The sequence below is a fragment of the Saccopteryx bilineata genome, chromosome 2, assembly GCF_036850765.1.
Source record: "Saccopteryx bilineata isolate mSacBil1 chromosome 2, mSacBil1_pri_phased_curated, whole genome shotgun sequence".
Classification (NCBI taxonomy): Eukaryota; Metazoa; Chordata; class Mammalia; order Chiroptera; family Emballonuridae; genus Saccopteryx; species Saccopteryx bilineata.
Genome location: NC_089491.1, coordinates 346,758,742 through 346,902,920, shown reverse-complemented (window position 1 = coordinate 346,902,920; position 144,179 = coordinate 346,758,742). Strand labels below are relative to the sequence as shown.

General features: G+C 44.7%; 1 protein-coding gene across 8 annotated transcripts; it reads left to right on the top strand.

Moving 5' to 3' along the window:
• The first annotated feature begins 73,403 nt into the window (after positions 1 to 73,403).
• Positions 73,404 to 143,463, top strand: EZH2 (enhancer of zeste 2 polycomb repressive complex 2 subunit). Of its 8 annotated transcripts, none has more exons than XM_066262534.1 (20): positions 73,404 to 73,516; positions 108,807 to 108,930; positions 109,484 to 109,585; positions 122,850 to 122,966; positions 127,253 to 127,373; positions 128,667 to 128,804; positions 129,677 to 129,779; positions 130,275 to 130,438; positions 133,154 to 133,245; positions 134,513 to 134,750; positions 135,492 to 135,661; positions 136,082 to 136,176; positions 137,956 to 137,996; positions 138,392 to 138,517; positions 138,925 to 139,103; positions 140,823 to 140,918; positions 141,501 to 141,582; positions 142,322 to 142,402; positions 142,504 to 142,588; positions 143,150 to 143,463. In XM_066262534.1, exons 2-20 carry the CDS (start codon positions 108,814 to 108,816, stop codon positions 143,208 to 143,210), a joined length of 2,208 nt encoding a protein of 735 aa, XP_066118631.1. In that variant the 5' UTR covers positions 73,404 to 73,516; positions 108,807 to 108,813; the 3' UTR covers positions 143,211 to 143,463. The 8 variants fall into 8 exon arrangements, with proteins under 8 accessions (XP_066118631.1, XP_066118626.1, XP_066118633.1 ...); XM_066262529.1 differs by having other exon boundaries at positions 109,484 to 109,612; XM_066262530.1 differs by lacking the exon at positions 73,404 to 73,516 and adding an exon at positions 73,547 to 73,667 and having other exon boundaries at positions 109,484 to 109,612.
• The last annotated feature ends 716 nt before the right edge of the window (positions 143,464 to 144,179 follow it).

The window sequence follows — 144,179 nt, the reverse complement described above, 5'->3', positions numbered from 1 at the left end:
ACAGAGTAGTTTCATGGCCCTAAAAATCTGTGCTCCATCTGTCCCTCCCTCCCACTGACCCTTTTACTGGCTCCATGATATCACCTCTTCCAGAAATATACTGTAGTTGGAGTCATTCAGAGTTTTGTTTTTTTTTACAGAGTCAGAGAGAGGGATAGATAGGGACAGACAGACAGAAATGGAGAGAGATGAGAAGCACCAATCATTAGTTTTTTGCTGCGACACCTTAGTTGTTCATTGATTGCTTTCTCATATGTGCCTTGACCATGGGGCTACAGCAGACCAATTAATCCCTTGCTTGGGCAACCTTGGGTCCAAGCTGGTGAGCTTTTTGCTCAAACCAGGTGAGCTCACGCTCAAGCTGGTGACTTCGGGGTCTCGAACCTGGGTCTTCCGCTTCCCAGTCCGACGCTCTATCCACTGCGCCACCGCCTGGTCAGGCTCATTCAGAGTTTTATATTGGCTCCTTTCACTTAGTAATCTACCTTTAAGTGTCCTCCATCTCTTTGCAAGGCTTGATAGCTCATTTCTTTTTAGTGCTGAGTAATATTCCATTGTCTGAAGGTACCACAGTTTATTTATTCATTGACCTATTAAGGGACATTTCCCAAATTTTGGCAATTATAAATAAAGCTGCTATAAATAGGCTTATATGCATATTTCTGTGTGAACGTAAGTTTTAACTCCTTTGGGTAAATACCAAGGAGCATGATGATGTTGGATCATATGGCAAGAGCAGGTTTAGTTTTGTAAGAAGCTGCCCGACTGTCTTCCAAAGTGGCTGCAACCATGTTGCATCCCCACCAGGAATGTGTGGGAGTTCCGGTTGCTCCACTTCCTTCTCAGCATTTGGTGGTGTCAGTGTTTTGGATTTAGGTCATCCTAATAGGTGTGTAGTGGTATCTCCTTTTAATTTGCAATTCCCTAATGACACATGTTAAACATCTTTTTAATATGCTTATTTGTCACGTGTATATCTTCTCTGGTGAGGTGCCTGTTCAGGTCTTTTGCCCATTTTTAAATTGAATTGTTTTCTTACTGTTGACTTTTAAGAGTTCTTTGGATAGCAGTCCTTTATAAAATGTGTCCTTTGCAAATATTTTCTCCTAGTCCATGGCTTGTCTTCTCATTTTGTTGACAGTGTCTTTCCCAAAGCAGAAGTTTTTAAATGTTAACCAAGTCCAACTTATCAATGATTTCTTTCACAGATCATGCCTTTGATATTGTATCTCAAAAAGTCATCACCATAACCCAGGCTACCTTGTTTTTTTTCCTACGTTATCTTCTAAGAGTTTTATTTATTTATTTATTTTTTTACAGAGACAGAGAGAGAGTCAGAGGGATAGACAGGAACGGAGACAGATGAGAAGCATCAATCATTAGTTTTTCCTTGCGCGTTGCGACTTCTTAGTTGTTCATTGATTGCTTTCTCATATGTGCCCTGACTGCGGGCCTTCAGCAGACCGAGGAACCCCTCGCTGGAGCCAGTGACCCTGGGTCCAAGCTGGTGAGCTTTTGCTCAAGCCAGATGAGCCCACGCTCAAGCTGGTGACCTCAGGGGTCTCAAACCTGGGTCCTTTCACATCCCAGTCCAACGCTCTATCCACTGCGCCACCGCCTGGTCAGGCTCTTCTAAGAGTTTTATGGTTTTGCATTTTACATTTAATTCTATGACCCATTTTGGGCTAATTTTTGTGAGGGTTATAAAGTCTCTGTCTAGATTGATTCATTTTTTTGCATAGGGATGTGCAGTTGTCTCAGGTACCATTTGTTGAAAAGACTATTTTCCCTCTATTATAGTGCCTCTGCTCCATTGTCAAAAGTCAGTTGACTAAATTTTTGTGGATCTATTTCTGGGCTCTCTTTTCTGTTTTATTGATCTATTTATCTATTCTTTCATGAACACCACACTGTCATGATTACTGTAGCTTTATAAGTCTTAAAGTTATATACTATCAGTCCTGACTTCTCTTTTAATATTGTTTGGCTATTATGCCTCTGTTGCCTCTTCATATAAATTGTCGAGTTAATTTGTTGGTATCCATAAAATAACTTGCTACAGTTTTCATTGGGATTGTGTTGAACCTATAGATCAAATTATAAAGACAGCCATCTTAGCAATACTGAGTCTTCCAATCCACGAACATAGATATCTTCCCATTCCTTTAGTTCTTTGATTTCTTTTGTCAGAGTTGTGTAGTTTTTCTCGTGTAGATTTTATACATATTTTGTTATATTTATGCCTAACTATTTCATTTTGGGGGGTGCTAATGTAAATGGTACTATGTTTTTAATTTCAAATTCCACTTATTCATTCATTGCTGGTGTAGAGGAAAGTGACTGACTTTTGTGTATGGCTTTGTCGCCTGCGACCTTTCTATAAGTGCTCACAAAGAAAGACTTGTCGACTTCTCCTCATGGCCCCACAATTTAGCCCTCCTCTCTAAAGTCTTCTGAACAAAGTGGTGAGGCCCCAGAGGCTGACAGGTGCTTATAGAGATTGGTAACGGATAAGTATTTGCAGCTTGACTTGAGATAACTGTGACCTCACAGAGACCCTTGATCTTCAAAAGAGACAATCCAGTGAGACTGTACCTGGTCCCTTGAAAACTGCTCCTGTCTTCTGAGCAAGCAGTCTCCCTGGTCAGCCCTCCCTTTTCCCAGGCTGTCACCTTGAGGCTTCACCCTTGACAGTGGCACTGTGCTGGCCACATCTCAGAGGGCTGCCACAGGGGAGGTGTGTCCCAATCCAGGTGCCAAAGGGAAACTGGCATTTTGGCTAAGTCCAGATGAAAAGGATCAAATCTTCAAAAGCCCATTTCTGGTAAAACAGAAAACATCCCAGAAAGATTATGTGGTTGTTGTTGTTTTTTAAATTGATTTCAGAGAGAGAGAGAGAGAGAGAGAGAGAGAGAGAGAGAGAGAGAGAGAGAAGAGAGAAGAGAGAGAGAAAGAGACAAATATCAATCTGTTCCTATATGTGCCCTGAAGGGGACCGAACTCACAACTTCCGCATATCAAGACCGTGCTCCAGCCTGACCTGTGGTGGCGCAGTGGATCAAGCGTCGACCTGGAATGCTGTGCTCGCGGGTTCGAAACCCTGGTCAAGGCACATATGGGAGTTGATGCTTCCTGCTCCTCCCCCCCTCCTCTCTCTCTTTATCTGTCTCTCTTCTCTAAAATGAAAAAATAAATAATTTAAAAAACCAAAAAGAGCCTGACCAGGCGGTTGCACAGTGGATAGAGCGTCGGACTGGGATGCAGAGAACGCAGGTTCGAGACTCCGAGGTCGCCAGCTTGAATTTGAAGGTCGCTGGTTCCAGCAAGGGGTTACTCGGTCTGCTGAAGGCCGCAGTCAAGGCACACATGAGAAAGCAATCCATGAACAATTAAGGTGTTGCAATGCGCAATGAAAAACTAATGATTGTTGCTTTTCATCTCTCTCCGTTCCTGTCTGTCCCTATCTATCCCTCTCTCTCTCTGTCTGTGTAAAAAAAAAAAAAAAAAAAATTAAAAAGTATTTCCTCGAGTGAATGTTTTGCAAACTTACCTTTTTAACTGCATACAAGATAAAGAGTAAAAAGCCAGTCAAATTTAGCAGTGGGGGGTTGTATACCAACTTTAGTGACACTAAGTTAATAAGTTCTGATAACCCACTACCATCGGACCAGCCATAGTTGATGTTCTTACTTTGAATATATAAATCTCCTAACTAGCTACTCTAAATAACTTAGGATGAGTTATCTTAATCATTTTCAAAAAAGACTTAATGTTATACATACCACAGAATATATAATGCTTACAAAAAGCATTACATTTCCTGGTTATTTTTCTTGGATTTTTAAACAGCTTAACACAAACAGATATTCAAAATAAACATAGTTGCATGATGGGAAATAGAAACAAATTGCCAGATGGAAGCATCTTGTCCTCCACAAATACCACAAGGGATTCAGGGATCACAGAAGAAAAAAAAATGGACATACTTGGGCCAAATGTTTAGCAATAAAAATATAAGATATTTCATGTCAACAAAACAAGCTTTGATTTTAAAAAAATAAAATAAATCGTCTATGATTTGCAAAATGCCTTCCTGATCCAAAGCAGCAGAGGGCAGTAACACATAAGATTCCTTCCCATCCAAGTTGTACACAGAGTTTTGGCTTAGGGAGTTCTCAGCAAAGAATAAACTTGGTGCCTTCACTCATCTTTGTTATTTTCTAGACTTTCCCCTTTCCTCTTTTTTTTTTTTTTTTTTTTTTTTTGTATTTTTCTGAAGTTGGAAACGGAGAGGCAGTCAGACAGACTCCCGCATGCACAACCAGAGCCATTCTAGCACCTGAGGCAGAGGCCATGGAGCCATCCTCAGCACCCCGGCCAACTTTGCTCCAATGGAGCCTTGGCTGGAGGAGGGGAAGAGAGACTTAGAGGAAGGAGAGGGGGAGGGGTGGAGAAGCAGATGGGCGCCTCTCCTGTGTGCCCTGGCCGGGAATCCTACCCAGGACTCCTGCACGCCAGGCCAGGCCGATACTCTACCACTGAGCCAACTGGCCAGGGCCACCCCTCTTTTCTTAATAATACGTAAGAGTTATAATCAATCGAGCAGTTATACCAAATGAAATACGACTGTATCTTTCCCCTTTAAGAAAGACTGCTGCTGCTTTGTAGAAGTTACCCTAAAGTGCTGAAAACAGCCTTTCACCAACGATTTTGTTGTTAGAGGTCAAAAGCCCACCCAGGGACTAGACATTAGCACCTTCACCAAGTTCCAGGTCAGAAGTCCCACTTGAACCAGAAGAAAAGGAATGAGAAAAATTAGAAAATGATCGATAAAAAAAGTTATGATCTTTGCTTGTCATATCTTCCTTTCCCCCGTTTTAAAATAGTTGTAATCCCTAAGATCTGTGTCAGCAAGAAAGGAAGCACCCCAGCGGGGGCGAGCCTCGTGGGGCCCCAACATCCTTCTTCCTCTTTATTGCACATCCCACTGTACAAACCACACCTCACACGTGTCCCGGGAAGCATCCTTGAAGAGTTAATTTCTCCTAGCAAGCCTGCCTCCCTTTTCCCTTTCCCCTCCTCCAGAGACACCTCTTCTCCTCTGAACCCTGACATAGTTTTACTCGCATACCCCACTCATGGCACTTTGCAGTTCCTTAGATGGGTCATAATGATGGGGAGGTAGAAGTTCAGCCCTCACAGCACATACCAGTGTGACATCCCTAAAGGCCCTCCTTCTGGTGCATTTTTTGGGGGAGGCTGGTGGCAGAAGATTAGGGACAACAGGGGCTTGACCCTTTGCAGTTTTCCTCTCAAAACCAGTAGTTCCTAAAATTTGTTAAGAATTGTTACATCATCCGGGACTCTGTTGTAAGTTATGCATCTATCTCTGCCAAATTGCCCACATTCTGAGATGGCACACATTCTGTGTACAATGTCGGAGTGTTCATAAACCCTAAGCCTGGACAGGGATCCAGGCTAAGAAAATCAGATATAAATCCAAGGAAGACAGAGAGCCCACTGCAAAAATAGGACATGGGTGTCACTTCCTCCATCCTTTTCTTCACCCTCCTGTCTGTCCCCCTGTTGCACCGGATATCTAACGATTGGAAACGTGTTTTGTTTTTTTTTTGTATTTTTCTGAAGTTGGAAATGGGGAGGCAGTCAGACAGACTCCCACGTGCGCCAGACCGGGATCCACCCAGCATGCCCACCAGGGGGCGATGCTCTGCCCATCTGGGGCTCCGCTCTGTTGCATCCAGAGCCATTCTAGCACCTGAGGCAGAGGCCATAGAGTCATCCCCAGCGCCCGGGCCAACTTTGCTCCAATGGAGTCTTGGCTGCGGGAGGGGAAGAGAGAGACAGAGAGGAAGGAGAGGGAGAGGGATGGAGAAGCAGATGGGCAGTTCTCCTATGTGCCCTGGCCGGGACTCCTGCATACCAGGCCGATGCTCTACCACTGAGCCAACCGACCAGGGCTGGAAACGTTTTAAGTATATTTTATACATCTATGTGACAGATGATGTAAGCAGATTTAACATGGAGAATTATTAAGACCAGATGGTACAAAGAAAGATGCTTACCTGTTAAGGTCAGTGGGAAAACAAAATACACCTGTGTAAATGAATTATGTGAGCAGAAAAGTGAAGGAAACTGGAAATCAAAGATATAACATATTGGGCCAAGGCTTATTCCTCGGTTACACATACACCAGCTAGTGTTACAGAGTCCTCTATAAAGATGGCAAGAAACCTCTTTTCTTTGTGGCAGCCACTCAGGGGGTTAGAATAAAACCACCATCTGGTGTGAATAACCCCATACACAGACCTATATCTGGCTTAAATGAAATTCCCCAAACCCAAAATGAACCTGAAAAGGGACTTTAAGCAACTAGCATGTCATGGGCCTCCTGCAAAGTTGAACTGTGGGCTTCTTAGCACGGCTTTGACTTGAAAAAGGAAAACGTCAGAGGGGGCTCTTTTCCCGGCATTCCTTCCACGTGTTAGCCTTCTCCTGGGGAAGCCTGGGTTTTGAAGACAGGCTTGTTACTCAGAGGGAAGGATTTTGGAAGATGTGGGCACTGGGACAGCAGCCTGTGGCTGAGGTGGGTTGTGGGACAGGCAGTGTCAGGCTGGTACGATGACAACCTGTGGTGCTGACCCTCCCCCACCCCGCCATCCCGGGAGGATCAAGGTCTCAGCATTCAGAAGTTTCTCTCTCAATAGGTTCCACCTGGAACCTGTCTTGCAGCTGCGGCCTGAGGGCTGGGGCGTGAGGAGCCCAGAGCTATATACCGCAGGGAACAGACAGCCTCTGTCCTCAGTCTGTCCTCTGCCTCCTCCTGGGAAGGTGAGCAGTTTTGCCGAATCTTCTGATGTCAGGTGAGGCGGCTGCACAGCCTCACCAGCCCCAAAGAGGGACACTTTCTGTGTTCTAGTTTGGGCAGGTGGACCGTGGCACATTGCTTTTCTCTGTTTTTAAATCGTTATGTCTTTCTCCTCTGCATTGCCTGCTTTGTTTCTGCCCAAACTTGTTGCCCCCTTCTGTGGACACAACCCCCTATGACAAGTCCCTGTCCCTGCTTCCAGGCAATTGGGTGGGGTGGGAAGGGCGCCGACCAGCTTTGGGTCTGTGTTTGTCCCCAGCCTGCCACTCCTTGCTGTGTGCAAGCATTTCGTCTCTTTGGGTCTTGCTCGCCTTCTTTGTACAATGGGAATGACAGCAAAGTCGGGCCCCAAGTGATTGAAAGTGTGAGGGACCATGGGGGACCTTGTTAGCACCGCTGTTGTGCTGGCCCTCCTGACTCGTAGTGTCCCCCGGACTGGTGTTTTTCCTTTAAGCTTTGAAGCCAATTCAGAAATGGCCTTGTTTAAGACTGTCAGTGAGTACTGCATTCGTAAGTCACCGTGGAGGTTTCCTTGCCTTTGTTTTCATTTTGTCCATGTAGAAACTGCGTTCCCAGGACAACTCTTTATTGCACCCCTCTGAGCTCCTGTGGGCATTCACCAGGCAGAGGCCTCAGGTCTAGATGGTGGAACCATGAGGTCTCTTAGGGCCGAGGCCCAGGCCAGGTAGGGGTTGGTGTATGAGCCACCAAGGTGGCCAGGGGCAGAGGAACTGAGATGTATATAAGCTTGAGAAACAGGGAGCAGGTCACAGGGAGGCAGGCCTAGGTGAGGCGACCACACTTGGCATCTGGGCTCTCAGAGGAGGTCCAGGTTCCTTTTCTGCTCCTAGAATCAGCACAGAGCCAAATCATATTGCTTCTACCAGAACAGTGTTCACCTGTGCAATAGAGCATTATATCATGTCTCTGAAATAAAGAGCCAGTGATGATCATTGTTGTTACAGTAGTTAAGTAGCATTAATTGAGCTCTTGCTGATCACTGTGGTTTTGATCTGCGTTTTCTGATGATTAGTGATGTTGAACATCTTTTTTTTTTAACAGAGTAGGATTTTTTTTTTAAATTTTTTAAAATTTAATTTATTCATTTTAATTTTTTTTATTTATTTTTATTTATTCATTTTAGAGAGGAGAGAGAGAGGGAGAGAGAGACAGAGACGGGGGAGGAGCTGGAAGCATCAACTCCCGTATGTGCCTTGACCAGGCAAGCCCAGGGTTTCGAACCGGCGACCTTAGCATTTCCAGGTCGACGCTTTATCCACTGCGCCACCACAGGTCAGGCTAATTTATTCATTTTAGAAAGGAGAGAGAGAGAGAGAGAGAGAGAAGGGGGGAGGAGCAGGAAGCATCAACTCCCATATGTGCCTTGACCAGGCAAGCCCAGGGTTTCGAACTGGCGACCTCAGCATTTCCAGGTCAACGCTTTATCCACTGCGCCACCACAGGTCAGGCCTGAGCATCTTTTCATGTACCTGTTGGCCATCTCTATCTTCTTTGGAAAAATGTCTGTTCAGATCCTCTGCCCATTTTTAATCAAAATGTTTTTGTTGCTATTGAGTTGTATGAGTTCTTTATGTATATTGGATACTGTCCCCTTATTGAATCTGTGATTTGAAAGTATTTTCTCCCATATAGCAGGTTGCCTTTTCATTTTGCTGTGCAGAAGCTTTTTAGTTTGATGTAGTCCCATGTGTTTATTTTTGCTTTCATTACCTTTGCTTTGGTGTTATTTGTTTTATTATTATTATTATTATTTGTATTTTTCTGAAGTTAGAAGTGGAGAGGCAGACTCCCATATGCGCCCAACCAGGATCCACCCGGCATGCCCACCAGGAGGTGATGTTCTGCCCATCTGGGGCTTTGCTCAGTTGCTACTGGAGCCATTCTAGCACCTGAGGCAGAGGCCATGGAGCCATCCTCAGTGCCCGGGCCAACTTTGCTCCAGTGGAGCCTTGACTGCGGGAAGGGAAGGAAGAGATAGAGAGAAAGGAGAGTGAGAAGGGTGGAGAAGCAGATGGGCACTTCTCCCTTGTGCTCTGGCTGGGAATTGAACCCGGGTACTTCCACATGCTGGGCCGATGCTCTACTGCTGAGCCCACTGGCCAGGGCCTGGTATTAAATTTTTAAAAAATCGTAGCTCAGACCAATTTCAAGAAGCTGACCATCTATGTTTTATTATACCAGTTCTGATAATGAGAAAGCTGAGACTCAAAATACTAACTTGTGCATAATCACGCTGCTAGCAAGTGGCAGAAGTGGAATCTGAAGAGGTGTGTCTTAGCTCAGGCTGCAGTGACAAACTACCATAGACTGGCTTAAACCAGTGGTCCCCAACCCCCAGGCCACAGACTGGTACCAGTCCATGGGCCATTTGGTACCGGTCCACAGAGAAAGAATAAATAACTTACATTATTTCCGTTTTATTTATATTTAAGTCTGAACAATGTTTTATTTTTTTTAAATGACCAGATTCCCTCTGTTACATCCGTCTAAGACTCACTCTTGACGCTTGTCTCGGTCATGTGATACATTTATCCGTCACCCTAAAGGTCGGTCTGTGAAAATATTTTCTGACATTAAACCGGTCTGTGGCCCAAAAAAGGTTGGGGACCACTGGCTTAGACAACACACATTTCTTTCTCACGGTTTGGGCAGTTGCAAGTCCATGATCAGAGTGTTAGCAAATTTGATTCCTGGTGAGGGATCTCTTTGTGGTTTGCAGTCTCTTTTTGCTGCATCCTCACATAGTGGGTGGGTGGGGGGACTAGGGATGGGGGTGGGGTGGGACAGAAAGAGAGAGAGGGAAGGAGAGGAGAGAACCCTAGTAGATTTAATAGTCTTTGTTCAACCTAATTTTGGAGGTGATACCCCATTACTTTTTTTTTTTTGGTTTTTGATAGGAATGTATCTATATCTATTGATATAATCATTATAAGCAAAAAGCATCAATTATCTTCAATATAGAATATATGATGTCATTGATGCTTTTTGTTCAATTTTCAAACACAAGGTAACAGCTGAGTAATAGACATAGTGGTAGGGGGGAAAGGAGATTGATAGATAAAATGTACAATGGACACCCCATTGCTTTTGCCTTATTCTCCTTAGAAATGAGTTGTTAAGTTCAGGCCTCATTCAAAGTCATGAATACTAGGAGGCAGGTTTGTTGCATAATTCTTTGCATAATTTTTGTGGAAAAAAATTGTCTGACATTAAGAAGATGTTCTCAGTCATTGTCATCTCGGGCCTGGGTCATGGGTTAAAATTACAGAAGCAAAAGCTTAGTTCTATGCCTTTCCTTCCCTGTGGGCCTCATCTCTGATAGATTTTGTAGTCATCAGAAATGGATTATTGACGTGCCTATTATGTTTATAATGTTGAACAAGATTCTGGTGTTCTAGCATTTCTAGATTTTGGGGACTTGATATCGTAATGCTTTTTAATTCTGGATTTAAGTTAAATATTAAGTTCAAAGAGGCTGATTGACACAAAGCACCTGTTTTCCACAAGCTCTCATAAGCCTGTGACCGGGACTCTCCATCTAGGTATGTTCCTTATTAACAAATGATGCCCCTTTTCATCTATCAAAATGTACTATTCAGAGCCTTCCCTCCAATTTCTTTTTGAGCACATTTACGATAGATGGCACATATTTCTCAATAAAGCAATTAAGTTTATTTGCTAATGAAGAAGCCAGTGTGTTGGAACATATAGGTTGAGCCTTAGTTGATTGCATCTAACAGATCACAGCAATTAACTAAAGAGCTGACAGCCCTTGGCTGACTCCACAGACAGAAAAGATGAATGAAAGTAGTCAGGAAGTATTGCCCCAGAGCTGATTTACACTTCCTTTACTACCTGGTTTTAAATTGGATATTGATTCGGGTCGGTGTACTTACGGTACTTTCTATATGTGAAACAAATAAGCTAATGCAAAAAACCCCCAAAACTCACAAAAACCATTATCTGCTCATTCACAGACACATAAAAATTTATTAAATTCATAGCAACACCCCTGGTGGGATAGCTCGGTTTGTTAGAGTGTTGTGAGAAGTGTAGAGGTTGCGTGTTTGGTCCCGGGTCAGGGCACATACAAGAACAGATAGATGTTTCTGTCTCTCTCTGTTTCCCTTTCTCTCTCACTAAAAAACAAATAATGAATAAATGTCTAGCAATAAACATTCTATGCCTTCTGAAAGTTTCTTTAAATGTCCTCATCTGAAATCCCACTCCCTAGAGTTATGTAGACACTGTTAATAATTTGGTGTAATCTTCCAGACTTTTCTATCCATCTACAAACACATACATGTATTTATATATACACAGACAGGTATATGAGATTGTAATTTATGTATCTTTAAAAAGAGTTTGTTTTTTCCCTCCTGGTTTATAATGAAAAGTATTTGCTGTTTAACCATGAGTTAACAATCTTTGTTATACAATTTCTAAAAATCTAATACAGTCTTTAGTATGTTTAGAGCTAATTATTCTTTTTGTATAAGGTTTCCTGCCCCAGGCACTTTGAAGTTTAATGTGTAACAGCTGCTGTAAAGTAAATTATAACCGAGTAGGATATTTTAAACGTCTTTTCCTTTCAAATCATAAACTAAGAGTTACTTTTGTAGGCACTTTGGTTAGTTTATGTTAATATTCCAAATGATTACCCTTGATTAGGGCAAAAACACATAGTCAGTCAAACGTGGGGGTGGGGGGAGACAATGTTAATCAGCTTAACAATAACCCACCACCTTCGGACCAACTGAGAAACATACCTGGCCTCTGGCTATTTAAAGTCCAGAATCAAATACTCTTTTTAATTAGGCTGTTTTTATGATCTATGACAAAATTATAAAAAATAAGGTGTGTCCAAATTTTCAATCGATAACAATGTAAAAAAAACTCAAAAAAGCTCTTTTTAAAACCAGTCTTTGTAAGAGTTAGAGTAACCACGAGCCTATTTTGCATTTTATTTTTACAAGTGCATTATGGGTAGTGCCTAGCGTAATGTGAAAGTAAACTGGGAGGGGTGACTGGCAGCTGCGAGGGCTCGGACAATTAGTGGGGCGGAAGCGGGGAGGGCAGCCGGCTGGTGGTGCTGGCAGTGTCCTCGGCGGGCCAGCCGGGACAGGGCTAAAGAATCCAGCAAATGAAGTCGCGGTGCGTGACTACCGCCCCGAAGCGGGCACGGCGATCTGCGTCGGATTCGTGTCACTTTCACGAGCGTGTGGCCGAGCGAGGAGAGGGCGCTCTGCGGCTCGTCCCTGTCCCGTCCATCTCCCGGGCTGGCAGGGACCACCTCTGGGACTCGTTTCATCAGTGAGAGCCCCTTGGGGCCACCTCTGGGACTCGTTTCATCAGTGCGAGCCCCTTCCTCGGAAGTCCCCGAGGATGCTCTCCACTCCCTTATCTGCTGGTTGGGACTTAATAGGGACTTAACAGTGAGTCAGCCAGAGTCGAACAGGTGGTTCCAGCAAGACTTCCTCTTCCCCTCCGGGAACTGTAGCTACCACCCAGGAAACCCCTGGTGTGCTAAAAAGGAATTCAGTGTAAATCACTCATAAGTTACTCATCAGTTCTTTTCTTTCTTTCAACTCACTGCAGGGGGGCTGATATTTCTTTATTATTATCATTATTATTTTAATAATTTTTTAGAGGGGAGAGAGAGAGTGAGAAAGAGAGAAGGGGGAAGGAGCAGGAAGCATCAACTCCCATATGTGCCCTGACCAGGCAAGTCTAGGGTTTTGAACCGGGGACCTCAGAGTTCCAGGTCAACGCTTTATCCACTGCTCCACCACAGGTGGAGCCCCTGGTGTTTCTTTTCTTTTTTTTTTTTTGTATTTTTCTGAAGTTGGAAATGGGGAGGCAGTCAGACTCCTGCATGTGCTCCACTGGGATCCACCTGGCATGCCCACCAGGGGGCGATGCTCTGCCCATCTGGGGCTCCGCTCTGTTGCAACCAGAGCCATTCTAGCGCCTGAGGCAGAGGCCACAGAGCCATCCTCAGCACCTGGGCCACCTTTGCTCCAAGCCTTGGCTGCGGGAGGGGAAGAGAGAGACAGAAAGGAAGGAGAGGGGGAGGGGTGGAGAAGCAGATGGGCGCTTCTCCTGTGTGCCCTGGCTGGGAATTGAACCCTGGACTCCCGCATGCCAGGCGGATGCTCTACCACTGAGCCAACCAGCCAGGGCCTGTTTCTTTTTAAGAACTGGGGAAATGCAAACTGTTGGTCATCCTTTTGAAACTTTCAACATTTATTATGAAAGTCTAAGGACAAACAGAGGTTATCCACATTTAGGTATTTTCACATTAAAAAAAACAGTGCCAACAAAACATGAAGTTATTTCCTTTTAAGGGACAGGGTTTATGGTTGAGGACGTGGGCTGGACCTCGGTTGTATATGTCAGACAGGAATTACACCCCCAAAACTAGTTAAAATATGAAGCAGATTTTTGGAATATTGGAATGAGCTAATTTTTTTCTAACGATAGCTTTGCTTTATTATTTTTTTTTAATAAAATTTTTCTTTTGGAGAAACTTTGATAGATTTCCTGCACTTCCTCAAGCAAAAGCTCTTATTCAATATTTTATAGGGTTTTTTTTTTTTAGTAATTTGCTGTTCTTTCTTCCTGTAAAAACAAAACCAGGAAAAAGGCCTAAGTTGACTTCCTAATTACCTAATTGTGATTAACAAGAAAACTTTGGAAATTGGAAATTTCTAGTTGTGATTAGCAAGAAAAACTTTGGAGACTGGGAATATTAAAGCTGGATTGATAATTTCAGAAGAAGAAAAAAAAAGAAAACCTCAAATTTAATAAAATATATTAATAATTGTCCAAGAGAAAACAGTAGCACAAAAAGTATAATGATTTCTAAAGTCTAAGCTATCTGACTCCAGATTAAAAAAAAATAAAAAATATATATATATAATCTAAGAAAGGCAATATATTAAGAAAGATATTAAGAATGATGTCAAATGCTGTATTTTAAAGGTAGCTAATTGCTCTAGTGACATCCTTATACATTTTGAGATTTTGTCTTTTGACTAAGGTAGGAATTTATATATTAAATAATCACTGTAGTTTGTATAATCATTTGCACTTTATATTATCTCATTTATATTACATTGCTGGTATCTTTATCTTTAGGAGTTGGTAGAACATATCAGCTTCCCCCCCCCATCCCTTTGTAATGCTTATTGGACTGAAGGGAATCAGGATATACCACCCCAAAATATGCCCCTTTGGCATAAAATTATTTTGAGCTGAAGTCAATTGAAAATTGTCAGCTTAATTGAAAATAGTCAGCTATTGACAAAAAAAACACATGGTTTTTGGAGTTTCCCTTATCTGACCCAAAGCAGCAACTTCTGGGAAGTAAGGCTGCCATAAATTCCCTCTTTGGGTGGATCTCCTCATAAATGCTCTTTCTCTGGGGAACTTTTATGGCTCCGAAGAAGACGGGAAAGACCACTCAAACCTGTAGAGGCAAACATCACAAGCTTTCTCATCTCTGTTGTGAAAATCCATTTGTCTTTCCTAAAGATGCCTTTAGTTCTTCCCACCTTGGCATTTTTTTCTTCCTTTCTGCACTAAGTTAGGTGTATCAGCTCCCTGTTCTAACTGCCCCTTTGAACACTCCAACATGTATGAGCTCTACATACATAAATAAATGCAGCCTTCCCCCCTTCCCCAGCTTAATTCACAGGCCCCCAGACACTGAACAGGAGAGCGTAGAGGAAAAGTTTTTTTCCCTTCCCCTACAAATCTAAAGAAACTAACGTGAAATATCAGAACAAGTACTGATTGTAGAGGTTACATAGGGGGAGATCTTTGTAGAAATGGTCTTTTCGCTTCTCTGATTCTCTGGGTCTCCTGAGAAATGAGCGACTTGGCTTGGATTTGCTCTCCCCTGAGGATTTGGAGAAGCCAAGTCTGGTGGGCTAAATGAGAAAACCATTATGTAAACAACTTTGTTTGGGAAATTATGAGTTACATAAAAGTATAAAGGGGTTTTTCTTTTTATTTTACCTTTTCTATTATTATTCATTCATGTGTACTTGTTGAATGCCTTCTAAGCCAGGCCTCGGGAGAAGTACTGCCTCCCCCTCCCTGCCCCCAAGCCAAGACACATTCTCTGCCCAGTAGAGTTCATTCCATGCAGAAGAAGACCAACGTTGAGCAATGAATGGCCAGTTTCAAGGGAGTTCTGGAGGGGAATCAGGAACGGACAGCAGGGGGCGCCCTCAAAGAGGCCTTGGGGGCAGATAGGAGCTGCCCAAGTTAAGGGAGGGGTGGCAGAGGCAAGAGCCTGGAATTTCAAAGAAACTGGTCAAAGTCCAGGCAGATGTCAGATCACAGTGCAATTTAGATACCTTTTGGGGGATTTTGGACCTCTGTCTCAAGGGAGATAAAAAGCTATTGACGATTTTAATCAGGGGGAAAGGGGTTGATCTTGACATGCTTACTGAGACTTTTTAGGCTACTCTGTAGAGAACAGGTTGATGAAGCCAGAGCTGTTGGGAGGCAGGTCGTGTTTTCCAGGAGAGATGCTGGTGATGCTGAATGACAGCAGTGGAAAATGGGGCAAAGCTGGACAGATTTGATGGAAAAAAAAATGGAGATGTAATTGCAGGAGGTCAAGGAAAGGGAGGAGTCAGAAAGAACACTCCGGTTCCTGGCTTGTGCCCTTTGGTGGATGGGTCCTGATACCCGTGCCTGGGATGCGGAACAAGTGATATTGATCTGGAGAATATTGGTGACGCCGCGGTGACAGGGATGGGTTGAGGCTGATGAGCTCTGTCTGGAGCTGACATTGCGGAGCGCTAAAATAAATAGTGGGCATCATTTGTCAAGTCGGCTTGTGCTGTAATATGTTTCTTCTGGGCAGAGCATGTCTGGGGTCGGGGTTCTGTGGGACACACTTGAGTCAGTGCTGGACTAACTGCTCTCCGAGGTCCCTTCCATCCAGCTCTGAGCTCTATGCTGCTCGTGATAACCAGAGAGCAAACTGCATTGCTTGATGTTTAGATAAACCTGTAAGTTCAAGTGGAAGACAGACACAGAGAGTGCACAGTGGGTGCATTTTTACAGTGAGCATGCCATGTGTCCACTGCCCAGACCAGCGATTTTTCAACCTTTTTCATCTCATGGTGCACATAAACTAATTACGGAAATTCGGCAGCACACCAAAATATATATATTTTTTGCCAATCTGACAAAAAAAAAAAGGTATGATTTTGATTCATTCATACTAGCCAGCTATGGCTGTGTTGGCTGTTGTCATTTATTATATGACAAGCTAAGGGGAAATAGGATAGTGCCCCTGACTAAAGAGTCAGGTATTGCATGTTTTAAAAATCCTTGGCAGCACATAGGTTGAAAATTGCTGGCTTAGAACAACTGAACACGTTATCACAGAAGCCTTCCCTGTGGTCTGATTTGTAAGTGTGTAAGTCAGACACTGGGCGGTCACAGGGAGGATGGAGGGGCAGGCTTTTGGGCTGAACTGTCACTTCCCTCTGTCCCTCTGTCCCCTGCCACAGCTTTCTCCCCAGGGCTCAGTGGTGCAGAGCGCCTCGGACCTCAGCTCACTCATTGCTCTGCATTCTGAGGACACCAGAGGCCACTGGGCCCCTTTTCTTACAGAGAGTGTTAGTGACCAGTAAATCGAGGGAAGGACCTTCATCCAGACTTGGCGCCTCACCTGTCAAATGTCCTCATGTGACCATCTCAGGAAGAAAGGGAAGGGTTCCCGTCCATTTGCCAAAAGGTCCTCAGCAGCTCTTGGCTCCCTAGGTAGACATGGACTCTCCTGGGTGCAAGTCTCTTCCATCTACTGCTCGCAAGCTTTGTGACCTTGGGCAAATTCCTTCTCTGTTCCTCCGTCTCTTTATCATCACAAACCAACATCGGAATCACAATGTGAAGATAAGAAGAGAGGACATCTTGGAAAGTACTTAGGGCAGCGGAGTCCAAAAGCACAGGCTGGATACATGAACAATGAATGCATGTGTCTGGCTGTTCTGACTGACTGGTAGTAGAAGTTTCGAAGAGGTCTGAATGTCCTAGAAGTGAGAGGGAAAAGCAAGCATTAGGGGAGGAAGGGGAGATTGGTGGCAATAAAGGTGACACTGGGACTTGACCTGCCTTGACCCTGTTTAAAAAGAAAATAATGCTTCTTAGCATTTTGCCCAAGTTAGAATGAGTCTGGCCTTGGTAATAGGAAGTCATTGTTTTGATATACATGTCACAAATTCTGTCTCTTCTTTCAGCTAGCTTCTGTCATGGAGACTTGAGTGGAGTCAACTCTGTTGACTACCTTTGGCTCCTGGGTGACTTTTCTGTCTGATGACCTGGGGACGAGAGGAGTAGAGGCGGTTCGGCTGGCCTTGGCGTCCACACGTGACTCCGCCAGATGTGCACAGCAAGGCAAGTTATCGTGGACCCAGGCGCTGGAAGGTTCTTCCCCAGTTCCCTTTTAAAATTTAAATGTTTATGGATATGTTCTCGTTCTACATGAAAATATTTTTACGGCCTAGGGAGGTGGAAGCGGAAAGGAATTTTGAAACAAATACATTTTGGTCTTTCTTTTTTCTTTTTTTTTTTCTGGCCTAGTTCAGATGTGGTTTGAGGACGACGGGGAATCTGTCAGTCCTCAAGATCACTTCCAGTCCTGTAATTCTGTGATCTAATAGAATTTATAACATTATGTATTCCAGTAGTGACTTGCAAAGATTGCTTTGAAGGGGTTACAGATGGTTCTGTAAGTCTATACTTTTAGAAGAACATAATGCAATTTGCTTTCTAGCCCAAAGCCCTAAAAATAATTAGGTAGGAGTACAGACGCGTGTTAAAAGGCAGTTACTTCTGGTGAATCCAAACGGTTTTGAAAAATCAATTTCATTTATCATTGGAGGAGGGCTTGCATTTTAGATTTCTTACAGTTTATTGAAGAGGAAAGCACAACGATCATGCTAGTGTTAGAAAAGTGAGCAGTGAGAAAAATCAGTACACTGTTCCAAACTCAAATTAAGAATAATAGAGTGAAGGGAAGGCATTCCAGAGTTTGGGAATGAGTAATGTAACCAAGACCTGGAGTGTTTGCCTTTGGGGATTCTTACTTGGTCGGATTTATGACTGTAACATATGTCTTCCATCTGACCACGTCTGTAGCCCCTCGTGCCTTGGAGTAGCCAAGCCCATCTGGTTTCCTTTCATGGGGTCCAAGGGAGACTTTCTCGCTGAAGTGAGGTCGGGGGTTCACCTTGGTCTGTGCGGAGGGCTGGAGCCCGTTCAGAGGGGAGGCAGGGAGAGCTCAGGACATCAGACAGTGGGGGCCACACTGCGCATGGAGGGCTGTCATGTAGACAAGAGGGAACCATCTGGGAGTTTTAGCTTCAATAACTTATTCTACTAAGAAGAGTATACCTTTGACACAGAAGAATCAGCGTGCACAGCAAGTTGTGAAGAGGAGGATGGACGTCACTCACAATCTCGTCTTTCAGAGCCATTGTGGTCCCCCCCCCTATTTTTTTGGTTAAGGAGAGATAGTACCAAAGTGCTATTTTTAGGAACATTACCACGACTGTGGCAATTTAGAATTTAGGCTACTGAGGGAAGACCCAAGGCATTACTTAGACCATTTAGGAAATTTAAGTCATGGGTCGCTGAACAAAATGGTGGTGGCAGCAGTGACCAAACAGAGGAGGGGATAGATTTGAGGCCATCAGACATGAAGAATTAGTAAGTCTGGATGCAATTAGATGCAGAGCCTGAGACTTGAGACAGAGGAGTTAAAGGTGACATAGAGAGTTCCACTGGATGAACGTCATCAGCTCATTCATCCAACAGAAATGTATCCAGTACTTACTGCCCTCATGATACTTACAGTCTGTTGGGTGAGGGTAGAGGGACACAGAAAGTAAAATAAAAAACTACAAGGCATGGCATGTTAGATGGTAGTAAGTGTTATGGGGGGGAATTAAGCAAGGAGGCAGCTAGGGAGCATGGCAGGTGCAGTTTGAAACTGTGGTCAGGGAAGATCTCAGGGGGCTTTTAAATAAACAGCTGGAGGGGGTGAGGAAATGAGCCATCTGGTTACCTGGTGGGGGGGCGCACCCCATTAAGGGGGAGGGATGGAAAGGGACTGTGCTCAGCAGAGGAGGGGAGTCACTGGGGGTATTGAGCAGAAGAAAGACTGATTTTGCCTGTTGTGTTGAGGACAGACTGAAGAGGCCGGGAGCAGAAGCAGCAGACCACGGTGCCTCCACAGAAATAAGGGGTGCGCTCCCTTCCTAGGACCGCTGTCATAAGTCACCACCAATTGGGTGGCTGATGAGAACAGAAATGCATTCTCACTGTCTGGAGGCTACAAGTCTGAAATCGAGCTGTTGGCAGGAACGCAGGGCTGGTTCCTTCCAGAGGCTCTGGGGGAGAATCCATTTCACGTCTCCCTCCCAGCACCTGGCGGCTGCCAGCAATCCCTGGTGTCTCTTGGCTGGTAGACACGTCTCTGCCTGTGTCCTCATGTTGCCTCTTTTCTCCTGTAAGGATACTTATCACTGGGTGTAGGGCTCATCCTAAGGGAGATCTCAAGATTCTTTTTTTGTGATGGGGGTGGTGGTGGGGGACAGATAGGGACACAGACAGACAGGAAGGGAGAGAGATAAGAAGCAGCTCCTTAGTTGTTCACTGACTGCTTTCTCTTATGTGCCTTGACTGGGGGGGCTATAGCAGAGCTAGTGACCCCTTGCTCAAGCCAGCGACCTTGGGCTCAAACCAGCCACCTTGGGGTCATGTCTATGATCCTATGCTCAAGCCAGTGACCCTGCGCTCAACCTAGTGAGCCGGTGCTCAAGCCAGCAAACTTGGGGTTTTCAGCCTGGATCCTCCTCATCCCAGTCTGACGCTCTATCCACTGCGCCACTGCCTGGTCAGGCTCATATCAAAATTCTTAATTACATCTCTAAACACCCTTTGTCCAAATAAGGTACATTCACAGGTTCAGAAGGAAAAGTCTTTTGAGATCTCAGAGGAGGTTTTTATATAAAGAGCTGAAGAAGGTGAGGAAATGAGCCATCTGGTTACCTGGTGTGGGGAGCATGCCCATTAAGGAGGAGGGAGGAACAAGGGTCCTACGCTCCCTCCTGCTCTGTGGATCCAATGTCTATGATCCTATACTCAAGCCGGCAGTATTCAAATATGGGTCCTCAGCATCTCAGGCCAATGCTCTATTCATTGCGCCACCGCCTGGTCAGGCTGAATCTTTTGTTTTCTCTTTTGTTTCTCTTATTTTTTGCTGTTTAAACTATTTTGAGAGAGAGGAAGGGGGGCAGAGAGAGAAGCATCAATTTGTTGTTCTGTTTAGTGGTACACTCACTGATTGCTTCTCGTAAATGTGGCGATTAAACCCGTGACTTAGTGCGCTGAGAGGAAGCTCTGTTCACTTAGCCACCAAGCCAGGGTCAAGTATATTTATTCTTAAAGAGAAAAACCATCTCCTAAGGAATCTCTGCCAGGGCAGTGGCTACATCTTAACCATTTTCAGATCCCCCATAACACACAGCTCAGATCACAGAATATAAATGCTCAAAACATCTTCTTTCAAGGAATGTTTGGTTTGAGTATCCACATCTGAAAATGTCGTTTCTTTACCAGTAATTGTCAATGGTGGGCTTTTCTCCCCCCTAGATCAGATGAGATCAGGCATGTTCAGGGTGGTATAGCTGTAGACTTTTTATTTTTACTGATCTTAAAGAGAAAGAGAAGGAGAGAGTGACAGAAATATCTATCTGTTCCTGTATGTGCCCTGACCAGGAATTGAACCCTCAACCTTTGTGTATGGGGACAACACTTTAACCATCTGAGTTTTCCAGCCTGGGCGTGTGGGGTATGTTTTTTTTTTGTTTGTTTGTTTGTTTTAATGACGTTTTCCCTGCTTTCGGTGATAATTAATGTTGAGTTCAGACTGCAGGGTTTGAATGAAGAAATCTGAACAATAGCTAGACAAGACAAAGTCTGTTACATTTATGCAGGCTTCTCTGTCTACTAATGTGGTTTAGAATGATATGTTAGGAGCATTGTATACCCGAAGAATATTGATTGCATTTCACATAATGCAATTTACAGTTAAGATGGTCAGGCTGGCCCAGGGAAATATTTGTTTTGTTCAATAATGTTAGACAGAAAACATACATTTTAATAAATACTGCATGAGAACAATCCTTTTGGGTGAACTTCAAGGAAATAAATACACTGCCACATGGCTACACATTGGTGGGTGTTCACATTTCTAAAATCTGAGGAGACAGGTGTGGAGAAAGTCTTTGCTTTACAAATAGAGTCTTCTGAACTGGTCATGTTTTAATATTAGACACTTTTGTCTGGCATTTTACATGTAACCTTTAACACCTAAGGATAATAGTTATAGGACAGAATATATACAGCATGATCTCATTTGTTAAAAAAACATATCCATGGCCTGACCAGGTGGTGGCACAGTGGATAGAGCGTCGGACTGGGATGCAGAAGGACCCAGGTTCGAGACCCCGAGGTCGCCAGCTTGAGTGCGGGCTCACCTGGCTTGAGCAAAGAGCTCACCAGCTTGGACCCAAGGCCCCTGGCTCCAGCAGGGGGTTACTCGGTCTGCTGAAGGCCCACGGTCAAGGCACATGTGAGAAAGCAATCAATGAACAACTAAGAAGTCGCAATGCGCAACGAGAAACTGATGATTGATGCTTCTCATCTCTCTCCGTTCCTGTCTGTCTGTCCCTGTCTATCTCTGCCTCTGTAAAAAAAACAAACAAACAAACAAACAAAAAACATATCCATGGAAGTCCCAGGTTCAATTCTCAGTCAGGGCACACAGAAGAAGTGACCATCTGCTTCTCCACTCCCCCCTTCTATCTCTCTCTAGCTCTCTCTCTTGCCCTCCCGCAGCCATGGCTCTAAATGGTTTGAGCAAGTTGGCCCCAGGCACTGAGGATGGCTCCATGGCCTCCGTCTCAGGCACTGAAATAGCTTGGTTGCCGAGCAATGTATAGTAGCGGCCCCAGCTGGGCAGAGCATCGCCCTGTAATGGGCTTGTTGGTGGATTCCAGGTGGGGCACATGCAGGAGTCTATCTCTTGGCCTCCCTGCTTCTCACTCAATAAAAAAAAAAAACCCAACCCCCCCCCAAAAAAAACAAACAGCCCAAAAAACATATCCATATATATTTATAGGTACTCTGGAAGACTAAGTTCCCAGTGGTTATGATGAGAAGCAGGGCAGAGTGAGGTTATAAGGTATTTCCTCCGCAGGTAGTCACATATTTCAGTGATAAATGAATTGTTAGAATAAGCATGTATTGCTTTTGTAATCAGAGAAAAATTAATAATGTAGAAGCTGATAACATAGTAAAAGTAATATTGCAAAGAGCCCAAAAGTTCTCCAGCTGGCTGTACCCCACGTTAAGAAATTAAAATATTAAAAAGCTGGCCCTGGCCGGATAGCTCAGTTGGTGAGAGCATTGTCCCGAATCAGAGAGGCTGTTGGGTTCCATTCCCGGTCAGGGCACATACAGGAACAGATCAATGCTCCCGTCACTCTCCCCCTTCCCCTGTCTCTAAAACCAATAAAATAAACATTAAAGAAAATGTAAAGGCTGAAAAAAAAAATTTAAAGGCCGTAGTTAGGGTCACATGCCACTGGTCAAGACAGGTCAGGAACTGACAGGATTTGGGGTGTGTGACTGTATTCTTCCCCCAAACTAGGCTTCTCGAACCTCTGTTGGCGAAAGGGAAGTGTTGTTTTGCCTTTTATTTCCCCAACGCCTTGCAGAGCGATACTTTAATAAAATCAATAAAAACAAATTACTGGGAAAATGAAATTAACAAACAGTGAAGACTTCAGGGCTCAATATTTTTATTATTAGATCGAACAGACATAAAATTCCTCTGTCAAATTGCTTTTAAACAGTGGTTCTCAGCTGGGGCGGGGAGCTGTGACTTGGCCCCGCCGGGGACACTTGGCAACGTCTGGAAATTCTTGGCTGTCATGACTGGGGAGGGGAGCATGGTGTTTACTGGCATCTCATAGGTAGAGGCCAGGGATGCTGCTCAGTGTCCTCCAGAGGCCCAGACGGCCCCCCGCACACTAAGGAATTGTCGGGCTCAAGATTCCATTGGTGCCGATGTTGAAAAACACTGCCTTCACGTTTTTAAGTGGTTAATCTCCAGTTTTGTTATTGATCTCTTGGCAGCCTGGTAACATTTTTGGACCCTGGTCCACAGACCGCAGTCTGAGACCACGGCTCTAACATACTTACTTTGAACTCTGACCCAGTGAGGTTGCCAGGCCAATCACAACCAGAATTCTCAGTCCATTTCTTGAAATCTGGGGAGCCATCTGTGTAAACAACACACCAGTACCAGCACAGGAAAATGGGGTTTAGCGGTAGAATCAAAGGAAACATTAGATTAGATTGTTCTCTGCAGACGGGAAGACCAGGTCTTGCAGCTCATCTTGTCACTTCCTCCCTGAGTGAGCCTGGGGAAGAGAAGGAATATCTCTGGGCCTCTATCTTCCCTTCTGTGAAATGGGAAGAGTGCCCTGTCCATAAATAATTGGTTTCAAAAGCAGTGGCACCTCACCCACAGTGGCACCCAATACTACACCCCTTGGAGGGTTCTCTCTTGAACTGCTCTGCTGAAGGACTCCACACCAGGTCGCTGAGAACCCAGAGCGCTGTCTCAAGTTTTCTAAATTCTGTGGTGGGACTTAAGGCAACACACACCTTGCCGTTTTCTCCTCCCCCTCTTTGGAGAAGAGTGGGGCTCACCAGACACTTGCAGCTGCCAGAGCTGTGAATGAGTGAGGGCGGGCCCGCCTCCCTGAGGAGAGTAAATGAAACTGCTCTCTAAAATGGAAAGTGCCATGCAAATGTGACAGTCACCATGATTGATGGGGCCCTAACTAGATGCCCTGAATATCAAACACTGGGAAAGGAAACTAGAAGGAAAAAAAAGAGGCCCCCAGAAAACGTTGCCACGTGGTCGTAGTGTGCGTTTTGTGAGTCCCAGAGCTGTTTGCAAAGCAGAACCAGGCTCCGGTTCGTTCACAGGCAACCGTGAATACGGAGGGGGAGGGGGAGGAGGGGGAAGGGGGAAGGGAGGGAGGGGACAGACCATGTGTGAAGAAGCTTCCAGTACCTCTGCTGAGGCAGCTACACCGCAGCCAGCTCAGCCTTGGCAGGCTCTGTTGGGAAGGATCTCGCCCAACAAATTCCAGCTGCACCTTAAAAAAAGTAACTGTCCAGCTGGCTCTTGGCCTCCTGTCCTAATCTGGAGCCCAAGGCCACACACCTGGCCCCTGGCACCGCTGAACTGACCTGGCTCGAAAGGGGAACTGGAACACAGACCCTCACGTGTTCCTGTTCTGGGAACCAGGGAAGTGTGGTGGGTGGCTGTGGGCCCAGTGTCCTGGGACCGGTGGGTCAGGAAAATTGCAGCTGTTACAGGAGACATAGTAAAAGACTCAGGGGCAGAGCTAGGGGTGGCCCCTCCCATCAGGGCCAAAAGGCCCCTGGCAGGTGACACCTGAGGTCTGTGGGGACAGAGTCTCTATAGAATCTCTGCTTCTGAAACAAACTCGTTTTCTCAAGAACACTTCCCTCTCTTTCACAAGCGCTGTGGGGGATTCGTGTCCTGGATTTTGCAGAAGCTGTGAGGACCGGTCCCAGGCGCTGTCCCTTTGCGTTCTGAGTAAGTGACAGCTGCGCTCCAGGCTGCTGCAGGGAGGCCCCCCGGGACAAACTCACCAAACAATGCAGCCTGGCAGTTCCCACGCCTGAGACAGGGATGGATGGGGGCAGGATGAATGAGTAGTAAACTTGTTAAGTCCCCCGAGCTGCCTGGGAGGCAGAGACCTGTTGTGTTCCCAGTCCACATTATTTCAGCTGAGTCCTCGTGGTTGCGGCCCCCTCAGCATCTGGCTGCTGTGCTGGAAGGGACTGGAGAGAGACGGTTCACTGGTCACCTTCTGCACCCAAGGCGCCAGCAGACTCAGCTGAGACATCTCTCTTCCTTAGGCTCTCAGCAGCCCTGCCAGGAACATGGGCTGGAAACTTAGTAATGACCTTACAAGTGCTATAAAAACACGTTTAACGAGGATTTGGGAACGGAGAGGGAGACGGCGATGAGTGTCCAGGAATGAAGAAATGGTCCCTTCTGTCTCTCCCTGCGAGCCCCTGGCCCAGACTTGCAAAATTTGAAGCCGATGGTGGTTGATACCATGCCTTGGCTACTTGGAAACATTTATGATATTTTCATTTTAATTCATATAATCAGGTTTTTTTTTAAGGTTTTATTTTTATTTTATTTTATTTATTCATTTTTAGAGAGGACAGAGAGAGGGAGAGAGAGAGACAGAGAGGGAGAGAGAGACAGAAAGAGAGAAGGGGGGAGGAGCTGGAAGCATCAACTCCCATATGTGCCTTGACCAGGCAAGCCCACATATAATCAGGTTTTGTGACCATAGTCGAATATCTTTTTTTTTTTTTTTTTTTTTACTTACTGATTTTAGAGAGAGAGAGGAAGAGAGAAAGAAACAGAAATATCAACCTATTCCTGTATATGCTGTGTCCAAGGATTGAACCTGCAACCTTTGTGTAACAGTACAACGCTCTAACCAGCTCTCTGGGCCAGGGTGGAACACACAGTGTTAAATTGTGCAATATTACTCACCAAGGTCGCTCCTGATACATTATAAAAGTATCTTTTCACCCAGCACATACTTTGTGTTACTATCTGACTTAGCTCTTTCTTATGGGATGTGCCTTTCAAGTCCAAAAGCAATTCACTGATACAAACGTTCCTGCAGACCATGAAGTCCATACACTCTGGTACCAGGCATAATTGGAGGATGATCCCACAGGTCACCCTCACGCATATCTACACAGTTGAGATTTCTGCCTGTTTTCAAAGAAATCATATAGGAGTGTACTCATACTTACTTTTTTTTTGTCCACATTAGTCTCCTGTTGTTATTTTTTTCTCTCAGGCAGAGAGTGTACTTTCTAAGGTTCAGCTCTTTGTACATGAACCCCGTGACTCAACTTTGCCATGATGAGGTATTTTGGGGGCTTTTTAAAAAAAGTTTGGAGATATTCATAAGATTAGTAAAGACAGGATCGTCAAAGTCATGCAAACTGAAAGTAGGAAAAGAAATCATTTTAGCTTCTGATGCTTAGATGAAACTTTCTATTCACTGGCTTCATAATTCATAAGCATCAAAGTCAAGGAAATTGTGGTGACACAATTTTGCTGCCACGATTTCTGAGTCTCAGAAATGTGGTCGGCTGAATCAAATGCGTTCTTTTTTTTTTTTAAATGTAAAACAGGTAACACATAGATTTATGGTTTTAGAGTCCATTTAATGACTAGAAAGAGCCTTTGAGAAAATTTGTTCCAAACCCATCATTTTGCAGATGAATAGTATCAGCATACAGTTAGTTGGTGACTGGCGGTTCCCTGGCAGTTCCGCCCAGGGTTAGGCTTTCTGCTCTGTAAAACCAGAGGCTGGACTGTACGGACTCTCAATCCCCTTCCACCAACATAGTTTGGGATCCTAATAAATGGTTGTTGATGAATGACACGAATGCCCAGAGAGGCTAGCTGACATGCCTGAAATCACACAGCCAGTCAGGGACAGACACAGATCTTCTGGCTCCCAGCCATTACTCCCCATATAGAATAGGCAGGCTTAGCTCTGGCTGGATAGCTCAATTGGTTGGATTGTTGTTTCAAAGTGCAGAGGATGCTGGTTTGATCCCTGGTAAGGGCACATACAGGAACAGATGTTCCTGTCTCTTTTCTGCTCTTTTCCTTCCTCTCTCAAAGATCAATAAAGTAAACATTAAAAAAACAAATATGTATAGAATAGGGTTAGAATAAAGACCTTGAATTTTGTAAAAGTACATAGAGATTAATGAAGAAAACACTCTAAGGGGAGAAAAATAATAATAAAACAACTTAACTCTGTACTAAAACCATGCCAAACAAGCATCTCTTTATTTCAATTATCTGCATGTCCACCTTTTAACTACAGACTGGCTTCCCTTAGACATCAGCTTATGCATCAGGGATGCACCGAAGAAATGTCAGCCAGCTTTCTGGTTTCTCTCTGCTAGAACCAACTTCTTCAAAACAGAGAGGCTTATGACAATTGATTATTACCTCTTGTCATGGGTTAAATTGAGCCCCCCTGAGAGACATGTCCTAACTACCAGTGCCTACGAATATAACATATTTGAAAATAGGACCTTTGCAGACGTCCTCAAGTTATAATGCAGTCATTAGGGTGGACCTAAATCCAATACAACTGGTGTCCTTATCAGAAGAGAGAAATTTGGACACAGAGACACTCAGAGGGAAGAAGGCCCCGTGAAGATGGAGGCAGAGATTGGAGGGATGCTGCCACGAGCCAGGAATACCTGAGGCCACCAGAAGCTGGAGGAGACAGGAGGAGCCTCCCCTGGAGGTCTCAGAGGGGCAGGGCCCTGCAGACATTTTGATTTTGGACTTCTGGCCTCTAGACCTGTGGGAGAATTTTTGTTGTCTTAAGCCACACAGTTTGGGGTGGTGGGGTGAGGTGCCCCCCGGAAGTGAACACACGTCTCTCCTTTCTGTGGGTTGACTGGCTCGGTGGGTCCTTCTCTCTCCAGCTCTCTCAGATGATGACTGGGACTGGAATCACGTGAAGGCTCAGCTGGGCTGGATGTCTATGATGGCATACTCACGTGGCCACAGTTAATGCTATTGTTGGCCGGGGGCTCAGCTGGGGCTGTGGACCTGAGCTGCCTACATGTGGCCTTTCCCCGTGGTGTGGATTTCTGACAGCATGGCAGTATCTTGAGATCAGTAGTTCCAAAGAGAAGGAAATGCGCACTGCTGGCCCAACAAGGCCCTGGGCAGAAACTGGTGTGCCCTCTGTTCCCTGTAGTCTGCTACTCACACCCATCCAGGGAGGGTACCTCCCTTTAAAGCCAAATGTTAGTAATTGGGGGGCAGTTCTTTGAGATGTCTGAGCCGTTGCCCCTGCACCCCCCACCCCACACTGATAATACTGAGGAACAAGATTAAGTTTTAGAAAATATTATTTCTCAGGGTAGCAAATGCTACCTTGGGACCCAGAAGAGCTAATGAGACCTCGGGGTTCCAAATGACCAGGTGAGCATCTTTAATCAGTTAGTTCCCTTCAGAACCCTTCTCCCCACTGGGTTACTGTTCAAGAGATACTTCCTTTCTCCTTGCTTTGGAGTCACTTATTGTAACGGTTCCAGACATTCAGCATCTTCCTAGCTGATGAGAAAACTGTCCCTGAAGGCCTCACAATTCTTTATTCAGCCTTTGTTAAATGCTTCCTAGGGTTCTGCATTGTGTTGGCTGATGAGCCAAAGAAATTAGGAATTTTAGAAGTTTAAAAGAAGTGCCTGCAGTCTACGGAGATGGAGTCCAGAAGATGGCCTTATTCCTGCTCTTCCTCTTTCCTTTCCGAGCACGGAAGGTGTACTCTGAGTCTCGGAGCCATCCTGGCCACGTGTGCCTCTGGACACTCTTTACCCACGGGTGGCGGCATGAGACACTGTTGGACCCGAAAAGCCCCCCTCCACCCCCACCCCCGAGGCTACAGCATCTGGGAGAAACACATTCCAGTGATGGGAGCTCTTTATGACCTGGGAGATGTCAGGTATGTCAGGCCCAGAGGGGTCACCCTCTGGGAGATAGATTCCTGCTCTCCATGGGGGGAGGAGAGCCAGGAACAAAATGCAGAGGGGTTGGAGGAAAGAGTTGCACCCAAAATCTAGTGTAGACAGCAAAGGGTGCTTTGGGGTTACTCACAAAAGGGTTTGTTTTCTTATGGGGACCAATGGCTTCTATTCAGCTTGTGGGGGAGCCCTTGAAGGATCTTTGGTGGCGTCAGGGACCTCCAAAGGGAGAAGTGAGTTGGGGGGGGATGACTCCAGGTCCCGCATCCTTTTTTTTTTTTTAAATAGACTATATATATTTTTAGAGCAGCTCTAGATTCACAGCAAAATTGAGCAAAAGGTACGGAGATCCACCAAGCTCTCTATAACTCTTGCTGGCAGTAACCTCTCAAGATGCAGTGTAACAAAAACCACCACATCCCCAGGCTTCACCTGGCTGCTTTCTGGACTGTGTCTCCTTATGTATTGATCTTTCGGCATCTTCTGAATAAGACCCTCAAAATACCCGGTTGCATCACCTCTCCCCTGGGCTGCTTCCTCGTTGGCCCTGCTGGCTCCACCACCTCCCAGAGGGGCAGAAACTGGTGACTGATTAGAAGCTGGATGGAGGAACCCCAAGTCCCAGAACTGGTGATAGTGTCACCGAGTAGAACAGAGAACACAGGAAGACAAGCCCACAGAGGATTTAGCTTTTTTTTTTTTTTTTTAAATATTTTTTTTTAACTTTATTTATTCATTTTTAGAGAGGAGAGAGAGAGAGAGAGAGACAGAGAGAAAGGAGGGGGGGAGGAGCAGGAAGCATCAACTCCCATATGTGCCTTGACCAGGCAAGCCCAGGGTTTTGAACTGGCAACCTCAGCATTTCCAGGTCGACACCTTATCCACTGTGCCACCACAGGTCAGGCCAGGATTTAGCTTTGTAGGACGTAGGCCACTTCAGGTTGTGGCACCGTGGGACCCCCTGTTGTGGACATCGAGCAGGCCGCTGGCCACGTCCAGCTAAGTTTCAGTGAGTCCTAAAAGGGAGGCTTGTTTTGACCCATCCCCAAACTGATTTTTCCATCTACCTCTTAGGGAGGCATCTGTTTCCTCTTATTTGCTCTATCTTGGGTGGGAGTAATTCATTCTCACTCACGTCCTGTTGACAGTACAGTTCTTGTATGACTTGCCATCTAGTGTAATATTTCACTGTGGAAATGTCACATATTTGTATCTGAACTATCAGCTTAGCATTTGGATGAATTGATTATTAGTGTTTTGAAACTGTATGGATACATATTACAGACATTATAAAAGATTTTACTTTATATACAAGTGATAAGAGCATAGATTCTTTGTATATATATTAAGTGAGAAGCAGAGAGACAGACTCCTGCATGTGCCCTGAGCAGGATCCACCTGGCAAGCCTACCAGGGGGGCGATGCTCTGTTGCTTGGCAACCAAGCCATTTTAGCGCCTGAAGCCAGGCTATGGAGCCATCCTCAGCACCTGGGGCAAACTTGCTTGACCCATTTGAGTCATGGCTGCGAGGGGGGAACAGAGAGATAGAGAGAGAAAGAGAGAGGGAGAGGAAGGGGTGGAGAAGCAGATGGGCACTTCTCCTGTGTGCACTGACTAGGAATCGAACCTGGGACTTCTACACTCCGGGCCGATGTTCTACCACTGAGCCAACTGGCCAGGGCCCTGTCTAAAAATTTTCGAAAATAAAAAGTAAAAACATTCATTGAACATATGTACTAGCTAGCACTTTAAGGGCCAAGAAGAATGATGGTGGTTGTTGGGCAAACAAGTTTGTAAAGTGTGTTTAGGTTTGTTTGCTTGTATTTTGCATTGGCAACGGGCAGCGCCGTGTGTGTGTGTGTGTGTGTGTGTGTGTGTGTGTGTGTGTGTGTGTGTAGTCTGTGGAAGGCTGAGGTGCTTGCCCTCATGGTGGCAGATTGCTGATTGCCTGCCTTGATTGTTTGCTATTGTTTGCCAAGAAGGGGTATTTTGGGCCCGGCCTGTTTGGTTGGGGAGTGCTGAGGCTGGTGGAGGCCTGTGAGTCTGAGGAGTCTGTAATGCTGAAGGGCTTGGGAATCCTGAATGAGAGGGAAGCTGTCTTCCCTGCCTGTTTGCTCGTCAGTTGTTACAAGACTTTAATAAACGGAATGGCCCACCATTTTCTGATCCACAGTTCCTTTACCATCAGTCCGAATTCAATGCAAATCTGCATGGCCGTGGTGGCAGCCCCTGGCTGTACAGTGGTGGCGTGTTGCATGTGGGTAGGAAGCAATAAAAACTCAATAGTGTTAACAAGAAATTGGTAACCATGCAACTTGATCCTGCATAATCATCTCAACCTTTCTAATTTTGTGTGTGTGTGTGTTTGTTTTTTTTTTGTTTGTTTGTTTTTTGTGACAGAGTCAGGCAGAGGGACAGATAGGGGTAGACAGACAAGAAACGGAGAGAGATGAGAAGCATTAATTCTTTGTTGTGGCACCTTAGTTGTTCATTGATTATTTTCTCATATGTTCCTTGACGGGGGGGGGGGGGGGGCAGGCTACAGCAGACTGAGTGACCCCTTGCTCAAGTCAGCGAACTTGGTCTCAAGCTGGTAAACCTTGCTCAAGCCAGATGAGCCTGTGCTCAAGCTGGTGAGCTCAGGGTCTCGAACCTGGGTCTTCCGCGTCCCAGTCTGATGCTCTATCCACTGTGCTCTATCCACTGCACCACCCGCCTGGTCAGGCTGAACCTTTCCAAGGTTTTGAGAAACAATCTTTCAGCCTTTTCTAGATGCAAAAAAAAAGATGTAATTGAGTAAATCAGAACAGAAAATGAAAAGATCCTTTGCTTGCTATTTAGTGCCAGTGAAGTACGCATAAATCTTAGCCCAGAAGGAACTAATGTGACTATAACGTAGATGTAAGCTCAAAATGAATAGGACTACAATCTCTTGGGCCATCTGGACTTGTTCTGAAAGCTCTGATCAAATGCTCCTGGGGACATAGGAAACGATATTATTGTTAGGATACCTGGAGGCGGCGATGTAAGTTGGATGGAGGAAAGATACTAGAGGTCACATGTTCGCCTTGCTTGGAGAAACCCGATAGAGAAAGCTTGGGATACCAGCTGCAGGGCTCGAGCTGTGGAACTGGGAACCCGACCCCGGGAGCCTCTGACAAATGTGGGTACCTGGCTGAGGCACAGATGGGGCCAGGTGGTCCTGATTGATATCAGGCACCTGGGGGTTTATGGATAATCCCCTGCCTCAAAAGAAACAGAGAGTACCCTAACATAAGGTCTTATTTAAGTTCACCAGGGAGACAGTCAGAAAAGGGCTATTTATTTAATTTAATTTTTTTTTTTTAAGCAAGAGGAGGGAGATATGGAAGGACAGGGACTGACAGACAGGAAGGGAGGGAGATGAGAAGCACCTGAGTTGTTCATTGATTGCTTTCTCATATGTGCCCTGACTGGTGGAGGGGGCTGCAGTTGAGCCAGTGACCCCTTACTCAAACCAGCGACCTTGGGCTCCAGCCAGCGACCTTGGGCTTCAAGCCAGGGACCATCGGGTCATGTCTATGATCCCATGCTCACGCTGGCAACCTCGCAGTCAAGCTGGTGATCCTGTGCTCAAGCTGGTGACCTCAGGGTTTTGAACCTGGATCCTCGGTGTCCCAGGTCGATACTCTATCCACTGCACCACCGCCTGATCAGGCAAGGGCTGTTTATTTAAGTATTGAATAAGTACCTTCAAACAGAAATCAGAGGCATTTTTATACAACAACAATGAACTGTCAGAAAGAGAAATTAAGGAAACAATCCCCTTCACTATTGCAACAAAAAAAGAATAAGTGCCTTTGATAGATGAGGCACAGTGTGAAGGATGGAAAAGTGCAGAATAAGATAAATTCAGTGTCTATGCCACCAAGTGACTCAGTTTCCTCATCTGTAAAGGGAAACCTCCCTCCCTCCTATGGACCCACGAAGATGAGATGAACTGACATAAGTGAAGTGAGAGCATCAATGCTCGTCGGGTATCAGGCACTCACTCAATAGTTGCTGGGTTGCCCCTCTTGCCCCGCCCCTTTCTCTGATGCAAGAACCTGCCACTGTCCTGTTTCTTTTGAATCTCACCCCCTCTGGTCTGTCCTTAGGATAGTTTCGTGGCCTCAGCACGAGACCTTGTGCTGTTGTCTTAACCCAGAGGTCCCGTGGACCTGAACTTGGCCTTATAGTGCACGCCACCCCTACGCCAAGGCTGCTCACTGCAGGGCCGGCATTTACTCGGCTAGGAAAGCCTCTTAGTTTTAAAATGTGAATATATTTGGGCTGCAACAGTCATTTCAATTTGTGGCTTTCACCACAGTCATGCTATCAAGCAGAGTTCAGGGTTATTAATTTTATATGCATTGGAGTCTTTGAAATTGTTAGTTCATACGTATGGAAATAAATTTCCATGAAATGAACTACAAGCCCTGTTATATGGGACATCTTGAATACCAGAGTAAAATAGCTTTTAAATGACTAGGATGGCAGGCTTCTGCCATAAATTGGTGTAGAAAAGGGGGGGGGAGGGAGAAAGCAGAGATGGAACAAAAAAACAAACAAACCAAAAAAACAACAAGAAGAAAAGAAAGTCACCCTACTTTTGGTTATGTATGCTCAGGGAGAAATTTGATCCCGTTATCCCTGGAACCAAGACCCGCATGATGCCCTGTAAAGATTGGGGTCATTTATCTCAATGCCACTAGCGCTCAGGGGCCACTAGGGACAGGGGTGGCGTGGCGCTCAGGCTGAGCTAGCAGGAATGATAAGGGGGCTGTGTAAGGTTGGAGTCACAGGCAGCCTTGAGCAGGCATCTCCTTCATTCATATCCCGGAGCCCCACGGGAAGAAATAGGATCTCAGACCCTCCCTGGACGGACCCAGGGGGCTGTCCGGCCAGCTGACTTGTGGACCACGGGGCGGGACTGAGGTCTCTGCTCAGGAGTTCTCACCCAGCCCACTGTCTGCTGAAAACCAGGCTCAGACTGCTCTCCTCCCCTTTGAGTTAATTCTTCCCTCTGCCCTGGGAGAGATTTCACAGCTGCTTCCACACTGATTCCCATCTCTACCAAATCAAACCCAGCACGCAGTACAGACCCCTACGGAGACAGAGCAGAGGAGCTGGGAGAGGGTCTGTTGTTAGGGGGAAATGTGTAAGTTGCCCCAAAGCTTAGATCTTTTTAAAAGAAGCATCAAGTTGCACACGATTTCGCTTCATTGGCCTGACGAGGAAGGAAAAGAAAATTGAAAAACAAACTTCAAATGTCATCAGGAAAAAGAGAAAAACTTTATTTACATTTCCCACATGGTTTTCTGTTCTGTGATTCTCTTTATATCTTTTTTTTTTTCCTCTCTGCCTGAGAATGAATTTGTAATCATCCTGTTATTACCAGAAATTTGTCTCACGTTATTATTGCCAGATGTGAGTACAAAGTAAGGAGACTGGTTCCACAAGCCATACATGGAAATCAGTGTCCTTATTTTATAGTCAAAGCATAGATAGGCAAGAGGTACATATCTCAAATTATTATTATTTTTTAAAGATTTTATTTATTGATTTTAGAGAGAGAGAAAGGGGGGAGGAACGGGAAGTACCAACTCGTAGTAGTTGCTTCTCGTATATGCCTTGACCAGGCAAGCCGAGGGTTTTGAAGCAGTGACTTCAGTGTTCCAGGCTGGTGCTTTATCTGCTGCGCCACCACAGGTCAGGCCATATCTCAAACTGCTGTGTTGTATACTTAAAACTGATACAGTGTCATATGACAATATCTCAATTGAGAAGACCATATTCTGTTTTCAAAGAGTATCAGATGTGGTTTCAGACACCATTGGCAATCTCCAATTATTCTTTTTGAAACTTAGAGTCAGGATTCAATTTCAAAATATACTTCTAAAAATTCTCATATGATGGAAGGACAGGTGACTTGGGGTAGTGAACACACAATACAATCTACAGATATGTTACAGAATTGTGCACACCTGACACCTCTGTCATTTTATTAACCAGTGTCACCCCAATACATTCAACAAAAAAATGTCAGCCCTGGCCGGTTGGCTCAGTGGTAGAGCGGCGGCCTGGTGTGTGGAAGTCCCAGGTTAGATTCCCGGCCAGGGCACACAGGAGAGGCGCCCATCTGCTTCTCCACCCCTCCCCCTCTCCTTCCTCTTTGTCTCTCTCTTCCCTTCCCACAGCCGAGGCTCCATTGGAGCAAAGTTGGCCCGGGCGCTGAGGATGGCTCTGTGGCCTCTGCCTCAGGCGCTGGAGTGGCTCTGGTCGCAACAGAGCGACGCCCCGGATGGGCAGAGCATCGCCCCCTGGTGGGCATGCCGGGTAGATCCCGGTTGGGCGCATGTGGGGGTCTGTCTGACTGCCTCCCCATTTCTGGCTTTGGGGGGGGGAAATGTCATCGTGTATTACCTAATATCTTAACATTATCCATCCTGCCTCCCCATGACCCAGATGAGATTCTAGCAAGATTGTCTCGGATTCTTAGCAGTGGGAGCCAGGCCCATGCAGGTTGCTGTGTGCAATATTTTGCTATTAGATGCTTGGTAATGATAATGCTTGGAAGTAGGAACTCAGTTTTAACTTTCGGGCTTTTTCTTTTCTACATAATGAACTATGGAAATTTAATTTTTTCTGTTGTTGTTATACCATTTTAGATGTTGTCAAGGGTCCTCGATTACAAGTTTAGTTACAGAGAGGAGAGATGCTACTACATTCAGAATAGCAACCAACAGACCCACAAGACAAGTACACTTGAAACAGCAGAGTGGATCCCAGATGATGTTTGTGGTGGGGCCCGTGTTGAAAGATGAAGTTGACTTTGGGTGGGTTTCTTTTCTTTTCTTTTTTTCAGAGACAGAGAGTCAGAGAGAGGGATAGATAGGACAGACAGGAATGGAGAGAGATGAGAAGCATCAATCATTAGTTTTTCGTTGCGACACCTTAGTTGTTCATTGGTTGCTTTCTCATGTGTGCCTTGACCGTGGGCCTTCAGCAGACCGAGTAACCCCTTGCGCAAGCCAGCGACCTTGGGTCCAAGCTGGTGAGCTTTGCTCAAGCTGGCGACCTCGGGGTCTTGAACCTGGGTCCTCTGTATCCCAGTCTGACGCTCTATCCACTGCGCCACCACCTGGTCAGGCTTGGGTGGGTTTCTTAACTTAGTCACCCAGAGTTGGGTTTCAGGGGCTCTGGGCACTCCCTAACAGCCCTGTTTGGAAATTTGAGAGTAGGGCTGTATCTGTTGATTACTCAGTTGTTCAGAGGAGTTCAGCTTGCCACCCTCACACACAAAAAGGTAAAACCACAATCCCATGTCTTCTGCTTCCCTGTGTCCGTCAGTTTGCAAAGACAAGGTATGGAAGTGCAGCTGAGGCAGATGCAGTTTGCCCAGACTCACATCTTCTTTCTTTCTGCTAACAGAACCCTGATTTTGATCAGGGTAACGATGGGCCCAGACTAATGGGGTGACTCATGATATTTCAAAAACCATTCATGACAATTGCATCCTCTTTCATTAGCTTGTAAACTTCCCAGCCTCCCTTTCACTAACTTCCCTTTTAGGGTCACGGACACCTGTTCTCTTTCTTGCCAATGGGCTGTAAGAGGGAGTCTGTGGGGAAGCTGCAGGAGAACTTTTGCTTTCTTTCTATGGAAGAAAGAAGTGGCTGACTCAGCCCCTTCCCCTTGCCTCCTGCTTTGAACTTGCATGTGATGGTTGGAACCACAGCAGCCATCTTGCAACCTTGAGGTGTTGTACATGGGGCTGGTAGACCAATATGCAAAATGGAAAAGACAGAAGGATTATGAGTCCTAATGACATAGGTAAACTGGCAGACCAATTCTTTAAAAAGATATTTTTTAAATTTATTGATTTGAGAGAGAGAGAGAGAGAGAGAGAGAGAAGGAGAAGGAGAAGGAGAAGAAGGAGAGAAACATCAACCTGTTGTTCCACTTTCGCATGCATTCAATGGTTAATTCTTTTTTTTTTTTTAATATTTTATTTATTGATTTTTAGAGAGAGAGGAGAGAGAGAGAAAGAGAGAAAAGGGAGGAGCAGGAAGCATCAACTCCCATATGTGCCTTGACCAGGCAAGCCCAGGGTTTTGAACCGGCGACCTCAGCATTTCCAGGTCGACGCTTTATCCACTGCACCACCACAGGTCAGGCTCAATGGTTAATTCTTGTATGTGCCCAGACTAGGGATTAAACCTGCAACCTTGTGGCATCAGGGTGATCAGTTCTGATGTAAATTGTATCTGAGTTTCTTTTCTTTTTTTTTTAATTTTTATTTATTTATTTATTTTTTACAGAGACAGAGAGTGAATCAGAGAGAGGGATAGACAGGGACAGACAGACAGGAACGGAAGAGATGAGAAGCATCAATCATTAGTTTTCTCTTTTTTTTTGTATTTTTTTTTTTTTGTATTTTTCTGTCAGACAGACTCCCGCATGCGCCTGACCGGGATCCACCCGGCACGCCCACCAGGGGCGACGCTCTGCCGGGACCAGAGCCACTCTAGCGCCTGGGGCAGAGGCCAAGGAGCCATCCCCAGCGCCCGGGCCATCTTTGCTCCAATGGAGCCTTGGCTGCGGGAGGGGAAGAGAGAGACAGAGAGGAAGGAGGGGGGGGGTAGAGAAGCAAATGGGCGCTTCTCCTATGTGCCCTGGCCAGGAATCAAACCCGGGTCCCCCACACGCCAGGCGGACGCTCTACCACTGAGCCAACCGGCCAGGGCCACATTAGTTTTTCATTGCACGTTGCAACACCTTAGTTGTTCATTGATTGCTTTTTCATTTGTGCCTTGATCGCGGGCCTTCAGCAGACCGAGTAACCCCTTGCTGGAGCCAGTGACCTTGGGTTCAAGCTGGTGGGCTTTTCCTCAAACCAGATGAGCCCGCACTCAAGCTGGCGACCTCGGGGTCTCGAACCCGGGTCTTCTGCATCCCAGTCCGACGCTCTATTCATTGCGCCACCACCTGGTCAGGCTGAGTTTCTTATTAAGTAAACAATAAATATCCTCTGACTTAAGCTATGGCTAGTAGAGGGCTTCTGCTAATTGCAGGCAAAGGTACTTTGGTAAATACAATAAATAATCTTTTTCATCTTAAAGTCAGCTGATTCTGTCTGTTCACAATGCACCCCTAGAAGCTAGGGGATGTTTCCATTGGGTAACACAAAACCCTGTAATTACTCCGGCCTTCTGAATAAGCATGCAGGAAACTTCTGGGAAAAATCAGAAGGAAAAGGGTGATCTTCTGAACTTGAATAGGTCTCTTTTTGTTGTAAAGGATAGATTTTTCTCTTATTTTTGGTTAATAATACCAAATCAGTGAGTAACTAAAGAGACAAAGAGAGTGCATCTCTATTTCCCATGGAGTTCAAGTTAATTTTAAGTTTCCGGGCTTCTCTGTTCCAGACATTTCTGTCTCCATAAATTTTTGTGTTATTTCATCATATGGCCTACAGGCTAACATAAAAGACAAATCCACTAATTAAGGTTTAAATTTTATTTCTTTTTTTTATACTCTAATAAAGCCCCATTTTAACATATAAATCACTTGGAAAATTTGAGGAAAGAAAAAGCTACTGAACTGTTAGCCTGTCTCTGGTAAATTTAGTCACGTGCATCTCTGTGCTGTTTATATAAATTTATACATTATGTTACATAATCTCTCTAAATATATATTTGTGGATTATCTCTATACACCAAAGGTTAAAGGGTTGGGAGTTGATCAGTTAGCTTCTGCTGCGTAAAAAAACCCCTCCGAAACTCAGTGGTTAAACAGCAATGAGGTCATCACGCGTGTCGGTCTAGCCTGTGCTTGACTGGGTTTGGCTCTGAGTTGAATGTTGAATCCAGGTCTGCGTCAAAATTTTTGGACCAACAGGCTGGCTGGGGCGTGCTTTTCTCATGGCGATGGCAGAAGTGCGAGGTGTGAGAGGGCAAGCCCGAGTGCACATGTCAAGCCTTTGCTTGTATCACACCCACTAATATGCCAGCGGCCAAACTGAGTCACAGGGCCAAGCCCAACAGCCGTGGTGTGGCAATGGATTTCACTGCTGGCTGGGAGGGGCTGCAGAGCCACTGCGCTGAGGTCACAGAGAAGGGAAAGGAAGAGAAGGGGGAAGGATTGAAAACAATGGTGCTGGGAAAGGACCAGCTTCTGACGTGGTTCTGACACAGTTCTTAGAACCTGACAACTAAGAATGGAAGGAAAGATTCGGGTGCTCTGACTGGGAAAGATACAATTCCCCGAACTGGACGTGTTTAGGCTAGAGCAGTGGTAGTCAACCTGGTTCCTACCGCCCACTAGTGGGCGTTCCAGCTTTCATGGTGGGCGGTAGTGGAGCAACAAAACGGCGCGCAGATAACATGCCTAACTGTTGACCAGTCAAGATCAGGACAGCGGTCAGATTGTTACAGGGCATTTTTATTGGGACCGTACCCGACCTCTTTCGCGACCACCTGGCGCGCATCCGCGAGCGGCCAGGTACCTGACCTCGGCCGCCCAATCCGGTGGGCAGTTTATGACCACTATTGTCGCCCAAAAACTAGCAGTTTGTCGTTTTATTACCCTGTAGACATAGAACTCCATGGTTCGACGCTTCTTTCTGTGACAGAAACTGCCAGACAATGGAGACACCAATTAGCTCATATTTTCGTCTCTATTCCTGGATTTTAGGGTAATAGGGTGACATTCTAGGAACCCCCCCCCCCTTGGACTGCCAAAACTAGCTGATGTCTTGCTACTTCACTCCCATCGCAAAGAAGTGATGCCATTGGCCAACACCTGCTACATAATTTTTTTTTTTTTTTTTTTTTTTTTTTTTTACAGAGAGAGTGAGTCAGAGAGAGGGATAGACAGGGACAGACAGACAGGAATGGAGAGAGATGAGAAGCATCAATCATTAGTTTTTCGATGCGTCGCAACACCTTAGTTGTTCATTGATTGCTTTCTCATATGTGCCTTGACCACGGGCCTTCAGCAGACCAAGTAACCCCTTGCTGGAGCCAGCGACCTTTGGTTCAAGCTGGTGGGCTTTTTGCTCAAACCAGATGAGCCCGTGCTCAAGCTGGCGACCTCAAGGGCTCGAACCTGGGTCCTCTGCATCCTCCCAGTCCGATGCTCTATCCACTGCGCCACTGCCTGGTCAGACATACATAAAATTTTATAAAACGCACAACCACGGATACCCACTAACTTAGTCTCATCTGGACAAACTCTCGCTCAACCACAACACTTGTAAAATCACGACCACGCAATAGACTTCAAGCATATAAGTTTTTTTCACGTTATGTAAGTGAAGCTAAATTGTTACGTAATCGAAACTAAAGTCAGTAGTAGTTAGATTTCTTTTTCTTTTTTTTTTTTAACAGAGAGAGAGAGAGTCAGAGAAAGGGTTAGATAGGGACAGACAGACAGGAACGAAGAGAGATGAGAAGCATCAATCATTAGTTTTTTCATTGCGACACCTTAGTTGTTCATTGATTGCTTTCTCATATGTGCCTTGACCATGGGGCCACAGCAGGCCCGAGCCAGTGACCTTGGGTCCAAGCTGGTGATCTTTGCTCAAACCAGATGAGCCAGCACTCAAGCTGGCTACCTTGGGGTCCTGAACCTGGGTCCTCCGCATCCCAGTCTGATGCTCTATTCACTGTGCCACTGTCTGGTCAGGACATAGTTAGATTTCTGAGAGCAAGCACGTGCTTACAGCTTAAAACAAAATATTGTGAGTCCATGTCGCAAAAAAAAAAAAAAGGAAAATATGCACGCGGCTATTTGCCAGAGTATCTGAAGACAAGTTTCATAGAATCTGTTGCAAATTAACAATATCCAATGTGTTCATTGTGCCATAAAACATTATCCAATGAGGCAATGAAGCCAAGTCGATTGCAAGAACATCTTTCTACAAAATATCCAAATGACAAGGACAAGACCATTGAATATTTTCAGGAGATATATATAAAATTTCAAAATCGTTCAACTATTATTGCATTATTTAAGAAACAACATACAGCCTGACCAGGCAGTGGTGCAGTGGATAGAGCGTCAGACTGGGATGCAGAGGACCCAGGTTCGAGACCCTGAGGTCACCAGCTTAAGCGCGGGCTCATCTGAGTTGAGCAAAAGCCCACCAGCTTGAACCCAAGGTCGCTGGCTCCAGCAAGGGGTTACTCGGTCTGCTGAAGGCCCGTGGTCAAGGCACATATGAGAAAGCAATCAATGAACAACTAAGGTGTTGCAATGCTCAATGAAAAACTAATGATTGATAGTTCTTATCTCTCTCCGTTCCTGTCTGTCTGTCCCTGTCTATCTTTTTCTCTGTCCCTTTCTCTGACTCACTCTGTCAATGTAAAAAAAAAAAAAAAGAAAAAGAAACAACATACAACAAACAAAGATGGATTAATTGCCACTTATCGCATTTCACAAATAATTGCAAAAAGTGGTGAAAGCTATAATATTGGAGAAACTGTAATAATACCCTCTAGAAAAGAATGTATCTTGCCTGACAGGGGGTGGCACAGTGAATAGAGCGTCACCAGCTTGAGCACGAGTTCATCTGGTTTGAGCAAAGCTCACCAGCTTGGACCCAAGGTCGCTGGCTCGAGCAAGGGGTTACTCAGTCTGCTGAAGGCCTGCAGTCAAGGCACATATGAGAAAGCAATCAATGAACAACTAAGGTGTTGCAACGCGCAACAAAAAATTAAAGAATTTATCTCAACAGTAATGCATCAGGATATACCTCAAATTTTAAAAACATTGCCCCTAAGCGATAGCAGAGTAAAGCGATGAATTAATGAAATGGCAGTTAATGTTGAAAACAAACTTATAAGTATTCTCCAAAACTCTTCATTTTTCATGCAATTGGATGAATCTACCGTTGCAGATAATGATACTTTATTGACGGCATATGTACGCTATTTTGATGAAAACAATATATTACGAGAAGAAATGCTATTCGTAATAAATCTCATCACAGATACAAAAGGATTATCTGTATTTAAAACTGAGAACATACTTTACAGAAAATAATATTCCTCTGAATAATATTGTTGCATGCGCTACTGATGGAACACCATCAATGGTAGGTCGCTATCGTGGATTTGTTGCTTATTTGAAGCAGGAAGTGCCAAATGTTTTATGTATTCATTGTGTGGTGCACAGACAACATCTTGTAGGAAAACATCTAAGTACAAGTCTTCATTCACTATCAACTATAATAATTCGAGCTGTAAACAAGATCAAATCCAATGCAAAGAATGTTAGAATGTTTCGGCAGCTTTGCCAGGATAATAATGATTTTAAGTTACTTTTGCACACATAAGTTCGGTGGCTGTCAAAGAGTACATCTTTGGCTAGATTTGTAGTATTATATGATAGTGTCATACAATTTTTTGAAAGTAATAATGGGACCAATCTGTGTCAACAGTTAAAAATAGTAAAGAATGATACCTTTTACTTGGCAGATACTTTCAAGAGATTTAACAATGTCAATTTGCAGCTTCAAGGAGCTAATAAAACTCTTATAGGTTGCCAAAGTATTGTGCTATTATTTATTGACAAACTTGAACTACTTCATGATAATCTATTGAAGAGAGAATTTCATCAGTTTCCTCAATTATCATCTGTAAAAGATGATGTAACTCCAGAGGATATTGACAGATTCAGTAGCCACCTCAACGAACTTAAATTGGACATGAAAAAATGATTTGAAGATATTTTGAAATTGAAGGTATATGACTAGATGAAAAATCCTTTTACCGCAAATATTGAAGAGGCTGATACAACTTGCCAAGAAGAACTGTTAGAAATTAGATATGATGAAGAAAGTAAACATAAATTCGACAGTGGTGGATATGAAAACCTATGGCAAAATAAAAAAAATGCCGATCTTATATCCAAATATGTGGAAAATGGTATTCAGTTTATTGGTACCTTTCCCTACCTCATATCTTGTGGAATCATATTATGACGAAAGAAAGAAACCGCCTGAATATTTCCAAAAGGGGAGACTTTCGTTTGTTCCTCACAAAAATTGAACTGGATATTCAATATTTAGTTTCCCAGCATCAGCCTCAGGGATCCCACCAATAATTCAATTAACTAATGTAATGTCTATGTATGCAAAGTATAAATAAAAAGATAGATTTAACTATAGTAAGTTGTTTTATAAAGATTTATTCTGCCGCCTGACCTGTGGTGGCGCAGTGGATAAAGCGTCGACCTGGAAATGCTGAGGTCGCCGGTTCGAAACCCTGGGCTTGCCTGGCCAAGGCACATATGGGAGTTGATGCTTCCAGCTCCTCCCCCCTCCTCTCTCTCTCCCTCTTTATCTCTCTCTCTCCCTCTCTCTCTCCTCTCTAAAAAAAAAAAAATAAATAAATAAAATAAAATAAAATAAAAAAAGATTTATTCTGCCAAACTTAGCAAAAATCTGAAATAAAGTACTTGGTAAGTAATTATTATTATATGCTTTAACTTGCTGTAACTCTGCTTTATAAATTTTATAAAGTAAAGTTACTTCCCTACTTTATAAAGCACCATTACTGTGGAACCCGTGGGTGGTTAGAAAATTTTACTTCTAACAGAGATACAAAAGTGGGCGGTAGGTATAAAAAGGTTGACTACCCCTGGGCTAGAGGATCATCTCAGTGACACTTTTTAAAAAGGTCGTCACCGGCCTGACCTGTGGTGGCGCAGTGGATAAAGCGTCGACCTGGAACGCTGAGGTCACCGGTTCAAATCCCCGGGCTTGCCTGGTCAAGGCACATGTGGGAGTGGATGCTTCCTACTCTCCCCCTTCTCTCTCTCTCTCTCTCCCCTCTCTAAAATGAATAAAATCTTAAAAAAAAAATAAATAAAAATAAAAAGGTCATCACTCACCTTTATCATATTTATGTACCTTTCTGGCGCTAGCCTAGAGTTTCCGTGGCATCAAGACAGGTGTTCTGCCTGACCTGTGGTGGTGCAGTGGATAAAGCATTGACTTGGAAATGCTGAGGTCCCCGGTTCGAAACCCTGGGCTTGCCTGGTCAAGGCACATATGGGAGTTGATGCTTCCAGCTCCTCCTCACCTTCTCTCTCTGTCTCTCTCTCCTCTCTCTCTCCCTCTCTGTCTCTCTCTCTCCCTTTCTCTCTCCTCTCTAAAATGAATTAAAAAAAAATTAAAAAAAAAAAAAGACAGGTGTTCTGTCATCATCTCTCCGTCGGCTGGGATAGTGCAAACTGTATTTACAAGATTCATGATGTGCTAATGACCAGTGTCTTTTAACAATAATGAATGTAATAGCCATGTTCTTCTTGTGCATTCTTTCAATTTTAATCCTCACAGGGACCCTGGAAAGTAGAAATTGCTTATTATTTCTGTCCCGCAGATGGGGAACTTGAGTCCTGGGGAGGCACGATTACCGGGGCCAAGACTTGAACTTAGTATCATCTAATGCTTGCTTGTTGGTCCCCGCCACCCCAAGGAAGATAATGGCCATTGCTGCAGCGAAATGGAAACTGTGATGTTTGTGCCATAAAATAAGAGAAATCATGCATCAGCGTGACATTTTGGGGGCATTTTGTATATACAGGAAACTGCCCGTCTAACTTGCATTTGAACACTCCATTTGGAGGATTTGTGCTGTTAGCAGAAGAATGTATTTTACAAAACAAATGTGAATTTTTGAAGTTCTCACTGGCTTGTTGGTCTCTCAAACTAGTGTGACTCAAACTGGTGTGGCCAGCCATGTCCACGGTGGACTAGCATTCCTACCTGGCAGGTCAGAGCCTCAGGGCCCCTGGCTCCCTGTGGACAGCTGAGGAAGGAGTGTGCAGGTAGCTCTTTGTGATCCAGTGACACTTAAAACTTTCATTTCTTCTTCCTTGACTTTCCATTGTGTTCTGTGTCCTTTTCTGGAACCTGGCATTCACTGGAACATGGAGCCATATTCAAAGAAACCACCCTGAATTCAAGGAGCCTCTTGTGGATCTGAATTTAACCCTTCACCTTCCAGCCTCCCCCTCTTGCACATCAATCTGAACAAGGTGAATCTCTGGGCCCTTGGATCCTTTTGACAGTCATTTGAGCACTTGTCCTTTTTCTGTCTTAAGCTATACAGATAATTCCTTGAGAAAAGGTATTCTTAAGAAAAATACTTTTGGTATGAACTGGAAACAGTACAGTATGCCCCTTGAACCCAAGTGCTTTCGTGGGAACCAGAAATCAATGGTGATTCCTCAGCTAGTATTGTTTTTTGCTTCTTGAACAAGAGTGTCGTTTTTTGGGGGGACGGCGGTACGTTAGGGCTGGCTAATGGAAATGCGAGGGTGATCAAGCCCCCAGGAAGAGTGAGATTCAATTGATTTTATAACTCAAATGGCCCATGCATTGACCAATCAGAATGGACGGTGGTCATACATGGCCTTATGCAGGTATTGGTGTCCCCTCGACACTGGTAACCGTCTCCCGTGTTCCCGCTCTGGCTCCAGACTCGTCTTAGGTGCTTTTGTATATAGAATCTATTGTCCCAAAGGAAAAGATTTGTGGCCAGTGAGGACATTCAGTTTCTAAAGGTAATTTCAAAATAAGATTTTCAAACACAAATTCAAAAGAATATATGCACCCCATGTTCACTAAAGGGTTATTTGCAATGGCCAAGATTTGGAAACAGCCCAAGTGCCTGCCCATCAGCAGATGAGTGGATAAAAAAAGTGTGGTGCATTTGCACAATAGAATACAACTTGGCTGTAAAAAAAAAAAAAAAAGAAAAAGAAAAAAGAAAATCTTACCTTTTGCAATGGAGAGTATTATGCTGACTGAAATAAACCAGTCAGAGAAAGACAAGTACCATATGATTCCACTCATATGCAATATAGTAAACAAAATAAACTAACAAGCAAAATAGAAACAGACTCATAGATATGGAGAACAGACTGACAGCTGTCAGAGGGGAAGGAGATTGGAGGACTGGGTGAAAAAGGTGAAGGGATTAAGCAAAAAAACAAACAAACCCCAAAAACCCCCCACAAAGAACAATGCATAGACACAGACAACAGTGTGGTGATGACCAGAGGGGAAGGGGGTGTAGGAGGTAGAGGAGGGTAAAGGTGGGATGGATGGTGATGGAAGGAGAGGTGACTTGGGGTGGTGAACACACAATACAATCTACAGATAATGTATCATGGAATTGTACACCTAAAACCTGTATACTTTTACTAACTAATGTCACCCCAATAAATTAAATTTAAAAAAAAGATTTTGAGCATATGACTACTGTATGTTATTCCTTCTTTATGTGACTGCTGATTGAGAACAAAGAAATTCTGGCTTATTTATTCCAAGATGAGTGTTGTTCTTTTGTCTTCCTGGTAATTGATACACTTAGCAGTGGCTTCCATGAAGTGACTCATTTTGATGAAATGTCAGTCAGGTGACAGGTGTCTGACTTACACGGAGAACCTTTAAGCCTAGAGAGAGTGAGAGAGTATTGTTAGATTAGAGCTGTAGGATTATCACATCATAAAGGAGAAAGAGTTGGATTTGGAAAGAGAAATCAGCTCTCCCAGTTTGACAACCGGTGAATGGGGTCTGTGTTCTTTGCTTTCAGCGTGTAGGTACCGAGATTGATGGATGGGTGATGGCGTCCATAGGTAGAGAAACAATAGTCCCCAGAGCAGAAGTGGGACGAGCTCAGCTGTGACTCGGCCAGCTCTGGCTCTCCCTGCTCACAACATGCTTCTTCTCGTGGGGGACCCGCAAGTAAGGCGTTGTCAGAGAACAGAATTGGGAAAGAAGACCCAGGGAATGTGGGCTGGCTTAGGAGTTTCCAAACACAATCTAGGAATTCCACCCAAAAGGCTACAATCTCTGTAGCAGCTTATTTGGACTAATTTCACATAGAAAAGGAAATGTAAAAATGCCATTTGTTCTAAAGTGCCCAACAACACAGGACTAGCTGAATAATTACAGCATATCTATAATTTAGGATATGACTCAGGCATGACAAGCTATCTTTTTAGGAAAGCAGTGCTGTAGCCATTTCTCCAAACATACGTAAATTAATTCATTATAAGTCTAAAACCTGCGTGGGAACCACAGATGCCAAGTTCAAATCGCTATATTACTTCTGGAGAGGGGGGAGGGGGAGGGGGGCGGGGAGTGGAGGAGTGAGTGTGCACGTGGAGTTTATTAAACCTGTGATATTTACTCCTCAGTTGGGTGCTGGGTCTGTGGGCGTTCATTATATGAGTTTCTATATGTTTTGTGTATGCTTATTTCATAATTTAAAAAATCGTGTTTTCAAATTCTAATCATGTGACATGCTCATGATGAAATATTAAAGAAACAAACAAAACCCCAATCAGGCTATAAAAGATATACACAATATGATATCAATTTTTGTCTTAATATGTACATAGACACATACATTTACATACATATATGAATAGAAGAAAGTAAAAGAGGCTATCTGCCCTGGCCGGTTGGCTCAGTAGTAGAGCATCGGCCTGGTGTGCAGGAGTCCCGGGTTCGATTCCTGGCCAGGGCACACAGGAGAAGCGCCCATCTGCTTCTCCACCCCTCCCCCTCTCCTTCCTCTCTGTCTCTCTTCCCCTCCCACAGCCAAGGCTCCATTGGAGCAAAGTTTGCCCCGGAGCTGAGGATGGCTCCATGGCCTCATGGCCTCTGCCTCAGGCACTAGAATGGCCCTGGTTGCAACAGAGCAACGCTCCAGATGGGCAGAGCATCGCCCCCTGGTGGGCATGACTGATGGATCCCGGTCAGGCGCATGCAGGAGTCTGTCTGACTGCCTCCCCGTTTCCAACTTCAGAAGAAAAAAAAAAAGAGGCTATCTGTGGTGATTTCTATTTTCTTAATTATGTTATGTTTTACATCACCTCAATGTTTTACAATAATATACCTTACAGCCTGACCAGGCGGTGGCATAGTGAATAGAGTGTTGGACTGGGATGTGGAGGACCCAGGTTCAAGACCCGGAGGTTGCCAGCTTGAGCGCGGGCTCATCTGGTTTGAGCAAAGCTCACCAGCTTGGACCCAAGGTCGCTGGCTTGAGCAAGGGGTTACTCGGTCTGCTATAGCCCCATGGTCAGGGCACATGTGAGAAAGCAATCAATGAACAACTAAGTGCCACAACGAAAAACTGATGATTGATGCTTCTCATCTCTCTGTGTTCCGGTCTGTCTGTCCCTATCTGTCCCTCTCTCTGACTCTGTCTCTGAAAAAAATATATATATATATATCTTACAGTCTATGAAAGTGCATTGGACATGTTCACTTTCTGTAAGTCTTCTTTGTGTATGTGTGCATTTGTGCACAGAGCTCTCTTGTATTTACTTAAATGGGATCATACTATCTGTACCGTTTTATGATTTACTTTTTTATTTTTATACTACATCTTGGGAGATATAAAAATATCAGTGTATGCCTGACCAGGTGGTGGTACAGTGGATAGAGCATCAGACTGGGATGTGGAGGACCCAGGTTCAAAACCCCGAGGTCGCCAGCTTGAGCGCAGGCTCATCTGGCTTGAGCAAGGTTTACCAGCTTGAGCCCAAGGTCGCTGACTTGAGCAAGGAGTCACTCAGTCTGCTGTAGCCCCCTGGTCAAGGCACATATGAGAAAGCAGTCAATGAATGAACAACTAAGGTGCTGCAACGAAGAATTGATGCTTCTCATCTCTCTCCCTTCCTGTCTGTCTCTATCTGTCCTTTTCTCTGTCTCTCTCTAAAAAAAAAAAAAAAAAAAAGGACATTGGCTTGGCTTGAAAAATAATATAAAGTATAAAAATAATAAAATTATGGGCAAAAAGAATGTTTCTTTACTGAGAAGTTTCTGTCAGTGTGCACTGGCTATTATTTTGCTTTGCATTTATAAGATACAAACTATATAGCCTGACCTGTGGTGGCGCAGTGGAAAAAGCGTCGACCTGGAAATGCTGAGGTCGCTGGTTCGAAACCCTGGGCTTGCCTGGTCAAGGCACATACGGGAGTTGATGCTTCCTGCTCCTCCCCCCTTCTCTCTCTCTCCCCTTTCTAAAATGAATAAATAAAATAAAATTAAAAAATTAAAAAAAGATACAACTATTGGGCAATTTGTCATTCATTTAAGGTTACCCTAGGATAACCTTTGTATATATAAAAGTACTGTATTCAATGTTCTGGCTGGGTAGTTCAGTTGGTTAGAATCTTGTCCCCATATGCCAAGGTTGTGGGTTTGATCCCCAGTCAGAGCACATACAATAATCAACCTATGAATGCATAAAGAAGTGGAACAACAAACTGATGTTTCTCTTTCTCTTCCTTCCTCTCTCTCTCTAAAATAAATTTGAAAAAATTAAAGAAAAGGCCTGGCCTGTGATGGCGCAGTGGATAAAGTGTCGACCTACAATGCTGAGGTTACCAGTTCGAAACCCTGGGCCTGTCTGGTCAAGGCACATATGGGACTTGATGCTTCCTGTTCTTCCCCCCTTCTCTCTCTCTCTTCTCTCTAAAATAAATAAATAAAATCTAAAAAAAAAAAAAAAAAAAAAGCTTAAAGAAAAGAAAGTACTGTATTCAAAAACTAACTTACAAGGTCAGTTTCCAGTTCAGTGATGTTTTTTACAAGTTCCCAAGTGAGATGTGTGATGACATTGCAGGATCAGTCAGCTCTATCATTGCTACTATAGATTGCCCTCAATTTAAAATGGCTTCTTTTTTGTTATTTAGAGAGACAGACCGGAAGGAAGGGAGAGAGATGAGAAGCATCAACTTGTGGGTGCAGGACTTGAGTTGTTCATTGATTGCTTTTCATATGTGCCTTGACTATGGGCTCCAGCAGAGTAAGTGACCCTCTTACTCAAGCCAGCAACCTTGGGCTCAAGCTAGAGACCATGGGGTCATGTCTGTGATCCCACACTCAAGCTGGAGACTCCACACTCAAGCCGGTAAGCCCTATACTTAGCCGGGGACCTCTGGGTTTTGAACCTGGGTCCTCAGCGTCCTAGGCCAATGCTCTATCCACTGCACCACTGAAAATGGCTGCTGTTTAAAAAACATATGGTTTCTAGCCTGACCAGGCGGTGGCGCAGTGGATAGAGCGTCGGACTGGGATGTGGAGGACCCAGGTTCAAGACCCCAAGGTTGCCAGCTTGAGTGCGGGCTCATCTGGTTTGAGTAAAAGCTCACCAGCTTGGACCCAAGGTTACTGGCAAGGGGTTACTCAGTCTGCTGAAGGCCCGCAGTCAAGGCGCATATGAGAACGCAGTCAATGAACAACTAAGGTGTCACAATGAAAAACTAATGATTGATGCTTCTCATCTCTCTCTGTTCCGTCTATCTGTCCCTATCTATCCCTCTGTCACTGTAAAAAAACAAACAAACAAACAAAAAAAAACATATGGTTTCTAGCTGAAGTTTTATCACTGCTGCTGCTTTTCTTCCCAGAAATCGAACTCCCGTTTGATAAATTTCATTAGTGGAAAAATATTTTCTCCTTAAGTTAGAAATGAATTCCTGCAGTTGGAAACATTTTTTATATTAAAAATATTGAATTAGAACATGCTTTTCTTTTAATGGTAGGGAATATCCTTTGTCCACAGTCATGAGAACACTGAGAATTTCAAAGTGAAATGTTAATACTGTAGTTGGAAAAGAGAACTTGCCTGACCAGGCGTGGATAGAGCGTCGGACTGGGATGCCGAGGACCCAGGTTCAAGACCCCGAGGTCACCAGCTTGAGTGCGGGCTCATCTGGTTTGAGCAAAAAAAGCTCACCAGCTTGGACCCAAAGTCACTGGCTCGAGCAAGGGGTCACTCAGTCTGCTGAAGGCCCACGATCAAGGCACATATGAGAGGGCAATCAATGAACAACTAAGGTGTCACAATGCGCAACAAAAAACTAATGATTGATGCTTCTCATCTCTCCATTTCTGTCTGTCCCTGTCTCTGACTCTCTCTCTGTCTCTGTAAAAAAAAAAAAAAAGAGGACTTGCCTTTCTAGTGTCCTGTGCTAGTGAAGGTCACAATGCCAGCTCTGAGTGTGTGCCCTGGCCCACTGGGGCAAGAGGACACCTGTGGATTGAGAACCCTGCAGCTCAAACCCACCACGGACATACAAGAGTTTGAGGGGGGCACCCTCCTGGCCACGGGAGAGAATCACTCTTAGGATCTTGTCGTTGGCAAGATCTTTATCCCAAGAGTTCTATCTCAAAACTCACCCACCCCATCCAGTAACTCAGGAACTACTCTGTTGAAAACCTCACTGAGCCTGGTCCTGACTTCAGGGTCCTGGAACAGACACTGATTTTGAGATCCTAGACAATGATGACTCCAAAAAGCCCAGGGAAGTGGCACCCCTTCCGGCCTTCTTTTCCTCGCTTTCCTGCCTTCCTCCTGCTTTCTTTCTTTCTTTCTTTCTTTCTTTCTTTCTTTCTTTCTTTCTTTCTTTCTTTCTTTCTTTCTTTCTTTTTTTTTGCGACAGAGACAGAGTCAGATAAGGACAGACAGACAGGAAGGGAGAGAGAGATGAGAAGTATCAATTCTTCCTTGTGGCTCCTTAGTCTCCTTAGTTGTTCATTGATTGCTTTCTCATATGTGCCTTGATGGGGGGGCTCTACAGCAGACTTAGTGACCCCCTTGCTCGAGCCAGCAACCTTGGGCTCAAGCTGGTGAGCCTTGCTCAAACCAGATGAACCCGTGCTCAAGCTGGCAACCTCGGGGTCTCGAACCTGGGTCCTTCACGTCCCAGTCCCACACTCTATCCCAGGCGTGGTCAACAGGTTTTGTCCCTGGGCCAGATTAGAAAGAAAACATTTTTTACGGGCTGGACGAAATATTAAAATAAAAAAATGTTAAATACAAAAACAATTCATTTAAGTAAACAAAATTTTATTATGTAATTTGTTTATGAATAAATGTGAGTAAAAAAATTTAATATACAATATTATTTTAATGAAAATATATTTTAATAAAAATATAATTACATACTGTATAAATATCCAAACTATATCACAATCAATTGAAACAATATTTAATTAATCACAATCAATCGAAACAATATTTAATTAACAGAATGAGCTTGAAGGGGTTATATCACAAATAAAACAATTATTTCATTTTACAAACACCCTGGACACGTTTTCAGTTATCAACTGCAGCTATTGTCTATGCTACAATGCCACTTGACTCAGCACACTTGACCACAAAAATAACGAATTGTTTGACCTTGGGTGCACACTGGCAAACTCCGCCTAAAAGAATGTGGGTTTCACATTGCCGCCAAATGTTAAATAGTTCATTCACATCGAGTACAGATGAGTATGAAAGTTGTAAATCTTTATAATGAAATTAAAAAAAAAAATTAAAAAGCCTGACCAGGCGGTGGCGCAGTGGATACAGTGTCGGAATGGGATGTGGAGGACCCAGGTTCAAGACCTCGAGGTTGCCAGCTTGAGCGCTGGCTCATCTGGTTTGAGCAGAGCTCACCAGCTTGGAACCAAGGTCGCTGGCTCGAGCAAGGGGTCACTCCGTCTGCTGTGGCCCCATGGTCAAGGCATATATGAGAAAGCAATCAATGAACAACTAAGGTGTCGCAAGGAAAAACTAATGGTTGATGCTTCTCATCTCTCTTCGTTCCTGTCTGTCCGTCCCTATCCCTCTCTCTGACTCTCTTTCTGTCTCTGTAAATAAATAAATTTTTTTAAAAAGTAGCGCGAATCCATTCAACCAATTATTGGAAGTTAACCCTAGATTAGTCACACGTGGAATTCTTTTCCACATATCACTATCTTCTTAAATATCTCAATTTCCAATAATCAAAGACGCTTCCGCTTCTGAGTAGCTGAGATTTTAAAGTAGCGGAGAATATTAAAAGTTTGATCATGGCTGCATAAACTCATTACGCGGCAGGATCTGATCCGCGGGCCATATGTTGACCATGCCTGCTCTATCTACTGTGCCACCGCCTAATCAGGCCCTCCTGCCTTTTTTTTTTTTTTTTAATTCATTTTTAGAGAGTAGAAAGACAGGGGAGAGAGAGGGGGGGAGGAGCTGGAAGCATCAACTCCCATATGTGCCTTGACCAGGCAAGCCCAGGGTTTCGAACCAGCGACCTCGGCATTTTCAGGTCAACGCTTTATCCACTGCGCCACCACAGGTCAGGTCCCCTCCTGCTTTCTTAAGACTCTGTATGTTTCTCTCCTTCCTTTCTCCCTTCCCACCCTCCCTACCTCATCTGTAATCCTGATCTGGTACACATAAGGCGTGGACCAAAGCAAGCATTAAGTAAATGTCATTTGACTGAATAACTGAAGGGTCATGTATGGCTTAGACTTTTAAATATTTATGCAAACAGGCCCCTGGCCGGTTGGCTCAGCGGTAGAGCGTCGGCCTGGCGTGCAGTAGTCCCGGGTTCGATTCCCGGCCTAGGGCATACAGGAGAAGCACCCATCTGGTTCTCCACCCCTCCCCCTCTCCTTCCTCTCTGTCTCTCTCTTCCCCTCCCACAGCCGAGGCTCCATTTGGAGCAAAGATGGCCCTGGTGCTGGGGATGGCTCTGTGGCCTCTGCCTCAGGCGCTAGAATGGCTCTGGATGTAACAGAGCCACGCCCCAGAGGGGCAGAGCATCGTGCCGGGTGGATCCCAGTCGGGCGCATGTGGGAGTCTGTGTGACTGCCACTCCGTTTCCAGCTTCGGAAAAATTAAAATAAATAAATATTTATGCAAACATTTTAAATTCTTTTATTCTGTATTTTTAGATAATGAGTTTTTAAGCTTGTCACTTACCAAATGAAGTAATTCTTACTTGTTTTCAGTATACTGTACACTATAGAGAATGTAAGCAGTGCTTTTTCTTTTTCTTTTTTTTCTTCTTTTTTAAAGATTTTATTTATTTGTTTTAGAGAGAAGAGAAAGAGAGAAAGAGAATGGGGGAGGAGCAGGCAGCATCAACTCCCATAAGTGCCTTGACCAGGCAAGCCCAAGGTTTCAAACTGACAACCTCAGCATTCCAGATTGATGCTTTATCTGCTGCGCCAGGCTCCTTAGGCTTTATCTGATGGCTCAGGAGTCTTCTTTTCTCATGTATAGAATTATTTTATCCTTGAATAAGTTGTCTTGACCTTTTCCTTACGAGCAAATGTCATTTCCCTGGAAATAAGACCTTTTGTGGGGAGGAATGCCTACACCCGTTTCCTTTGTTTTCCTGCGTGGTCACTCCTTCCTTCTTCTTTTCTAAAACTTTGAGATAATTTGTATACCATAAAGTTCACTCTTTGAGACTATATAATTCAGTGGTTTTTAGTATAGTTAGAGTTGTGCAAGCATCCCCATGATCTCATTTTAGAACATTTTCATCATCCCCCAAAAGACCTTGAAAATTTAATCAGTCACTGCTCCTTCCTCTGGCTCTCTCCTCCCCCAACCCCCAGCCCCAGGCAACGGCTAATCTATTTTGTCTCTATAGATTTGCACGTTTTAGACATTTCTTCCAAATGGCCCCATAAGCTATGTGGCCCTTTCCATCTAGCTTCTTTCCTTACCATAATGCTTTTGAGGTTCATCTACGTTGTGGCATGGATCAGCACTCCATTCCTATTTACTGTTGAATAATATTCTATTGTATGAGTATATCAGATTTTCTTTATTCATTCACCAGTTGTTGGACATTTGGGCTGTTTTCACTTTTTGGCTAGTATAAATCTTGCTGCTATGGTGGTGGGGAAGAAAGGTACTTTCTTCACAGGACAAATTAACCAAATTTAATTACATACATATGTATACGAACCTGGCGTGCATGAGAGAGTCGGAGACTCTACAAACATGAGAGACTCAAAGACAGAAAAGGAAAATGGGTAGTTCAGACTTTCTGAATGAGGGACAGGATAAGGTGCCTTGGGGGTGTCTAAAGGTCCTGCAGGGAGAGCACATGTTTAGTAATTAGTAGTTTGTCCTACCCTGTAGATAGGTCAACAGAGGTTATCTCTGATAATCTCTCATTATGGGCAAGGCTCCAATTCCAGTTCTTTCAGGTAGTTAAGGGAGGGGCAGGAATTTGTCTTGAGCCTTTAGCTCTGAATGATCTGCATACCATAGAGGCACTGTTACTGTCCAAAGAGACTGCACGGTTTTATCCTTCACCGGCAAGGCATGAAGGCTCTCGTGTCAGTATCCCTGCAAACACTTGTTACTGTCTTTTTTTATTATAACCGTGTTAGTGGAAGGGAAGAAGTGTCTCAATGTGTTTTGATTTGTGTTTCCTTAATGACTAATAGTGTTAAGCATCTTTTCATGCCCTTTTTAACCATTTCATATATCTGCTTTGGAGAAATGTCTATTCAAATCCTTCACTCATTTTTAATGGGATATATGACTTTTTTTTACTGTTGAGTTGTTAGAGTTCTTTATATATTCTAGTAATATCTATTCCTTCTAAATAAGCATTAGTGCCTGTGTCAGAGGCCATGGAGCCCTTCTCGGCGCCTGGGGCCAACTTGTTCCAATTGAGCCATGGCTGGAGGAGGGGGAGAGTGAGAGAAAGAAAGAGAGAGGGGAGCGAGAGGGGGGTGGGTGGAGAAGCAGATAGGCGTTTCTCCTGTCTGCTCTGGCTGGGAATTGAACCCAGGCCATTCATATACTGGGCTGATGCTCTACCACTGAGTCAACTGGCCAGGGCTGAGTATTTTTTTTAATTCATTTTAGGCCTGACCTGTGGTGGTGCAGTGGATTTATAAATGTAAGGCCAGGAGCCACGGCCAGGGCCACCATCACAGGAGCCTGGCCCATGCAGGTTTGCATTGGATTCGGACAGTCGGCAAAGAAACAGCGGAGCCAAAAACTGGTGGGCCATAGTCTTTAATCTAGCTTGCACCCGGCGGGCAAGTAAAAATACACACTGGGCTCCAAAACCCAGTCACATTCAGTGCTCACAAAGCTACTGATTTATCCGAGTTTCCTAGAATAAAAGGTTTCTAGCTCACCACCTTATTCTCCTCAGTTCCCCATCTCCTTCCTTATCCCAGATACAAACTCTGTACAAACTGGCATCTCACTCAGCACTCCGCCATCTTAGCTGCTTTTCCTGGCCTTCTCCACGTGGCCTCCTCCCGCTGCTGGCTCTATTCTTTCTGCTCTCTCATGCTAACCTCAGGAACCAAGAGCCAAACTCTCATTCCGTCCCCATTTTATAGTGTAGAAATCCAAACCCTTAATCCAATATACAAAACAGGGAAGTCTCTAATACAAAGTCACCCTCTGAGGCATGATAGGATTGTACCGCCCTACATCAAAAAGGGTAGGAAAGGCTTAATCCCAAAACCAAGCCCCAGGCTAAAGGATTCTGCCTGCCTTTAGCCCACCCCAACACACATTAATATCACCTGGGTGACGGCTTCCTCCTGTTATCTTTAACAAAGTGAGCATAATACATTTTATCTGCCCAACAATAAAGTATTGTCCTAGAATGCTGAGATTGCCGGTTTGAAACCCTGGGCTTGCCCAGTCAAGGCATATATGGGAGTTGATGCTTCCTGTTGTTCCTCCCCCCTTCTCTCTCTTCTCTAAAGTGAATGACTAAAAAAAATCTTTAAAAATTTTGATTTTAGCCTTACCAGGTGGTAGCAAGTGGATGGAGTGTTGGACTGGGATGCAGAGGATCCAGGTTTGAAACCCCAACTTTGCTGACTTCAGCACGGGTTCACCAGCTTGAGCGCAGGGTTGTTGGCTTGAGCATGGGATCATAGACATGACTCCATGGTCATTGGCTTGACCCCAAAGGTCACTGGCTTGAAGCCCAAGGTCGCTGGCTTGAGCAAGGGGTCACTCACTCTGCTGTAGCCCACCCCCGGTCAAGGCACATATATGAAAGCAATCAATTAACAACTAAGGTGCCACAATGAAGAATTGATGCTTCTCATCTTTCCCTTTCTGTCTGTCTGTCTGTAAAGCCAGGAGCCACCATCACCGTCATGGCCATTCACATGCAGGTTCGCATTGGATTCGGACAGTCGGTAAAGAAACAACGGAGCCACAAACTGGTGGGCCATAGTCTTTAATTCTAGCTTGCACCCGGCGGGCAAGTAAAAATACACACTGGGCTCCAAAACCCAGTCACATCCAGTGCTCACAAAGCTACTGACATAACCAAGTTTCCTAGAATCAAAGGTTTCTAGCTCACCAGACTTATTCACCTCAGTTCCCCATCTCCTTCCTTATCCCAGATACAAACTCTACACAAACTGGCATCTCACTCAGCACTCCGTCATCTTAGCTGCTTCTCCTGGCCTCCTCCACATGGCCTCCTTCCACTGCTGGCTCTACTCTCTCATGCTAATCATCCCAGGAACCAAGAGGCCAAACTCTCATTCCGTCCCCATTTTATAGTGTAGAAATCCAAACCCTTAATCCAATATACAAAACAGGGAAGTCTCTAATACAAAGTCACCCTCTGAGGCATGATAGGATTGTACCGCCCTACATCAAAAAGGGTAGGAAAGGCTTAATCCCAAAACCAAGCCCCAGGCTAAAGGATTCTGCCTGCCTTTAGCCCACCCAAACACACATTAATATCACCTGGGTGACTGCCTCCTCCTGTTATCTTTAACAAAGTGAGCATAATACATTTTATCTGCCCAACACTGTCCCTATCTTTCCCTCTGACTCTTTCTATGTCTCTGTCAAAAAAAAAATTGATTTTAGAAAGAGGAAGGGAGAGAGAGAGAGAAATGGGGGTGGGGAGAAGCAGGAAACATCAACTTGTAATAGTTGCTTCTCTCATGTACCTTAACTTGGCAAGCCTGGGGTTTCAAACCGGTGACCTCAGTATTCCAACCAACAGGTCAGGCCATACTTGAACTGCTTTAATACTCCCAGTTGATTTCTAAACTAATTGTTTCAATCTGCTTTAATCTATTCATTTGATTTGATCAAATCTCTCTTTTTTCAGTGTTCATGAAAACATGTTCACATCTTGATCAACTGAGCTGAATTTGTGTTCGGGAAAGTACAGTACTGTACGTCTAGAATTTAGGTTGGTAGAAGTGTGAGACAGAAAACTGTTGTGGCAGCTTGTTTCATTCCTCATTCAGAAGTGACAGCCTGTTACTCTTGTGACTATATTCATCTGGTTAGAAGCAAATCACCAGGTCCTGGTCACACTCAAGGGGAGAGGATTTACACCAGGGTGTGAACATCAGTGGGTAGTAATATTGGGAGCATTTTCGAGGCTGTCTTACCACATTACCCGTTGGCTTTCTAGAGTCTATTTGAAATCTGTTCTAAGAAGGACCAGGCTAATTCAAATCAGGAATATTTATGTTATGTAACATATGTAATATAAAAATTGTTACAATTTAAAAATGAAAATTTCTCTACATGCCACCTAGTCCCTGGCCCCAACTCAGCATGGTCTTCGGCCTGCAGGTATGTTTGATGAGCTCAAACTTCTCACCCAAATTTTATATCCTAATGGCTCTTCCTGCATGTAAAGCCAGTAGCCGCAGCCACCATCACAGCCACCTGGCCCATGCAGGTCCGCATTTGATTTAGACAGATGGTAATGAAGCAATGGAGCCAAGAACTGGTGGGCCATTAGGTTTAATACTAGCTTGCACCCGAAGAGCAAGAAATACACACAGTGGGAAAACAGTTCCCTTTCTAGTCAGGGCTCCCAAAACCACTGACTTATCCAAGTTTCCTAGAATCAAAGGTTTCTATCTCACCAGCTTTATTCACCTCTGTTGGGCAGATAAAATGTATTATGCTCACTTTGTTAAAGATGGCACTGCCCATGTGGAGGCCGTTGCCCAGGTGATATGAATGTGTGTTGGGGATTGTTGTAGCCTGGGGCTTGGTTTTGGGATTAAGCCTTTCCCACCCTTTTTTGATGTGGGGTGGTGCAATCCAATCATGCCTCAGAAGGTGACTTTGGGTTGGAGACTTCCCTACTTTGTATATTGGCTTAGAGGTTGTGAAGCTACAGTATAAAGTGGGGGCAAAACGGGATTTTGTGCTCTTGGTTCCTGAGATTATCATTAGAAGAGAGAGCAGAGGAGAGCAGAGAAAGGCCACGTGGAGGAGGCCAGGAGAAGCAGCCAAGATGGTGGAGTGCTGAGTGAGATGCCAGTTTGTGTAGAGTTTGCATTTGGGATAAGGAAGGAGATGGGGAACAGAGGTGAATAAGTCTGGTGAGCTAGAAACCTTTGAATCTAGGAAACTCGGATAAGTCAGTGGCTTTGTGAGCACTGAATGTGACTGGGTTTTGGAGCCCAGTGTGTATTTTTACTTGCCCGCCGGGTGCAAGCTAGAATTAAAGACTATGGCCCACCAGTTTGTGGCTCCGTTGTTTCTTTACCGACTGTCCGAATCCAATGGGAACCTGCATGGGCCAGAAGGCTGCTGTGATAGTGGCCCTGGCCTTGGCTGCTGGCTTTAAACCTCTGTTCCCCATCTCCTTTTCTCTGCACAAACTCTGCACAAACTGGCTTCTCCTTCAGCACTCTACCATCTTGGCTGCTTCTCCTCTCCTCCACATGGCCTTCCCCTGCTCTCCAGCATGGGCTCCTCTGCCCCATATTATAGTGTAGAAATCCAAACCTTTAATCCAATATACAAACAAGGAGGTCTCTGATACAAAGTCACTTATCTGAGGCATAATGGGATTCTTCATGAGAGTGCACCACCCTACATCATGCAACAGTCAAGGGTGTGGGGAAAAGTTTAGTTTTAAAACTAAGCCTTAGGCTATAACGACCCCACCTGCTTACAGCCTGCCCCCCACACCCAATGCAAACTATAAGCGAGCAAACATACACATCATATTTGCAAACTTATTTGACCAACACTATGCATCCTCCAAAAACTGGTTGTAAAGCCAGGAGGCAGGGCCAGGACCACCACCAAAGCAGCCACCCGGCCAGTACAGGTTCGCACTGGATTCGGACAGTCGGTAAAGAAACAGCGGAGCCAAAAACTGATGGGCCATAGTCTTTAATTCTAGCTTGCACCCGGCGGGCAAGTAAAAATACACACTGGGCTCCAAAACCCAGTCACATTCAGTGCTCACAAAGCTACTGACTTACCCGAGTTTCCTAGAATCAAAGGTTTCTAGCTCACCTGCCTTATTCTCCTCAGTTCCCCATCTCCTTCCTTATCCCAGATACAAACTCTACACAAACTGGCATCTCACTCAGCACTCCGCCATCTTGGCTGCTTCTCCTGGCCTCTTCCACGTGGCCTTTCTCTGCTCTCCTCTGCTCTCTCTTCTAATGATAATCTCAGGAACCAAGAGCACAAACTCTTATTCTACCCCCCATTTTATATTGTAGCTTCACAATATCTAATCCAATATACAAAGTAGGGAAGTCTCTAATACAAAGTCACTTCTCTGAGGCATGATTGGATTGTACCACCCTACATCAAAAAAGGGTGGGAAAGGCTTAATCCCAAAACCAAGCCCCAGGCTACAAGGATTCTCAACACACATTAATATCACCTGGGTGACGGCCTCCTCGTGGGCAGCGTAATCTTTAACAAAGTGAGCATAATACATTTTATCTGCCCAACACTGGTAGATTTTTCACTTTTGCTCAGTACTCCATATGCCGAACACAGAGATCGTCAGTTTTCTATCTCTATTAGGACTGAGAAATTCTTTTCAGGCCAAAAAGGAGGAGTTGATAACAACATAATGGTCTAAACATATTTTTTTCAGCCTAACACACTGTGTACTCATTCAGACACTATCCATTCTCAGTCAAGTGATGACCGATGGGTGTCTGTTGCAATCAGATGTAAACTCCTATGAAATCTATTCATGTACATGTATTTATGTTCCTACGCTCTACCTTCTGTCCTGTTCAACCTCCTGGCAGAGGCCACATCCTCCATCTCCCTTCCCCTCTTCAGGCTGTGGAGTATGTTTGTCCTTTCTAACACACTCAGGGTGTTGCTTTGGCAAGATTCTTTTTCCTACGTCGTCAGTGTTGGGCGGATAAAATGTATTATGCTCACTTTGTTAAAGATGGTGCTGCTCACGTGGAGGCCATTGCCCAGGTGATATTAATGTGTGTCTCTGTGGGCTGTGGGGAGGCAGAATCCTTGTAGCCTGGGGCTTGGTTTTGGGATTAAGCCTTTCCCACCCTTTTTGATGTGGGGTGGTACAATCCTATCATATCTCTGATAAGTGACTTTGTATTAGAGACTTCCCTATTTTGTATATTGGATTAAAGGTTTGGATTTCTACACTTAAAATAGGGGCAGAATGGGAGCTTGCCCTCTTGGTTCCTGAATTAGCATTAGAGGAGAGAGCAGAGCAGAGAGCAGAGAAAGGCCACATGGAGGAGGCCAGGAGAGGCAGCCAAGATGGTGGAGTGTTGAGTGAAAAGCCAGTTAGTGCAGAGTTTGTGCAGGGAGAAGGAAGGAGATGGGGGACAGAGGTGAATAAGTCTGGTAAGCTAGAAACCTTTGATTCTAGGAAACTCGGATAAGTTAGTAGCTTTGTGAGCACTGAATGTGAGTGGGTTTTGGAGCCCAGTGTGTGTTTTTACTTGCCCGCTGGGTGCAAGCTAGGATTAAAGATGAAGGCCCATCAGTTCTTGGCTCTGTTGTTTCTTTACTGACTGTCCGAATCCAATGCAAACCTGCATGGGCCAAGCGGCTGTGATGGTAGCCGTGGGTACTGGCCATACAGTCAGTTTCCTCATCTCCATTGAATATGTTTGTCATCAGTGCACCAGAACGTATGTTGTTTCTCTTAAAGCTCTTGAAATCTTCCCCTTGTTCCCACTTACTCTTCCAGCTATATTTTTCTCTCTTCCTGTTAGTCAAATAAGTTTGTAAATATGATATATATGTTTGCTCACTTATAGTTTGTACTGGGTGTGGGAGACAGGCTGTAGGCTGGCAAGGTCCTTATAGACTAAGGATTGGTTTTAAGACTAAGCCTTTCCCAGCCTTGTAATTACTAAGAACTTCTCAAAACTAAACTTCCCCACACCCTTGACTGTTGCATGAGAGGTGGTGGTACAATCTTATGAGGAATCCCATTTATGCCTCAGATAAGTGGCTTTGTATCGGAGACATCCTTATTTATATATTGGCTTAAAGGCTTTAATTTCTACATTATAAAATGAGGCAGACAGTGGGGGGGCACTCTGGCTCAGATCCTGCCATCAGCATTGCAAAGGAGACGCAGCTAAGATAGCAGAGTGCTGGAGAAGCTAGTTTGTGCAGAGAGAAGGAGATGGGGAACAGAGTTGAATAAGGCTGGTGGGGCCTTTGATTCTAGGAACACTTGGATGAGTCAGTGGCTTTGGGAGCCCTGGATGGAAAGGGAAGTGTGTTCCCACTGTGTGCATTTCTTGCTGTAAAGCCAGAAGCCACGGCCACTATCACAGCCGCCTGACCCATGCAGGTTCGCACTGGATTCGGACAGTCAGCAAAGAAACAGGGGAGCTAAAAACTGATGGGCCATCATCTTTAATCCTAGCTTGCACCCAGCGGGCAAGTAAAAACACACACTGGGCTCCAAAACCCCTCACATTCAGTGCTCACAAAGCTACTGACCTATCCGAGTTTCCTAGAATCAAAGGTTTCTAGCTCACCAGACTTATTCACCTCTGTTCCCCATCTCCTTCCTTCTCCCTGCATAAACTCTGCACAAACTGGCTTCTTACTCAACACTCTGCCATCTTGGCTGCTTCTCCTGGCCTCCTCCATGTGGCCTTTCTCTGCTCTCTGCTCTGCTCTCTCCTCTAATGCTAATCTCAGGAACCAAGAAGGAAAGCTCCTGTTCTGCCCCCATTTTATAGTGTAGAAATCCAAACCTTTAATCCAATATACAAAATAGGGAAGTCTCTAATACAAAGTCACTTATCTGGGGCATGATAGGATTGCACCACCCCACATCAAAAGGGGTGGGAAAGGCTTAGTCCTAAAACCAAGCCACAGGCTACAAGGATTCTGCCTGCCCACAGCCCACCCCCAACACATATTTACTACCACCTGGGTGATGGGCCTCTACGTGGGCAGTGCCATCTTTTTTTTTTTTTTTTTTTTTGTATTTTTCTGAAGCTGGAAACGGGGAGAGACAGTCAGACAGACTCCCGCATGCGCCCGACCAGGATCCACCCGGCACGCCCACCAGGGGCAATGCTCTGCCCACCAGGGGGCGATGCTCTGCCCCTCCGGGGCGTCACTCTGCCGAGACCAGAGCCACTCTAGCGCCTGGGGCAGAGGCCAAGGAGCCATCCCCAGCGCCCGGGCCATCTTTGCTCAATGGAGCCTTGGCTGCGGGAGGGGAAGAGAGAGACAGAGAGGAAGGAGGGGGAGGGTGGAGAAGGAGGCGCTTCTCCTGTGTGCCCTGGCCGGGAATCGAACCCGGGTCCCCTACACGCCAGGCCGATGCTCTACCGCTGCGCCAACCGGCCAGGGCCAGCAGTGCCATCTTTAACAAAGTGAGCATAATATATTTTATCTGCCCAACACTTGCCCACCGGGTGTGAGCTAGGATAAAAGGTAATGACCCACCAGTTCTTAGCTCCGTTGTTTCATTACCGTCTGTCTGAATCAAATGTGAACCTGCATGGGCCAGGTGGCTATGATGGTGACTGTGACTACTGGCCTTACACTTCCTTTTTAGTAAAACCCTTGAGAGATGTTTGTCTGGAATTTCTCTCTCCAACCTTTTCCTCCAGTTTGCCATGGAATCTGCTCCAACCAGTCCATGGAAACTGTCTGAGTGAGGTCACTGGTGACCTTCATATTGCTGAACCCAAGGGTTAAGTCTCAGACATCTTGCTGGACCTGTTAGGACATGTTATGCAGTGACCACTCTTTCCTCTTTGAAGCACTTTCTTCCCTTGGATTCCGGGACACCAACTGCCCAACGATGGCCAGTGCTCCTGTGTTTTCAGTGCCTTCTCACCTCCACGACTTCTTTCTGTTGGAGTACTTTGAACTTTTTTTCTATCTACACTCCTTCTCTTGGTTGTTGTTGGTCAAATAAGTTTGTAAATATAATATATAGGTTTGCTCGCTTATAGTTTGCATTGGGTGTGGGAGACAGGCTGTAATCAGGCAGGGTCGTTATAGCCTAAGGCTTAGTTTTAAGACTAAGCTTTTCCCCACATCGTTGACTGTTGCATGATAGGGGGTGGTGCACTCTCATGAGGAATCCCATTATGCCTCAGATAAGTGACTTTGTATCAGAGACTTCCTTATTTGTATATTGGCTTAAAGATTTTGATTTCTACACTATAAAATAGGGCAGAGGAGCCCATGCTGGAGGAGAGCAGAGAAAAGGCCATGTGGAGGAGAGGAGAAGCAGCCAAGATTGCGGAGTGCTGAAGGAGAAGCCAGTTTGTTCAGAGTTTGTGCAGAGAGAAGGAGATGGGGAACAGAGGTGAATAAGGCTGGTGAGGTAGACATCTTTGATTCTAGGAAACTCAGAAAAGTCAGTGGCTTTGGGAGCCCTGAATGGAAAGGGAAGTGTTTTCCCACTATGTGTATTTTTTTTTTTTTTTTAATTTTTTTTTATAGAGACAGAGAGTGAGTCAGAGAGAGGGATAGACAGGGACAGACAGACAGGAACAGAGAGAGATGAGAAGCATCAATCATTAGTTTTTCATTGCGCGTTGCAACACCTTAGTTGTTCATTGATTGCTTTCTCATATGTGCCTTGACTGCGGGCCTTCAGCAGACCGAGTAACCCCTTGCTGGAGGCAGCGACCTTGGGTTCAAGCTGGTGGGCTTTTCCTCAAACCAGATGAGCCTGCACTCAAGCTGGCAACCTCGGGGTCTCGAACCCGGGTCCTCTGCATCCCAGTCCGACGCTCTATCCACTGCGCCACCACCTGGTCAAGCCCACTGTGTGTATTTCTTGCTCTTCGGGTGCAAGCTAGGATTAAAGCTAATGGCCCACCAGTTCTTGGCTCCGTTGTTTCATTACCATCTGTCCAAATCAAATGCGAACCTGCATGGACCCGGTGGCTGTGATGGTGGCCCTGGCTACTCGTCATACAGTTGTAAATATCATTTATATGATGATGATTCCCAAACTGATATTCTTATCCACAGTTTCTCTCCCCAGACTCCAGGCCTGTGTAATGCAGGGATTTCTTTATACCAGAAGTGGTGTAAAGATTACTTCAAAATGAAATCCTTCCAAGCAATAGCAGCTACTAAAAGAACTTAGCTGAACTTCCCTTATCTGAGTAAAGCAGAGCTTTAGAAGAGTCAGTGACCTAACCCCACCCAAGTCTCCAGCTGAGGAGGTGACTGACCTTGGGTACTAGGATATTCCCCCTCCCTGCAAAAAGCAAGTTGTTTAAACAAGCCTCAACACAATTGTCCATCCTTTGAAGCCTCACAGTGCTCCCCTGCTCTTTATTAAGCTGGTATATGAAACTGTTGGTCAAATAAGTTTGTAAATATGATATATATGTTTGCTCGCTTATAGTTTGCATTGGGTTTGAGGGACAGGCTGTAAACAGGCAGGGTCCTTATAGCCTAAGGCTTCATTTTAAGACTAAGCTTTTTCCACACCCTTGACTGTTGCATGATGTGGGGTGGTGCACTCTCATGAGGAATCCCATTATGCTTCAGATAAGTGACTTTGTATCAGAAACTTCCTTGATTGTAAATTGGATTAAAGGTTTTGATTTCTACACTATAAAATGGGGCAGAGGAGCCCATGCTGGAGGAGAGCAGAGAAAGGCCACGTGGAGGAGAGGAGAAGCAGCCAAGATGGCAGAGTGCTGAAGGAGAAGCCAGTTTGTGCAGAGAGAAGGAGATGGGGAACAGAGGTGAATAAGGCTGGTGAGGTAGACACCTTTGATTCTAGGAAACTTGGAAAAGTCAGTGGCTTTGGGAACCCTGAATGGAAAGGAAGTGTTTTTCCACTGTGTATATTTCTTGCCCGCTGGGTTCAAGGTAGGATTAAAGCTAATGGCCCACCAGTTCTTTGCTCCGTTGTTTCATTACTGTCTGTCCAAATCAAATGCAAACCTGCATGGGCCAGGCGGCTGTGATGGTGGCTGTGGCTACTGACCCTACAGAACCTTTAGCTGCTTCGGGAGTTATTCTGGGTAGGGCCCACTTGTAGGTGTAAAGAACATTTCTGCTCTTGTCAATGAATTTGCAGGCCTTGATAACTGGGACCTAGATTGGCTGAGGGTAAGTTTTTCTCGCAGCAATAACCTACCACCTTGGCATCTCTACTTTGTTGAAAACAGGCATCTAAAACTCACCTCTGAGCTCCAAACCTCTGCCCCATGACCCTTGCTGCTGCTTCTGCCCCTGCCCTGCAGCCTCCAACTCAATTATGACTCATTTGCTCACCCACAAGCTTATTTTCAACTTCCTTTTCTCATCTTCTATCCAATCTGCCCACAAGTCCTATGCCTGTATCTTCAAATACTGTATATCCCTGATCTAATTTTTTTTTTTTATTCATTTTAGAGAGGAGAGGGAGAGACAGAAGGGGGGGAGGAGCTGGAAGCATCAACTCCCATATGTGCCTTGACCAGGCAAACCTAGGGTTTTGAACCAGCGGCCTCAGCATTTCCAGGTCAACGCTTTGTCCACTGCGCCACCACAGGTCAGGCTATCCCTAATCTAATAATTAGCTCCACTGTTACGTTTGGCTCCCCACCACAGTCATTTCTTGCCTGGGGGATGACAATGGACTTGTTTTCTTAAATTGTTTTATTTATTGATTGATTTTTAGAGAGAGGAGAGAGAAAGAGGGGGAGGAGCGAGAAGCAGTAGTAGTTGCTTCCAGCATGTGCCTTGACCAGGCAAACCTAGGGTTTCGAACCGGCTACCTCGGTTTTCTAGGTCAACGCTTTATCCACTGCACCACCACAGGTCAGGTGACAATGGAATTGTAACTACCTTCTGATTTGGCCCCTGCTTCACTTCAGGCTACTTTCCATGCAGCAGCTATAATGATCTTGCAGATCCCCTTTAGATATGAAATCCTTTCACTTAAGGAAAATCCTAACAATGGCCTACAGGGCCCCCACCCTCTTGGGCCTCATTTTCTAGGTCTCCTCCTTCCTGTTTCTAGAACACACTGAGTAGACTCCCACGCTGGGCCCCAGGCACTTGCTATTCTCTGTGCTTAGAACACTGTCACCTCCTTCATGTTTTTCTTCAAAAGTTACCATCTCAGGGAGGCCCTCCCTGACCAAGCTATTCAATATTTTAGTCTTGCACTCAGCGCTTACTCTGTCCATGCTATGTTTTTCTCCATTTTATTTATCACTCACTATCTCATAGACGAGATCATTTTTAAAATCTTTTTAAAATTAGTTTATTAATTTTTAGAGAGATGAGAGGGAGAAGGGGGAGAAACAGGAAGCATCAACTCTTGTAGTTGCTTCCTGTGTGTGACTTGACCAGGCAAGCCCCGGGTTTTGAACTGGCGACCTCAGCGTTCCACGTTGACGTTTTATCCACTGCGCCATTGCAAGTCAGGCAACATGATTTGTTTGTTGTTGCTTCTCTCCACTAAAGTCAGCTGCACCAAGGCAGGGGTTCCGGTTTTGCTCACTTTGCGTTCTTAGCTCCTAGAACAGGGTCTCCCCTGTAGTAACTGTTCCCTAAATGCTTGTTCAATGTGAGAAGAACTGAATATGTGAGAAGTGCCTTTCCTGAGGTTGAAAGGGAAGTTCTGTGATGAGGGTAGCCTGCACTTTGCACCTGACCTTCTGTTCCCCTAGGAAAATTCTGAGGACGCAGGGTGTGTGAGCTCTGCTTGAACCTGGGGTACACAACAGTGAGGGAGGTACAGCAACATCCTGACTTGTGAGTTTAACTCTCCATTTTTGGTTTTGTCTCCTAACTGTCCATTACCGAGGACAGAAGGACCTACCAGTAGTATCTTAATTGTAACATGGGCATCTTCACCCGGAAATGAAAAAGCTTGCTCCCTCTCACTGTTCACATTCACCTTTGTGTTCAGCCTGGCTTTCTGCTTCTTCTAGGCCCCTTTATTTATTTATTAATTAAAAATGTTAAGTTTTATTGATTTTTAGAGAGAGGAAGAGTGGAAGAGAAACATCAATCTGTTGTTCCACTTATTTATACATTCACTGGTTGGTTCTTGTATGTGCCCTGACCAGGCATGGAGCCTGCAACCTTGGTGTATCAGGACAATACCAACTGACCTACCCAGCCAGGACTTCTAGGCACCTTTAGTACATAGCATGCATATGCGCACACATACACACACAAGCAGGCACACTCATTCACACTATCTTGCTTTCCCTGTTTGGTAATCTTCAAATGAGTTTTCTTAGTATCGAAAATGAAATATAGTTGACTCTTGAACTACAGTGTGTCCATAAAGTCATGGTGCACTTTTGACCGGTCACAGGAAAGCAACAAAAGACGTTAGAAATGTGAAATCTGCACCAAATGAAAGGAAAACTCTCCCAGTTTCATACCTATTCAGTGCAGTTCGATGTGGGCTCACGCACAGATTTTTTAGGGCTCCTTAGGTAGCTATCCTGTATAGCCTCTATAGACTCGTCACTGACTGATGGCCTACCCGAACGGGGTTTCTCCACCAAACTGCTGGTTTCCTTCAACTGCTTATCCCACCGAGTAATGTTATTCCTGTGTGGTGACGCTTCGTTATAAACGCGCTGATATTCACGTTGCACTTTGGTCACGGATTCTAATTTAGCGAGCCACTGAACTTTCCTCTGTACTGTCCACATCTCGACTGGCATGGCCGTGGGCTGCTCCGCTGTATACACGGTGTTACATCATCATCTGCGCATGCATACATGTTGCCACATCATCAGAAACTGGAAGTGTTTTCCTTTTATTTGGTGCAGATTTCACATTTCTATTATCTTTTGTTGCTTTCCTGTGACCAGTCAAAAGTGCACCATGACTTTACGGACACACTGTAGAAGGATTTGAACTGGGTCCACTTACATGCATTTCCCCTCCCCAATTAATATCTTAAAAAATATTTTGGAGATTTGCAACAATTAGAAAAAACTTGCAGATAAGCCTTATGATTCCCTTAGTAACATTTTCTTTTTTCTAGATTATTTTATTGTGGGAACACAGGACCTAATATTATACAAAATATATTATACAAAATACGTGTTAATTGACTACAGTATTTATATTATCAGTCAGGTTTCTGGTCAATGGTAGGCTATTAGTGGTTCAGTTTTTGGGGAGTCAGAAGTTATATGTTGTCAACGTAAGAATTGTCCAAACCTGTAGAGAATTTTTAAGAGTTTATTTGAGCCAAACTGACGGAGAAGCAAAATCTCAACAGATTGAGAAAATGCTCCAGGAAATGGCAGTTTTACCACTTACTTTATACATCAGAATCAAAGGGGAAGATGGAAGGGGGTTACAAGAAATCCAGTGGTTATAGATAGAGCTGGGGGAGCAAAGAGAGGAAATGTCTAGGACTGGGTAAAAAGTAAAAGGAATTGACACATACTTCTTTTACATTGGTGGGTATAGGAGAGTTAACACAATTAACATGATAACAGTAACAATGACAGGCGTCTGTAGACTGTGCCCTGAGGTGTCTGGGAAATTGAAATTACCCTGACATTCCAAAGGTCTGTTATCATAGATGAAAAAGACAATGGACAGGTTCAGTTGAGGTAAAGATTGACCTTTGTTAAGGAAGATATCAGCTTAGGACATCACTACCTGCTTGACTTGCTTTTAGTTAGGGAGTCTTTTTATTTTTATTTTTTAATTTTATCGGTTTTAAAGAGAGAGGCAGAAGGGGTGAGAGAGAAACATTGACTCGTCCCACCTATCCATGCACTCACTGGTTGATTCCCATAGGTGCTGCGACAGGGGATTAAACCCACAACCTTGGTGTATCAGGCCTATGCTCTACTGAGCAACCCAGCCCAGGATGGAAGTTTTAATTTCAACCATCCTGTAAGGTTATTTTAGGTCTCTGAGTTTGTAAGGCTGCCATGGCAGGCCTCCCCTGAGCTTGTCAAGTTAAGTATGTGGCACCTTCTACATCAACAAGGTGGCTTTCCAGTGCGTGTGTGTTTGTGTGTGCACGGTGTTGGTGTCCCTAACCCCCACATCATTCGAAGGCAACTGTCTTTCCTCTCCCAACTTTCCTTTGTCAATATAAAAATGGAGTTGCAAGATATAATGAAGTATTTTTACAATATTTTCAAAATACCCATTTTCCCCACCATCACTGTGACCTAAAATATCTTAACTGGATAATGTCATGTAAAGCCAGTAGCCATGGCCACCATCACAGCCGCCTGGCTCGTGCAGGTTCGCATTTGATTCGGACTGATGGTAATGAAACAACGGAGCCAAGAACTGGTGGGCCATTGTTGGGCAGATAAAATGTATTATGCTCACTTTGTTAAAGAGGCCGTTGCCCAGGTGATATTAATGTGTGTTGAGAATTGTAGCCTGGGGCTTGGTTTTGGGATTAAGCCTTTCCCACCCTTTTTTGATGTAGGGTGGTACAATCCAATCATGCCTCAGAAAGTGACTTTGTATTAGAGACTTCCCTATTTTGTATATTGGATTAAAGGTTTTGAATCTACACTATAAAATAGGGGTAGAATGGGAGCTTGGGCTCTTGGTTCCTGAGATTATCATTAGAAGAGAGAGCAGAGGAGAGCAGAGAAAGGCCACGTGGAGTAGGCCAGGAGAAGCAGCCAAGATAGTGGAGTGCTGAGTGAGATGCCAGTTTGTGTAGAGTTTGTATCTGGGATAAGGAAGGAGATGGGGAACAGAGGTGAATAAGTCTGGTGAGCTAGAAACCTTTGATTCTAGGAAACTCGGATAAGTCAGTAGCTTTGTGAGCACTGAATGTGACTGGGTTTTGGAGCCCAGTGTGTATTTTTACTTGCCCGCCGGGTGCAAGCTAGAATTAAAGACTATGGCCCACCAGTTTTTGGCTCCGCTGTTTCTTTGCCGACTGTCCGAATCCAATGCGAACCTGCATGGGCCAGGCTGCTGTGACAGTGGCCCTGGCCGTGGCTTCTGGCCTTATAGCCATCATCTTTATCCTAGTTTGTACCTCGCAGGCAAGAAATACACAGTGGGAAAACACTTCCCTTTCCATTCAGGGCTCCCAAAGCCACTGACTTATCCAAGTTTCCTAGAATCAAAGGTGTCTATCTCACCAGCCTTATTCACCTCTGTTCCCCATCTCCTCCTCTCTGCACAAATTCTGCACAAACTGGCTTCTTCTTCAGCACTCCGCCATCTTGGCTGCTTCTCCTCTCTTCCATGTGGCCTTTCTCTACTCTCTTCCAGCATGGGCTCCTCTGCCCAATTTTATAGTGTAGAAATCAAAACCTTTAAGCCAATATACAAACAAGGAAGTCTCTGATACAAAGTCACTTATCTAAGGCCTAATGGGATTCCTCAACCATGGTGCACCACCCCCTATCATGCAACAGTTAAGGGTGTGGAGAAAAGTTTAGTTTTAAAACTAAGCCTTATAATGACCCTGCCTGCTTATAGCCTGTCCCTCAAACCCAATGCAAACTATAAGCGAGCAAACATATACATCATGTTTGCAAACTTATTTGACCCACATGTCATCACTGAATTAAGACAATTTTGTAACCCACTGGCATCCCTACTTTCCTGCTTTAGCCCAGCCTTAGTATTATATTAACTTAAATGTGTGCATTGCCCTAGCCAGCTAGTTAGGTTGGTTAAAGCATTGTTCTGATCTTGCAGGTTCAATCCCTGGTTAGGGCATATATGTAAATGGAGCGATGTTTCTTTCTCTCTCTCCCTTCCTCTCTGAAATCAATTTTTAAAAAGTATATAATAAATGCTATATTTAATATAGCCCTAATTAGCTTTCTAATCTACTCTTTCCAATTGGAACTCTCAGCTCTAGTAACAGTCTCTACAGTTGCTCTGTGTAGATGTTCATTTCCACCTCCAGTGCTCTTCTTGGCTCCTCAATCTAGATCTTTTGCTTTCTTCAAGGTTCAGCTAAGAGTTCCTTTTCTGAGAATTTTTTTTGGAAACCTCTTGATCCAACACCATTCTTTGATTCTGAATGCCTTAGCAATTCATGATGTTTCATACAATGCTGGATTTGTACATATAGAGCTTTGATTTGCTGATAATTTCTGCTAATGGCTTTTTCTTTTAAAAGATGCTCATGTTTTAATATTCAATATAAAGAACAGATAAAAGCAGAAATTTGAGAAGCAACTTAGGGATAAACATTTAACTTTTGAGGTTTAAATTGCTGGTTAAAAGCAAGTGTCAATTACTGGGCTAGGTGAAAGTCTTTAACTATGGAATATGAATGTTGGTGACCTTTAGGTAAATAACAGATGAAATTGTTACATTATTTTAGTCATATGTCAGATGCATAACTTGCTTTTGCATTCTTCTTATCATTTATTCATAATTGTGCTTTTATTTGGGCTCATGATTGTTTTTTCTCCTTCAGCTTCCCTCCACATACACTTCAAATACTGAATCTGTTCTGCTTATGTGTGGAATGGAATAGTGATTTAAGACAAGTAGGAAAATTTTGGGTTACATCAAATGAACTTAGTCATTTGAAAATGTAATTAAAATATAACCCCCCCCCCCATGATTTCTTTAGGCTTTTAACACAACCCTCCCTGACCATCCCTCCCTGCCCCTCCCAGCTTAAACTCTCTATATGGGATCCCAGTTTACATGGGTGAGTGGTTATTTCGCCCTGTAGCTCAATCCTAGTAAAAATAAATTCGAAATAACCTTATCTTCAGTGCCAGATAAAGCAAAGGGGAGATTGTATCCTAAACAGACTGTTCCGATTCCCCTGAGTTGAGACAGGTTTACCCCATTATCTCTTCTAAGTAATTGAAAGCTGTTGCAATCATCTTAACACTTTCTAGGGGCGTAAGCGGGGCGGGGGGGGGGGGCAGCGAAACGACACTCATTCTGCATAAATGATTTTTAACGTGGAACACGTGGCTGGAACCACGAACACTGGAAGGGTCTGAACAAGGCACTTTAAGTGAGGGAATCTAAGTAACCTTAACGTCGTCCTCGCCACCCAGATTTCTAAGGCGATAGGCACGGCGGGCTGGGGGGACTGGGGACCTGCCGGTGGGGCCACAGCCGGCGGAAGTGCCGCACAAGGCGCTCGGCTTGGTCAGAGGCGCGTTAGCTCCGCCGGAGCGCGGGAAGGTCGCGGCTCCACTCTCGAGTGGGGACAAGGGGCCCTGAGCGCGTCCTGCCGGCCCTCGGCTCCGTGCCGGGAAAAGAGCGTGGCAGTTGGAACCGTTACTACCCCTGAGTTTTGAACTGGTTCAAACTTGGCTTTTGGCCCGGCCCCGCCCCTCCGGCCCGGGAACTCCGAGGCGGTGGTTCCCGCCAAGCGCAGCGAGTGGGCTGTCCCGCCCTCTGGCTGGTTCCCGCCACGCCGCCCTGCTCCTGCCCGTGGCCCAGGGTCAGCGGTTCGGGGTCCACAGGCCCCGTGTCTCCTTCTTGAGAGGCGCCGAGCCTTCAGCGAGAGAACAAAGAGCCCCGCGGAGCTTCCACTTGGCGGCCCCAGACCTCCATGCGCACGCGCGCCGCCGGTCGGGCCCCGCCAAGTCCTGTGGGCGCCTCTGCGTGGGGCTGGCTCCGCGCCTCGGCACCCGGCGGGCCCTGTGATTGGACGGCAGCCCGCTCGCGTCCCGCCAATCGGGGTGGCGCTTGGTTGGACAGGGGGGGCCAAATAAAAGCGATGGCGATTGGGTTGCCGGGTTTGGCGCTCGGTCCGGGAGCGTCCGACACCCACTGGGACACAGAAGGCGGCAGAGCCCCAGCGGCGGCAGTGCGCGGGAGCAGCGCGGGCTGGGTCGCGGGGCGCAGGTAACATGCCTTGGTCTGAGGGCCCGCCGGCCAGCAGGGCTCTGGAGCCGGGCGCGGGGCGGCGCCGGAGCTGGAACCTCCCCGCCGCCGCTCTGCCTGTCCGGGTCTCGCCCTCTGCGGGCTCTCCGGGGGAACCGCTTCTGCTGGCGGGGTGAGGGAACACGCCTCTGACGGGGCCGTGGGTCCGGGCTGATCCGCGTCGCCCCGGGGGCGGGCACTTTCGGACCCCGGCTCCCGAGGTGGGGGCAGCGGCTGGCCCCGCGGGGGGCGTGCGGAGGGGTCCTGTTGCGTGCCCGCCCCTCCGGGGGCGCGGGGCTGGGGGGCTGGGCCGGGGCGCTCGAGGGGCCGGGGCGGGCCAGCCTCCCGTGCCCAAGTCTCCTTTGTGTGGAGCGCTGGGCAAGGGGCGGGGGTGGGGTGGGGGGCTGCGGGACACACACAAGTTGGTGGGACCTTGCTGTCGAGTGCGACTCAGACAAAGGACGGACTGTGTCTTGGGGGAAGCTCCTCGCGAGGTAGGGGCAGTGACACCGGCGCCTGACAGCAGGCGGGCGGGCTCTCCCCCTCTCCCCTCCCCACTCCCCCCTCCTGGGGCACGCGGTGTGGGGGGCCGGACTGGACAACGAGGGGCCGCACCTGTGACATTTCCCCCAAAGCAGTCTGAACACCCCGCGGTCGTCCGGGACTGCCGTCGCCTTCCCATCTGGCTTTATGATAAGTTAGCGGGGGTCGGGGCGAGCAGTTATCCATCCCCCTTGTTAGGTTTGTTCGTTTGGAGGGCTTTCCATCGAATTCCCGCGTCCTGTGTCCCCCCCCTCCAAACGCCGACAAAGTCTGTGCCATGGGGTCACTTTTTGAAAACGGGAGGAAGCGGGAAGGATGATATTTTTGGAAGACTTGGTGAACTCTCTGAGTTCCCACTTTCTAAAGAATCATAATCTTAAAGAACAAAAAAATTGCAAGCTCTTTTTGGCCAACTCGATACATCGGAGAATGGCGACAGGTGCTAACGAAATCAATTGTCGTTGAGGTAGCGAGTATTCCCCCAATTCCCTAGGGGTTGAGTGAGGCTGAGACGGTAGAAATAGTTGATCACAATAAAATGCTTACGACAAATGTGTGTTTAGGTGGTATGGTTAGCAGTGTCTTCTTTTTTTCTTTTTAATTGGTTGTGTTTTCTGTGAACAATGGCCTTGGAGAATCAGAAAAGCCTGGATGCATAAATGTTTGTTGCCTAAGAAATTGAATGTGTGCTGTCTGCAGTTAACTTCCTTTGTTTATCATACGGGACCTGTAAAATTTAAAGTCGTTTGGACATAAAAATCTGCCATTGGTATTTAAAAATATTTTGCTATAAGGTTTGCTTTCTCGATTTCAGAAGTCATGAGTTAAAATTCATAGCATTTTGATGTTATGTAAGACAATTTTAAAAATCTTCCATAAACACTAATGGCTATACAGTTGAATGTAATCCATATTTTTAATAGTTTTGGAATTTATTTTCCCGTTATTCTTTATTCATGAGCATTAGCAACTATTTCATAGGTACGAATAAAATGTGGAACAAGTGTGTAACCCTGACTAGTTTATTGATCATTTTATGTGTAAGAAAATGAAAGTATTTAAGATACTTTCCTTTTCATAGTCTCTAAAGTTAGGAATAGATAGGATTCTAGTCCAAGATAAAAAGAAACACTTAGGAAAATTGCATCTTAAATGCTCACTTTTGTTGAAAGTGAATATATTCAAAGAAAAGGAATTTAGAACCACATAGGCAGTCTTCTGATTTGCATTGTTCTGTCTAATGTACACCTATCTTAGGGTTTCATAAAAATGGAGACAAAGAAATGCAGTGTGGAAGTCTGTATTACATGTATTTTACAGAGTTGGGCACAACTGAGCATACTTTACAGATTCTGCCCTCAGTTCTGAGATTAAGTAATGTTTACATTTAGATTACTTACCGATAATTATATATTAAAAAGTCCTGCTGATACTATTGCCCATTGTTATGAGATGAGCTAGTTAAGCAGATTTGGGCAGAGATTTGGCTCTTTTAGGCTAAAAGATTTTAACATTTTCCTTGTGTATTCTTTATTTGATAATTACTATCTTTGTACTTCCACAAGATACTTTTAAAAATTACTTTTTGGGGAATTAATTTTAAAATTAGTTTAAAACTTTTTTTGTGATTGAATTGAGAATGTAGTTAGTTTAGCAGTGATTTTTTTTAAAAAAACACCCACTTGTTGCTTTAATGTAGTTAGGCAAAAGTTCTAATGCTGATATATGCCAGCTTTGCCTTGCATGCGTATGTGATTATCTTTGTGTTGACCACTTAAATATTTTAGGCAAATTTTCCCAGGGATGCAAATTGATTTGTTATTGGCCTAAATAAACTGATTAAGAACCAAAAACAAGGAAAAATCTTAGGAACTGATGCAATCTGGGGTCAATTAGAAATGATTTATGGATTTGCCTTGAAGTCTGTATCAGTACAATGATGAAAACATTTTCTGTGAATTATGGAGGATTCTCTGTGGGCAGGTGAATTCTTTAGTTTGGATGAGAGCATGAGTGGAGAGGAACAGCTCATTAAATTCAAAGAAAAGTTTAGGGTTGGATGATACCTCTACTTTCTAAAGGCCTGAATTCTCAGGCACTCTATTCCACAGGGCTTTGTTCATACCTCTATTATAGCAGGTATCAAATTGGATTGTAATCACCTCTTTATGCAGCCAGTTTCTTCACTCTAAGTGTTTTGAGGCAGAGGCTTGTCCTGTTTTTTTTCTGTGTACCTGGTAGTTGCTTGAAAATAGGGGTTTAATGAGAGAATAAAGAAAATATAAAGAAATGTAGGGAAATAATTTTACAGTGGAACTTGTGAACAGGATATATTAATAATTATGTGGTGAGGAACTTTGTAAGATGTGTTTTCTCCCTCTTGGAGAGGCAGTGATTACAAAGAAAAATAATCATCAAGGTGAACAAGTTCCAAGTTTTCTCCTAGTTCCAGTGCTCTGTGAAAATTGGATGTCTTTTAGGTGCAGCTGTTGGTATTCGTTTGGTATTTCAGGCAGCTAAAGAAAAGCTGCAGTCATTGGGATACCTAGCATCTAGTTCTTGCTTAATTTGACTTGTGTTGCTTCTGATCCTTGTACAAAAATATAAGGAGGGATAGTGGTGGAGAGGAGAAAATCTTTTAATTGCAGGGTGTCTCATGAAAAAGGTTGAGTTCTTTATTGGAGTAATTCGAGTTAGGTTTTGAATCTAAAAAACTGTGGGAAATAGTCCCAGCCAGTGTCAATATGGATCATGTATTGTGATGCTCGTCATCATTCTTTTAAAATGATGTGGTAAATGTAAATTAGCAAATCCAGTAATCTCTCCAAAGGCATAGTTGATAAGTTTCTGAGATGGTTGCCCTGTTTCATATTTTGCTACTGGTATAGCATACGACTGGTATAAGATACAACAAAAACAAAGTGAAAGAAGACATTAAAGTGCCTACTATTTGCCAGATGCTTTATTTATTTTTTTATTGTGGTAACATTCACATCAGATACTTTATTTTTTAATTATTCTAGAAACCACCCTGCACCCATCAACAGATGAACAGATAAACAAAACATGATATACACATGCAATAGAATGTAATTTAGCCATTAAAGAATGAAATTATGATAGGTGCTACCACATCGATGACCCTTATAAACTAAGTGAAATAAGCCAGATACAAAAGGGACACAATTGTATGGTTCTATTTGTAAGGGTTACCTGGACTAGGCAAATCTATAGAGAAAAAGCGGAAGAGGTTATGAGGGGCTATAATGCAGCTCAGTGGGGTATAGAGAGTTTCTGTTTGGGACAAGAGTAGTGATGCTTGAATGACATTTTGAATGTGCTTAATGCTACTGAATTGTAGACAAAAATGGTTAAAATGGTGTATATATATCACAATAAAAAAGCTTTAACAACACCACCTTCTGAAAACTTGGACAGATAAGTAAATTGCTGTCTAGAGGGGTTAAGAACTTGCCTAGGATTATCGAGCTAGGAATTTGCAGTCAGGATCTAAACTTTAATTCTCTTTGACTCCCTATTTTGTGCTCCATGTTACCTGTTGGTCTCCTGGATGATTTAAGTCATATAGGTTCCAAAATGAGTTTATTTGAACCAATCACAAAAGTTATATGTAAAAGTACATCAATCTGATGCCCTACACAGACTGGAGGATGTCTGTGGATATCTTTCTTAGCGCAGAGCTGAAATGGTGTGTACTCTGGGGAGGAGAGTAGTAGTTTTAAGAGCATGATCTTTGAAGTTGCTTTGCTTGGTCTCCAGTTCTGAGCTGTTAAGTTGTGCCCTGGGCATGTTGTCCTTGGTGTCTAAATTTCCCAGCCCACAATCGAACCCGGGACTCCTGCACGCCAGGCTGACGCTCTACCACTGAACCAACCCGCCAGGGCTAGAAATGTCTCTTGATTAAATACTAGTATTATGTGTTCAGTTTAAAATACAATATAGACATTTATAAAGAGAAAGCTTTCTTGATCTCTGTAAGCCCATTCCCTAACCTTAACAATTTGGTGTATATTTTCTCTAAACTTTTCAAAGTATTCATGTGAATATGTATTTATATATGTATTTTACAAAAATGGGGTCAGATTATGTATTTATGTATAAAGCAATTCTTTTTAAAGGTCCATACAGAAAACTGTTTCATTAGAAAATAGCTGATATTTCGTTAGGGCTTGATGTGTGCTTGGCACTATTCTAAGTGTTTTCATTTCTTTTATATAGATGCTGTAATAACAAGAGATGGGAGATTGGGTCATAGTCAGTGGTAGAGTAAGGGTGTGAATTTGGGCACTTTGGTTTTAAAGCCCTAATCTCTCAGCCCCCTCTTTTTTTGGGTGGGGGTAATGCCCATTGATTGCCAGTGATTTTAGCATTTCTTTCTTTTTTTTCCCCCTGAAGCTAGAAACGGGGAGAGACAGTCAGACAGACTCCCTCATGCGCCCAACCGGGATCCACCCGGCACGCCCACCAGGGGCGATGCTCTGCCCCTCCGGGGCGTCACTGCCAAGACCAGAGCCACTCTAGCGCCTGGGGCAGAGGCCAAGGAGCCATCCCCAGCGCCTGGGCCATCTTTGCTCCAATGGAGCCTTGGCTGCGGGAGGGGAAGAGAGAGACAGAGAGGAAGGAAGGGGGGGGGGGGGTTGAGAAGCAAATGGGCGCTTCTCCTATGTGCTCTGGCCGGGAATCAAACCCGGGTCCCCCGCACGCCAGGCCGACGCTCTACCGCTGAGCCAACCGGCCAGGGCCCAGGGCTAGCATTTCTTAAACAGTTGTAAAACAACCCCCCCCCCCCAAGAAAAAGGATATGCAAGGAGACTGGATGTGGCCTGCCATTCCTAAAATTCTTTCTTTATTTTTTAAATTTTCTTAACTTGAAGAGTTTTCTTTAGTATTTTTTAAATCTTTTTTTAAAATTTTATTTATTCATTTTAGAAAGGAGAGAGAGAGGGAGAGAAGAGAGAGAGAGAGACAGAGAGAGAGAGAGAGAAGGGGTGAGGAGTAGGAAGCATCAACTCCCATATGTGCCTTGACCAGGCAAGCCCAGGGTTTCGAACCGGCAACCTCAGCATTTCCAGGTCGACGCTTTATCCACTGCGCCACCACAGGTCAGGCTTCTTTAGTATTTTTTAAAATCTAACTTACAAATTTCCTTAGTATTTCTTTATTTTATTTATTATTTATTTTACAGGGACAGAGAGTCAGAGAGAGGGATAGATAGGGACAGACAGACAGGAACGGAGAGAGATGACAAGCATCAATTATCAGTTTCTCGTTGTGACACCTTAGTTGTTCATTGATTGCTTTCTCATATGTTCCTTGACCGTGGGCCTTCAGCAGACCGAGTGACCCCTTGCTCAGGAGCCTTAGGTCCGAGCTGGTGAGCTTTTTTTGCTCAACCCAGATGAGCTCGTGCTCAAGCTGGCGACCTTGGGGTCTCGAACCTGGGTCTTCCGCATCCCAATCCAACGCTTTATCCACTGCGCCACCGCCTGGTCAGGCCATTCCTAAAATTCTAATCATGCAGCCCTTTACAGAAAACGTTTGCCGCTCCCCGTGCTAAGCTATGAGGCTCTGTTGTAAGCAAAATACATAGTATTTCAGTTTTTATGAATGTGTCACAGAGTGAACCAACCCTCTATGATGGACATTTTGTTCTCTCCTGAAAATAAGTGAACACTCTTATATTTCTGAATATCTCTGTGGCAACTTTCTATAAGGAGAATTGCTGCTTCTAGAGTATGCACATTTTAAGTTTTCGTAGATGTCAAATTGCTTTTTAGAAAGATATTCATTTTTTAGTTAAAAAATCAGCTTTATTGAAGTATAATTTATATATAGTAAAATACACACATTGAAGGGGTACAGTCTGAAGAGTTTTGACAAATGTGTAACTATCACCTCAGTCAAGATAGAACATTACTATCAAAATTCTTTTATGCTCCTTCACAATCAATCCCTCTTGAATAACCATCAGATTTTTCCTGTTCAAGAATTTCCTGTAAATGGAATTATAGAGTAGATTCTCTTTTAAATTGGCTTCTTTCATCCAGCACATTTTTGGGATTTATATATGTTGTTGTTTATGTTAGTACATATATTGTGTGTTATGTGTGTGTATATTTAATTTCTGAGTAGTCTTCCATTATATTAAAACTGTTTTTACTTATTTACTTGTTTTTTGTTTGTTTTTTTATAAATAACTTTATTAAAAAAATTTTTTTTTAATTTATTTATTCATTTTTAGAGAGGAGAGAGAGAGGGAGAGAGAGAGAGGAGAGAGAGAAGGGGGGAGGAGCTGGAAGCATCAACTCCCATATGTGCCTTGACCAGGCAGCCCAGGGTTTCAAACCTGCGACCTCAGCATTTCCAGGTCAATGCTTTCTCCACTGCGCCACCACAGGTCAGGCATAAATAACTTTTTATTTTAATGGGGTGACATCAATAAATCAGGGTACATATATTCAAAGAAAATATATCCAGGTTATCTTGTCATTCAATTCTGTTGCATACCCATCACCCAAAGTCAGATTGTCCTCCGTCACCTTCTATCTAGTTTTCTTTGTGCCCCTCCCTCTCCCCCTCCTTCCCTCCCCCCGGCCGCCCCCCCCCCCCCCCGTAACCACCACACTCTTGTCCATGTCTCTTAGTCTCGTTTTATTTTATTTTATTTATTCATTTTAAAGAGGAGAGAGAGAGAGGAGAGAGAGACAGAGAGAAGGGGGAGAGGAGCTGGAAGCATCAACTCCCATATGTGCCTTGACCAGGCAAGCCCAGGGTTTCAAACCGGCGACCTCAGCATTTCCAGGTCGACGCTTTATCCACTGCGCCACCACAGGTCAGGCTTAGTCTCGTTTTTATGTCCCACCAATGTATGGAATCCTGCAGTTCTTGTTTTTTTCTGATTTACTTATTTCACTCCGTATAATGTTATCAAGATCCCACCATTTTGTTGTAAGTGATCTGATGTCATCATTTTTTATGGCTGAATAGTATACCATGGTGTATATGTGTCACATATTCTTTATCTAGTCTTCTATTCTTTTTTTTTTTTTTTACAGTGATTAAAGCCTTTAAGCAAACTCTTGGCCAATACAGCCAGAATCCATAAAAGAGTAGTGTCCTTAACATGTTCACCAAGTCCAAGTTGGCCCCAACACCATGCCAAATCCCTGAAAAATACAACCCAACCCCAGTTCAGTCTGTTAGGAGCTGTCACAAGGAACAGGAGTCCAGGAAAAGTCCACATCCAGGAAAAGTCTGCATGGCACTGGAATTGTTGTCACAATTCTATACTTTGCAGCTAACGTCCAAGTCCCAATGACTGCTGCTTCTGGCTGGTAATGATTTAGGTAGACTGGAAATGCCATCTGCAGCTTGTGTGGATATGGAGCTTCTGTTTACTTATTTACTTGTTGACACCTGGGCAGTCTCCAGTTTGGGGCTACTATTACTAGAGCTGCTATGACCACTTGTGTAAGTCTTTTGAGGACCATCTTTTAATTTCTCTCGGGTAAACACCTTGTAGTTAGACTGCTGGGTCGTGTGGTAACTGATTTAACTTTATAAGGAACTGAAGAACTTTCCCCAAGTGATTGTGCCCTTTTTGTGAAGTATTCTGGTTTGAGTTGTAGCTGTAACAGTACTTAGTGTCTCTATGTCTTCATTACCACTTGATGATACTGCATCTTTTAAATTTTGGCCATCTAATGAGTGTTAAGTATCTCACTGTGATTTTAATTTATATGTCCCAGGTAATCAGTGATATTGAACATCTTTGATGGTATTTAAGTTTGGTCATTTACATACATTTTTTTGGTCAAGGCTTGTGCCCATTTAAAAAATTGTGATAAAAAAAATTGTGATTACTTCATTATTTTAAAAGGTCTGTATATATTCTGGTTATATACAGTGTGTCCGTAAAGTCATGGTGCACTTTTGACCGGTCACAGGAAAGCAACAAAAGATGATAGAAATGTGAAATCTGCACCAAATAAAAGAAAACCTTCCCACTTTTTTTCAGAGACAGAGTCAGAGAGAGGGATAGACAGGCAGAAACGGAGAGCTGAGAAGCATCAATCATTAGTTTTTGGTTGCGCTTTGCGACACCGTAGTTGTTCATTGATTGCTTTCTCACATGTGTCTTGACCGTGGGCCTTCAGCAGACCGAGTAACCCCTTGCTCAGGCCAGCGACCTTGGGCCCAAGCTGGTGAGCTTTTGCTTAAACCAGATGAGCTGCACTCAAGCTGACAACCTCGGGATCTCGAGCCTGGGTCCTCGGCATCCCAGTCCGACGCTCTATCCACTGCACCACCGCCTGGTCAGGCTAAAACTCTCACAGTTTCTGTAGGATGATGTGGCATGTGTGCATGCACAGATGATGATGTAACACCGTGTATACAGCGGAGCAGTCCATGACCATGCCAGTTTAGATGTGGACAGTACAGAGGAAAGTTCAGTGTGTTCTGTGGCTTGCTAAATTAGAATCTGTGACCAAAGTGCAACGTGAATATCGGCGCGTTTATAACGTAGCGCCACCACATAGGAATAACATTACTTGGTGGGATAAGCAGTTGAAGGAAACCCAACAGTTTGGTGGAGAAACCCTGTTCTGGTAGGCCATCAGTCAGTGACGAGTCTGTCGAGGCTATACGGGATAGCTATCTAAGGAGCCCTAAAAAATCTGTTCGTGAGCCCACATCGAACTGCACTGAATAGGTATGAAACTGGGAGAGTTTTCCTTTCATTTGGTGCAGATTTCACATTTCTAACGTCTTTTGTTGCTTTCCTTTTGACCGGTCAAAAGTGCACCATGACTTTACGGACACACTGTACATTCTGTTCGATTTATTACAAATGTTCTCTTTAATTTCTTATATTGATTTTTGTATATTTTTGACAGTATACAGATTGAGTTAAATAATGTTAATACTGGAAGCATACTTGTTTAAATTCAGTTAAATTATGTGAAAGCAAATTCATCCTTTTTAAAAAAAATGATTTTATTTATTGATTTTTTATTGATAGAGGAAGCGAGAGAGAGGAACATCAATCTGTTCCTGTATGTGCCCTGACTGGGAATTGAACCAGAAACCTCAGTACTTTGGGACTGTGCTCCAAACAACTGAGCTATTTGGCCACAGCTAGCAAATTTATTCTTAACCCACAAATCATTTCGTTTGTAGTATAATAAAATGTTACATGTTTGCAGAACCATGGAAATGATGATATTTGTATGGATAGTTTTAGGCATTTGGCATGGGGAATTTTTAAGTTAAGCAAACTAGTTTTGAAAGTGATAATTTTGGTAATTTTTTACATTTTCAATTTTGGGTAATTTGGACCTTCTTATTTATTAGTGAGTTAAACATTTTCATAGTTCTTTTCTTCATAGGATAAATGAGAATATTTAAAATAAAAATAACCTTGATTGTAGAGCCTGGTATGATGAAATTACCATGTTTGGTCTACCAATTTTGACAGTTAAGTAGGTTTTTTTTTTTTTTTTTTTTAAATTTTTTAATTCACTCGTTTCAATTTTATGTTAGATTTTATTTATTCATTTTTAGAAAGGAGAGAGAGAGTGAGAGAGAGAAAGAGAAAGGGGGGAGGAGCAGGAAGCATCAACTCCCATATGTGCCTTGACCGGGCAAGCCCAGGGCCTTGAACCGGTGACCTCAGTATTCCAGGTTGACGCTTTATCCTGGAAGCGTCAGGCTAAGTAGGTTTTTTTATTATATAAACAGATGGCTTTTGGGAATATATATACTTGATTTCTGCATACTATTTTATTTCCACAAAGTATCAGTTCTTTTGCTCATTACCTAATTTACCCCCATAATACTTATTTTTCATTATACAAGTAGTACATGAACCCTTCTCTCTGTTTAATAAAGGGGGGAGGGTATAAACCTAAAGGCATCTTTTGGATGCCATGGTCATGTCATCGCCCAGCTTGGTCTTCGTGGTTGTTGATCAAGTAAGACTTTTTTTTTTTTTTTTACAGAGACAGAGAGTCAGAGACAGGGATAGACAAGGACAGACAGGAACAGACAGGAATGGAGCGATGAGAAGCATCAATCATTAGTTTTTTGTTGCGACACCTTAGTTCATTGATTGCTTTCTCATATGTTCCGTGACCGCGGGCCTTCAGCAGACCGAGTAACCCCTTGCTTGAGCCAGCCACCTTGGGTCCAAGCTGGTGAGCTTTTTGTTCAAGCCAGATGAGCCATGCTCAAGCTGGCAACCTCAGGGTCTTGAACCTGGGTCCTTCCACATCCCAGTCCGACGCTCTATCCATTGCGCCACCGCCTGGTCAGGCAAGTAAGAAAATCTTGAAGCTGTTCTTCCAGGCAGCCTAGGGAACCGTCCAAATACTTTTGAGTAGTCATATCCCTGGTAACTTTCTTAAACCTTTCCCCTAGTGAACTTGACTGACCTTTTTACTGGTTTCCAGGAAGTTCCATATGGCCAGTCTGTGCTCTGCCCTCTTTCTGAAATATCTTCCCTACATTTTAGCATGTCAAGATACTGATTAACCTGTTGGGCTCAAAACACCCCTCCCTTCTCCCAAACAAATCAGACCCCTTCTGTCCTGTTTAGAAAGAAATACAACGCTTCTCTTGGGTTTTCCTCTCTCTTATTCTCTTTCATTTTAAGCTCTGTTTTACTTATCTATATGGTAGAGGTTTGAAAGGGTTTTGTACGTAGTAGATAGAAAAAAATATTTTGTGAAATTGAATTAGGACCAGAGCCCTGAATACTTGAGAGCACTTTAGCAGCAACTCAGTACATGATTATTGAAGTAGCACCGCCGCTTATGGAGTAAAGCTTTCAGGATCCTGTCAAGTGAATTTTGCATGGTTCTGCTGTGTATCACTCAGTGAACTTTGCTACTTGCCGTCAGGTAGTATTATAAAATTTTAATTTATATCCTTAATAAAATATTGATTAAGGTAAAAAAACTTGAACTCTGATGATGGAAAAAATGAACAAAGAGACCCTGTTTGTTTTTTTTAAGAGAGAGAGACGGGGACAAACAGAAAGGGAGAGAGATGAAAAACAACTCATAGTTGTGGCACCTTAGTTGTTCATTGATTGCTTTCTCATATGTGCCTGGACTGGGGGGCTCCAGCTGAGCCAGTGACTCCTTGCTCAAGCCAGCGACTTTTGGGTTCAAGCCAGCAACCCTGGGGTCATGTCTATGATCCCCCACTCTCAAGCTGGGGACCTTGGGGTTTCGAACCTGGGTCCTTAGCATCTCTAGTTGACTCTCTGTCCACTGTGACACTGCCTGTTTAGGCAATTCTTTAAACTAATTTAAGGATGACTTGAAACCATGTCAACTCAAAAGAAAAAGTATAAGAATGATCTTTCCCCTGGCCACTTGGCTCAGCGGTAGAGCGTTGGCCTAGCGTGCGGAGGACCCGGGTTCGATTCCCAGCCAGGGCACACAGGAGAAGCGCCCATTTGCTTCTCCACCCCTCCGCCGCGCTTTCCTCTCTGTCTCTCTCTTCCCCTCCCGCAGCCAAGGCTCCATTGGAGCAAAGATGGCCCGGGCGCTGGGGATGGCTCTGTGGCCTCTGCCTCAGGCGCTAGAGTGGCTCTGGTCGCAACATGGCGACGCCCAGGATGGGCAGAGCATCGCCCCCTGGTGGGCAGAGCGTCGCCCCTGGTGGGCGTGCCGGGTGGATCCCGGTCGGGCGCATGCGGGAGTCTGTCTGGCTGTCTCTCCCTGTTTCCAGCTTCAGAAAAAAAAAAAAAAAAAAAAAAAAAAAAAAAAGAATGATCTTTATCCCCCAGTTGCATTCATATGAGCTAACTCAATACATAGCGTATCAAGAAGTTTCTAGTAAGTTTTTTTTTTTTTAATTTAGTGAGAGGAGGAGGGCAGAGACAGACTCCCGCATGTGCCTGAGTGGGATCCACCTGGCAAGCCCACTAGGGGCAATGCTCTGCCCATCTGGGGCCCCTGCTCTGTTGCAACCAGAGCCATTTTTTAGAACCTGAGGCAGAGCCCATGGAGCTGTCCTCAGTTCCCAGAGCCAACTTGCTTCATCTGATCCATGGTTGCAGGAGGGTAAGAGAGAGAGAGAAATGAGAGGAGGAAGGATGGAGAAGCAGATGGTTGCTGCTGCTTTATGCGCTGGCTGGGAATTGAATCTAGGACATCCACACACTGGGCCGATGCTCTGCCACTGCGCCGACTGGCCAGGACTTCTAGAACATTTTAAGAAATGTCAAAAAAATAAAATGTTCTGGCAGAACAGCTTGGTTGGAGAGCATCATCCTGAAGCCCAAAGGTTGCCGCTTTGATCTCAGGTCTGGGCATATACTGGAAACGGTGGATGTTCCTGTTTCTCTCCCTTCCTATCTTGCTAAAATCAGTGAATTAAAAAAAAAAAGGTGTCAAGAAGACAAAACAATCATGACTATACATTTTAGTGCTATGGTTTTTGATACTAAAGAACATTTGAGAAGTGCTTCGTAAGCAGAACACAAACATTTAAGAAAATTGCATATTTTCTTTAAACTGGAGAATTTCAAACATCATTAAGCAGCTTTTGTATGTTTTTGATGCCATAGCCTATAGTGAAATGTCACTGTAGTTGCAGGAACATGAGTACCTACCATGTACCTACAAATAATAGAACTAAGTACTATTTATTGAGAACCTGCCCTGTGCCTATTACATGCAGCCTAAAAACCAAGCATTTCACTTTTGAAATTTGTTGAAAATTATTCTAATTATTTATTTATTTTTTTTAAGTTTTGTTTTTTTTTTTTTTACAAAGACAGAGAGTGAGTCAGAGAGAGGGATAGACAGGGACAGACAGACAGGAACGGAGAGAGATGAGAAGCATCAATCATTAGTTTTTCATTGCGTGTTGCAACACCTTAGTTGTTCATTGATTGCTTTCTCTTATGTGCCTTGACTGCAGGCCTTCAGCAGATCGAGTAACCCCTTGCTGGAGCCAGCGACCTTGGGTTCAAGTTGGTCGGCTTTTTGCTCAAACCAGATGAGCCTGTGCTCAAGCTGGCGACCTCGGGGTCTTGAACCTGGGTCCTCTGCATCCTAGTCCGACGCTCTATCCACTGCGCCACCACCTGGTCAGGCTTATTCTAATTATTTAAAACACAAATACCATATATCATGTGCTAAATGGGAAACATATTCTCTGTCTGTTGAATATTGTGAAAGATTCTGGTAACTTTTTTTTAATATTTTATTTATTGATTTTTAGAGAGAAGGGAGAGAGAGAGAGAGACAGAAGGGGGAGGAGCAGGAAGCATCAACTCCCATATGTGCCTTGACCAGGCAAGCCCAAGGTTTCGAACCGGCAACCTCGGTGTTCCAGGTTGACGCTTTATCCCACTGTGCCACCACTAGTCAGGCCAGATTCTGGTAATTTTTTAACCATATATATATACTGGTCCATCAGGTAGAAAAAAGCTGCAATGAGTATCCTTATTTATAAAATTCTGATCTAAAATGTTTTTATATTCAAATTATTTAATAATGCAAGCAGAATTTGCAAAATTACTTTAAAAAAACCCTAATGGATACTGTGAGATATATTGTCAAACAAAGTATTTATGGGTCAGAAAAGATTGGGAAATACCCTTGTAAAGTAATCAATAAGGACTTTCAAATGGCAGAAATGTTGCTTCAACAGGCCTAGAGAAGGGAAATGATGAGTGTGAGTTGTCCCATTTTGCCCCGTAAATGGTAATGTCTCTGGAGAATATTTGCCTGAAATACAGTGCTCAAGTTATGCTATAAAGGCTGAGCTCTGCCATTAAGCTAGTTGTGTGTCCCTGGCAAGTAGCTCTGTGGATCTCATTTTTCTTGTGTTCAAGAGAGCATCTCCATTCGCAGATAAAGAAATAGGAATTGGTGAAGGTAAGTGACCTGCCTGAGTTCACACAGCCTGGAGGACCAATGTTTTTTAGGGAATAGACTTTTGCTACTTTGGGTCCTTTTTAGCTCAAATACTAGGATGTGAGATGCTTGGTTTGTAACCCATTTGGAACTATTTCTCTGGAGAGTTTGAGAAATATTGGACTTAAGTTTACATTACCCTCACGGATAAATGTGAATCTCCTTAGTTGGTATTTTTTTTTTTTTTTTTTTGTATTTTTCCAAAGCCGGAAACGGGGAGGCAGTCAGACAGACTCCTGCATGCGCCCAACAGGGATCCACCTGGCATGCCCACCAGGGGGCGATGCTCTGCCCATCCGGGGCGTTGCTCTGTTGCATCCAGAGCCATTCTAGCGCCTGAGGCAGAGGCCATGGAGCCATCCTCAGCGCCTGAGCCAACTTTGCTCCAATGGAGCCTTGGCTGCAGGAGGGGAAGAGAGAGACAGAAAGGAAGAGAGGGGGAGAGAGGGGGAGGGGTGGAGAAGCAGATGGGCGCTTCTCCTGTGTGTCCTGGCCGGGAATCGAACCCGGGACTCCTGCACACCAGGCCGATGCTCTACCACTTAGCCAACCGGCCAGGGCTCCTTAGTTGGTATTTAATCGGCCAATAAAACATCTATTTCTGATTATAAGCCTATTTTTTCTCTTTTGTCTCTGCATTATAGGCATAATAGTACCTTAAAGTATATATTTTAGGACTATGATGAATCTGACTACACTAGCTTTGTAAACAAATTGGGATGTTATGTTTTATAATATGTATATTTGGTCTTCATCTTGTTTCTGGCACAGAGCTCCTAAAACTCAGAGTGATAAAGGTGTGTCTTGATATTCATAACAAACTCTTTCAGCCACACCTGAGTTTATGTTAATAAGATGACTTCTGGAACTCAAGGATGGGAGCTGGTTGTTAGGGACCAAGCTGATTAGAGGATTGGACCTTTCAGACCCCTCCTCCAGCCTCCAGGGAAGAGAAAAGGACAAGGCTGAGTTCAATTACTAATGGACAGTGATAACCATGCCTGTGTGAAGAAGCCATGGTAAAACCCAGAAGGGGTGGGACTTGTAGAGCTTCTGAGCTGGTGAGCATTGGAGCGTGCTGGGGGAGAGATGAGCTCAGGAAGGCTGGGAGCTCCTCGCCTCTCCCTTCTGCATCTCATAAGTCTGGCTGTTCTGGGTTTTGTCTCTTTACACTTACCCAGTAATTTAGTAAGGAAACTTTTCCTGAGTTCTGTGAGCCACTCTAGCAGATTAATAGAACCCAAGCAAGGGGGGTCATGGGTACCTCTGATTAATAGCCTGACTAAAAGAAGCACAGACGACAACCTGCATTTAGGATTGTCATCGGAAGTGTGTGTGTGGGCAGTCTTGTGGGACTGAGCCCTTAACCTGTGGATCCACACTGTCTCCAGGTAGATAGTGTCCGAGTGGAGTAAAAGTGTAAGCCACCTGGCTGGTCATCCAGAATTGTTTGCGGTCGGAAAAACTACCATATATTTGGTGGCCAGAAGTGAAATACTATTCAGACAGTAGTATTGTCTGTAATGTAAATGAAAAATAGTAGTTTTGTCTTTACATAAATCTAGATTGGCAAGTACATGCTCATTTACCAATTCTTCCTATAGAATTTGTTCTTGTAGATAAATAAAATTTAAAAATTTTTAGTTTTTTAAAAATAAACATTTGCCTGGTGTCACCTGCTGTCCACTAATAGCATGTAACTGAAACTGCTAGCTCTACCACATACACATTTCCTAGAAAAGGAAATTCCTTTATTGGGTGCCTCAGTCTTCACCTGTTAGGGCTCTTCAGATAAATGGTGAGATACTTTTGACCTTCTAGAAAGAGGCATTTTCCGCTAGGGAAAGACCAGCTTGTAAACGAGATTACCGAACAAGATGTCCTTTTTTTTTTTTTTTTTTTGAGAGAGAGAGAGAGAGTCAGAGAGAGGGATAGACAGGGACAGACAGACTGGAACGGAGAAATGAGAAGCATCAATCATTAGTTTTTCATTGCACATTGCAACACCTTAGTTGTTCATTGATTGCTTTCTCATATGTGCCTTGACTGTGGGCCTTCAACAGACCGAGTAGCCCCTTGTTGGAGCCAGCGACCTTGGGCTCAAGCTGATGAGCTTTTGCTCAAACCAGATATGAGCCCATGCTCAAGCTGGTGACCTCAGGGTCTCGAACCTGGGTCTTCCGCATCCCAGTCCGATGCTCTATCCACTGCGCCACCGCCTGGCCAGGCAAGATGTCCTATCTTCTCTAGACAAGAAATCCTAAGTGTTAGGTAATCATGCTAGCCTTCTCTCTCCTTCTTTTCCATGTGGATGGGCTGGGACAGAAGTCTGTTTTTCCTGCCTGGACACCTTCATGTTGGTCTGGAAATTGCATGGAGGGACCAGCAGGGGTTATACAGATGGTTTCCCTGTCGTTGATGAGTTCTTGATAGCATTTCCATAGGTTTTTGGAGACTCAAGCATGTATTATCTCAGGGCTGTGACATGTCATTTTATAGGAATACAGTAATTCAATAAATAATATATTTGGTAAAACAAATACTGAAAAATATCATTGGTTGTAAATAATACTTTTGAAGGGTTTGAAGTTTCTAGTACCTGAGCAGTATATTTGTGATGAACCCTAAGTAATAGAAAATCATGCAAGGGCTATATAGTTCATAACTGTCCCTACCTCCTTTACTTTCATCTTGTCCTGCAGCGACTACTATTCTTAGCAGAAAAGTGAACTTCAGAGCTGAGATGGGCCATAGATGTTTCTGAGGGGATCTCGGTGAGGTGACCACAGATTAAAGAAATGGCACTTGTAAGTGTGCTTACCTCCTTGTGGCATCCACTAAACTCAAGTCCTGAAACTACCAGATAATGGGTTGTGGGTTGCCTGGAAATACTGAGAGGGTCTGGGATTAGTAGTTGGAGTCCATTTTTGATTGTCATCAGAAGAGAGAATTGTGTCTTATTTGGGGGTTTGAGTATAATAAGGTCAGTGAATGAGGCGATGACAGGATGCCGGCAGAATCACCCATGAAAAGTTCCTGGGAAGGTGCCATATCAAGAATACTTTTTTTTTTTTGTATTTTTCTAAGCTGGAAATGGGGAGGCAGGCAGTCAGACAGACTCCCGCATGTGCCCGACCGGGATCCACCCGGCACACCCACCAGGGGGCGATGCTCTGCCCATCTGGGCGTCGCTCTGTCACGACCAGAGCCACTCTAGCACCTGGGGCAGAGGCCAAGGAGTCATCCCCAGTGCCCGGGCCATCTTTTGCTCCAATGGAGCCTCGGCTGCGGGAGGGGAAGAGAGAGACAGAGAGGAAGGAGAGGGGAAGGGGTGGAGAAGCAGATGGGCGCCTCTCTGGCCGGGAATCGAACCCTGGACTTCCGCACGCCAGGCAGACGCTCTACCACTGAGCCAACCGGCCAGGGCCGAGAATACTTTTTTTTTGTTTTACAGAGAGAGAGAGGGAGGGGGATAGACAGGGACAGACAGATAGGAATGGAGAGAGATGAGAAGCATCATCAGTTTTTCGTTGCAAGACCTTAGTTCATTGATTGCTTTCTCATATGTGCCTTGACCGCGGGCCTTCAGCAGACCGAGTAACCCCTTGCTCGAGCCAGCGACTTTGGGTTCAAACTGGTGAGCTTTTGCTCAGACCAGATGAGCCCGTGTTCAAGCTGGCCTCAGGGTCTCTAACCTGGGTCCTCTGCATCCCAGTCTGACTCTCTATCCACTGCGCCACTGCCTGGTCCACTGCCTGGTCAGGCAATAATACTTTCTTATGAGGTCCAGAACCAGCCCATTTTGTTCCTCTAGTATTTTTAGTGGCCTCATTTCTAGATTGGCGAAGAATTCAAGCCAAGAACTCAAGCAGATCAGCCTCGACCAGGAGACCTAGCTGTCTGGGATGGAGGCAAGGATTCTTTTTGCTGGGAGGGACTGTTTTCTGTTTTCTTCTTTAAGCTGTCCTATGGGGGACTGTCCTGTCAACGCCTGTGTCTGGTTCTTTTTTTTTTTTTTCTGAAGCTGGAAATGGGGAGAGACAGTCAGACAGACTTCCGCATGCGCCCAACCGGGATCCACCCGGCACGCCCACCAGGGGGCGACGCTCTGCCCCTCTGGGGCGTCGCTCTGCCGAGACCAGAGCCACTCTAGCGCCTGGGGCAGAGGCCAAGGAGCCATCCCCAGCGCCCGGGCCATCTTTGCTCCAATGGAGCCTTGGCTGCGGGAGGGGAAGAAAGAGACAGAGAGGAAGGGGGGGGGGGGTGGAGAAGCAAATGGGCGCTTCCCCTATGTGCCCTGGCCGGGAATCAAACCCGGGTCCCCCGCACGCCAGGCCGACGCTCTACCGCTGAGCCAACCGGCCAGGGCCTGGTTCCTTTTGTTGTAAGGAAGTCTGATGAGGCTGTTCTCCAGCTCCTTGTTCTCCTCTAAGGGGGTCTAAACCAGTGTTTTTCACCTGCAGGGGCTGATCCGCCGGTAAGTTCATTTGTGCTGGTTTGTGAAAGAATGAACCACTCTGATGTTGTGTGAGGATTGTAGACCCAGTTATTTTAGTCACATCACTTGTACTCAGGGTGATTTCTGCTTTAGTGGCCCCCGAAATAATTCTTCTATTTTCACCAGTTCCCAAATGTAAAAAAGATTGAAAACCACTGCCCTAAACTGCATGATTGATGACATAGGAGGGAAGGAAAGGCCACCTTGGGGGTGAGGTCCTAGCCTATAATAGTTATTTTCTCTAGTTTTGCCTGTTGCTAGGCATCTTGGACTTTCTGTCCTGGTGACATTCTGTATCTGGCTTATGGCTTCTGCTCTACTCATGTCTACCTACCTGTCTGTTATCAGTATGAGAACAGATCACTGTTCTCTTGAGCACAGGGTTGTTGGTTTGTGTGCTCAGGGGCCAATGCTGTATTAAAAGTGCTTATCTTTTAGCACTAGACTTGCTCTGAGTTGCTAAATACAGCGAAAGACACCCAGCAGGTTGTAGGAACCGCAGACTCCTGTTGCGAAGTGCACGCTCACTTAGGCACACTTCCACTCATTGGCTGGAATGGTGGACAGTTTGCTTGTATTTACCCTAAATGGAGTTTCTCTTAAAATTTTGTTCAATGTAGTTGTTAAATTTGCATTAGCTGCTGTTTTAGTTGAGGTGTAAGATTTACAATAGACTTCCTAGGAAGACTGTCTGGCGTCAGATTTACCTACATTTTCATTGTTTGCTTATATCAAGTGTAGTGCTGAGGAAGTAATATGTATCTAATGGCTCATCCTTGCATTGCAGTGAGTTGTATATCATACTTCTAGCTTTTTCTGGTTTATAATTTTTTGTTCCATTTCTCCTCCAACAGTGTCTCAGTGAACTGAGGACATACCCAACAAAATGAGAGGATTTAGCTTATAAATTAGATTAGCATAGTTTTCAAAGAAAACTTGAACCTCTAGATGTCAGTTTAGTTAATCTGTTTCATATATTGTTCAAGCAAATCTTTTTTTAAAAAAAGATTTTATTTATTGATTTTAGAGAGAGAAGAAAGAAAGGGAAAGGTAGGGAGGAGCAGGAAGCATCAGTTTATAGTAGTTGCTTCTGTTATGTACCTTGACTGAGCAAGTCCAGGGTTTTGAACCAGCAAACTCAGGATTCAACACTCTATCCACTGCACCACCACAGGTCAAGCAGCAGATTCTTTAAAATATTTATGATCTGTCAGTTTTCCAGTTGGTGTAAATTTATGTGACCATTTCTTTTCTCAGACTTGTCTTTGTAAAACTGGTAGAACTTTGAAATAAACATGGGAGTGCTGGTCTGTAGACTTTGTGGTGAACTTGTGAGTTTAGTTTATTCTTCTGTTGGAAGGAGGAGAGTGATCTTATTTTTGTGGAAAATGTATTTATATTACTGCAGTCTCCTCTCTGTTGCTGTAACAATCAAGTTAATGTTTTTTTATCATTTAGCTAAGATTGCCACATTTCTGTCATTTTCCTGTGCCTTTTTAGAACCAGGGCTACAAATATGATCTTTTTTTCCTTTGATACTAGTCACTGGTGTATCTGTTTCCTAAACACTTCGTGAACACAAATGCATAATACTTTCTCACCTGTAGTCGCAAGTACAAGTGACCCACTGAAGTTTAGGCACCTAGGTTGTCTGTTGTACCTTACACAATTGTGTCTCAGTGGATTTAGCATTTTATGAATGTTCCCTAAATTCTTATCAGCTGGTTGATAAAATCCCTATTCGTGGCTTTCCAAGTCCTTCAAACTGAAGCTTTAGAAGTTTCTTCTGCTGTCATTTGAGTGGAATGGTTGGGTCCAGCAGTAGTGAGCTTGTGTATTTTTTTTCATTTTTCTCCTTTATAAATAAAAATAGGCATTCTAGGAAGAGAATGGTCTCTGGAATGAGATTGTAGTTTATCTGCAGTGTAGTGTGAGTCTGTGGGGAGCTGGCTGGGAGGCTGGGAGGTTTAAGACAGCAGGAGGGTCAGAAGAGTGGCTGTGATGAAATGATCTTACTGTCCGTGGGGATGAGTAGGACCGATGGGTGAAACAAGCAGTGTAAGACAGATTATATTAGACATTAGTCTCTTAATGTGGCACAGATGCATGCCAAACTAAAGTTTGCCCTCTCCCCCATTTTAGTTGCAAGACTGGTGATTTTTAGGTTGTCATTCTTATATTTTAGAAATACACAATGTGACTATACTGCCTGTTCTGGGCTCTCTGCTAGGCAACTGGAAAAATTTGGAGTGTTGGTATGGTTTCCGAGTCATGTGATTCTGGGTATACTTAACAGCAGTTGTACTTAAGGCAGGTCTGTGGACCTCCTAGGGTCTGTGAAGGTAGGATGGTTTTTATAATACTGAGATGTTACTTGCCTTAAAATTGTTTTTTTACTGTGTTGACATATGCACAAATGGTGGGAAAGCAATGGTGTGCAAAAACTTTTGACACCTTAGCACTTGGAATAAAAACCCCACTTTTATTTGAGGGTTTCCTTGATAAAATAATAAAAATCACTGATTTTATTAATGCGACCCTGAGTGCACACTTTTAAAATTTCATGTGCAACCTGGTAGGGAGGTATGTACAGTACCTGCTGCCGACTGAAGTGTAGGATGAGTGTCGGGAGCGTAAGCGATTGAGGGGCAAGCCCCTCGCTGATTTTGCACCGAGGACACCATTTTTACTTGAAAGGGGCTAGCAGACAAACTGATCATTCATACTTGGATATTTGGCTCTATCTACTGTGCCACCACTGGTCAGGCCACTTACTGATTTCTTTTTAAAGGAAAATAGTTTTATAAAATCTGTTATTTATATTAACATGTAATTGGCTTTGTTATTTTTATCTTTTTTTTTAATTCATTATAGAGAGGGGATAGAGAGAGAGAGAAAGAGAAGGGGGGAGGAGTAGGAAACATCAACTCCCATATTTGCTTTGACCAGGCAAGCCCAAAGTTTTGAACCGGCAACCTCAGCGTTTCCAGGTTGATGCTTTATCCACTGCGCCACCACACGTCAGGCTTGTGTTATTTTTAAATGAGTTAATGTTTTAAAATTTTCTCAGTGTTTTATTTCTAATATGCCGAATATCAATAGATAGAGCCCATATAAACTAAAGGGTTCCTGAAACCAAAATGCTCAAGAATGGTGTATGGTGTTTTAACTTTCTACCCATTCTGTCTGTCTATACTGGTAACTGCGTGTGAGTAATTAACATCTCAATTTGTATCATAAGTTCCAAATTTTTTGTCATCACAGTGGCTCACTTAGGCTTTTTTTTTCTTATTTTTTAAAAATCACTTAGGCTTTCTTTATATTATCCTTTTTTTTTTTTTTTTTTCATTTTTCTGAAGCTGGAAACGGGGAGAGACAGTCAGACAGACTCCCGCATGCGCCCGACCGGGATCCACCCGGCACGCCCACCAGGGGCCACGTTCTGCCCACCAGGGGGCGATGCTCTGCCCATCCTGGGCGTCGCCATGTTGCGACCAGAGCCACTCCAGCGCCTGAGGCAGAGGGCACAGAGCCATCCCCAGCGCCCAGGCCATCTCTGCTCCAATGGAGCCCTGGCTGCGGGAGGGGAAGAGAGAGACAGAGAGGAAAGCGTGGCGGAGGGGTGGAGAAGCAAATGGGCGCTTCTCCTGTGTGCCCTGGCCGGGAATCGAACCCGGGTCCTCCGCACGCTAGACCGACGCTCTACTGCTGAGCCAACCGGCCAGGGCTATATTATCCTCTTGATTTGTTTTTTTTCCTTCTCATGAGCACATCTGGCTTTTTATTTTATTTTTTATTTATTTTTATCTTTTTATTCATTTTAGAGAGGAGAGGGAGAGACAGAGAGAGAGAGAGAGAGAGGAGAGACAGAGAGAGAGAAGGGGGGGAGGAGCTGGAAGCATCAACTCCCATATGTGCCTTGACCAACCAGGCAAACCCAGGGTTTCGAACCAGCAACCTCAGTGTTCCAGGTCGACGCTTTATCCACTGCCACCACAGGTCAGGCCTGGCTTTTTATTTTAAATTGAATTTATTGGAGTGACACTGGTTAACACACTTATACAGGTTTCAGGTGCACAATTCTATAACACATCTTCTGTAAACTGTATTATGTGTTCACCCCCTTAAGTCAAGGCTCTGTCCTGAGTACATCTGGCTTTTTAATCTCAGGTTATCCTTGCTTTCTTTTTTCTCCATTTACACTGCCATCAACCCAGTTGGAGACCTTATCACTTTATTCCTGAATAACTTGTTTTTTCTAGTATGTGTTTTTCAAACTTGAGTGTTGAATGGAACTCCAGGGTTGACTTGACTTTAATTTTTTAAAATATGTTCCCTAAAAATATACAGATATAAATTTCTCCTGGTAAAACCAAAGCAGCGTTACAAATTAAACAATCAAATGAGCAACACATCTTTAATGATGCTATTTTGTTAAAACTGAATAGTCAACATTGGCACTTATAATAGAATGACAGCCTCAGGACCAGTTTTACAATAAATATGTCTTTAATTTGGCTTAATACTAACACATAGAGTGGTTATTGGCATACATGTCTTATAAAATGGTGTTAACTTTTAGTCAGCCTTTGTTTGTTTTAGTCTGTACTTGTTCAGGATAATCAGACCTATGGTTAACTTTGACGGTGACCTCTAGCAGTCCCTGAAAGCTAGTTTTAGTGGACGTGGAATATTCTCCAAAGCCGTGTTGATTACTGGAGCCTTATGGAGTTACTGAGATCTGTTTCAGTTAGAGGTTAATCCAATTAATTTTGGAGTCTTGACTAGAAAATAGTTTATTGCATGTTTTACTTCTGGGTTTTTGCTGTTGACGAATTGTTGCTGGTTGGTGGGAACAAAGCGCATGTTTCAGGCTCTGCATCCTCCCGCTGGCTCAGCAACAGCTGTGAGGTGCCCAGTGCTTCAGCACAGGTTCCTGTCTGCCAGCCTCACCAGACCTGCCTTCCCTTACCTGTGGGTTTTTGCATAGCACTTACTAACACCATCTTACATACTAAACATTTTTTATTTTGATTGTTTCTTTTCTTTTCCTTTTTTTGTATTTTCTGAAGTTGGAAATGGGGAGGCAGACAGACTCCCGCATGTGCCCCACCGGGATCCACCGGGCATGCCCACCAGGGGGTGATGCTCTGCCCATCTGGGGCGTTGCTCTGTTGCAACTAGAGCCATTCTAGCACCTGAGGCAAAGGCCATGGAGCCACCCCTAGCGCCTGGGCCAACTTTGCTCCAATGGAGCGTTGGCTGCAGGAGGGAAAGAGAGAGACAGAGAGGAAGGAGAGGGGGAGGGGTGGAGAAAAAGATGGGCGCTTCTGTGTGCCCTGGCTGGGAATTGAACCTGGAACTCCTGCATGTTAGGCCGACACTCTACTACTTAGCCAACCGGCCAGGGCTGATTGTTTCTTTTCAAGTAGATTTTAAGTTCTACAAGATCAGTGTTTTGGATGTTGTAGTTATTGCTCAGTCTTCAGTTTCTGTAATAGTGCATAGCATGTATGAGATGTTAGTAAATATTTATTGAATGGCTTGGTTTATGTTAACACTTCTCTCTATTTATACTCTAAACTCAGATGCTCTTTTCTGTGTTATGTGCTTACTGCTGCGTGGGGCAAAGATCTGTTCCTGTTTCCCTTTCTCTCCCCCCTCTCTACCCCCTCTCCCCCTCTCCTCCTCCTCCTCCCTTTCTCCCCCTTTCTCTCCCTCTTTCTCCCTCGCTCCACCTTTATCTCTCCCTTTCTTTCTCTTATCTGTTTCTCTCCCTCCCTTTTTCTCTTCCTCCCCCTTCCTCTGTCCTTCATCTCTCCCCTTTTCTTCTTTCCTTCTCTCCTTCTAAAAATCAGAAAAAACAAAATGTTTTTACCTAATGGTAATTGTGTAACTTGATTACTTTTAAAATTTTTTTTTGTATTTTTCTGAAGCTGGAAACGGGGAGAGACAGTCAGACAGACTCCCACATGCGCCTGACCGGGATCCACCCGGCACGCCCACCACGGGGCGATGCTCTGCCCCTCCGGGGCAGTCGCTCTGTTGCGACCAGAGCCACTCCAGCGCCTGGGGCAGAGGCCAAGGAGCCATCCCCAGCGCCTGGGCCATCTTTGCTCCAATGGAGCCTCGCTCCGGGAGGGGAAGAGAGAGACAGAGAGGAAGGAGAGGGGGAGGGGTAGAGAAGCAGATGGGAGCTTCTCCTGTGTGCCCTGGCCGGGAATCGAACCCCGGACTCCCGCACGCCAGGCTGACGCTCTACCACTGAGCCAACTGGCCAGGGCTAAAATTTTTTTTAATAAAGATTTTATTTATTCATTATAAAGAAGGGAGAGAGAGAGAGAGAGAGAGAGAGAGAGAGAGAGAGAGAGAGAAGGGGGGAGGAGCAGAAAGCATCAACTCCCATATGTGCCTTGACCAGGCAAGCCCAGGGTTTTGAATCGGCAACTTCAGCGTTTCCAGGTTGACATTTTATCCACTGCGCCACCACAGGTCAGGCTTAACTTTATTTTTGAATAATTTTAGATTTCTATAATTATGGCACATTTGTCAAAATTAAAAAAAAACACATTAGTATGTTACTGTTAACTAACCTGGGTTTTATCAGCTTTTTTCTCTTTTCTGTTTCAGGATCTAGTCCAGGACACACCATCACATTTAGTTGTTTCCTTACTCTCTTCTGATCTGTGACCATTTCTGTCTTTACTTGTTTTAATGACCTTGATAGTTTTGAGCAGTATTGGTCAGGGAGTTTGTAGAAATGCACTTCAGTTTGGGCTGAGCTGATATTTTTGTGCGATTAGACTGAGGTTATGGGTATGAGGATTGTTGGGGCACATATAGCAATAATGCTTACCACTGACGCTTTAACCATGGTCTCATGGTAGTGTCTCCACGTTTCTCCACTGTGGCATCATTGACTGTTTCCGTCCCGGATTGCTGTGGAAGCAGCTCACTGAGTCTAGGCCACCCTTACTGGGAGGGGACCTAGTGCTTCTTTCAGAGTAGGGAGTGTCCGGGATACAGAACTTTCTGCAGTTCCCTGTAAGGAAGATTTGTCTTTTATGCCCCATTTACTTAGTTGTTTAGTCATGTTTTACATCATGGACTTACGGATACTTACACTGATTTGGTTTTAATATGATACCATTGTGATTTATTTTGCTGTTCAAATTATTCCAGCTTTGGCCATGCAGAGGTCCCTCAGTGGTTCCTGTCTGTGATGGGTCCCCTTCCTTTCATCCTTTGAGCAGTTCCTTACTTGCTGCTACAGGCTCTTCTTGTATTTTCCCTGCCCCAGGCCTAGAACCAGCCATTTCTTCAGTGCTCTGCTTCTTGTAGTGGAGAACAAAGAAAGATAGATGGAAGTAGAAAAGATAACAGTGCTGGGCACACTGCTGGACCGGCACTCCTTGGTTCTCTGTGGACGGAGCTGGGAAATGATGTATGTCTGCTAAGCCACGTGTGTGTACATGTTTATATTTCTGTATCTGTGCACATATATTTAAGTATGAGTTCACACTGATACTAGTGACTCTAGTTTGTCTCCACTCCTGCTTTATTTGTAATCGGAACCACTGTGAGGAGTTTACCAACTGAATTATGTAGTATTTATGTACCTTTTTTTGTGGGTTTTTAAATTTTTTTTAATCCTTTTTTTTTTTTTTTTTTTGTATTTTTCTGAAGCTGGAAACGGGGAGAGACAGACAGACTCCCGCATGCGCCCGACCGGGATCCACCCAGCACGCCCACCAGGGGCGACGCTCTGCCCACCAGGGGGCGATGCTCTGCCTCGACCAGAGCCACTCTAGCACCTGGGGCAGAGGCCAAGGAGCCATCCCCAGAGCCCGGGCCATGTTTGCTCCAATGGAGCCTCGGCTGCGGGAGGGGAAGAGAGAGACAGAGAGGAAGGGGGGGGTGGAGAAGCAAATGGGCGCCTCTCCCATGTGCCCTGGCCGGGAATCGAACCCAGGTCCCCCGCGCGCCAGGCCAACGCTCCACCGCTGAACCAACCGGCCAGGGCTTAAATTTTTTTTGATAGAGACAGAGAGAGGGACAGATAGGGACAGACAGGAAGGGAGAGAGATGAGAAGCATCAGTTCTTCATTGTGGCACCTTAGTTGTTCATTGATTGCTTTCTCATATGTGCCTTGACTTGGGGCTCCAGCCTAGCCAGTGATCCCTTGCTCAAGCCAGAGACCTTTGGGCTCAAGTATGATCTTGTTGTGCTCAAGCCGGCGACCTCGGTGTTTCGAACCTGGGTCCTCTGCATCCCAGTCCGATGCTCTGTCCACTGTGCTACCACCTGGTCAGGCTATGGCCCATTCTTTTTTTTTTTTTTTTAATATTTTATTTATTGATTTTTTTTAGAGAGAGAGGAGTGAGAGAGAGAGAGAGAGAGAGAGAGAGAGCAGGGGGAGGAGCAGGAAGCATCAACTCCCGTATGTGCCTTGACCAGGCAAGCCCAAGGTTTCGAACCGGCGACCTCAGTGTTCCAGGTCGACGCTTTATCCACTGCGCCACCACAGGTCAGGCTTGGCCCATTCTTTTTTATTTTATTTTATTTATTTTTTTTACAGAGAGAGAGAGATTCAGAGAGAGGGATAGACAGGGACAGACAGGAATGTAGAGATGAGAAGCATCAATTATTAGTTTTTCGTTGTGCGTTGCGACATCTTAGTTGTTCATTGATTGCTTTCTCATACGTGCCTTGACCGTGGGCCTTCAGCAGACCGAGTAACCCCTTGCTGGAGCCAGAGACTTGGGTCCAAGCTGGTGAGCTTTTTGCTCAAACTAGATGAGCCCGTGCTCAAGCTGGCAACCTCAGGGTCTCGAACCTGGGTCCTCTGCATTCCAGTCCGTCGCTCTACCCACTGCGCCACCGCCTGGTCAGGCTGGCCCATTCTTTTTTTTTTTTTTTTTTTTTTTTCCGGTATTTCTCTGAAGCTGGAAACGGCGAGAGACAGTCAGACAGACTCCCGCATACGCCGGACCAGGATCCACCTGGCACGCCCACCATGGGGCGACGCTCTGCCCACCAGGGGGCGATGCTCTGCTCCTCCGGGGCGTTGCTCCGTCTGGACCAGAGCCACTCTAGCGCCTGGGGCAGAGGCCAAGGAGCCATCCCCAGCGCCCGTGGCTCATTCTTTTTATCTTTAGCTTTCCTCTATGCAGTCAGAACACAGATTTGCCGAGTTGCATAGGGCAGGCTTCTCCCCTCACCCCGTTTCATGGGTTATCATAGAGTTCCGATACAGATAGATTTACTGTCAACTCTGTATGCCTTCCTGAGACCCCTTGACATTCTGCTTTGTTCTTACTTGCATACAGTCTGTCATTTTAAAAATGACTTTTCACACTGGATTATTGTCTCAATTTTTTTTATGTGAATGTTGTAATTTCTGATCTTACTCCTTTGCTATTTGTGTATTTCATAGCCAATCTATGGCACTGTCTTATGCAGCTTATATAAATTTGCTTCTCATAACACCACTATGAGGTAGATACTTGTGTTAATCTCTTTTTCATGAGGGGAGAGAGGCATAAGGATGTTTCATAACTTGGCCAAGTTTATGAACAGCTAGCACATGAGAGAATGGGGGTCTGAACACAGGTGGGCTGAGTTTTAGAGTCCGTGCTCTTGCCTTTTGTTTAAGACTGTAGGTAGGACCTAGAATTTAATAGGACAAATGCCAACTTATTTATTGTTGAACCGAGTTTGGAATGGGGAGTGCTGCTTCCACATTATCTGTCCCATATTATTCATCGTGATGGTACCTTCCCTGCTGAGCTAGAACCCCACCCGCCCGGCCTGGGAATCCTTGTAGCTTTTTGAGGTCTGCTCTCTTGTTGAGTCCTGACTGAGTACAGGGTGGAGTGCCGTGGCCCTTACATCTGCCTCTCAAAGTCCTTGCTTGCTTATGGGGGTGTGGGTGTTCTGTGTTTTCCCTCTGGCGTAAGATCTACTTCTCCCAGGTAATTTTTCTCCCTCACCAGTAGTTCCAGCTCTGTGTCCGTGTAGGTTACCTTTATGTTCTCTTTATCTGTACCTACAAAATCTATTTACCACTAGTTTACTTTTGAGTTTATTAAAGGAATGGATTTTAGCTTAAAAAGTAAGTGAAATTGTTAAGTGAGGCTAACAGATGTCCTCAACGAATTTTAAACATTAAAAGCACTATTGAAGACTGGTAATTTTTCAAAATAGGCAATTTTATGGCAGTCTTGCTGTGAAGTAAAAAGACATTTTAGTCTGAAAGGGACATAAAAAATATTGCAATTGCATATTTAAATTTCGTTGAGTCTGGATTTGACCTTACTTGGTATGGTATTCAGTTAAGAGAAAGTGAATGCTGTTAATTTAGTTGGAAAGGGTAATTTATTACTTGTTTTCTTCCGATAAGTAGAAACGACGGGACTCAGCAAGACTAACTAGATGGCTAATATCTGGATTTGGCAAATCTTTAGGAATGCAGAACCTTTAAAGAAAGGGATCAAGGGCACTGAACAAGGCCCAGGGAACTTCAAAAAATGTTCTCAGTCATTGGCAACTGAGTAAGGAGGGGCAGGAATGTTATCGTAGGTAAAGGGTCTCACAAGTGGACCAGGGCTGGACGGCACAGCATAGAGAAGAATGCTGATTCCTGGTTCTGTGTGGCCCTGTTACCCAAGAAGTGGCAGGGTGTGTCTTGACCGCATCCTTGGGGCTGTAGAAACCTGGGAGTGTGGAAGAAGCTCCTTACGTGGGGAGTAGAGCCGCCCACACATGTAACTGCTACTTGTCATGATGTTGACATGAGAGCCCATCTTCTGTCCACACAGGATTAGTGTGTGCACACTCTCAACACTAAGTATATCTCAGACCCCTTCTGTATTTCTTGTGGCAGAAAAGCTCACCAAACTGGTTTCAGTGAAAATAGGGAATTTCTTGGCTCACCTGACTGACAGGTGCTCGAGTTGGCTTGGCAGAGCATGTCTGCTCCAGGACCCAGCGCCGGGACTAGGCTCCCTTTCTTGGCTCTGGGCGTTTTTCCTTTTTCTGTTGATGGCTCTCTTTGCCCGCTCTTCTCTTGTGGTGGCAGATTGGCTTCCAGCCATTCTCAGGGACACGTTTCCAGGTTCACTGTCTCAGTGGGAAAGTGAGCATTCTGGCCCTCAAGTTGTAGGGACCCTCCTGAGACTCTCACTGTGACTGGACTACTTCTGGTCATATGTCCAACCCTGTACTGGTAGCTCTGCAGGGAGTGATGGGCCTCAGCTAGGTGGGGACCCCAGGCTTCCTCCTGGAGGTGATGGTCCTCAGAGAAGTGGTGGGAAATTCCCAGGGGGGCAGCAGAACCAACCGAGTCTGCTCTAGTGGGACAAAGCTAGGTTACAAGGGTGTGGTGCTCAGGATAGTGGGTTTGGTTTATTTTTTATTTTTTAAATTTATTTAAATTTATTGTGTTTACATAGATTCTAGTGTTGCCCCGAATGCATTCCCCCTCCCCCGTATTCCTCTTAACGTCTCTCTTACCCCCTTTCCTATAGTGCCCTCCTCCCTTCCCTTTAGCCTTTATTCCATCCTACCATTCCCTTTCCCTCTGTTCTGTTTTCCTCTGGTCCCTTTGATCTCTCCTCTGTCTTAATTCTCTGTTTGTGTTCGGTTTGATAAATAAAATACACTCTGGACTATATAACTTTCCTTAACTATATTTCCAATTTTGTAAGGCTTGACCACATTGTATTTATATTAAGGTTTTGATGGTCCCCTGCTGTAATCTACTTGTCTTTTGAATGAAAGCCTAACTATTGTTTTGGTTTCCCTGAATACAGGTAGAATCTTGTTTCAGTGACTTAAACTACACTGTAATCTGTTTTGAGTAAGAGGTGTTTTCAAATTCTAGCTAAAAGTCGTATGAGTTTTTTGTAGTGCCATTCTACCTATGAAATAGATCTTGTGATTGAGAAAGTTAAAAATTGGGTATATTCACAAATTCCCATCCATTTAGTGGTCATTCATTTTAATAAAAGTTTCTTTTTTCTGCTGATACACGAATATTTGGAGCTGTATCTTAATACTTGGCCATGGTATAGTAGAAAACAGAACCAGAAACCTGAGTTGAGTCCGAGGGGAGTCTGCGTGTGAAAGTTTACACACAGTAGGCATAGAGCTGGGTGAGTCTGCTCAACCAGCTTTGAGGGAGGTGGTGTTATCCCTGTTATTTGAATGGGATTGTCTTTAAGGCAGTAGCAACTTACTTTTTGTGTGTGTGTGTGTGTGTGTGTGGGAGAGACAGAGAGGCAGATAGGGACAGACAGGAAGGGAGAGATGAGAAACATCAATTCTTCATTGTGGTTCCTTAGTTGTTCATTGATTGATTTCTCATATGTGCCTTGACCAGGGGTCTACAGAAGACCAAGTGACCCCTTGCTCGAGCCAGCGATCTTGGGCTCAAGCTGGTGAGCCTTGCTCAAACCAGATGAGCTTGCGCTCAAGCTGGCGACCTCAGGGTCTCGAACCTGGGTCCTCCACATCCCAGTCCGACGCTCTATCCACTGCGCCACTGCCTGGTCAGGCACTTACTTTCTTTTTTATTGATTGATTTTAATGTCTTTTTTTTTTAAAATTTTTTATTTATTCCTTTTTAGAGAGGACAGAGAGAGGGAGAGAGAGACAGAGAGAGAGAGAAGGGGGGAGGAGCTGGAAGCATCAACTCCCATATGTGCCTTGACCAGGCAAGCCCAGGGTTTCGAACCGGCGACCTCAGCATTTCCAGGTCGACATTTTATCCACTGCGCCACCACAGGTCAGGCTATTGATTGATTTTAAAGAGAGAGCAAGAGAAACACATTTCATTTCTTGTGCCACTTTGTCCACTGGTTGCTTCTTGTATGTGCCCTGACAGGGAATTGAACCTGCAACCTTGGTATTTTTGGGAGGACACTCTAACGGACTGAGCTAACTGGCTAGGGCCCAGATTTCTTTTTAGTTCCAAGGCCTTTGAAATGCTAAATGCCTAAAATAATTTGCATAAACTTACTAGAGCTTCCAAATTAACTGGCAGATTTGAAAGTAAACAATTGCTACAAAGTTACTTTTTAGATGAAGCTCCAGTTTCTAACTTGGGTGTCTTTTTTCCCTACTTTACAGCTTCCCAGCTTTTTTCTTCCCTCTGACTTCCAGCTTGGCCTCAGAGACTCCCTGGAAGTGCAGTCTTCTCCATTCTGAGGGCTGTTACCTTTGACCCACTTCAGCACCCACAGGCAGTGCCATGGTTCTAACCTTGTCACAAGGAATGCTCCTACCTCTGACCTCATTCAATTGCTTTTTATCGCAAATTCTGGAATTTCTTTGTTCTTATTTCTTCAGTCCTAATATTTTGGAGTCTTCCCCAAGTCTGGTGTGCACCTTTGTTGGCAGGGTCTGCCGGTGGGCTCTCTGTCTGCACTGCCCCGTCGGCAGCTGTGTCTGCGCATACCTGGGGGTCCCTTCCATTCCTTCCTTTTTTTTTATTTTTTTATTTTTTAAAGTTTTTTTTTTAATTTTTATTTATTTATTTATTCATTTTAGAGAGGAGAGAGAGATGGAGAGAGAGAGACAGGGGAGAGGAGCTGGAAGCATCAACTCCCATATGTGCCTTGACCAGGCAAGCCCAGGGTTTTGAACCGGCGACCTCAGCATTTCCAGGTCGACGCTTTATCCACTGCGCCACCACAGGTTAGGCCCTTCCTTTTTTTTTTTTTTTTTTAATTAATTAAATTTTTTTTTGCATTTTTCTAAAGCTGGAAATGGGGAGGCAGTCAGACAGACTCCCGCATGCGCCCGACCGGGATCCACCCGGCACGCCCACCAGGGGGCGATGCTCTGCCCCTCTGGGGCATCGCTCTGTTGCATCCAGAGCCATCCTAGCGCCTGAGGCAGAGGCCACAGAGCCATCCTCAGCGCCCTGGCAAACTTTGCTCCAGTGAGCCTTGGCTGCGGGAAAGAGAGAGAGAGAGGAAGGAGAGGGGGAGGGGTGGAGAAGCAGATGGGCGCTTCTCCTGTGTGCCCTGGCCGGGAATCGAACCTGGGACTCCTGCACGCCAGGCCGACGCTCTACTACTGAGCCAACCGGCCAGGCCCATTCTTTCTTGGCCTTTTGAAATTCCATCTCAACTCTTTTTTTAAATTAATTTGATTTTAGATAGAGAGACAGGGAAGTGGGTAGAGAGAGAGAGAGAGAGTTCTTTCATCCATTTATGTATTCATTGGTTGACCCTTGCATGTGCCACTATTGGGGTTTGAACCTGCAATCTTGGTGTATCAGGGAGATGCCCCAGCCAACTGAGTTACCTGGCCAGGGCTTAATTTCAACTCTGTAGGCTGAATTGTCACCTTTCCTTCCATCCCTCTGCTGTCCAGTCTGTCCAACCTTACTCCTCTTGCATATGTGTCTCATATTGTAATGTGTCTTCCTTCCTCCCCTCCCCTCCCCTCCCCTCCCCTCCCCTCCCCTCCCCTCCCCTCCCCTCTCCTCCCCTCCCCTCCCCTCCCCTCCCCTCCCCTCCCCTCCCCTCCCCTCCCCTCCCCTCCCCTCCCCTCCCCTCCCCTCCCCTCCCCTCCCCTCCCCTCCTCTCCCTCTCCTTCCTTTCCCTTCCCTTCCCTTCCCCCTCCCCCTTTTTTTGCCTTCTTAGTTAGGACATCAGCCCTAAAGGGTCAAGTTCTGTGTATATATTCATTGCCTGGGTCATACTGTCACTTATTACATGCATTCTTTGCCCCTCTTTCAGTTCTGAATAACCCTCCGTTTGTGTTCTTTGTCACTGTTTGGAGGTTGTGTATTCTATAGAAAGCTACCCCCAGTTCCTGGGCTCTTTCTTTGAGTCTTCTTAGGAGGCAGTTTTTTCTGTGCCCAAAGGTTGTATGTACATAGGTGGGTAAAGGAAACGCTACGCTGTTGTTCAAGCCAGAAAATCCTCTTCTTTCACATATAACTTGTCAGGCTTGCTCCCGAGTAACTTCTGAAGTCCTTTCCCTCCTGTTACGGTGGGGTGGTAGAGCTGCTGTCCTTCTTGTCTGGAGATTGTCCTGCAGCGCAGTCTGCCCCGGCCTCACCTTTGGATGTTCCCTGCTGCTCCTGCATGGCAGGGCAGCTGGCCTTCCCAAGACGGAACTCTCCCCTGAAACACTCGGGCTTTCCACTGCTCTTAGAGAAATAAAGCCGGACTGCTTGATGTGGCACCTTTGCACCATCTGTGACGGGGAAATGTGTTAATCTTTTGAAGATACAGGTATGGTTTTAATAGTTCGAGAAGAAAATGTTCCAGAAGGGGACACTTACTCAGACTCAGAGCGGGGATTCTGCAGTATGAAAGAGACAGACTTGGTGAACCGTAGGTTGTCCCACAGTCTAATGTGATTGGCCCCCAGGGCCTGCGGTTGATGATAAGGCAGGAGATCTACTTGCTTTTGCCGCATTCCTTTTTCCCTTGCTGGCAGAGAACCCCTCGTGAGCAAAAGTGGCACGGGAGGCACAAATCCAGACTCTTGTCACTGTGTTTAAGGTGAGAACCATGGTTTACAGTATGTGGAGGGGGAATGCTTTAACTTGTACGTTTATTGTATATTGTACTGTTTCTACTTTTAGTGCTGTATATAAATTTTACAGTTTTGGATTTGTCATTTTAAGTTAATATTAGTCATATTTCACTCTAATGTAACGATGAAAACTTAGGATACATTCATTCTGCATGTTTTTGCTCCACAGTGTGATCTCGTAGATTAAAAACTAGCTTGTTATGTCTACTATGCTTATTTCCTGTAATGGGATTGTATTTCTGTAAGATGACTGGCTGCTCTCTAGGAGTGGGGAATCTTTGTAAATAAAAATATCTTTTAAAAGTTGCATTAAGTAGCCTGGCCTATGGTGACGTAATGGGTATAGCATCCACCTGGGATGCTGAGGCCGCCTCTTCAAAACCACATGCTTGCCTGGTCAAGGCACTTATGAGAAGCAATGACCTTCAACCTTACAACCACCACCCCACCCCACCTTTTTCCCTCTCCCCTCTAGAATCAATAAATAAAATCTTTTAAAAAATGGTTGTATTAAGTAAAACTTTATAGTACTTTGAATGAAATGTTTTAAGGATTTAACCATTCAGATCAAATGAGCACCCTTCCTTCTATAAATGTCAACAGTGTAATTATATATTACTTCTTTTGCTGTTTAGTTTGCTGGGGATTAAAACTCAAGTGATCGCATTCAGGCTGGTGAGATGAGTGATTTTAATATGAGACCATTGCTTTTAGAATAATCATGGGCCAGACTGGGAAGAAGTCTGAGAAGGGACCAGTGTGTTGGCGGAAGCGTGTGAAATCAGAGTACATGCGGCTGCGACAGCTCAAGAGGTTCAGGCGAGCCGATGAAGTGAAGGTATCACTTTGTCTTTTGTGAAGATGCATGTCCAGTGGAAGATTACTCCTTAGAGATAAGTGCTAATTGGAAAGGACACACTTTGGGTCAAGGCCATAATATAAACACGGCTTTCATTTAGTATGAGGAATGGAGACTTGGAAGCTCAGGTCCTTGATCTGTCTTAACATAAAAATTGTACTATGCACAATTGTGATGAAAGTTTTCAGCCTCCTTGGCATTCCCTGTCTTTTGTGTACCTCTGCGTTGCATGTGCAGACTTGGGACTCAAAGTACGCAGGGTTTCATGGTTTTCTGTTTTTAAAGTCATTGTAAGTTTTTTTTTTAATACAAAGTTAACAAAAGATGGAAATAATTTCCTGTTCCTCTTCCATTTGCAATAAAATAATAGGTGTGGTGTTTTTGTACCACTTAAATATGGGAAACCACAGTGTATTATAAATGTTTCTGATATTTTTGAGAAATCACTAGATTTTAACCTGCTGTTGGAGAGACTACAAATGTTCTAACAATGGACAATTTCTTTTCTCCTTTCCTTCATTTTTTTAAAAAGAGTATGTTTAGTTCCAATCGTCAGAAAATTGTGGAAAGAACGGAGATTTTAAACCAAGAATGGAAACAGCGAAGGATCCAGCCCGTGCACATCCTGACTTCTGTGAGCTCATTGCGCGGGACCAGGGAGGTTGGTTAACTCACGCGCTGAGTGACTATCAGTGCATTCTGGTTTTTGCTGTTGGGACGTTGGCTGTTTATTGAGGAAGTCACTGACTTCAGGGTGTCCATCTTTTTTATTGCCATTTCATTTTAATATGTAAGTTAATGACTGCTTGACGTAACACTAATACCTATAACGGGGCTCTATAGTTGACATATTTTTATCACTCCTAAGATTCCTAGATTTTTATGAGACGTTGATTAAAAATTCGTTCAAATTAAATACTCTTTCATGTCCTCATCAGATCACTATTTAGAGCAAGGCTTTTTGACTCAGTTGTATTTTTCCCCCATTGATATGAATTAGCTATACTGTAAGAAATGTCTCCCTTTCATTCATGTTCATAGACTAAGAAACTTTTTGTTTAAATTCTAAGGCTTTTTCTGTAAGAATTTTTAAATTCAATGTTGAGAACTTGGAATTTCCTTTTCAATAGCATTTCCGAATGAATGAGATGTTAGAAATCTTGTTTGCAAAGGAAGGTAATAAATCTGTGGTTGATTTGATGATTAAGGAACACACAGGAATACAAGTAGCAACAGGATGGAAGAAAATGGGGAAGCTCGAAGAGGGAGCACTGGTCACAGTAGGGTTGGGCAAAGCGCTTCTGTTTAAGCACCTGTGTCCTATAGGAAAACATAGGATGTGGAACGCTGTCGGACTGGGTTGCAAGCAGATAGGGAAGAAGGGGATTTGGGCCTTAGGTGGCCCCATGTGGTAGATGATTATTTACCTGAGCATCTCTCTAAACAAAGGAATTGTATCTAAAATGTTTCAGTGAGGAGCCATTTTTAATACAGTTTTGTGGTCATCAAGCACCGTTTGCTATTATATGATGCCTGTGCCTGACTGGCTTCAGAGGCTTGTCAGCGCAGTCACAGTGGCCTGGTGTGCACTGCCGGCATGAGGCTGGTGGCGACTGTGTGGGCTGGTGGACCTGATGGTCATGCTGGACTTGGATTGGTTCTTGGCCATTGATACATTTTGTCAGGTGACTGCTCTTTGAAGCTCTGACTTGCAGTTGTATGAATATGTATGCTGTGCTCTTGACACCTGCCGGCCCCCACCCCCAGGGCAGGGCCGCTCTGGGACTATTAATGTGCATAGGGCCAGAGGGATTCCTTCCCTGCTGGTCAGAGCACTCCTGAAGGGTGGAGCTTGGGGCTCGTTTTGAAAGTTGTGTCTGGTGACCTCTTGAAAGTTTTGAGGTGACAGAAAAGCCTTGCTTTTTTCCCTTCCTGAAGGGATAAATCTTAGAAATTTGAAGAAATAAAGTAGAAACACATGAAATACTTTTGGCCATCCATTACAGATCTCAAAATACTATTAAAAGCCCAATTTAAGCCCTGGCTGGTTGGCTCAGCGGTAGAGCCTCGGCCTAGCGTGTGGAGGACCCGGGTTCGATTCCCGGCCAGGGCACACAGGAGAAGCTCCCATTTGCTTCTCCACCCCTCCCCCGCGCCTTCCTCTCTGTCTCTCTCTTCCCCTCCCGCAGCCAAGCTCCATTGGAGCAAAGATGGCCCGGGCCCTGGGGATGGCTCTGTGGCCTCTGCCTCAGGCGCTAGAGTGGCTCTGGTCGCAACATGGCGACGCCCAGGATGGGCAGAGCATCGCCCCCTGGTGGGCAGAGCTTCGCCCCATGGTGGGCGTGCCGGGTGGATCCCGGTCGGGCGCATGCGGGAGTCTGTCTGACTGTCTCTTCCTGTTTCCAGCTTCAGAAAAATGCAAAAAAACCCCCAAACAAACCCAATTTATAATTTAAATTAGTGGAAAAAAACAGCAATAGTTTCTGGCACTGTGCACACAGTATTTCTTTTAGTCGTGGTGGTGGTTGCCTCGTGCCTTCCTTTTCTGCAGGAAGGAGGAAACAGCCTTACAGAGTTGTGTCTGTGCACTTGCTCTAATGATCTGATGTAGGCCCAGAGGGTTCGCTGCGCTTAGAAACATCAAAAAGTTAGTAAAGTTCATTATTTACGTACAACTTGAGTTGTTCATCATATAATTTTTGACCTTTAAGAGTACAATATATTCAAATGAATATTTTCTAATTGAAAGTTTCTTTTAGTTTTATCAAATGGAAGTAAAAGTCATTGTGTGTAAAGGTATCTATTGTGAGTTTATATGAGAAACTGTGAGGAGAAAGTAGCATTTTTGTGGCATTTTTTTCTAAACTGAGTACCCCATGCAGGTTGAGAAACACCATTTTCACAAAATAGAGAAGAGAGGGAGATTGACCCCAACTTCAGATCCCGGTTTCTGGAGTGTGGGACTCTGGCCTAGTCAGGCCTGTCGGTCTGTGAGCTGCTCTTGATAACTGACCTGCTTCAGATGGTGCTTCTTTTACTCCCCTCATTCCCACCCCTATCAAACCACCATCCCTTGACTTTTGGAGGCTGAAGTTTTCTACAGTTTATTGATAAGCTTTTTGGTGTTATCACAATAAATAATAAAATCTTAGGGCTGGTAAGAATCCGAATGATCTCTGTCTAATTGCCTTTTCAGATGACTATATATGTTATTATTTTCTTCAGTTTGAGCCTTTCTAGCTATATATTGATTGCTTTTCTATGTTCTAGAAGTTGGAGTCTAAAGCAGAAGCAGGAGGTCAATGAAGGCCTGTTTCACAGACTTTCCTAGTAGCAGTCTTGGCAGGGTTTGGGCTACGGTGTTGATCCAAATGCCTAGTCCATGGCTTTTAACGTTTGGAAGTGCTGGTGTAACATTGTTTCATTGAACTGCTCATTTTTATAGACTGATCCTTTATAAGTCCTGTCTTTAGTTTAAATTCTTTGTAGTATGATGATGATTCAGTGACAATTTTCAGTTTTTTAAGTTTTTGAGCGTCTTGTACTTTCTTTTCTTTTGTACCTGAAGTTAATACTCAGGTTTTTTTTTTTTTTTTTTAATTTTTTAACCTCTCTTTTTAACACTCAGTTTTGTTTTTATTTTTTTAACAGAGGAGAGGGAGAGACAGAGAGAGGAGAGACAGAGAGAGAGAAGGGGGGAGGAGCAGGAAGCATCAACTCCCATATGTGCCTTGACCAGGCTAGCCTAGGGTTTCGAACCTGCGACCTCAGCATTTCCAGGTTGACGCTTTATCCACTGCTCCACCACAGGTCAGGCAAACACTCAGTTTTAAAGCGACTGATTTTATCAAGTTACTTTAGTAAAGAATGTCTAGCCAGTTGACTTTCTGATCTGATGAGGTGACTGCTATAGAAGATGACTTCAGATCAAGGAGCTCGCAGGAGAGCCTAGAGACCACATCTGTCACATGTTGTTATTTTAGTGTGTGTATTTAAGACACTTTTTGGGCCCTGGCCGGTTAGCTCAGTGGTAGAGCGTCAGCCTAGCGTGTGGGAGTCCCGGGTTTGATTCCTGGCCAGGGCACACAGGAGAAGCGCCCATCTGCTTCTCCACCCCTCCCCCTCTCCTTCCTCTCTGTCTCTCTCTTCCCCTCCCGCAGCCAAGGCTCCACTGGAGCAAAGTTGGCCCGGGCGCTGAGGATGGCTCTGTGGCCTCTGCCTGAGGCGCTAGAATGGCTCTGATTGCGGCAGAGCAACGCCCAAATGGGCAGAGGATCACCCCCTGGTGGGCATGCTGGGTAGATCCTGGTCCGGCACATGCGGGAGTCTGTCTGACTGCCTCCCCGTTTTCAACTTCAGAAAAATACAAAAAAAAAAAAAGACACTTTTTGGTACCTCTTTTGGTTCGAGGTTATAGAACCTTAATCAGTGTTACATATAGAATCTTAATACAAAATGTCTATTTTTCTATTTCTTTTAAAAAATATTTCTGATTTCTTAAAGACAGTGACTATATATATTTTATTTTTATTTCTTTTGTTCTTTGACTAATCTTTTTAACAGGCTTAAAAATTTCACTGAGTGATACATACAGGCCATGGGATGTATGCCTTATTGTCATACTAGGGGCTGTTCATCAGAAAGTTGTTTCTACATCACTTTTCTTTGTCTTCTGTAAGTCTGCATGTCATAGTCATACTCTTCACTGTGTCCATTTTCCCAATTCTAATGAAGAAACTGATTTAAGAATTATTCTTATAGTCCTTACTAGTGCATTTCTTTTTTTTTTTTTTTTTTACTAGTGCATTTCTTATTATACATTTGTCCATTTCTTGCTTAAAAGCAGCAAGGCATTCATTGACTCTTCATAGCAAGCTTTTATGACCTACACATATTATGACTTGAAAGAGGCTTGCTCAAATTATGTCTCTCTTCTGGACATGTGGTAGGATTGGTTTCCTAATTTAAAAATATCCTGCCAATAGGCATTTTTAGATTCCCAGGAGAGTATGTTCTTATGAGAATTCTATCTTATTTACTAATGAAAAGGGTGAGAGTATTTTATGTATGTTGAAACATAGGGCTTCTTTAGCATGCTTGATACAGAAGCAGCATCTGAAAAGCCTCCCCATCTTCATATTCTTGAATAGTTGAATGTCTTTTGGACTCTTTTAGTATATAAGGTGTGCTCTTCTAGAGATACCTGAAATGATTCTTTTTAAATTTATTCATTTTAGAGAGGAGAGAGAGAAGGGGGGGAGCAGGAATCATCAACTCCCATATGTGCCTTGACCAGGCAAGCCCAGGGTTTCAAACTGGTGACCTCAGTGTTTCCAGGTTGACACTTTAGCCACTGCACTACCACAGGTCAGTGTTTCCAGGTTGACACTTTAGCCACTGCGCTACCACAGGTCAGGATAGAGATACCTGAAATGATTTTAAGTTCATCACCTGTCATTTGAAATTTGTAAATTTAGAGACTTCTATCAAAATAACAGAATGTGTAAGTTCTTTTATATGTTTACAATTTGGACTTTTGTTGAAGGAGAAGAAACGTATTTATATGTAAGCATTTGATGACATTATTTATCGATATGCTAATGCACTTTCCTAGGTTAATTGTAAATAAATTTACAGAGAAAAAAAAAATATGTTCGAGTACCCCATGTATAATTTAGTGCTCTTTACCTAAGTACACTCTTAGCTTTCAACACACTAACATGCTTTCTTTCCTTTGTAAATTGCAGGGTTACAGGATCAATGGGTCTAGAGTCTTCTGAGTCCTTTGAGCAGATAATATGGGAGGGAGTGAGGTCGCTTTTCTCATGTCAGAAATAAATGTCTCTTCCAAGTGTCTGCTTTGACTTTCAGTTTGAACATGTCCATCCTTTCTTGGTTCCTGAAGGAACTTGTTTCTGAGTTGCTCTAGGCTGCTCTTTACCTCTCTTAACCATTTGCTGGTATTTATTAATACTTGGAGAATTTAGTCTTATATTAACTTCTGCCATGTATGTAGTTTTTCAAATCACCACAGCCTGCCTTTCCTTTCTGGCTTTCTTCTGGCTAACATAGATGGAGCATTTCTTAAATGGCCACGGTGAAGGTGTTTTTTTCTTTTGAAAGGGAACAAATCCAGTAAAAGCATTTTAAGCTTTTCAAAGGGTCATTTAATGAAAAAGAAAGGTCTCTTAGAGTGTTTGAGTTTATATTTTAAACTTAAGACTATGAACTCTTAAAAATATGTTTATTTTGTGCAACTAATAAACAAGCAGAAGTTGCATTTAATTTGCTGTTTTTCTCCTAGAATGCTGTGTGTATAGTTTGTGTAATTTTTTTTTTTACTGATTTTAGCCAGAGAGAAAGGGAGCGTGAGAGAGAGAGAGAGGAACATCAATCTGCTCCTGTATGTGCCCTAAGTTGGGATCAATTTGGCAACTTCCGTGCTTCAGTATGGTGCTCTAACCAGCGGAGCTATCCGGTCAGGGCTGTGTTTAAAATTATTAAATTGAAGGTTACAAAGATTGTCTTTTCCCAAAATGCAATTTTGACAGGTATTTTAAAAGAAAACAGAATGAGCCAAAGCCAAAAAAAATGCTTGTCTCTGTGCAGTGGTAATGTTTATTGCTCTGAAGAAATAACATTTTATTAGACCTAGAACGCTTACAATTTAGCTTGATAACATAGATTTACCTAAATTCACTGCTTAGGATTCTGTTACTAGGTTTTACAAGAGTATCATTTGTACCATTTTGGGAGGTTTGGGCAGATTTCATGAGCTACCTTGGCAACAGATGTGACAGTTTTAGATCAGCTGTTGTGTCAGTGAAGTTCCTGATTTTCATCTGTCCAATTAAAAGGTCATTGCAGGCTTGACCTGTGGTGGCGCAGTGGATAAAGCGTCAACCGGAAATGCTGAGGTTGCCGGTTTGAAACCCTGGGCTTGCCTGGTCAAGGCACATATGGGAGTTGATGATTCTTGTTCCTTCTTCACCTCTTCTCTCTCTCTCAAAATGAATAAATTAATAAAAGGTCATTGCAAAATGGTAATTGTAAAAATTCACCTAACACAGAAATACGTACATAAAATAAGGCAAAAGTCCCTGTGCTGCTATCCCTGTGACTTTTATTCTTTGACAGTTCTGTATGTGATAGCGCATTAAAAATAATGATAATACAGATTTTATTTTGAAAAGTTACTCCCAGAGGAAACATGCCTGTCCTTTTGGGCCGCTGCTGCCAAGCCCTGTCCCAGCTCTCAGTCGCTTTAAGACTGTGTAGTATTGAGCATTAGAGATAAACTACAATTAATTGCCCTATTCTTAATTGATGGATGTTTAGGTTTTTTTACTTTTGCAGTTAGTGTTTCAGTGAATATCCTTCATGTGTCTCTTTGCATCTTTTGACTAATTTTGTAGGGAAAGCTCCTAAAAATAGAATAACTAGGTCAAGATGATATGCATATTTAAAATTTTAATAGTGATTACCAAATGTCCCCCAAAGGGTTCACCTTTACATTTACCAACTATTTATGGAAGTGTCTGTTTACATTCCCAACATAAAATATTATTTTTTTTATCTTTGTCAGTGCAATAGGTAAAAAATTATTACAGTGTGTTCCTTTGCCTTTTTTTTTTTTTTTTGATGGGGAGGGACAGATAGAGACAGACAGGCAGGAAGGGAGAGAGATGAGAAACATCAAATCTTTGTTGCGGGAACTTACCTTTTTTTTTTTTTTTTCCCTTCTTTACAGAGACAGAGAGAGAGAGACAGGGATAGACAGGAATGGAGAGATGAGAAGCATCAATCATTAGTTTTTCATTGTGCATTGCAACAACTTAGTTGTTCATTGATTGCTTTCTCATACATGCCTTGACCGTGGGACTTCAGCAGACCAAGTAACCTCTTGCTTGAGCCAGCGACCTTGGGCTCAAGCTGGCGAGCTTTTTGCTCAAACCAGATGAGCCCGCGCTCAAGCTGGTGACCTCGGGGTCTCGAACCTGGGTCTTCCGCATCCCAGTCCAACGCTCTATCCACTGTGCCACCGCCTGGTCAGGCGGAACTTACTTTTTCATTGATTGCTTTCTCATGTGCCTTGACCGGAGGTGGGGGGCTGCAGCCAAGCCAGTGATTGCTTCTCAAGCCAGCAACCATGGGGTCATGTCTATGATCCCATGCTCAAGCCGGTGACCTTGGGGTTTTGAACCTGGGTCCTCTGCGTCCCAGGCTCAGTCTGTCCACCGTGCCACCACCTGGTCAGGCGCCTTTTGTTTAATTATTCAGTGAGGTTGAGTACCTGTTGTTCCTATTTCTTTTATGAATTGGGTTATTATGCTCATGGATCTTTTAAAATTAGGTTGAATTTTTAAAAGAGATTGTTTAAGGACTTCTTATATATTATAAATGTTAGTGTTTGATTGTCTGTTTTGCAGATCTCCTCCTTACCCCCATTTTGATGTTGTCTCTGGTATATTTTGGTTATGCAGAAACTTTAAATGTTTGTGTAATTAAATTTCTTCTTTTGATTTCTGCATTTCTTAAAGGCCTAAAAAATCTCCACTTTAAGAGGATAAACTACATATCTGTCCATCTTTACTTTTGGTTCTATTTTTATTATCACCATCAGGAATTTCCTTAGGTGTAGTAAGCGGGGAATTTGGTTTTTAAATTTTTGCTATTTAGCTTTATAGCGGTTTCAACACTATTTACAAAATAATCTGTGAATAATTGCAGAGCAGTTATGAATGAATGTATTTTGCAAAGATCAACCTGATTGGTGGTCACCTGAGCAGGGGGACTCCAGGTTTCTTTGCAGAGACCTTGCTAGGTGCTTCTTGCTTTGTGCCTTCCATGGGGCCTCCGTTGCCCTGTGGCGCTCGGCCCCATGTCCACTCGCAGGAGCGAGACTGTGTGGCAGTAGTGTTGCCACAGCTCATGGAAACCGGGACTTGTATGATCATTTTTGTTTTGTTTCTTAGTTTTTGTGTGTTCTTTTGTTTATTTGGTTTTCCACAAAGCTAGAAATAGTCTTATTTTCCATTCACAGGATAGTCTCTTCTTTTTTAGTATCTTCTAAAATAGCTTTTTAAAAATGAGATTCTTTTAAAAAATAATATTAAATTATTTTTTAGAGAGATAAAAACAGCATTTGTTGTTCCATGTAACTATGCATTCATTGGTTGATTGCTGTATGTGCTCTGACCAGGAACCTGCAACCTTGACGTGTCTGGACAGGGCTCTAAGCAGCTGAGCTACCAGGTCTCACTGGACTATTCTTGAATTAGGTACTGGTGTTTTCATGTAATGGATGAATATGGCTTTGTTCCCAGCTTCTTGTCCTTTGTTGATATTTTTGTAGTTACACCAGCTCACGTCCTGTGACTATTGTTCTGTCTCTGATCTCTAGTAATTTAGCAATTTAAGATTATGAGAAGGTGATTTATCCCAACAGCCCCCTTCTGACCCAGAGTACACTGGGTTTTAAGTTAATGTATTCACTAAGTTTAGGTACATATGTATGGTCTTTCATTCAGATCACGTGTCTGAAGCTAGGGTGCCAGAAGAGCTTTCAGGGTCTAAATTTCCTGAGGTGGTATTCCAAATGTCTTTTGTTCTATGTTAAATGCTGCATGTGGCCTTTCCCCTGAGAAGGGTAAGAGCCGATGCTCACAGGACGCCTCTTTTCTCTTACGCTGATGTCAACTTGGATGCGAGAGCCCTGTGTTGCTGGGGCCCGCCAGTCCCCATGGCTCTGCACGTAAGTGCTTAACAGCAAAACAAATAACTTACAGGCTGGGACGAGCTCGTCTTCATTCCTTAGCGCCAGCACCCTTGATTAGCTGCTTGTATTAAACACACCCGTGTCAGTCTGGATGTCTTTTTTGCATTTTTATTTCTGAAACTCTCCTGCTAGAGCCACTCGTCTCCTTGTATCACCTTCTAGTCATCTTCCTAACCTGGTTAGGAGTCACTTATTACCAAGCTTCTCTTAACTTGATCTCTAGTACTTCCTTCATGTAGAAGCAGCTTGAAGTTAAGTTCCATATACTGTCATAGCAAATGTAAAAGTTGAGTGTATTGTCTTGACTCTGATCTTTTTTTTTTTTTTTTTTCTTTACTCTGATCTTGAAGAATATGTGTAGTTTCAGGAAACATGCTCAGCTTTCTCTAGAGTTGGGGGCAGCTGATGCTTCTGACCCCTTCTTTCCTGCACGTCAGGTGTGAGACAGTTCCTTATTGTTGTTGTACTTGGAAATGCTAAAGGATGTTAGACAATATCAACAGTTCATTGTCTCTGATGTGAAGCAAATGGACCAACTAGTATCCAAGAATATTGTTAACGTGGCTAACTAACTGTATTTCCCCCCTGCTATGCGGAAGTGGGACTTAACCCTTCTAAAGCCTGTTCAGAGACTGGATGGCTGTGGCAGCTGTCCTTTGGGTTGTCCCTCTGTAAGGTGGGAGCCATACTGCCTCACAGGGTCATGGTGAGTTTTAAACGAGGTAACTTGGGTAGAGTCTCGCACAGTGCTTGGCACATAGTAGGTGTGTTAATTTCTCTCCCTTCCCTGCAGGCCCCTCACCTGCTCTTCCCTCCACGATTTTCCATAACCCAGTTTTTACTTGGAGCCAGCCTTCTGCCAAGAGTCTCAGTTTGGTTGTGTCCTCCTACAACTGCTATTTTTGGCTTGACTTCCCTCTCCAGCTCCCAGTGGTCCAGCCACACAGCCGCCTGTGGTACCAGCTGGTTGATGTAAGTCCATCCATCCTCAGAGGAACCTGGTTATTACCAGTAAGCTGTGCTTCTCTGAAAATGTAGCACCCTTGATAACGAATGTAGTTTTTTCTTTATCACTGATGATTAGTCATCTATGATAACTTACTCTTGTGATCCTCAGGTTGGAACTAGAATTAGAGAATTGACTTTGTTGGCATAGGTGTCCTAGTGAGCTCCTGAGCCCAGGACATGTGACTGATGAGGTAAAACGCTGGGGAGACCCGTGAGGTCAGCCCTTCAGTACTGAGTGTTAGGCGGCTTACTTGTCTCACCTGTCAAGGATGATACATTTTCAAAGAAAAAACGTTACTGGTAAGTAACTGGGATTTTTGAGTTAATTTTCCTATAAGTCAATAAATAAGAATTCCCAAACTTGTTTTTATCGACAAATGCATTTGCATTTGAATATTATTTCAAAAATGAAAGGAATATGGTTATTAGTTAAGGTCGATAGTTAAAGAATGGGATAGGGTTCTGGAGGTAACCAGGTAGACCATGAGGCAGTGTAGACCTTTAGTTTTCTAAGTATATACTTTCTGAGCTATCAAGAGAAATTTGCAGCTGAAGTCTCCATTGGGAGAGTCAGCAAATGTAGTCTATATTCAGAAACATTTTTTGAGTGCCTACTCTTTTTTGAGACACTGTGCTGAGTATGGGAGTGAGACAGAGGTGAAGCCACACTTGGCCTCCGCCGCGTCCAGAGCGTGCGGTGGTGCTCATAGGGTTCGTATCGAGAGGGTGGCTCCTGGGATTGTGGCAGTGTGGGCGGAGGTCACCCTGAGGATTCAGCCTTTGCCATCTGATTTCTGTGCTTTAGTCAGTCCTCTCTGTCCACAGGAAAACTCAGCTGGCCTCATTCGAAAGCCCAGAGCATTTTCTGTGCGGCTAGAGCACACAGATAAAGCAAAGCCAGTGTCCCTCCCACTTCGTAGATGAATAGAACATTCGGCTTTCTGACCTGGAGTGTGACCTTGGATTTAGATGTTAAAGTGGGCAAATAGGGCAGAATTGGAGAGGCAGCCTACTCCATTGCACCCCCTTGGGCTTTTTAGGGGGCTCATCTTTAGAATTGGAATCACAGAATTAATTACCCCTACTAAGTATAAAATAAAAATAAAAGGCTGTAATTGTTTTGAAAGGTTTGAGAATTATTTTGTACTTGAAATCACTGGACAGTGTATAATACTTGCCCCAAAGTTACCGGGTTAAGTATTCCTTCTCAGGAGGGAAGGCAGACGTGGCCGAGGCAGGAAGAGGGGCGCTGGGGGGGGGATGGAGCACCCACCTCACGGCTGTGCCAGGGCGATGCCCTGGGGTGTTGCCGTCAGGCTTTGGTCTCCGTCCTGGGCGGCAGTTGACTGCCTTGTTGACAAGCCAGTTACTGAACCCTGAACCTCAGTGCCCTCTCATTTGTGAAGTTATGAAGCTAAAGGCTGAGACAAGAGTGGTTAAGAAAGTGTCTGTAAAGCACTTAGCACAGTGCCTGCAACATAGTACGTGCTCAATAAATGTTAACTGTTGTTAGTGGATTATTGGACGGATGGATGAAGAACTGTATCAGACTAAAGAGTGGAACCGGGAAAGTTTGTGGGTTCTGGAGCATTGGTGAACTGTTCACACGTTATTTATTTGAGCTATGAATAAATATACTTTATAGTTATAATTATTATCTTTATCTTTGCCCTTTGGAAAGCAAATTAATGGGTAGTCACTGTCACAGTTCTGACTACTCCATCTTTAAACCTTCCCTTCCACCAAGGAAGAAGCTATTTTTGTGCTGCAGAGACTGTGACTGTGGCCGTTGCCAGGTTACCCCTGGCCTGATGAAATGCTGAGGGCCTGGTGTGGCCTGTGCCAATGATGTCCACTCTGATGTCACCATATCTAGAACTGATATTTTAAAGACCTCTTAAATAAAAATTAAATGTTTAATAGTTGTCTGTATATGTAATTTTTTGCTTTATTTTACCACTTCAGTTTTTTTTTTTTTTTTTTTTTGCTCTGTTTTCATTGATTACAGATTATGAATGTGTCTCCAGGGTATTTTTGAGAAGCTCTGGAGACCTGATAATTGTGTGACGGTGCCCTTTAGGGAAAGCTGGATTCCTAGATAGGATGGAACGTGCTATGGTTATTTGGGCACAATTTTACCGTATTTCATAGAATCAAAGATGCAGACTTATTATCATTTTAACACCTGAAAGAGTCATGCATTTTAGAATCACTGTGATAAGAAAGCATCATGTTACAGCTCACTTGGAAAGTTGTTTCTTAGTGAAGCAGAAGGGAAGGAGGAATGCCTTGGAATCGATGTCATCGTGGATTGGATGAAATACGGTATTTCAAGGAGGCAGAGGCACTTAAACATTAGAGAGATTTGGTATCATGGCAAGATATGCTGGGGCTCCCGGGCCAGACTTTCTGGATTCAGATTCTAGCTCTATGTGACTTTGGGCCAGTTACTTATCCTTTCTTTTATTCTCTCCCCTGAAAGGTGGAGGCTCAGGACAGCCCCCATCGTACAGCATTGTGATGAGGACTGAATAGGACCAGACACGTGATGTGTGGAAGGGAGCGCCCAGCATGTAGAAAGGGCTTTTAACATTAGCTATTATTATTAAGTTTAGAAATTACACTTTACAGACTCTATTTGAATCCATTTGTTGTGATTGAAATCAGATGTGTTTAACCCTTTAATGTTTGTGTATCACCTGATAGTTGAGCAAATGTCATCTTGGTTGTTTAAAAGGAAAGATAAAGATAAGTGTTAACCTAGCAAGTCTTCATATTTTCATTAAGATTGAAGTGGCACATTTGGTATCTCTTATTAGTATCTATGTCGTTGAGGGATGGAAGACATTCTGAGCTGTTAATCTGAATCTAATACAAATACAGTTTTTGATTGGTAAGTATGGGAAGGGATGGAGGGCTTTATAAACTTGCAAAATCTGAAGCAAGTAGGAGAGGAGAGAATCCTTTTTGATTTTTTTATGCACTTTACTATTTTATTTTAGGTAAAGACGGTAATTAAAAATTGTAAAAGTTTCCTTTTAAAAATTATTTAAATACGATTGCTACTGCGTCAGGTTGTCTTACTCTTATGAGTCATTTTATTCTGTCCTAGTGTTCGGTGACCAGTGACCTAGATTTTCCGACACAAGTCATTCCACTAAAGACTCTGAACGCGGTTGCCTCGGTGCCCATAATGTATTCGTGGTCTCCCCTGCAGCAGAACTTCATGGTACGTAACGCATGCATCTTCTGCTTATTTGATAATCACTGTTTGAAATAAACAGCATCGATGATTTTCTCATGAAGGTGAGTCAGTATGAGTGAAAAAGCTATCGAAATGGTGGAACTTAGAGTGATGGCTTTTTACACACACGCACACACACGCACACACACACCCACACACCACACACACACACCCACCCACCCACCCACACACACACACACACACATTTAATATAGAGGCATGTATATTTTCTTTTGATGTTATTTATTGATTTCAGAGAGGAGAGAGAGTGAAAGGGGATGGGGAGTGGGAAGCATCAACTCGTAGTAGTTGCTTCTCATGTGTGCCCTGCAAGCCCAGGGTTTCATACTGGTGACCTCAGCATTCCAGGTCGATGCTCTATCCACTGTGCCCCCACAGGTCAGGCTTTATATATGTATTTTAATCCTTTACAGTATTGCTCTTTTCCTAGTTCTTTGTAGTTAAAATAGTCTTTAATGGAAACCATACCTGGGATTAAAAACATTTAAAATATGAAATTTATAGTTCTTAAGTCTGTCATAGGTCAGTCTGACTGAAGTTTTGTTAATAGAGAACTTATTTAAACAATTTTAGGCAGCACGCTATTAAACGATAGTGTATACTGTGGAATATACTCAGGGTTTATAAAACACAAGCACATTGCCACAGATGACACTAGCCTGGTAGCTTCAGTGGCTTTGTAATGAAATGCTAGTGTTTTTAGTTCTTGACAGAAGGAGGTGAAGGAGGATGGAAGAGAGAGGACTGTGCGTTCTCAACCTGTGTTCTGTAAAAATATAGTTTATTACTTGAGATATAAAATAGTAAGGGCAGTATAACATGGCTGGAGGGCTTTGGTGAGCTTGCTTGAGAGAACTGTCTTTAATAACGTAAAGGCTTTACAGTGCAGGGTTAAAGGCATGCTTTGTGTTCTTCTCGCAGTTGCATAGATTTGTGCGTTCAGGGCTTTATTTCAAAAACGTTTAGTTTAAGAATCCTATTGTGAGAAGTTTCATATTTTCACAGATTGAAATGCTGAAAGAATATTGTTTTAAGTTGCCCAGATACAGGATTTATGAGCCATCCGTGGGTTTGGCTGGACACTGATTAAAGCAGATTAGGCAGACTGTTATGCTAGGCTATGTTTTGAGGACAAGATTATATGGATATAATTGGGAAGATGAAAAAACCATGCCACTTAATCTTGCCTTATATCCATCAATACAAACATTCCCAGTTTAAATGAGATTTGTGCAAGTGAGACGCAGAGAAAGCTGGACTCTTCAGCTGTACACAAGCTTGAATCCAAATAGACCAGAACATTAAAATGAAAATTTTCACTTTATATTCCATGTGTACTTTTTCTCCTAATTTCCCTTTTCTCTCTATGTCAAAGGTAAGAACTGTGCAATTGTCCTAAATTTGTTATTTTGGGATTTGGGGGAAATTTCTCCTTTCTTCATCTTTCCTGCTCTCTACTACCAGAAAGCCCCTATAAGTCTCAGGGTCTTCTCCTGGGTGATTCCCCCTATCTGCACGGCCCAGCTCCGGGCACCTGTCACTTGAAATAGCTGCCCTGACCTCATGTCAGACTTAGCCAGTCCTTGCTGTTTATCAGAATTCTTTTTCTAAAATTCTGTTTAGAGTCCCTGTTCAGTGGCCTACGATGCAGAATATCCTTACTTTAGTTTACTTTAGTGTCCCTTAATATGGATTTCAGAGTGCTAGTGTTTATGATTACTGTCTTTAATTCTATCTATCCTATTTATTTTTGTATTTTTTTCAAAGTGAGAAGCAGGGGAGGCAGACAGACAGACTCCCACATGCGCCTGAATGGGATCCACCGGGCATGCCCACCAGAGGACGATGCTCTGCCCATTTAGGGTGTTTCTCCTTTGCGGCTGGAGCCATTCTAGCACCTGAGGTAGAGGCCATGGAGCTGTCCTCAGCACCCGGGGCCAACTTTGCTCCAGTGGAGCCTTGACTGCGGGAGGGGAAAAGAGAGAGAGAGAGAGAGAAAGGAGAGAGGGAAGGGTGGAGAAGCAGATGGGCACTTCTCCTGTGTGCCCTGACTAGAATTGAACCTGGGACTTCCACATGCCAGGCTGATGCTCTACCACTGAGCCAGCCAGCCAGGCCTTGTCTTTTTCTTTCTTTTTTTTTTCTTTTTTTTTTTTTTGTGGCAGAGACAGAGAGAGTCAGAGAGAGGGACAGATAGGAAGGGAGAGAGATGAGAAACATCAATTCTTAGTTGTGGCTCCTTAGTTGTTCATTGATTGATTTCTCATATGTGCCTTGACCTGGGGGCTATAGCAGACTGAGTGACCCCTTGCTTGAGCCAGTGACCTTGGGCTCAAGCTGGTGAGCCCTGCTCAAACCAGATGAGCCCGTGCTCAAGCTGCTGACCTTGGGGGGTCTCGAACCTGGGTCCTCCACATCCCAGTCTGACGCTCTATCCACTGCGCCACCACTTGGTCAGGCCTTTTTAATTCTTTACTGAGAACTCTCTCCTGTCTGTGACAGCCAGTTTCCTGTCCCGGTCTTTGGAAGCACTCCATTCTCTGAGCTTTTGACTGGCTTCCTGGCCAGCCTAGTGCCCTTTCACCCCTGTTGTCTTCTAGCCCTGGATCGAAACTCATTTGTTACCTCATTAACATAATCAGTTTTGATGTGCTTGTTGCTTATCTCAGCATTAAAATATTTTTTGCTATTGTAGCATGTTTTATGTAAACAAGGAGTCCTTTTTTGGTATAAACTTTGAACAGACCATTGGTACTCTATTTTATATCCCTAGAATTTTATTGCATTGACCGTCTCTCAATAACTAGATCAGATGATATTTAGAAACCCTTACATTAGATTTTTTTTGAGATAGCTATTTATAGCTGACTTGGATAAACCATGTTTTATTAATTCTAAGATGCTATAAATAGGAATGTATACATAACATAATGGAAAGTTGTAATGATTGATATGTTAGATTAGGTAAACATTTTTTCTGAAATTTGTTTCTCAGTTATGCCTATTGGTAAGAGGGGTCATTTTTGATAGTTTCAGAGTTTGCTACCTGTTGTTCTGGGCCTGGAGAACTGGGTAATGCTACTTGCTGATGAAAGAATTGCTGTATATCATGTGGTACAGTGGTCCCAAACCTTTTTTAGGCCACTGACTGGTTTAATGTCAAAATATTTTCAGGGACCAGCCTTGAGGGTGGGACGGATAAATGTATCACGTGACCGAGACAAGCGTCAAGAGTGAGTTTTAGGCCCTGGCCGGTTGGCTCAGCAGTAGAGCGTCGGCCTGGCGTGCGGGGGACCCGGGTTCGATTCCCAGCCAGGGCACATAGGAGAAGTGCCCATTTGCTTCTCCACCCCCCCCTTCCTCTCTGTCTCTCTCTTCCCCTCCCACAGCCAAGGTTCCATTGGAGCAAAGATGGCCTGGGCGCTGGGGATGGCTCCTTGGCCTCTGCCCCAGGCGCTAGAGTGGCTCTGGTCTCGGCAGAGCGACGTCCCGGAGGGGCAGAGCATGGCCCCCTGGTGGGCAGAGCGTCCGCCGCTGGTGGGCGTGCCGGGTGGATCTCGGTCAGGCGCATGCGGGAGTCTGTCTGTCTCTCCCCGTTTCCAGCTTCAGAAAAAGAAAAAAAAGAAAAAAGAGTGAGTCTTAGACGGATGTAACAGGAGGGAATCTGGTCTTTTTTTTGTTTGTTTGTTTTTTGTATTTTTCTGAAGTTGGAAACGGGGAAACAGACTCCCGCATGCGCCCGACCGGGATCCACCCGGCACGCCCACCAGGGGGCTTTGCTCTGCCTATCTGGGGCGTTGCTCTGTTGCAACCAGAGCCATTCTAGTGCCTGAGGCAGAGGCCACAGAGCCATCCTCAGCACCCAGGCCAACTTTGCTCCAATGGAGCGTTGGCTGCAGGAGGGGAAGAGAGAGACAGAGAGGAAGGAGAGGGGGAGGGGTGGAGAAGCAGATGGGTACTTCTCCTGTGTGCCCTGGCCGGGAATTAAACCCGGGACTCCTGCACGCCAGGCCGACGCTCTACCACTGAGCCAACTGGCCAGGATGGAATCTGGTCATTTTTTAAAAATAAAACATTGTTCAGACTTAAATATAAATAAAACGGAAATAATATAAGTTATTTATTCTTTCTCTGCGGACCGGTACTGGTCTGCGGCCCGGGAGTTGGGGACCACTGATGTAGTACATTGATTCAAAATTTGATACTCAGGAGAAGGCTGCTTTTTAACTTTTTATTTTTTTGACTTTTAGGTGGAAGATGAAACTGTTCTACATAACATTCCTTATATGGGTGATGAAGTTTTAGACCAGGATGGGACTTTCATTGAAGAACTAATAAAAAACTATGATGGAAAAGTACATGGGGATAGAGGTGAGCCATGTGTTTATTCTCCTAGAAAAGGGGGCCAAATAACAGAGAGAGAGATTGCCCTTTCTGGTCACTCGGTTGGAGTGTCATCCCCAGAATGCCAAGGTTGCGGATTCAATCCCCGGCCAGGGCACGTAGAAGAATCAAGCAGTGAATATGTAAATAAGTAGAAAACAAATCAAGGTTTCTCTTCCTGCCCTCCCCCCAAAAGTCACTTAAAAGGAATTGGAGATACTGTAGTTTTGTTTTTTTTTAAAGCATAGGTATGAATATTTTTTAAAATATTAAAATACAGCTTTGTGCTGACTTAACTGGCCCACAAACCTAACATTTTTAGTGTTTTTCTTATTTTTAAATTGAAGACCATGTTTGCCATGTGAAAATTATACAAAGTTGGTTACAACATACATTTTGTGAATAGTACATAAGTAGGATTGAGTGTATCAGACTTTAAGATCTTTAGCAGTAGCCTGACCAGGTGGTGGCGCAGTGGATAGAGCGTTGGACTGGGATGCAGAAGGACCCAGGTTCGAGACCCCGAGGTCGCCAGCTTGAGCGCGGGCTCATCTGGCTTGAGCAAAGAGCTCACCAGCTTGGACCCAAGGTCGCTGGCTCCAGCGGGGGTTACTCGGTCTGCTGAAGGCCCATGGTTGGGGCGCATGTGAGAAAGCAATCAATGAACAACTAAGAAGTCGCAACGAGAAACTGATTATTGATGCTTCTCATCTCTCTCCGTTCCTGTCTGTCCCTGTCTATCTCTGCCTCTGTAAAAAATAAATAAATAAAAATGTTCTTTAAAAAAAAAAGATCTTTAGCAGTAAAATTAGTTAAGGCTGGAGCTTGACTTATGTGACAGGACTCCAAAAGGCCCTGCATGCTGGCCCCTGCCCCTCAGGCCACTGCAGTGCCTGAGGCTCTGTCATTGGAGTCAAGGCTTCCAGGTATTCCGTGTCCAAGAGAGCCTGCTCCTTGTCTGGCAGGAGGGGGCAGGTGTGACGTAGGCAGCTGTTCTCGTCAATAATGGGAAGCAAGCTGTCAGGTACATCATTTGGGGATGAGGTTAATGTTAGAGACACTGCAGACTTTTGGGGGAGGGATGATTGAAGAGAAAATGTCAGGCAGGTAAATTTTGTTCCTAACTCTGCCTTGGGCCAGTTCCGTAGAGGACCTTCCCCTCATTTTAATAATAATGTTACAGTGCTGATGACAGGCTCTGGCTCGCACATGGGAAAAGGCACCTGTCAGCTTTTGTCACTGTTCTCTGTGTACTGCTGATACCTGACTTGTGATTTTCAGAGTGTGGGTTTATAAATGATGAGATCTTTGTGGAGTTGGTGAATGCTCTTGGCCAGTACAATGATGACGACGACGATGACGGAGATGATCCCGATGACAGAGAGGAAAAGCAGAAAGACCTGGAGGAGAACCGAGATGGTATGTCCATTAGGCTGTGTCACCATTTCCACACTTCCCAGAAGCAGCATGGTGCAAGTGGGTCTTAATTGTCTTCCAAAAATTACCTTGCTAGCAGTGTGATTGGAGTTAGAGGGCTCTCTGTAGCATTTCATTCTGCACTCGAACACCTTCTTTTCTTCTGGGTTTCACTGGGCGGTCTAAGTCATTAGATAACACAGCGGTCATCCATGTGCACCAGCAGTGAGCTCATTGCTTTATGTGCGCCAACTCCCTTACTCCTCATAATGTCCACCAGGTGGGCCTGTTTCATAGTGAGGAGGCAGGTGTAGTCACTGAAGGAACTTGTTTAAGTCTCCACCATTTGGGAAGACACAGTCCAGCTCACAGAAACGGGAACCGGCTCTAACTCCAGAGCTTGTGCTGTAACCCCATCCCCAGAAAGGCAGGCTCACAGGGCAGCTGAGAGTTGAGGAGACTTGGCAGAGTTCATTGTCAAGGCAGCATAGAAAGATTGGGGGTGGGGGGGAGCTGTAATTTCAGAGAAGCATAAACATTTTCTGATAGGCACCATAGTGATCATGTAGTTAACAGGGGAGGAGCCAGACCCAAGTGGATCACGGACCAGCCAAGTTCACAAAACCCGTTAGTGGCAGAGCTGGGATTAGAACCTTCGCTTTTCTGCCTTCTGTCTGCTTAAAACTTTCCACATTGGGGTTTGAAAGTTTGTTTGACCTGTTATGCCACATATACATGTAAAGTATTTTGGAAGGAAGTGAAACACAAAGTTGATCTTTTCTTAGAGGATGAGCTTTGTTACATAGAGTTGAATGGAGAAAATGAACGGTTGAAACCTTGGTCATTCTTTGTTTTCTTTCATATTTCCGTTTTAGATAAAGAAAGCCACCCACTTCGTAAATTTCCTTCCGATAAAATTTTTGAAGCCATTTCCTCAATGTTTCCAGATAAAGGCACAGCAGAAGAACTAAAGGAAAAGTAAGACTTGCTCTTTTGAGCTAGCCTCACCTTGTAGGGGATGCCACCAACTATTGCTTTATTGTAAGTGGAGCTAATGTCGCTGCTGACCCTCTCACTTCATTGGCCGCAGTGTTTGCCAGACATGAGAAGCGGTGCATGGTCCCCACGGGCTGCGTCCTGCACAGCCATACTGTCAGTAGAACCACACACACACAGTGTGCAGCGAGCAGCTCATGTCGAGGAACAGTTATCGGGACAGCTGTAGAAATTTTAGTGCAGCTGATGTTTAATATAAGAACATTTTTCATGATAGCTCTGAATCGTATCTGAATTTGACTTGATATATCACATGTAATATTTAATTGGCTCTTCACAAGATGGTTGTAGTAGGTTGGACCTTTCTTTTGTGCTTTAGGCAAGATAAAAATAAAACATGGAATCTGTTTAGAAACAAAAATTTTAAAACAGTCACTTCTGTTTCCCACGGACTTAGTTTTCCTTGGTTCACATCAGGTATAAAGAACTCACCGAGCAGCAGCTCCCAGGAGCTCTTCCTCCTGAGTGCACCCCGAACATAGATGGACCAAACGCCAAATCCGTCCAGAGGGAGCAGAGCCTGCACTCGTTCCACACGCTCTTCTGTCGGCGGTGCTTCAAGTACGACTGCTTCCTACATCGTAAGTGCAGTTATTGTACGTTTTCATTTTCTATCTTTATTGTGGAATATGTCTTAGTGCAACCTGGAAATTGTTGGCGTTTATTACAACTAGAATTTATCATGTAATCTTGCAGTTATAATTGAAAAATGTTAGGATCACTTTCTTGTTATTTTTTAATTTGTTGCTTGAGGGTTGCTCCGAAGTCATTTGCATGTGTTGTGAGTTGGGCTGTTGTGTCCCACTTCCCTGTGATACAGGTCAGGGGTTTTCCCATAAATGCTAACTGAGCAGTTGTTTTATAATAAAAGTATTACTGTGCACTAGCTGACAGCCCAGGCAGTGGTCGGCAAACTCATTAGTCAACAGAGCCAAATATCAACAGTACAACGATTGAAATTTCTTTTGAGAGCCAAAGTTTTTAAACTTATATAGGTAGGTACATTGTTATTAATTTAATTAGGGTATTCCTAAGCTGGCCTTTGCTAAAAACATCCTCAGTCTGATTGAGCTGCATGTGGCTCGCAAGCCACGGTTTGCTGACCACTGGCCCAGGGCAACACTGTGATATTAGTGAACAAATTTTGTTGAAGAAATTGGCTAACAAGCTGTTTATATATAAGGACCTGGCTGGGTAGCTCAGTTGGATAGAGCCTTGTCCTGATATACCAAGGTTGTGGGTTTGATCCCCAGACAATAAGTGGTGTTGGGAAAGTTGGACAGACATGCAAAACAAAGAGATTGCACCTTCTTACAGCATACACAATAATACATTCACAGTGGCATAAAGACTTAGATGAACTCAAGACCATGCAAGTTCTAGAAAACATAGACGGTAAAATCTCGGACATTTCTCGTAGCAGTGTTTTTTCTGATATATAACCTCAGATAAGGGAAACAGAAAAAAGATACAAATGTGACTACAGCAAACTAAGAAGCTTTTGCACAGCAAAAGGAACCATCAACAAAATGGAAAGACAACCCACTGAAAGGGGAACCTATTTTTTGATACACCTGATAAGGGCTTAATATCTAAAATTTACAAGGAATTCATAAAACTCAACAGCAAAAAAAACACACCAAACAAAACAGTCCAATTAAGAAATGGGGAAAGGACTTGAACAGACCTTTTTCTAAAGAGCACAGATGGTCACAGACCTATGAAAAGATACTCAGTGTCACTAGTCATCAGAGAAATGCAAATTAAAACACCTCACACCTGTCAAAATGGCTATCATTAATCTTAACAAACAACAAATGTTGACAAGGATGTGGAGAAGAGGGGACTTTTGTGCGCTGTCATTAGGAATGCAGATTGGTGCAGCCATTGTAGAAATCAGTATGTAGTTACCTTAAAAAATGAAAAAATGGAACTGCCTTATGACATAGCAATTCCACTTCTGGGAATTTATCCAAAGAAACCCAAAATACTAATTTGAAAGAAGATATGCACCCCTATGTTCATTGCAGCATTCTTTACAATAGCCAAGATTTAGAAGTAGCCCCAGTGCCCATCAGTAAATGAATGGGGGGAGGGAACAGGGGTACATTTACACAATGGAATATGACTCAGTTGTAAAAAGGCAGGAAATCTTATCCTTTGCAACAACAGCATGGATGGACTAGGAGTTGAGCCAGTCAGAGAAAGACAAGTACCATTATAATTTCACTTGTAGTGGAGTCTAAAGAAAAAAACAGACTGACAGCTCACTGAGGGGAAGGGGGTTGGCTGAAAAAGGTGAAGGGATGAAGCAAGGAGAAAGAAACCTCACCTCACAGACACAGACAACAGCATGGGGACTGTTGGAGGGAAAGGGAGGAGGCGAGGGAGGGTATGGGAGAATAGACCGTGATAGAGGGAAACTTGACTTGGTGGTGATCTCAATGTAATAAACAGATATGTTGTAGAATTGTGCAACTGAAACCTGTATACTTTCATTAAACAGTGTTACCCCAATTCAATAAAAAAAAATTTTTTTTTTTGATATTTTTCTGAAGCTGGAAACGGGGAGAGACAGTCAGACAGACTCCCGCATGCGCCCGACCGGGATCCACCTGGCACGCCCACCAGGGGGCGACGCTTTGCCCACCAGGGGGCGATGCTCTGCCCATCTGGGGCGTAGCTCTGCTGCAATCAGAGCCATTCTAGTGCCTGAGGCAGAGGCCACAGAACCATCCTCAGCGCCCAGGCAAACTTTGCTCCAGTGAGCCTTGTCTGCGGAAGGGGAAGAGAGAGACAGAGAGGAAGGAGAGGGGAAGGGGTGGAGAAGCAGATGGGCGCTTCTCCTGTGTGCCCTGGCTGGGAATCGAACCCGGGACTCCCGCACACCAGGCTGACGCTCTGCCACTGAGCTAACCGGCCAGGGCCTCAATAAATTGTTTTTAAAAATTAGTTTTTAACAAGTGGTATTCAGTTCTCCCCCATTTGACAGATAGAAACCCAAAAATTATAGAGGTCAGAATTATTTTGATAAAAATAGGAAATCCGATTTCATTGCAGAAGCTGTGTCAGTTGTTTCTGTAGGGATATTAGAGACTGGAATGTTTATGAGCAGTTAGAGTTTGTGTGCATCATTTACAGAATACTGCCTGCTCCAGTTAAGGGCTGGTAGGCAAGTGCTGGGATGTGAACCGCATGTTGGCAAGACTGGATTGTACTCACTGACTTTTCTATTGAAACTGGGGAAATGAAGCAAATATTTTTAGTTAAATTTGGATCTGTTATCTATTTTTTAGCTTTTCATGCAACACCCAACACTTACAAGCGGAAGAACACAGAAACGGCCTTGGACAACAAGCCATGTGGACCGCAGTGTTACCAGCATTTGGTAAGCTTGCGGCGAGGGCCCTGAGGGCATTTGAGGTGCCGGTTCCGAACCTGAGGAGTGTGCAGTCAGGTTATACTGGCTCCGTGGCGCTCCTGGCCACACTAGGCAGAGGCCCGTCGTTTTGTAGGTCATGTGCTGGGCATTGGAGCCCTCATCAGTCCCACGTTAGTCTGCAGCAACACTTTCACGTCTTTAGGGTCAAGGATTCTTCCGTTCCACCTTCCAGACAGCCCCACCTAAAGAAACCCCAGAAACTCGGTGGTCACTGGTGTCCCCAAGCCTTTCTCAGAGATCGCCTTTGAGCCCCAGACCCCTGTTGTTGCAGCTCTAGTATAGGGCCCACACTTTTTTTTTTTTTAATGGAGAAAAGGTAAAGGTGTAGGAAAATATGAGGTAGAAAAGTTCTCTTTTTACGGGTACTATCTTACTTTTACCATTTCCCCTCTTTGAACCAAGCCACTCCTACCTAGGAACTAAGTGGGTATATATTGCCTGTTGGATTTTGGACAGAAGATGCATTGAATGGCACCTGCAGAAGGTATCCTATTTTTAAGCAATTTGGTCTTTGTAGAATGAAGTTTAAACTGTTGGCTACTCTCAGACTTCTCCTTCTAGTCCACTGAAACGGGATTCTTGAGCACTGGTTTATCGTGCTCCTTACGAGGCAGGGCTTTCCGCGGCTGCTTACCTCTGCCTCCCGGTCTCTCGCCACCCTCTCGCCGCCGGGTGCAGACATGCCTGCACAGCCCTGTTGCTCTGTTCCTGTCACTCCCTGGGGCTGCGCACCCTCCACAGGAACTAGGGTGTTCGTTAGGGAGGCAGGAGGTGATAGTGAGGCACACTTACGTGCTCTGTGTTCTTGTGTACTTCTCATGTGACCATGGAGGCATGTGCCAGATCAGAGCCCTGAAACAGGAAAGTTTGACTCCAGATGCATGTTAAGTATACGGTTCTCATAAAAATTTACTTGTAAAGAGACTATATGTCACATAAAGTACATTTTGTTTTACTAGTCAGTTACTGTGTCTCATGTACAGAACTGTCTTGCGATGGCAGCTCTGGCAATATGGAGAGCCCACATCTGTCTGTCTGAAATGTCCAAATAGCAAAAGCAGATAGAAAACAAGTGTATTTAGACATGCAAATGATTATTTGTAAAAAAATAGATGTTGTCTTGACTAACTTGCTTATGCAATCTTATTTTTCTTTCCTCCACCAAAATATGTTGTAGACCTTGACCTTGTTGTCTCCATGTCTCACTTCGTAGGAGGGAGCCAAGGAGTTTGCGGCCGCCCTCACTGCCGAGCGGATCAAAACGCCCCCCAAACGCCCGGGGGGCCGCCGACGTGGGCGGCTCCCCAACAACAGCAGGCCCAGCACCCCCACCATTAACGTGCTGGAGTCCAAGGACACGGACAGCGACCGGGAGGCCGGGACCGAGACAGGCGGCGAGAACAACGACAAAGAGGAGGAGGAGAAGAAGGACGAAACGTCCAGCTCCTCTGGTGAGGGGCCTGTAACGCACTGGGCCTGACTGCTGCTGTGAGAGTCTCTGTTGTGGAGGCAAAGGGTGTGATGGAGTGACCTGCGGCCGGGTGCCGCTCTTGCCATCTCTCAGGGAGGGTGTGAGGTCCAGGTCATGCAGTGTCGTGTTCTTGGTGCTCTGTGGGTCATTCTGGTTATTTTCTGGACTGGGTTTTCGGTGTCCCTCTGCCTTGTGACTTAAGCATGAACAGCACAGCCCCATTTGCCCAGGCTTCTGGTTCCATCGGGAAAAACCTGTGACACTCTGATCTGTCTGTTCTCCGACATGACTCCCTTCCTGCTTTTTTCTTAAGCGTACGCCAGATTTTACATCTTTTTTTTTACGGAGAGAGAGTCAGAGAGAGGGATAGATAGGGACAGACAGGAATGGAGATGGGAAGCATCAATCATCAGTTTTTCATTGCGACACCTTAGTTCATTGATTGCTTTCTCATATGTGTCCTGACTTGGGGCGGGGGGCGCTTCAGCAGACCGAGTAACCCATTGCTCAAGCCAGCGACCTTGGATCCAAGCTGGTGAGCTTTGCTCAAACCAGATGAGCCTGTGCTCAAGCTGGAAACCTTGGGGTCTCGAACCTGGGTCCTCTGCATCCAGCCTGACACTCTATCCACTGTGCCACCACTTGGTCAGGCAGGTTTTACAAGTCTTGATGTGCTGTTCTCACCTGTCCTTTCCTGACCAGTGCTTCCCTCTGGTTGTAGAAGCGAATTCTCGGTGTCAGACGCCCATAAAGATGAAGCCAAACAGCGAGCCCCCCGAGAACGTGGAGTGGAGCGGGGCCGAGGCCTCCATGTTCCGGGTCCTCATTGGCACCTACTATGACAACTTCTGCGCCATTGCCAGGTTAATCGGGACCAAAACGTGCAGGCAGGTGAGCACTTCTGGTTAATAAAGAGTTTCAGAGAGGGGGAAAATATGTAATACTCGCCCAAACGTAGGAACCACCTCTGTTAACCAGCTGTTCAACTGAGCAGGAGAAGCAGGGTCCTTTTTGTTGTCACCGAGAGGGAACTGAGAGAGCTGTTCTGACTTTAGATAGTTCGGGTTTAGGTTTCAGGTGAGGTAACTGTGGACCTAAAGCCAGAGAGAATTTAGGTTGAGCCTCAGGATTCCTGATCAGAACGTAGCTGGAACGCCTCTGTTTGTGTGCGGGTCGGGACAGCGCCTGCTTCATTCCCTGCTGTCCCCGGTACCTCAGCACACGGGTCGGGCGGTTCTGGTACGTGTTAGCTAGGACTGAGCTTGCTCACCTCGACGTACTCACGGCTGTGACCACCTCGCCTTTTGTCAGGTGTACGAGTTCCGGGTCAAAGAGTCGAGTATCATAGCACCTGCTCCTGCTGAGGATGTGGACACCCCTCCGAGAAAGAAGAAGAGGAAACACCGGTGAGTCCACCGCCGCTGTCCTTAGATGCTTCGGTGCTGAGGGCCGGATGCATCCCAGGCCACCGGCTGCCCCTTTGTCCGCCAAGGACACGTAAACTGTCTCCAAGACAGACATGTGGAGTCCTGTTTCCATGAGCGTCGCTGGAGTTCCTCTGTGAGGACATAGCAGCGTCAGGAGATTGAGATTTGGTGTGGAAATTATGAAAATTCCACTTACTGTGCTGCATTTTGCTGAGATAAACCTAGCAGCTTGTGCAGCACTGGCTACACAACTACTTCAGTTTGTTCTAAGTTGTTTTCCTGAGTGAATCTCAGGAGTGTGGATGCACGCTGAGCTGGTTTCTTTTTTTTTTTTTTTTGGTATTTTTCTGAAGTTGGAAACGGGGAGGCAGTCAGACAGACTCCCGCATGCGCCCGACTGGGATCCACCCGGCATGCCCACCAGGGGGCGATGCTTTCTCTGCCCATCTGGCGTGTTGCTCTGTTGCAACCAGAGCCATTCTAGTACCTGAGGCAGAGGCCAAGGAGCCATCCTCTGTGTCCGGGACAACTTTGCTCCAATGGAGCCTTGGCTGCGGGAGGGGGAGAGAGAGACAGAGAGGAAGGAGAGGGGGAGGGGTGGAGAAGCAGATGGGCGCTTCTCCTGTGTGCCCCGGCTGGGAATCGAACCCCGGATTCCTGCACGCCAGGCTGACGCTCCACCACTGAGCCAACTGGCCAGGGCCTGAGCTGGTTTCTGTTGGAGGCAGAAGCTTCCAGGTGTGTGGTGGTACCACGACACCGATGTTCTCAGTAGGCTGTCCCATACGCCCGTGGGATGAGGGTGGGGCCTCGGCACAGTGGCTGGACTGTCACTCAGTCCCGTCTCCCAACTTCAGTGATAAGCAGAGTTGGGTGTTAGGTTTGGAGCATTTAGATCAGTGTTTTACAAATGCTGGACCAGTTTGCCAGAAATCTCCTGCTGGTTGTGAAAGAGTTAACCTATCTGATGTGTGAAGATTACAGTCCCAGTGATCTTTTTTTTTTTTTTTTAATTTAAAATTTTTATTTTATTTATTCATTTTTAGAGAGGGGAGAGAGAGAGAGACAGAGAAGGAGAGAGAGGAGAGAGACAGAGAAGGGGGGAGGAGCTGGAAGCATCAACTCCCATATTTGCCTTGACCAGGCAAGCCCAGGGTTTTGAACCGGCGACCTCAGCATTTCCAGGTCGACGCTTTATCTACTGTGCCACCACAGGTCAGGCGGTCCCAGTGATCTTAGTTGAATTTGATTATGCTCGGGGATTTCTGCCTTGATGTTCACCGAAATAATTTTCATCAGTCCCCAAGTGTTAAAAGGTTGAAAACCACTGAGTTAGATTATGTTTAACAGTCTGCATACACGCTGTTCCATTTCTTTAATTTAGAACTTTAAGAACTTAAAAGTTTTTCCCACAGAATTTAGGCTTTAGTAGATACTTAAGTGGTTTTTGGCTGAATTATTTCTGACCATGTAGCTCAATTGCATGATAGACCCACATAATCTGCTACATGAAGGTGTGGCCACCCTAAGTGCTGACAGGTGACTTTGCAAAGGGCGTCTTGGCACCCAGCGGGTCCGGCTGCCACCGCATTTCCAGGTTGCTGCAAACAGGCAGATGGGAGCTGGGGAGTGTGACTCCTGTCACCGTCAGTGGATTTAAGGCTCTGCTGTTCATGGCATAGATGGACCTGTGGCAGGAGTGGCCGTGGGTCTGTGCTGACCACAGCTCCAGCTTCCTGAAGGTTTTCTGTTTTGCAGGTTGTGGGCTGCACACTGCAGGAAGATACAGCTGAAAAAAGGTTGGCAATTCCCATTCCACTGCAGTAACTTAGAACTGTCTGCGTGTTGTCTGTGTCAGCATAGCCACTAGGGTACAGTTAGGGGATTCTGAGATAATTGACTGCTTTATATTAAGGCAATTTAAGTGGAGGACGTGTGCTGATTAGACTGCCAGTGAAGGCGAATTGCTGGTGGGGTTGAAGAAGCCGCACTTTGGGGCCCTGAGATGGGTGACAGTGCCCCAACACCCAGAGCCCGCAGGGAGGTGCTTCCAGCCATTGTTCTGTAGACAGGCGTGTGTGTCAGGTGGGGGAATCCTGCTGAGCTCCAAGGTCACGGGCAGAACATGCTCTCGCTCCTTGTGTACAGTCTTCTCCCACCTCTGGTTGACGTGCGCGCTGTTGTCTTCCTGCAGACGGCTCCTCTAACCACGTTTACAACTACCAACCCTGTGACCATCCACGGCAGCCTTGTGACAGTTCGTGCCCTTGTGTGATAGCACAAAATTTTTGTGAAAAGTTTTGTCAGTGTAGTTCAGAGTGTAAGTATTTGTTGTGGGATATGGGCCTTTGGTCAGCCATTTAAAATAGTGACTGAAAGCAACACCATGGCAGCTCTGGCTGGCTTTCCTGGGATCTGCTGACTTAGGGCCCAGAGCCACCCGGCACCCAAGTCTGGTCAGGACCCTGCCTAATGCATGTAACGTAGCAGGTTAGGCAGAACAGGGTTAAAGGAGCTGTGGTGACACTGGCAGTGAAAGTAAGGGGAAGCTAGAAATCACTTTCTGGGCACCACGAGTTGTCGAAGGGTGGCGATTCAGTGACTTGATGGGACCGCAGTGAAGCCCAGCTGCGCAGGAAGGTTGTCTTCGTCTGTGCGCTGGGGCAGGGGGCTGCCGCGAGCATTCTGTGGGACTACGTGCTGGTAACCACAAGGACGTCTCTGCAGGCCAGAACCGCTTTCCTGGGTGCCGCTGCAAGGCACAGTGCAACACCAAGCAGTGCCCCTGCTACCTGGCCGTCCGTGAGTGTGACCCTGACCTGTGTCTGACGTGTGGGGCCGCTGATCACTGGGACAGCAAGAACGTGTCCTGCAAGAACTGCAGCATCCAGCGGGGCTCCAAGAAGGTGCGGGGCGAGGGCCGGGACACACACAGGGTTAGCTGGGGCCACAGGGGGCAGGAGGGAGAGCTTGGGCCTGTCCTGGGGCAGCTGCCCCGCCCTGTGGGAGCAGCCGAGGCGTGTTAGGAGGAGCAGCTGTTAAGTGCTTTTGGTTTGCAATAAGGTGTTTTCCTAGTTGAGTAGACAGCTTGAGCTTCTTTTTAAGTTAATAGAACCAGTAGGTAGCCTCCTTAATGCAAGTAAATGGTGTCCCTAGAATGTCGAGACCCATTCTTTCAATGGTAGCCAACTGTCCTTTTTGTGCTGCAGTCGTTTTCACAGGCTTCCTTTTCCTTTAATGACCTTGAAACATCAGTGCCAGGAATTACGTAACAGGGAGTTGCAAACAGGTGATTTTTAATTGTAGCAATCACGAAGTTGAATACTGAGAAAGGGAAACCTAACAACTGTACTGGGAAAGGTCAGTGTTGTGTTTTGCTTTTTTTTTAGTGTAGATGGTATGTTTCTTTAATTAATGACTTTTATAATAATAGATGGCACTTACTGTTTAATGTATAGCAGGCACTGGGCTCAGTGCTGTTAACTCTTTAGTCCTCAGACTCCATGAGGGAGACATCATTAAGCCCATGTCTAGGTCAGGGGACCGGAGTCAGAGGGCCTGAAAGGAGCAGGAATCCCGGCCGCCTGTGACCTATGTAGACGGTTCCCTGACATCCCCTCCTACCAGTTGTTCCTGGCAGTGGGTTATTTTTTGGCTCTGATGTTTTCAAGTGTTAGATGGTTTTGTCTGGGTAGTTAGTGCCCACTGAGGTCATTCTGTCAAAAAGATGCCTGGTTTCCCGAGGCACACCCATGGTGAGTGAGCCCTAACGGCCTCCCCCTTCCTCCCCACCCTGCACTCACCACTGGAGTACAAACCAGTTTGCTCAGAAGGCGGGCAGTGCTGTTCATGCTGATGCTCTGTTTAACTCTGAAAACAGAATTAGGGATACTTGGTTACCAATGAGACTTCATTTATTTCATATTGTTTAGCTATTGCAGTTTCTGACTAGGGAGTTATCTGGGAAGTTCCCGACAGGGGACTCTAGGTTGGATTAGAGTAGATGGGGGTCTTTTTAAGGGACACAGGGAATGAATGTGGGAGGAAAGCACAGTAATGACCCCGGCCATGTCCATCAGCTTGGCATCTGCTAAGAATACAGGCTGGGCTGATGCGGTGGTGACACCACCTCCGGACAGTTCTCCATGCTGTCGTGAGGACCTGCTGAGGGAGGAGGAGTCAGGGGCCGCACAGAAATTGGAGAAGCTGGTGGTGGAGGTCACTGTGGGGAAGTGTGGAAGAGAGGGGGACTTGGCATCCTCGTGTGAAATTCAGTGAAAGTGAATCGTTAAGGAAGTTGGGACCTGCAGGAAGGACAGGAAGTGCTAGGGCAGCTGCCAAGGTGCCTTGTTGAAGGACGGCCGTCAGGGGCCCGCGCCACCACAGGCAGTTCTTCCTGGAGGTGGCGCTTGTGGCCTGGACTTGATCCACTGAAAACCCAGAGCCCTCTTGCAGTTTGTAAGCCCCTTTGGCTAAACGGGGGAAGGTGACCTCTCCGTCCAGGGTGCGCGGTGGCTTCCTCCTGGGGGGCTCCAGAGCCCATGTCCGACAGGGAGGCGCCCTGGAGCTGGCTGTGGCTGCAACCGCAGCGCCTTGCTCTCTGATTGTGACTGCTTCTCCTCCAGCACTTACTGCTGGCGCCATCGGACGTGGCTGGCTGGGGCATTTTCATCAAGGATCCCGTGCAGAAGAACGAGTTCATCTCGGAGTACTGTGGAGAGGTGAGGCCATGGGCCCAGCAGTGCTGTCGGGGGCTGGGGAGCAGCCGTGGGACCGGCCACTCACCATGCGCACAGCCAGTGGGTCTGGTTAGAAACAACTGTACACAAACTGCCTTTTTTGACCTGGACTCTGCTGCTGGCTTTGGTTTGCTTGGTAACTGGCTGCTTCAGTCCTGGTCAGTTAGCTTTTATCTGAGGGTGGGGGCGTTTATGACACGAGTGTCCTACTTTATTCAGTCTCATTAGTAAGGACCTAGAAATGAGTGTCATTAATCTTACACCTTTTTAGCTGTAGAATAGGGGGAAAGCCATTGGGCTAGCTTCGGTTTGGTGTTAGTCCACCCCGTGTGAATTTCCACTCAGTAAAAAGACTTAGCACTTTCTCCGAGCGTACTTTGATGGGGAAATATTTGAGTTGAAATGCTTAGAGCCCACTGTTCTTGGACACCTCAGCCCGCAGACTGGGTGGTAGAGAGACCTGCTGAGTTTCCTCAGGGGGATCCGAATTCTGGTGAGCTACGTGCGCGCTCCCGCCAGGTTTGGTCACCGAGTCCAACACCATCTTCTCCTCTTCCTCCTTAGATAATTTCTCAAGACGAAGCTGACCGAAGAGGGAAAGTGTACGATAAATACATGTGCAGCTTTCTCTTCAACTTGAATAATGGTGTGTTGTTAGTCGGGGCGGTTTCTGGGTGGCACTGGGAGCCCTTCATTCGTGTTCTGAGCTGGCGGCTCTCCTTCCCTGGCTAAGGCGCGGCTGTTGCCGTCACTGGCAGGAGGAGTCCCCATGGCAGAGCGGGCTGTGTTTGTGGGAAAGGGTGCCTGAGGTCCCACTGCTGTGTTCTAGAGACTGGGGCATCAGTCCTCCTGGGGGGCGCTGAGCCGCTAGGCTTCTCCCACACTGCCCGCTGCCCGCAGAGGCTGGGGACGTGTGATGCCGCTTTCCCAGGCGGAGTCTCTGGGCAGAGAATATGCGGCTGGAGTCCAGGCCACAGCGGGGTAGGGAGCTGTGATGGAAAGGGGGTGCCTAGGGCCGAGATGTCCGCTCACCTTTGGTGAGACAGGTTACACAAACAATATTGAAAACTTAGATATGAAAATGGTTACTCTTGTGTTGGGAGGAATTTAGTCCGATTCTATTTTTTTCAGTGTTTTGCTCAGTAATACACATTTACAGTTAAATGACAGCATTTGGGGGACAACCATCCTGATTTAGCGATTAATTTGACCTAGAACAGTTTTTTCTTGTAAATGTCATTTCATTCTGAATGAAGTTGGCTAAATGACTTAGTTGCTTTTGAAGGCAAATCCTTGAGAACTAAAACCAGTTGTATTTCTGGAATCATATTTGTTTATTGTTCTGTAACTGAAACTATTCACTGCATTATGCTTATATTTTCTAGACTTTGTGGTGGATGCAACCCGAAAGGGTAACAAAATTCGTTTTGCAAATCATTCAGTCAACCCAAACTGCTATGCAAAAGGTAGGCGCTCCTGGGGTTGGGACCCCGGCAGCAGTGCTGTGCAACTCTGGGACAGCTGCGGGGTGGGTCCCCTCCTTACTGACACCAGCATCTCTTTCCAGTCATGATGGTCAACGGCGACCACCGGATAGGGATCTTCGCAAAGAGAGCCATCCAGACTGGTGAAGAGCTGTTTTTTGATTACAGGTTGGTAGCGGTGCCTTTCTGGTGGGACCTGGCTGGTCCTCCTGGCCTCAGCCTCCGTCCCCAGCGCCGTGTTATGTTAAGCAGAATGCAGAGAGCTCCCTTTCTTTACCCTGCTGCCGAGAGCTGGGGCGCTCCTGTCCCCTCAGTGGTGGCAGCGTGCTAGGTCTAGTGTCTCTGTGCGGGGGAGTTGGCATTGCTGGCTGGTACCCTGCCTGGACCCAGTGGTGTCCACAGTGGTAAGCTGGCTGCTGACAGTGTTTGGTTCTGTGGGATAAGCTGATGGGCTAGTTCACCCACTTATATGCAGCCAGAGGCCTATCTAGTTAAACCCTGTGGCTACATATACGTCCTGTTCAGAAGCTCTGTCTTTCAGCATTTAGTAATCAGCTAGGGCCCGCGTGTTGCCACTTGGAAGGCATGAGCTAATGCAGACATGAGGGCGCCCGAGGGCACTGTGGGAGGGAGATTCGTGCGTTTGCAGACGCTGCCGTGTGCCCACTGGAGTGTGGTGGTGGTTCTCGCTCACATCGGCCGCACCCAGCCTGTCCCCTGCCCTTTCAGGTACAGCCAGGCCGACGCCCTGAAGTACGTGGGCATCGAACGGGAGATGGAGATCCCTTGACGTCCGCTACCTCGTCCCTCCTCTGGACAGCTGCCTTAGCTTCAGGAACCTCGAGTACTGTGGGCAATCTAGGAAAAGAAGATGCAGTTTAAAATTCTCAATTTGCAAAGTACTGTAAGAATAATTTATACTAATGAGTTTAAAAATCAACTTTTTATTGCCTTCTCACCAGCTGCAAAGTGTTTTGTACCAGTGAATTTTTGCAATAATGCAGTATGGTACATTTTTCAACTTTATGAATAAAGAATACTTGAACTTCTACCTGGTGTTGGTGTCCGTCCTGTAGCTTCAGCTGAGTTTAGAAAGTGGCCGCGTCCAAGGGGAAGGCACACGCTCACATTTTCCTCCTTTGTTTAGTATGGGGGTAGGCAAACATAGGTTTATACTTCTGAGTACGTGACAGTTTATTCTTGTATTACAGCTGTGTAAACCTATGTTTGTCCATCCCCTGTATATACGTAAATAATATAGACTAAATAATACAGACATGACTATACTGTATGTAATATGGTATACTTTGTATAAGTATAGCAATATTGCCTATTAGTAACTAAATGAATCAAGAACACTGTTTGCATCCTGAGGTGGGGGGGTGTTCTAGCCAGCCAGGTGGCCTGGGACGTTACCTGTAAGCTGTGTTGATCTCCGTGAGTCCTTTAGTGTAGACAGAGCCTTCAGAAATACAGCAGTGTAAACGACAGTTCTCATTTCCCGTGAAAGGGGGCAGCTGTCACCTCTTCATGAGGAGGGGTTCTGACCCCTCCCTTCAAGGGTCAAGGAAACGGTGCCTCTTCCCTGGGCACAGTGGCAGTATTCCTGCACCTCTCCAAACAGCCAGTCTGGGTGGAGCTGCCTGTTCTAGACTCAGAGAAAATTACTACTTTATTATTATTTTTTTTATTTTTTTGCATTTTTCTGAAGCTGGAAACAGGGAGAGACAGTCAGACAGACTCCCGCATGCGCCCGACC

Bases quoted from the DNA above. Each gene is read 5' to 3' on its own strand.
- EZH2 (XM_066262528.1), top strand. From the start codon at position 109,543: ATGGAAACAGCGAAGGATCCAGCCCGTGCACATCCTGACTTCTGTGAG. The intron at 138,518-138,924 runs GTAAGTATTTGT...ACGTCTCTGCAG, and splicing joins TTGTCAGTGTAGTTCAGAGT to GCCAGAACCGCTTTCCTGGG. The intron at 140,919-141,500 runs GTGAGGCCATGG...CTTCCTCCTTAG, and splicing joins TCTCGGAGTACTGTGGAGAG to ATAATTTCTCAAGACGAAGC.